This window comes from Macrosteles quadrilineatus, unplaced genomic scaffold, assembly GCF_028750875.1.
Source record: "Macrosteles quadrilineatus isolate MER2022 unplaced genomic scaffold, UCM_ALF_1.0 Scaffold_5__1_contigs__length_97177068, whole genome shotgun sequence".
NCBI classification, from domain to species: Eukaryota; Metazoa; Arthropoda; class Insecta; order Hemiptera; family Cicadellidae; genus Macrosteles; species Macrosteles quadrilineatus.
The window spans coordinates 82640404-82784582 of record NW_026542598.1 but is presented as its reverse complement, the minus strand read 5'-3'; the positions used below and the strand labels follow the sequence as shown (position 1 = coordinate 82784582).

Sequence of the window (144179 nt, the reverse complement as noted above, 5' to 3'; positions counted from 1 at the left end):
AACTTTTTAAATGTAGTTTTAAGCCATGTTATTTTTAGCTCATTCTTAAAGTATTTATAAACATGTTACAAAATATTTTTTTTTTAATTATGTTCCCAGTGTAGCTGTAGTACATATTGTAAATAAATATTCTTAACTTTGTACAAGTCTTCTTATTCACTGTAATAGTAAAAATGGTCACGTTAAGTACCTTAAGGTAGAAGATAAAAAAGTGTAAAATCTTAAGATTGAATGGTAAATGAGAACAGCTGAGACAAGAGCATTTGAGTTTCCCATTCTGAAATACAATTGACTATTTCTGAAATACATTTGATTATTTCTGAAATTCAATTGACATTTTCTGAAATACAATTTATATATTCTGAAATACAAATGACCACTTCTGAACTACAAATGACTATTCTGAAATACAAGTGACACTTTCTGAAATACAATTGACAATTCTGAAATACAATTGACGATTTATGAAATTAACTTGACACTTTCTGAAATACAATTGGAAAAGGTGTAGTTATAGTATCAGCTGATTTTCTGAACTATGTACATGACTTTAAAGTGTTTGAACGCCCTGGTTCAGATCACTTGCCCATAGAGGTCAGTTTTAGTGTTGGCAGTCCTGTGGCGGTGGTTGGTGGTAAAGGGTGTTGGGGAAGAGGTGTGATTCCATTGTTGCCAAAGTTGATTTGGAAGCTACAAGATAATACAGATTACAGGGATAGTACACACTTTGTGTTGAGTGAAGATAATGATTTAAAAGTAGATTTGATAACGAAAGTTATTACAGATGCTGCAAAAGTAAAGACTAGTTTACAGAAAAATGTTTTATGGAACAAGGAACCATGGTTTCATTTTGATTGACTCTTTAAATTTATTTTTGAAAAACCAATTCCAACATTATAATAGCTAGATATTTAGTATGCCAACGACTGTTTGAAAAATTGTGTAGGGATAAGAAAAAACACACTTTGCGCTATTGATTGACAATTTAAAGGATGTAAGAGACGCACACACTTTTTGGAAAGCAATGGGGACTTGAAAAAGAAAGGATAGCGATAGGATTGCAGGAAATAACATGTCACAGGGTCAACAACTTCCAGAACTTACTCGACCAACTGCTGTCGTCTGCTAGCGTCAGCTTTGCTTTTCCCCTGATTGTTGATAACGATCTCGACGCCAGCTTTACACTGCATAAACTTGAAATTGTGCTCTCTAGGGTAAAGTGTAATACCCCCTGCAGCAAACCAGCAGACTAAGCGAATTTCCATTTGCCTGATTGGATTTGCACTAAAATGTCTCCTTAAAAATATCACATTTATTCCATAAATAGCATTTAGTTTAACAAATACTTAGGTTTGCTGCAACAGGGAGGGTAAAAAGGTGATTTTGTTGTAAAATGTTAATAGTTTAGTATGAAATTAACACATTTTCCAAATTTGATCAAAATATGCTCTTAAACAAGCAACAACAGTTTACATCTTTCTCCATAAGAATAACATGAGAATTTCAAATTTACACTTTTTTAGTTTTCTCCGTAACCATTAGGCATACAACAATGCTTCAATATCCTAAATTATTTTTTTTAAGCTCTACAAAATGGTTGGGAAAGAAATTCCAACATGATATGTTAGGGTCAAAAATGAAAACGAAAAACCTATTTTTACCCCATAAACCCCTGTCCCCATAGTCCGATCATGCTGGTTCGCGAACTAGTTAGAATAAATGTAAGTTTACGTTTACACGTTTGTACCAAATTTCATCAAAATCGGATGATTTTTGCTCGAGTTATCACGCTAACGGACACATATATAAATATATATATATATGAATTTGAACGGATGGTGTTTTTGGTCTCTAGGGACCTCAAAACAAAAAGTAAATCGGTCCTGGGTCCAGTAAATTTAAAAAATAATGAGCCCAAACACGATGTGGATACTTAATATCTACGATCTGAAAGTAGTACAATTACTCTGTATAGTCACCAGCTTTGTTCGACTTTCAGATCGTAGATATTAAGTATCCACATTGTGTTTGGACTCATTATTTTTGGAATTTCATGTAGAACTTAAATATACAAAGAACAATTTATTTTAACTTAAAATTAAAAAAGTTAAAGATCTGAGGGACTGTTACAGTAGGTAGGTAAACTTTTTATTAACGGCCAGCCTGGCGAGCGGGTCTGAAAGGTGAGTCGAGTTCTGAGAAGGTTCCTAATCCGCTGGGTATCATAGCCAAACGGACGGACTATAATTTACGCGATGATATTGTGTTTTTAGCTTCTACGGCAACCTGTCTTCAACTAATGATTTCGAATTTGCACAAATATTGTGATTGTTGGAACTTAAAAGTTAATTTAACAAAATAAAAAATTATTTGTGTTCAGAAAAGGAGGCAAATTGAGTCAAAATTGCAGATGGAGATGTTTAAGTTAATATGGAGAATAAATAACTTGTTACTTAGTTTGCTTGTTTATGAACATATTTTGATCAAATTTGGAAAATGCAATAATTTCACACTAAACTACATACAGTACTGTATTAACATTTCACAAAAAAAAAAAAACTTGTAAACCTTCCCTGTTGTAGCAAACCTAAGTACTTGTTAAACTAATGTATTTAAATAAAATAGGGAATAATTTTGTGATATTTTTAAGGAGATATTTTATTGTAAATATAATCAAGCAAATGGAAACTTGCTTAGTCTGCAGGTTTGCTGCGGCAGGGGAATTTTTTTTTTCACTGCGGCCTTGAATGAGCTATATGATTTTGAATTCTTAATCTCTTGAGGTAGGCCCTTATAGAACCTCAAGCCGAAATTAGAAAAAGTCACCTTCTTCCAACCTCAAGCCTCACTTTTGAAAGTAAGGCTTGTGGTCGGAGGGACTACTACATAGACAGATCTCCTCCGTGTACTTCAGCATCTCGCTGAAGTAATGAGGCTCTTCCAGCTTGAGCACTTTGTGGACCAGGCAGCAGGTCAGCTTTCTCCATATGTCATCCATAGTTGAAGAAACACATTGAAGAATACAAGAGGAAATTACAAAGAGAATATTACGCTCTGAGGATTCAAACAGCACTCGAGCCTATCTGACGGTTATGACAGTTTATAATCCCCACGGCAAAGAATAGAACAGCACTCGTTCTGTTGTCAGCTGTCCACTTTTTCCACCCATATACCTATGTCTATTTTTATTTGTTGAATACACCAAAGTGAAAGATCCCCTCTCACTCTGACAATTAGACCAATTCGTTAATTACAAAACAAAAATGTGGTTTGGATTCCACTATAAACTGTAGGTACCATGGTTGCCATTAGCTGTGTGGGTTATTAAATAACAGTCCTCTCTAAGGAACATGTTGGGCTTAGTCACTGCAAGACTACAAGATCGCGCCACTCTTCCTACACTCATCTGCATTCATACTTGGCTTAAAATGCCTACCTTCGTATGGTCTCCATTTCAGTTAAAAGCATTAAAGTATTTTAAAACAAAATGCAGCGTAAAGTTGCAAATTAATTGTTCAAGCTAAATAAACATAAAAAAATGCCTTAATGATTACAAGAAATGCGTATCTATATAAATAAAATTAGAGTTTTGTCTGTACTTTACTCAGAATTATATACTTTTAGGTTATTTTTACGTTTTATACATTAAAGAAGCAGAAACGAGTCTTATCTCTATTTCTGTCTGTCTGTCTGTCTGTCCCTTTGTCTGTAACACTCAAGATGGCATTTTACGCAATCTTCTCCGTGAAAACCAGAGTACCTATCAAGATCCAAGTCATTTTAATGTATTCACTGGATTGGCGAGAGTGTCTTTAGTGATTTAAATATAGCCTTACTACTTTGTAAATAAAATTACGGACGTTCAAAAATGCAGTTTTGTGCGATTTTTGTCAAATTTTCGTTCAATTTTTATCACATAATCGCCTATGAAATAACGAACAGCTGTTCGGATCAAGATTATTTTTTCTAGCTGTCAATGATATGTTTACAAATGTTGTTTACAAATACCGCAACCATTTCGAATCACGTTTTGAAAGCAAATCCCAACCAAGTGAGATTAAAAACGTTTTTCTTACATAACGGATTTAATTAATCGCAAGTGCAATAATATAGTCTAATAGTGTAACCGTAAATGAAATTTAATAACTAGACATCGTCCAAATCGGAACCAGAAATTCTTTGAGTATAAAATGTTTCTTGAGTTTAGACAACCAGAAAGAAGACCTTGAATCAGTGTTGTATAGGGCTGGGACACTGAAATGATCGTTGCCAATAGCTTACAAAAAAGGTTTCCACTCATTGACGGCGCTTCAATGGCGGTTGTGTAAAGTAAAAAATCACAACTGCAGTGGGTGATTATAACAGAGGTTTAACAGAGGAAGTGCTAAACTCGCTTTTCCAATGTGTCACTTTCTGTTTCTACTCACCGTGTGATGCAATCGCTGGACCATACAGCCAATAGGCCCATAACTCATATCTTGGGTACGTAAGCCTACATATTTATTCAAAGCAACCTTTTTGACGACGATCATTGATACCGGTACTTTTCCATAGAATACATGGCCTACCTACTTAAGAAATATAATTACAAATGACCAAAACCCCAACATTGTGTGATTTTCGTCACATTTCCTTCTAATGTTAATAGATATACTAATCATTGTTTAGAGAATGCGTAATCTATTAAATAACAAAAAGTTGTTTGGGTAAGGTTGTTTTTTTTTTCAAACTGACACCGATAAGTTTACGCTATAACTTTTTACGAGAAAATCCAAAAGCAAGAGATCAATAACCTCGGGACTAGATATTAATGTATTTAGTTTGGTCGGATGTACTATAGTTCTTAGGTAGGTTCTTACGTAGGTACTGGTTCTTTTCCTTAGAACCGTTGGTGGCTGCTAGAATCATTTTTACGTAGGTACCAACACATCACTGTAGTTTACAAATTAGTTATCGTTGGTGTTGCACCTTATTTATTAGAGCCGTCCGTATTCAATTTAAGTGATGTCTTAACTCTGTATAAGTTTTGCTTTTTCTGTCTGGATTCCAAATCTTAGCTTACCCGGTATGCTAAGAAAATGATAACCTATTTGAGTAAAACATTTGTTGGGCAAACCATCATGAATTGTTTACGCCTTTATATTGTTTATGTATCAATAGTTCGTGGCCTTTTTTTGATAGTTGTGTGTATGTCTGTTGGTAACGCATTAATGTCCTTATTTCTCAGTGTTTCGCGGAATGGACAAGAGCACCTTTGATACTGAAAATGTCAACCGGAATAAAGTGTTAAATGGTGAGGTTGAGGTAGTACTTTAAATACGTTTAAGTTAACCGATGTGGAAAGTAACTTTCAATTATAGGCCTAAGTTACTTTAGGGCTACGCTTCATGGATCTATAAAACATTTTTTAGTTTAATCATTGGACATATGGACCATAACGATCTGGGTGACATTTAATTGCGAAGCATTTATTTTGGCTTGAACCATCAGATACTGTATTTGCGAAGGTTTATATATAATAGTTTTGCCAGCATATCTACAAATATGCAAACTAACTGCTGTTCTTAATCTTAATATAAGAAGGTTTCAACTGACTACTATAAGATCCCCGTGCGTAGAACGGGCACACAGCTAGTATCTAATAAAATATGGTCTTTTTCAGAAAAGGCAATAGATTTGAAGATGAAAGGAATTATATTAACAAGCTGATGTAATACTTAGAACAGTAGCTAAAAAAGATAAGTTATTTCCACTCTAGAAGTGCTAATTAAAGTAAGTAATTAACTATGTAAAACATAAATTAAAATTAGACACAACTTGAATATGGCTGATGCAATATTATTTGAAAAACAATTAAACCTAGAAGCAACTTTTTTCTTTTAAATGAGAAGACTAATTTGACATGATGGGACATAAAATTCAAGAAAAAAATCAATTTGTTTCAAGTAGGCAATGCTGTATGCAATTTAATACAAAACAATGTTTGAGCAAGAGTTGTTTTAAAGTTGATTGATACACTTACATCAAAAATAAACAACAGAAATATACATACAAAGAGAAACCAACTAATTCTAGTTAGTTTCTAGCAAGTATTTAAAGTAAGAAGTCAGAAATTAAAAACTAAAAGATGTTTAAGAACACTAAAAAACCTTCCCTCGAGTGTCCAATATGTAAAAAAAAGTTTTCTACTCTATTAGGAATGAAGCGTCATATATATTTACACACAGGCGAGTGTCCCTTTAGATGTTTGAAATGTGAGAAAACATTTATTCAAAAACGTAATGTAAAGAATCATTTGTTGACACATTCTGGGAAGTGTCCTTATAAATGCACTAAATGTGGAAAATCCTTCATATCCAGCGGCTATTTGAAGAACCATACATTGATTCACACAGGAGAGCGACCTCATAAGTGCACTACATGTGGAAAATCATTCACATTCAGTAGCAATATGAAAAGACATACATTGGTTCACACCGGAGAGCGACCTCATAAGTGCACCATATGTGGAAAATCCTTCCAAACTATTACTACAATGAAGCAACATACATTGGTTCACACCGGAGAGCGGCCTCATAAGTGTACTACATGTGGAAAATCCTTCAAAACCAAAGACAATATGAAGATTCATAAATTGGTTCACACATTAGAGCGACCATATGAATGTAATGTATGTGGAAACCCCTTTAAAACCATTACTAGAATGAAGCAACATGCATTGCTTCACACCAGAGAGCAACTTTATAAGTGCACTAAATGTGGAAAATCCTTCATATCCAGCGGCTATTTGAAGAACCATACATTGGTTCACACAGTAGAGCAACCTTATAAGTGCACTACATGTGGAAAATACTTCACAAGCAAGAACGGTATGAAGTTTCATACATTGGTTCACACGGGAGAGCGACCTTATAAGTGCACTACATGTGGAAAATCATTCCAAAGCAGTAGCCATGTAAAGAGACACGAGTTAGTACACAACAAAGAGCGACGTCATAAGTGTAACATTTGTGGAAAATCTCTTCAAACCAAGGGGGGTATGAAGATTCACATTAGTTCACACAGTAGAGCGACCTTATAAGTCAAGGACAACATGAAGAGACATACATTAATTAGTACCGGAGAGTGACCTCATATTAAGTGCAGTACATGTAGAAAATCCTTCAAAACCAACAAGCTCTATTTGAAAAATTTTTGGTAAGTATAGTGTAATATACAGGGTGTTCAAAAAAGGTGGGGACATATTTTACCTAGTGCCAAAATAAAGAGAAAATCAAGAATACATGTTTTTCCAAAATCTATTCTTTAACCAGATATCCGCCATTTTGTATTTATTACATAAACATTTTTATCTTTTAGTATTTTCAACCGATCCTTGTGAAACTTGGTATGTATGTTAAGATAAAAGAGACCCGTGTTATAAAAAAGATTCATCTTGATTCAACCAAAATTTTACAATGGCGGCCATTTAAAAATTTAAACTTAAATTAGGTACTCAAAAATGCCTGATTTTATGAAAAAATGTTAAGAACACTTTTATTTAACATGTAGAATTACCTATCAAACAATATCAAGTTCTAAAACCCCCGCCGCAGCAAACCTGCAGACTAATTGAATTTCCATTTGCCTGATTGGATTTACACTAAAATGCCTCCTTAAAAATATCACATTTATTCCCTATTTAAATACAATTAGTTTAACGAGTACTTAGGTTTGCTGCAACAGAGAGGGTAAAAAAGTGTTCTTTGTTGTAAAATGTCAGTAGAATGAAATGAATGTTTGTTTTAAGAAATGAATGTATTTTCCAAATTCGATAAAAAAATGTTCATAAACAAGCAAACTACAACAGTTGACTTATTCTCATATAGCCAAAAGAATAACATGGTAATTTAAAATTTACAATCTTTTGGAATTTTCTCCGTAACCATTAGGCGCACAATAACGCTTCAATATACTAAATTATTTGTTTTTATAATTTTTATAATTATAAACTCTTTTTTAGTACTGTAATTTAGATTTAAAGATTTTAAATGGTCACCATTTTGAAATGTTAGGTTGAATCAAGATGAATATTAACACGGATCTCTTCTACCTTAACACACATACCAAGTTTCATAAAGATCGGTTGAAAATATTAAAAGATAAAAATGTTTATGTGAAACATTCAAAATGGCGGATATCTGGTTAATGAAGTGATTTTGGAAAATTATGTTATTCTTGATTTTCTCTTTACTTTGACCCGAGGGATCACCAGATAAAATATGTCCTCACCTTTTTTTAACACCCTGTATATTAAATGAAACATGAGTCATTACACAGCGTGGGGTTTTCCTTAAAATTTTACAAGGATAATTATAAAGTTTGTCAATTCCGCTGTAGATCCCACTAAGAATATTTTATTTTAATTTGCACAAGACCACAATCTTGATTGTTTTTAAGAGACTTAAAATCCTAATAAAACTTTTATGGATGTATTAAATTTAGTTGATAAAAATTAAGATGGTACAGGAAAAATATAGCATTTGAAAGGTTTAACACTGAATGGAAATAATCATGTAACGTAAAATATTGCCGAGATACTAATCGCCTTTGTTCATTAAACATTTTTATATATAGATAAAAAGGTGACCGAGAATAAACCGGACATTTTTAAAGTAAGAAATTACTGATTTGATTTTGTGACAAATATAAAAAAGTTTTATTTTCATTACAATGTTTCTTAACTCTTGCCAATAAAGAAATAAACTATTTATTAAACATTCGAGGGCGTTTTTTTAATGTTAGGGCTGTTTTTGCGTATAGATCTGTAGTTCGCTGGTAGGCCGCAACGAGCCTTCTCACCACTTGAAAAAGGTCCACAGTATATGAGTATAAAGATTTGTAAAACACTTCCTAATTCAACATTTTAGTAAATCGGAGAGTACATCGAGGAATGTAAAGAAAATTTTAATTAATAGAGTTTACTATTCTATCGATGACTTTTTGATGACAACTGGGAAGACTATTTATAATTTAAATGAAAAATGTAAAATCAATTTGTGTTGTTAGTTTATTTATGTTATATGTTTAGTGTGTATAATTGACAATGTCACATTTTTCATCTAGGGAAAACCAGAAAAATGTAAACGTTTTTGTGGCAATAAACGACTTATGATTTTTACGGCCGAGCAGCTTCTTTTTTTGGATGGATCCTCTTTTCCTCAAATTGTTAACCTACTTGAGAATTGTATTTTGGCTGGAAATTATATCATGGCGTCTTAGATGAAAGGGAACTAAAAAAGAGTTCCAGCTCTGCCGTGATAGGCACAACATTTTGCACATATTCATAATAGTCAAACCAAACGTATAGTGTTTACCATCCAATGCTCCATGGCTAATAAAATGGCATAATACACAACATTGAATGATCAAATAAAAATCGAAAATCACTTTCAGGAAATATGTTTTGGTTATTGTCCATAGGTCAAAAACATATGCACACTGTTTATAAAATAATGTGTACATCTATACTTAAATATGTATCAGGAGCTCTTAAAAATATATGCTATATAAATATATTGTATACTAGAATTATTTAACAATAAACAGCCTTAAGCAACAATAAAAATATTAATCCATGAAGAAAAATGTATTTTGGTAGCTATTATGGGGGTGTTTGATGTCAGAGATGAATTTAAATGTAAGGCGAGCGAATTAAAGCCTCTGCAGCCTCTCGTGCCACAGTCATCAGCCACTCACAGACCTTGCTTTTATAGACAGCGACACTGCCTGATTCAGCATCAGTTATGTTGGGCGGCAAGTTGCAATAAAGGATGTGAGCTATGTAAAACACGTTATTTTTCAATGAACTATAGACTAGTTGTGGAGTGCGGTATCCAAATTCCAAAGCTATGCCTGTGTCTAGTGTGATAAATGTGTGTTGTAAGTTAGAAAAAATAATTTCCTTGTTGTTCTTAATGAAAAGTAATAGTGTTTTGATAAACGATTGTCTAATACTAAAACTGGGAATTCGGAAAAAAGTAAATTAGTTGAATAATGTTTCGGCCTTTTAAGAATAATTTTGATTTAGGTTTTCTGGGTTGTCAGCCTTTGATCAATGATCACCCCAAGGTACTTGTCTTGGTCCACACGATCGACTGTGTCACATCCGCAGGTATTAGACCACAGATCACCACATGAATGAAGATAGAGTTTTCTAGGGCTAGGGTCACGAGTTCGAGATAAGAAAACTGGCATACACTTGCTTTTTGATACATTCAATGCCAATGTATTATGATCCAGCCATTTTTTTATTTTAAGTAAGTCAGATGCAGCTTGATGGTAAACATCGTCCCACGTATTAGCGGAGGGCACTGACCTGTGTTGTCAGCAAAAAGAAACAATTTAACTATCGACTCTTAATTTAGTAATGTTATTGATATATATATTAAAAAGAGAAGAGGGCCTAGGTTACTTCCTTGGACGACACCATAGTCAATGTTAGTGATATACTATTTTTACCATTGATAGTAACGAACTGTGATCGACCAGTCAAATAGCTGCGGAACCAGTCAAGTGATGGGTTGTCAACGCCTACCAACTGCAGTTTTGTGGTTAATTTATGCCTATCAATAGAATCTAATGCTTTGGCCAAGTCTAAAAAGGTTACAAGCACACGTTTTTTATCATCAATTTTTTTCATAAATATGTTTTGAGATATTAAATAAGGCATGGGTAGTGCTTACGTTAGCTCTGAACCCAAACTGTGCGTTGTTAATGATATTATTTTCCTCGAGATATCCATACAACTGTTTCTTGACACATTTTTCAATTATCTTGGATACCGCACTAATTAAAGAAATAGGTCTAAAATTTGCTATCACATTCTTTGGGCCTGATTTATAGATCGGGATTACTTTGGCGATTTTGTAAGGATTTGGAAAAGTATTAGTTGATATACTTAAATTTACAATGTGAAATAAGGGTTGGTGTAAGACGTCTATGCTTTTTCAGTTTAGAGGAAATGCCATCATACCCAGGTGCCGAGTCTCCTCTGATTTTGGTCCACGTCTAGTAAATCTTGGTGGGTAATTGGTTCCAGTGAGAACTGGGAGTTCACAGCAAAATCAGCATCCTCCATTTCGACAGGACCAACAGGCTGCAAAGCCCCGGCTAGCTGGGATCCGACGGAAGCAAAGTATTTGTTAAATTTATCACAGATGGAGGGGACAGTGTCGCTGTGTGCTCCAAATGCGCCGACTGGAAATTTGCAATTGGGATCTGCGCGACCCGCTACTTCGTTCACTATATTCTAAAATTTCTTTGAATCTCCTTGAGCATCATTGATTTTATTTTTGTAAAAACGTATTGATTTTAAGAGACCGTTAGTTATCCACGGTTTTATCTTGAACGTTTTAGCGGTAGTGGTAACGGTAGATGAATTACGTTCAACAAATGATTCAAATGATTTATTAGGCCATTCAGTTCTTACAAGACAATAGGCTACGTCAACAATACAATAAATAATAAATAACATGCCAAAAGCTTCTTCTAGCATTCTTGACTAACAAAATTATTAACAGGCGGTGACTTCTCTGCAATGGACAAAATTATAAAAACTTGCCAAAAAATAGTAATTATTAAAATATATATTCAGCTTATAGAGCGAAGAGCAAACTTTACATAATCTTTATCTCCAAAGCTATATAGCAAAAAGGGTTCTCGTGGTACCTACTTAAGTTATGTGTATACATTATCTCCTATACAAAACAACAACGTCCCTACAGTTATAATGTCTTAATCGAACTCTATTTTTGAAAAGTTACTATGGAGGTAAATAAGTATTTTAAATCAATAACTTATTTTAAACACAACCATTCTTGTATTCCTCATGAACAGTTGCATTTTCTGGTTTGCTCCGCTCTACCTGCACGGCAAGGGCAAAAGCGCGTTACAGTTTAACCATAGATAAAACGGGGATGCGGAATACTATCTCCCGGAAAACTACCCCCTAGGTGAAACGTGACGTCACAAAATCTGCCAACTAACAAATATGGAAGCCGTGTCCGCGACTGGAATACTACCCTTCCCCTAGACAAATCATGCTATGTAATTGTAATTTTAGTTCGAGTCATTTCGTTGGATAATAGAAAATGCATGTGGGGAATATAAAATAGAATTTCGAAATGTTACAGCAAGTTTGGTTGGTTAGGTTAGGTTAGTTTAGAATTGTTTTTGACAACTAAATTTGAGTGTCCGTGACTGGAAAACTGCCCCCCCCGGTCTCTGACGTCAATATGAAGTAGGAACCTGTTTGGGGGGGGGGTAGTTGTCCTGGGGGCAGTCTTCCGGTGACCCCTCCCCTAAGAGACTATGTTTTTTTTATCTATGGTTTAACCACGGCCGCCCTTAACTCCAGGCCGGGGCTTTCGAAGTAGCAACGTCGCAAGTGGTGTTGTAACAGCTGTTTTGTTTGGAAGCAGCTAATGGTATTTGTGTATTTACGAAGGATTGGTTACTGGACTATGACAATATTGACTCCGCTTAAAATGTACAGATATAGATTTGTAATTCATATTGTTTCGGTTTTCAATTCTGTATGTTTTATTTTCAATATTTTAATAAATTTATGTTCATAAATTTAAATTTAAATCAATAAAGTGTGAATTAATGAGCTGATGTCACCTGTCTGCCATGTTATCCTATGGGACGTCTGTTACTATTGTTTATTTCTTATAAATAACACCACTTGTAATGTTGCCAATTCTACCAGGCCCAGGCCGCGGACTAGGCGGCCGTGGTTTAATTAACTGACAACCGCTTGGTGGGGAATGGGACGGGTGACTGGTGTGGGTGAGCGTTTAGACTGAGACTGAGTGAGTGGTGGTTGAGAGCGAGAGGACAGACAGAAAGAAGCACGACAGAAGATAGCGAAGCGAGTAGAAGTAGAAGTAGAAGCGGAGCGGAAGAAGTGTTAGGTGAACGCAACGCATCGCATCGCATTCGTCATTTTATTTCCAAAAGCCGGTCCACATTGTAGAACTTTCAGCTTTGTCATAAATTTCGTCCCCAAACCTATAGTTTAATTTTCATCCGTGCAATTTGCATTATACTTTCTTCTTTTTACTTTTACCTTTGGAAATTACATTTTCGACATGGGTGTTGAGGTCCTGACAATTTCTCCTGGTGACGGTAAGTGTTAAATTGTGTCTTTTATTAGGCCTAGGCTACAATAAAACAAGTTATTAAAACACCCATTTTCATGAGCATGTTATGACGGTTATGAATTTAATAAAAAATTAAAAATAGGCCTAGGCCTAGGTCTAGTTTTGATCAAGGGAACACTGATGTGCAATTTCAAATTTTAAAAGTAGCCTAGCCCTGACGTTGGTGCATGTAGCCTAGGCCTATTCCTAGCCGCTGTTATGATGTGGTTTAGGCCTTTGAACATTGTGTCTGATTTGATTTGCTTTCAGGCCTATATCAAATTATAATCTTGAAATTTTGGTAAGAGCCATTTTTAATAAGGCCTAGGCCTAGGCCTAGTCCTACTATGGGCTTGCCTATCTTCATTATATTAAACCTAGGCTTAGATTGGGCGTGGCTGCACTTTACTTTAGGTCCTACACTCATTCGAATGAAAATATCGATTATTCGATTGTTTCATTCGATATATCGTTTGGTTAGATAGGTTAGGTTAACCTTGCCTAACTAACCAAACGATATATCGAATGAAACAATCGATTAACTTAGTCGATAAGATCGATCGATATTTTCATTCGAATGAGTGTAGGACCTAAAGTAAAGTGCAGCCTTAGGCATGGTTTAATGTAACTTAAATACTAATTTGTGATATCAATCCAGTCCAAATCGGACTGAAATTGACTGAGTTTAAAGACAATATGTGACCGTCTGCACTAACATCGATGCATCGACGCTTGACACCCCAGAGCGTGTCATTACCATCGATGCATCGATATTTAAGTTAACACTGAAAGGGTTAAAGTAGGCTACATTAAGTTACATACTTATTTTGTCCAAAAAGTGCTAGGCTTGCCAAGGGGGCAAAGTCTAAAGCTTAGTGTGCAAGAAAAAAAATCGGTAAAAATAAAATTTTTCATCTCAAAAGTGCTACTTATGGAGCCGATATCTTAAGTTATCGGGCCTCGACTGTATGAGGATTCAAAAGAAACCATTGCTGTCTGAAAACAACAACCGAGTCAACCAATAAGCCTATTTAAACTCAGACAATCGAAAGTCACACTGGAACGATATATCGTCGCTTAACTTAGCTTTATTCGGATGAAACACGAACAGTCGAACAATGATATATCGTTCCATAGCACTTTTCGGGGAAAAGATAAGTTAATAGCTTAGGCTAAGTAAGTTACTTAACAAGCGAATAATGCAAATTAGGCCAGTTTTAAACAGGTGTCAGAGGAAGATAGGTGTTCTTAGCGTAATGGGTCAAATAATGAGAAAATGTTTGTTACATTTTTTTAGAACATAATTTGGGTATAGTTCTGGAGAGTACCTGTCCCTGAGATATAGCCCAAGTGGATAACCAGTTTGGTATCGATATAATAGTGATTATAATTCGGTACGATATTGGCCTATCATTACCTATCACTACTAAATTTAGTTTAGCCTACACCAATGTAGCTTAAGTTAAACACGGAATTGAACTATGATCTGTACGTTTTTATTGATTCAATTTAATTATTTTATTTCCACAGTAACACCATCTTACTAAATGGTAGGCCTATAATTAAAGCTAAGCTTTACCTTTATCAATTTACTTTAAACTTATTTTCGATTTCTCATAAAATATGGTCTACTTAAATTTAATGCCACAATAATATAAACTAAATTATAATAAGCTAATTAACCCTTTGAGCCCCAAGTGCCGATTTATCGGCATGTCAATATTGTGCTGAAAATGACACAGTGCCGATAAATCGGCACCCCAAGGTCATGAGCAGAAAGACAATATGCCGATATATCGGCCATCTACTATTTTATATAGTACAGCGCTATTTTAACGTATTTTGTGTATCAGAAAACGTCATTGCGTAGCCAAAGCATAAATAAAATATATTACAAGTAATATTTTGTCAATTTTTATTTTATATAGTATTTGTTATTGTTTCTAAAACGATATCGGCAGGCTGTGTCGTCTGTATCGCTCAGCTGTCTCACGAGTCAGCAACTCTGTTGTTTGTTGTTGTTTGTTATTTGAGTAACTGCCGGTGTTTGTTATTGTTTTGTTACGTGGATACCGTAATTTTTACTACAGATTGGTGTTGTTTGAAGTTAATTTCAAAAGTTTTATTATTCTTTTAGTGTGTTTATCAAAACATCATAATGGTAATCAACTATGAACTTACGTCTGTAACTGCATAATTATTTGGGTGCATGCTATAGCCCTTGCATGGACATGGAAACCTATTTTCATAACTAACTAACTAACTTAGGCCTAGTTCCTTTCTATAAGTTCTTTATCCTTTATTTCTTGCATGTTGACTGTTTTTATTTGTCTCAAATATGAGTAAAAAAAGAACTAGGGCAGAATCTCCTGTTAGTGAAAACACTCTGTTGTGTAACATTCAAGAAGCAGGTTTGAATGTATATTCTGCCGACAAGAACAGTGATGACTCTGACTTCAGTGACAATATTGCAAGTTCTGATGCTGATTCATCCTCCTCAGAACTAGTTGACTGAAGACCCGACATATAGCCCGGAAAATAGTGGTAGGCCTAGACTAGGTTTTTTGCAAAGACCGATCAGATCACCTCATATGTTTTCCTCTGATGAAGAAGACATTGATGATGTCCTTCCTCTGGCAGATTTGCCTCCAGAAGTAATTGATTTTAATTTAGGCCAACCATCAACTAGCAGTGACAATAGATTTGGCCTAGATATGCCTACAGAAGAAGCTAGACCTACTGATGCTATACCAGATTTGCCAACAGATACCGGTACTCAAACTGCTAGGGATTGTGCTAGGCCTAGAGGCAGGGGTTCACACAGAGGGAGAGGAAGAAGTCAGACTCAAGCAAATCGTAGTAGGCGAAGACCTGTTGAACCTGAGTCCAGTGACTGGGATGAACTCGAGGAGGATAATGATCCGGGTTACCAGCACAACTTCACTTTCAATGAAGTCCCAGGTCCTAAGCATTGCCCACCCAGAAACTCCTCGCCAATTACCTATTTCTCTCTGTTTTTTACTACTGAATTGATAGCAAAATTTGTAGTAGAGACAAACAGATACGCTACAAATTTCTTGCGATCTGCTGAATATGGCTTGTCACCTCAGAGTACATTGAGATCTTGGGTAAATTTAACCTCTGAGGAGTTCAAAGGCTTCCTTGCTGTTATTATAAACATGGGCATAATCCGGAAGCCTTCAATCAGAAGCTATTGGAGCCAGCCATCGTCCCTGTCCACTCCTTGGTTTGCAAAAATGTTTTCTCGAACACGGTTTGAACTTATCTTAAAATTTTTTCATTTGGTTGATGGCAGCAAACTTGTGAAACATGGCGAACCGGGCTATGACCCATGCAGAAGATTTCAACCACTCATCGACCATCTGAACCGGTTAGCCAAGTTTTACTATGTACCCTACCAGAAACTATCTGTCGATGAGTCGTTAGTGGGGACAAAAAAGCGGATTGGCTTGACCCAATACCTCCCAAAAAAAAAACATCACAGGTGGGGAGTGAAGCTGTGGGTACTGTGTGACGCGCTAACCCATTACTGCATGGCACTTTTTTGCTACAAAGGTGCCAAATACAGAGAAAATGATGAAGAAACCACTGAGCATGGCCTGGCATTCTCTGTAGTCAACAAACTAATGAACATCGCCAACTGTTTGAACAAAGGCTTTCATCTATTTTTGGATAATTTTTTCACTACTCTTCGCCTGGCTAGATACTTATATTCTAAATTAACTTGGCTTACAGGAACTGTTAGAGTTGAGAGAGTAGGTGTGCGCACTGTGCTACGGGGGAAATATGCTGTTGGACAAAAAAAAATACATTCGAAAAGGACCCGCCTTGTACATGGCCTACCGCGAGAAACCGACCAACAAATCTCAGTTTATTCTGTTATCAACTGATAGCAAGGCAGAAAATGTAAGATATACAAAAATGAGAAGTAGGAAAGTAATTGTAAAGACTAAGCCTAGAATAGTCCATCAGTACAACAATGGCATGGGGGGCATAGATGGTACTGATCAAATGTTGTACACTTACCTTGATGAGCGACGTTCGATGAAACCTTGGAAGAAAGTGATTTTTAACATATTTGGCCGCATGATGCTAAATGCATATGTTTTGTACAAACTTAACACCGAAAAACCAATGAGCCGTGCCTCTTTTATCACAGCTGTGGTGGATGAACTAGAAAATTCTTGGTTCGAAAAGAAATACGGAGTTGCCGGTAGAGGTGGGGGTGACGCAACAGTTGGAAAAGGGTTTGGGTTGGAAAAAGTTCCTGATAACAAGGAAAAGAACTGTTCTGTATGCAGTGGAAAAAAAAACCCAGATGGAAAAAGGAGAAGAGCGCGCACTATGTGTTGCTTTTGTAAAGCAGGACTGCATGCGGAGTGCTACAATCGCCACAAATGCAACTAAACGTTAACATTTGGATTTGTAAATACTGTAAATAGCCTTTTTTAATAATTTTATAAACTAGTGTTAGTTGAATACTATTTTCTTCTTTTCTGAGGTCTTTCTCTGATACAGCACATAACAATTTTTAAGACATTATGTGAGTTATCGGTGTTATTTCCATTTACAAACTAAAACTTTTGGTGTTACGGAACATGGTGAAAAAAACTTTTTGGTGAGTAAAACAAAATATTTGTATCAGATATATTGTTAAGATTCTTAGTCTTAGGTCTGTTCCATTAGTTTCTTTCAATTTGATATGCATCTCCTACATTGATACTTGTATACTATAATAAAACATGTTTGTTGCGGTAACTAGGCCGATAACGGATATTGAAGTATTTATCATAATATACCATAAGTTGGTCATTTATAAATATTTTTGCACCAAATCTTTAGGTATTATTTAGAAATGTATAGTGACTAATAAAAATGCAATAGGATGTGCCTCCTCACTTATTCACTTATTTTTTATACATCTCAAAATAAAAAATTAAAAAAAGTTTTTATTTTTTTATTTTATTTTTTTATTTTTGTCAACTAAAATTTTTATTTTTTATTTTTATGCCAAATTGTTGCCATAGCAGTAAGCTAAAAAATAATGCCAAAATAATTTTTCTATCTCAATATTAAATAAAGTTATAAACAAATTAATACAATGCTGTAAAAACCGCCTATTTTGGCCTGTCATTCCCAGTACTGAGCATGCAGTATAGGCATGTCACCTCCAAAAAAATCGCAAAAATTTTTTTGGGGCCCAAAGAGTTAATGTAGGTTATAACCCTTAGGAGACCATTTTTTGATTTTTTAAAGTAAGTATATTTTGCTAAAAAGACGAACTTCCGATACATCGGCAGAGTAGCCTACTTTCCTGTAAAAGGGAACATTCATTATTATCGATGTTTTTTTTCTTTTTTTTCGATATAGGTATCGATAGCCTAAGCTATCTTATTTTTCAACCCGATAGGTTGATGTACTGTAATTTGAAACATATCACCTGACAACTAAACTTACGATAAGGATACAGTAAATAAATATTGTTCAGTATCAACTAACAATTTAAAAAAAATTATATTGAAATGAATCTGTTCTAAACTAACCTAAGCAACCAAACTTGCTGTAACATTTCAAAATTCCGTTTGATAGCCTATTCCCCATCTGTTATCAAACAGAATTTTGAAACGGTAGGTAGGCCTAACCACAGACAATAGACCATTATTTCTTTTGTATTTCTTATGGTATTTCTTTTGTCTATGGCCTAACTTAGCCTACAGCCAGTTTGGTTAGTTATGTTAGGTTAGCTTAGAATAGTTTCATTCATAACAGCATGCAAGAAATGTTAATGAGGGCTACTATTCAAAAGTTATAGCATTTTTTTCTGTAACATTGCAGAAATTGTTCAAAGTACCCCAGTCCTACGCAGCCCGTCATATACTATAACAGGGTCGGTCTCTAAAGGGTTAATCTCTGCAGATCTGTACCCCCTAATTTAAATGAATAAGTTACCCAAGTTTGATAATGTAAAGGAATAGCTAAGTAGGTACAAAACTTATAGCTAAGTTACAAATTTGAACAACAGTTTTCTCCTTAGTAAAATGTTTCTAAAAATAAGTGTAACTTAGGACCTATATTAAATCATGTTTTTTTTTTCAGGCCAAACCTTCCCAAAGACTGGCCAGACAGTAGTTGTTCACTATACAGGTAAGTGTACATTTATTTCAATTTATGTGACAGACTATTGTTAAGGAAAAAAGCCTTATTAGGCCTACATTAACTTAAAGGCTATTGATCCAATGGCATGGATGTAAGGTGGGGGCAGGTGCATTCATGAAAAACAACAATAATAAACTGAAATCGTCACCACCTAGTAAAAAAAATTGTTTATGCAAATCAATCACATTTCTGCATATGGAAATAAATTGCACATTTTGTATAAATCTTAGATCGTCTGTAAAAAAATTCTTTGTGAAAATGCTAGGCCTCTACTTTTGAAAATTATTCCAAAAATTTGAATAGAATATTTTTTCCACCTTTTGCAAAAAGACCACTAGCAGGAATTCCTCTAATTGTATGTTACCGTATTATGAATTTCCTTCTTTTTCTGAACAAAACCAGTATAAATATGACTAGGTTATCAACAGTGGTTTAGGCCGTGCGAATTGTCAAAAACAACTTTACAAATGACCAAAATTGCCAGGACACCGAGCAATTTGTGAAAGGTTTTTACAATTCAATGAGCTAATTGTTTTACATTGTTACACGTTTAAAATGTGTTCTTTAAAGTGTTTCAATATAATGTGAATTGAATCAGTACTGTTAATTCCACAGGTACACTTGAAAATGGCGTTAAATTCGATTCCTCCAGGGATCGAGGTTCACCATTCAAGTTCCGCATTGGAAAAGGAGAAGTTATTAAAGGGTGGGACCAAGGCGTCGCTCAGGTTTGTATTTACAATTATTTCTTAAACTGTTTGGCTTACGTGCTAAAATAGGCTACTTATGTGAAATATTCAGGCTTTGTTTTGCCTGTATGAATTTGAAGGTGTTTACTGTCTATTATGAGTGTCATTGCTTAATGATGTAATCTTGAAACTCGTGTTGAAAACCTGTTAAAAAATAAGTAATCTAAAAGGGATATTGACTTCAAGGTGCTTAACCAAACACCTTACACCTTCCCTTCCCCCCCCCTTCCCTTCCCTTACCTTACCTTCGTGTTTGGTTCAAGGTTAACTTTTATAACCTAAAATCTTTTTTTTTTAATTGAGTATTATGATCCGAGTCAACTTTTTTTTCTCAAATACTTGCACTGAGGCAATATTTTGCTGTGTCACTGATACCTTCCCTAATGATAAATTAACCTTTGATTAAGAAAGCTGTATGGTAATTTAAATAGCTATGCAGTAGCGTAGGCTATTTAGTAAAGAGTCATATGTTTACATAAGACTTGTTGTTTTTATTCCTGCATTGCAACCACCAACTTCTAGACTATGTAGAGTTTTAAATTGCAGCCTTCTCTCGCTAATCCGACAATCAAGAGGCTGTAAAAGTGTCGATCAAGATTAATTCTTAGCCAATTTTTAATATCAGGAAATATTGGGCCTAGCTAATTTTCCATAAATAGGAAATAACTTACGCAAGCTATTACCGTAGATCTCATGGTAAGATCTAGCTAAATCCTGGACTGATTTACTTATTGATATTCCTATCTGGGCAAACACACCATCCGTTTACATTCATAGATAGCCTATATGTACAGTGTCTGTTGGCACGATTTTGATTATTTTTCACTAAAAATAAACCGGTTAGTAAACTACCAAGTATCTCGTTTTACAAAGTGTCCGATTATCGAGAGACAACTGTAGTGTTTGTTGCTGCCCTATTCTAACTTAACCTGTCAAAGTTGTAGGCCTATCCAAGATAAATTTCATGTGATTATGTTTAACCATTTTTTAATTTTTTTAAATTTCAGATGAGTGTTGGACAAAGAGCCAAGTTGACCTGTTCCCCAGACTACGCTTACGGATCGTGTGGACATCCTGGAATATATCCTTTTACACTACCTCGCTTTTGAGTTATCTTCTGTAAAATGTTTGGAATGTTTTTACTTTTAACCAGAAGTTATTCAGAAGGTTCAAACATTGGTTAAATAAACATAGGTTTAATATGTGATATTTCATAGAACATAGTTATTGGTAAGTCACTGCTAACATTTTAGAGCTTTACTTTATGTAGGTCTATACCTCAAACGGTGGTATCTTCAGAATAATCATAAATGTGTAAAACTACTGTAGAACTTGACTAAACCTCATCCTCCAATCAAAGACTTAAGAATACTATTTTTTTAGGTCCATTCAATCCAGCAACTGCATACTTAGCCATAGGGGAACTAAAATATTGATCAATTGATTTTGTCGTATGACCAGGGTTGCAATGACTCTTTCTAGTTTTAACTTTTACAATAAAGAAATTGTCAAAAATATATAATTTGTTTTGTAAAATTAAAAATGTCATCACATTAGTCACAGGTACAGACCCTACCATTGTTTGATTTGTGGTGTGTATTCAATATGGATTCAAGTTTTAAACTTCGATAAGAAACAAACTTTGATTGAAATGGATTTTGTTAAATATGAATTCCTACTGAGCTTGCGTTTGCACTTTAAATTGGTCACGATCAAGAGATGAACACATAAATTTAAGATTGAATGGTACTGATTTTAGTTTGAGGGGTTTTTAGGATTTAAATCCTACTTACCTGCATTTTATTTGGTTCAATGTTTTAAACTAAGTTAAATAAAAACAAACAAATAGTAGGAAACAAAACACTTTACGTAAACTGGTAGAATATATGAGAGTTGTCGGTGAAGAATAAATTTTACAGTCCCCACCAAATAAGCATTTACCAGCATTATTTGTTACTTAATGAAAAATCATGAATTTATCATAACCGTATTTGCAATCAGAACACTACCCCTGATTGCGAAGACTAAATAATTTTTTATCCATTTTCACACAATTTGCCACACTCAAGAATCACATTTGTTACTATAAGTGAAGTACACTTAGGGTTGCCATTTCCCCGGATATTACGGGATTTTGATGGTCAAAATTTAGCTCCGGGGGATTTCTGCAAAAAGTGAGAAATCTCCTCTTTTTTACCCTCTATTAAAATACATTATATAACGGCACTTTTAGGACAAAATAAATGTTTGCGTTCGCAAATATCATTATACAATAACTGCGAAATGCAACTCTCAAACTAAAGTTTTTTATTCCTTGGTTTCACTTTGGCCAGCAATGTCCTTAGTTTGTCTTAATCGTTTATCGTCTGTTTCATTGCTCCCAGTCCTTCAATTGGCGTCTGCCGGCCAGTCCAAAGGTATCCGTGTTCAGTAGCAGTAGCAGACAGAAAGAACTTATTGACTTTATTTGGTTATTTGTGATTTTTAATGAGATGTGACAAGCGATGCAACATTTTATGTTTTCACGTACCATTTGAATACTGATAATGTAGCACGAATATTGAACAGAAACGGTATGGACTTAATAAATATAAACCAATTACGACGTCACTGGCCCGAATGTTTACAAGCTAATAGCGGTAACAACTTGTTTGAATGTTTTTTTGACAGTTCCATTTAAATAATAGGTAATAAAAACATGTTTATTATCGGGCCTGTGACGTCTTTTTTTATGTTTAAGTTTATGACCCATACAGTTTCTGTTATCCTATCTATGTTTGCATATGTAGGCGTACTAGGTATGCAATTTCATCGCTTTAATTTTTATCCACTATTATAGTGGGAGCCGCCAGCTAAAATCTCCTCTTTTTTACACATTACCTTATGGCAACCCTAAGTACACAGTCAAAACAAAACAGCATTACAAATGCACTAAATTTATTGGCTTGTAAAATTGCTAAAACCAGGACCGTCTGTAGCATAGTCCTTCTTGTACTGAAGTTTTTAAAGGTAGATGACACACTGATTTCTAGGTTTGAAACATGCTTTTCACATAGTTTTCCTTGACAGCTGCTTACTATCCCTCCAAATGCTACGCTGATATTCGATGTCGAACTACTGAAGGTGGAGCCATAAGTTGTTTCGCTTCAAGAACTGAAAAACCTTTTTAGGAATGTAACATCAAAACTAACACTATACCATATGTTACTGTTCTTCAACATAGTTTTTGGTTTGTATTAAGCAGTTTAAATTTAAATCCTTCATAAATTTAAATGTAAATAATATATGTTTTAAATGTTTCTAATTGGACAATTCTGCTGGTTGCATTCCTAATTGCTCTATTAAATCAATTATAAGAAATCGGAGTTTACTGGTATCTGCCATATTAGTTTATCTTTGAATTATTTAGTCATATTTTGCAATTTGTTCGGAATTTGAAGTTATTAAGCTTTTAATATACTCAGGGAATTCGGGCCCCTTATGCATTGTGATGTAGGTAATTACGTAGTTTTGGGTAACCAGATCTTCCACTAATCTGAAATTTTAAAATTTTGTTATTGTGAATCATTAACTAAGTGTTGCATTAGATCTGTCGTTGTGGATGTAGTTATTTGTGGGGTTAACTTTTAAAAGGTATCAAACTTCTGTTTCAGTTTTATAACATATGCAATAGCAAATATTACTTAGCGATCTTTTATCTCAAATGGAAGTTGAATGTTTTGGTATAATATTTTGATTCTATATGTAGCATTATAAATAATTATTTAACTCTTGAAGTGGCAATGTAACTCTTAAATGTATCTGAATAAACATTTTCATTTGAAATGATTTTTCTAACTAATTATATTTCCTTGTATTCCATTTAAATTTGTATTTCAAGACATATACAGCAGTAAAAGTTTGACATTACAGTATGTTTGAGTGTAACTTTGAATTTCTATATTTAAATTTTGTCCAAAAATTTCTAAAATGCTTTTTTCCTAGACGCAACCTAAATAAATGTAAATATTGTATTTTACTGTCGGTTATTCTTTCAAACACTTTTTGTGATTTGTTATTGTCTTTAATGTATATGTGGTACCTTCGACTAAGGAGAGTAGTATCAAAAAGCTGTATATATATATATATATTATGCTTGTTTGTAATTACTAATTCATTGCTCTCATAGGAAGATAAAATAAATTCTAATAATCCGATCTGAAACACGGTGAACAAATCAGTGATGAGGCTGTCTGTATGACTGACTGTGAAAGCCAATTTTTAAATAGTGAGTTAAATTCAAATTAACCCAGCTCTAACTGAAACTTTAAGTTACATTGTGTATTAGACAATTATTGGACAAGATGATTTTTGTTGGTACACCTTTAAAACTAATAAGCCTTTTAACGATATAATAAATTTGAAATTTCTCTTTGTATGACAATGACAAAATGTTGTGTAGATTTAGGATGGTATGAAGTAACAATCGGTAAAAAAAAAATGTTTTATTTACAAGCTAATATTAGCAAACATTCAAATCAATAGACACACACAATAATAAAAAATAAAATAGAAAATATTACATTCAATTAAATATATACATTCAAGAAAAATATTTATGTTTTTGACATTTAATTGTGAAAACATGATAGTTTGGTACTTTTCACTCATCAGTCCGAAGATTATTCCTAGTTTCATTCACCACAGAATTCCTGGAAGTAGATGGATAGTGTTGATGATCTAACTGTTCATTAATTCCGGAACCTCTTTCTTGAGCATCGTTCAATGTAGATTCTTCAAATCTATCTCTCTCTTCATAGTTTCGTATTATATCCTTTAGATCGTCTTGGCTTAGGAGTTTCGGCATCAGTAAAGCCTCTTCATAGCTAGGAAGCTTTGACAAGTCATGAATGGGTGATCTTTGAGTCGATTCATTCACCGACATTTGAATCCCTCTCTCTAAATCGTCATCGAAGAAATGTGGCCCAACCCGAGTTGCTCTGGTCTCAGATCTGCGGCTTGTTCTTTGACTAGACTCTCTTTGCTCCACCTCCAATCCATGTGAGACATAGGCCTGGCGAACTACCATGAAAATAGCTATCATGCAGCAAACTGTGAGAAAAGGAACAAGAAAAGAATACCAAGCTGCAGTCTTGTACTTTTTACCTTCTCCTAAAACTCGAAAGCAACTGTTCTCCCATGACATCCCTGAGTGTTCCTTTGGTGAATGGCATTTCAAATTTCTCAATGTGCTACCTTTATTTGGGTACAAGTAGAGATGATGCCACGCCTTGCCGAAGTCTGGATCGGTACAATCGCAGTGCCACGGATTATCTTGTAAATTTAATTCACGAACTTCCTGTAGTAAACTATGATTTAATGGATTGGTCAGTCTGTTCCCCATCAAGTTCAGTCTCCGAAGCGATGGTAGTTCTTGAAAAGATTCGTGTTTGACTTCAGTCAGTCGACAATAACTCAAATCTATACTTAGCAACTTTGACGACGATAGTTTCGGAGGTATACTTTCAACAAAGTTGTTTGACAAGTTTAAATATCTTAAATTCTTTGTTCTACGAAGTATGTTTGAGTTTAATCCGACGATTTCACATCTACTGGCATCTAAAAGTAGTAATGACGGGATAGGAATGTCATCCAGAGATTTGAGTAAATTTCTTGAGATATTGAGTACCTCTAGTTTGGGAGTTTCAAAGAAAACATTCCAGTTCAAACCTCTTATAAAGTTTTGAGAAATATCCAGCTTTCTCAGTGATTTAGCTCCTATGAAAGCTCTCTCCTCAATATGGCTTATTAAATTTTCTGATACGTCAAGGGTCTCGAGAATACTGTTTTGTGACAAAATTTCATTGTGTAATGTTTTTATGACATTCCTCCTCATCTCAACCCATTGTAAGTTCGGAAACATTTTTACATCGGGACTTTCAAAAGCACAATTAGATGCCTCGAGGTACTTGATAGATATAGACAGCGGTTCAAACGACGACAACTTTGTCAGATGGCCATTCAGGGAAATATTGAGGTAGTTCAGCTTCGGCAAATTTGTGAAAGCGTCCTCTCTAAAGCTTTTGCCACTGATGCCCAAAAGACAGTTTGACAAATCCAAATAAGCCAGCGTGTTTGAATGAAGATTGTCGATTACAAAAATTGGATTACCTGCTAAGCTCAAATGTGTCAAGTTGGTCATAAACATTATCGACTCGTAATTCGTGACTGATTTTATGTTACAGGAAGAAACATCAAGATGAGAGATAGATTGGCTGTATAGAACAGTGTCAATGTCAGATCCCAAATTTTGAATTGGGTTGTTGGATAGTTTCAGATTAAGAAGCTTGATGTTTAGAAGAATACTTTGTGCACTCGCGACTTGTGCTATTTTGTTGTTGGATAGATCCAAACTGACCAAGTTGGGGAGAATGTCAGCCAAAATCTTTCCTTGCCATCCGGATATTTGGTTGTTTGCCAAGTTCAGACTAGTTATGTATTTTCTATTCAATCCGTTCAGGGTGTCAGTCGTATCTTGAAATATCTGCAAAAAAAATTATCTTGATAACGATTAATGTAATTAACAGATTAATGTAATTTTTATATTTTTCCAATCGTTTGGATACAAAACTAAAATAAAACCTAGACCCAGACTATTTGTCATTAGATACAGTGTCTAGACCAGGGTAATTAAGGGACAATTAAAAAAGGTGGATAGCACTAAAGTATGTCAATTGTGTCGATTGACACAAAATAAAGGAAACAATATATATTTATTTTATTTTACTAAACATTAAATTATTTATAAATCTCCCTCATTTAGAGAATCAGTTTGTTCTTTCCATATTTATAATGTAACATCTTTTATCACACTTCAAAAAGTTATCTAAACTATTCTTTATCAGTTCATAAAACTGATTCATTGACCATGACTTATCTAATAAGTTAACACCTCTTACATCTCAAAAAAAGCTCTATTTCATGAGTATAAATACAGGGTTTTTATAAAAGAATGCCACGATTTTAAATGGTAATGGCTTGATTAATATTCAAGGTACGTTTTATACGTCAAATTGAAGCTAAAATAACTAAGTTTTGTTTCTCTTGTAGCAAGGGAGGAACCTTTGACCTTGGCATGCGCAAAACAGGTGTGTGGTGGTAGGTCGCTATTGTGACTCACACGCCTGACGCCAGTCACCAGTACAATGTTTACAGCGCAACAGAAGGCACAGAATTTAATCTGTGGTTTGCAGAGTTTATATCAATTGCTAAATTACAATAAATTAAAATCTACTTGATGATAAAGAAATTTGACGTTGGATTAAAAAGTTTTGTGGCTCCATGGGGTTTTGAAAAGACATTCACCGGCCGGCTAAAACAAGCGATGACACAGTCAAAGAAATCCGACAATTATTCTGCTTCAGAAGCTTGAAAGAATCGATTGCCCGATGAAGCCTTCAGTCGAACATTCCTAAACCGACACTTATGACGTTATCTGTAAATGATAGAATCTTTGTTCTCAAAAAGATTCAGTTATGGAATCAGATAAAAGTACCGATCGCCCTAAGTGTACAGACTTTGCTCGTAATAAGCCCATATAACATTGATGAAAATCAAAATTTTATTAAATTAAGTTGTTCCAAATTGTATCAAAGTATGAAGAAAAAAACTTTGTTCTTTTCCATTCAATTTGACGCTTAAATCGTTTAATTATCTTGAATAGTCCCCGAGCAACGACCGTTTAAAATGCCGGTATTCTTTTATAAACACTGTATAATTCTAGGGAAACACCTCTTTTCATTTTATTTTAATCAAGAGTTGAAGAAACATCTCAAATTTGGTTTAAACACAATTTTCTAACCAAACCTAGAGGTCTATTGTTGATACCCTTGGACACTTTAAAATGTGTCTAAGCTGCCATAGAACTGACTAAGAACCATAATTATGGTATGTTAGTTTTTGTAGTCAATGCTGCTTTTGATTTAAGTTCAACTCTAGATCAACATAGGTTTACAAAAACTTAGTGTGGTTTTGGATAATGCTTTTTATTGCTTGAAGGGCTTTTAGAAAAGTAATTTATTTACATTTTTATTTTTTTAATAAGAAAACTTAGAATTTTTATTAACCCAATGAGTCCCATGGATATTTAATTTATTTATGCCTTTTACGAGGTAAGTTCCGTTTTGAAATAAAAGAATAACGAGTACAGATACAGGAATGAAATTCATTTAAAAAAAATTCTTATACTATTTTTTAACATAGTTCCCGCAATTTTCAAGGCATTTGTCATAGCGTGGTACAAGTTTGAGTTTACTCTCCTCGTGGAATGTTGCCTACTGTGTATTTAACCATGAGGTAACACGTTCTTTCAGCTCTTCATCACAGATTAAACGCTGACCGCCTAGAAAAGACTTAATATTGCAAAACAAATGAAAATTGCTTGGAGCGAGGTCAGGGCTATACGGAGTATGGTCAAAAACGTCCCAGCCAAAGTCTTGAAGAAGTGTGTTTGTCACATTTGCGGTGTGTGGTCAATGAAAATCACTCCTTTAGTGAGCATTCCTCGGCACGTTTGTAGTTTGAGAATTAACCACATTTGATGAAAGTTACATTAATTTTAAAGAGCATGCGCAGTTTCCTGATTGTCTCGAATAATCATTATTGATTGTTTGGCCTCGCAACAAAAGATTCTGTCCCAGAAAACTATGCACATGACCTTTTGAGGTGTCAAGATTGGCTTTTGTTTGATTTTTGCTGGGGACGTAGTGTGCCTCCATTCCATTGATTGACGCTTGGTTTCAGGGGTATCATAAGCAAGTTTTGTCTCCCGTGACTATCTGCGATAAACAAGTATCGCCATTCTCGTCATAACGAGTGAAGAAGTCAAGTACACTGCCCATTAGGCGGTTTTTGTCCCGTTCAGAAAGGGTTTTACAAGGGCATTGTACCTGTTATTAAATTTACAGAAAGTAAATAAAAGAAACGTCTTGTAACACTTAAAACATATATTTACGCTTATACTGTTACTCACAAGACGGTAAATATTCATAAAAGATGGTGGACATCTTAACCATGAGCAGGAATGTATTCATTGGGTCTGATGATTGGAGTGTCCAATCTAAATCGATCACCACTTACCATCTTTTATGTATATTTACCGTCTTGTGAGTAACAGTATAAGCGTAAATATATGTTTTAATTGTTGTAAGACGTTTCTTTTATTTACTCTCCGAAAACGTGATTCTTACTTAGCAGGAGGAACAAGTTTTCCTTACAGTTTAAGAATACTATGACATGACTAATTGTCACATTAGGGGTAGTGTGAAAAGAAAAGCGTTGTTTTTAGATTTAGACTAGCTCGCTTAATGCCAGGAGCTCAAAGGAGACAGTAATATACAGAGAGTTCTCTAAACTCTCCCCGTTGAGTAAAAAACTGTTTTGAGTCAATACATTTAGATTGGATGTCTACCATTGGATCCAAATTCAATGATTTAAGACACATAGAAGGTTTAAATGTTTCTTGACTATTAAACTTTCAATGATTGTTTACATGTCTTATAATTTTTGTAAATAAATAAAATGAAACTGATCAAAACACCTACCTGGAAAGAGAGGTCATGAGGAAAATATGTCAACTTTCTAGAAGAACAATCAATAGTTTGTTCCATGCAATAACAGCCTGAAGGACAGTCGCTTCTTGCTATGTGTAAAATACCAAGAATCACTGCCGTCTCCCATAACATTCTAAAACTGTTTTCTTCCTTTTCAGCATTACCCTACAAAGATAATCGTATAGATACTACTGTACGGTACTCAAAAAGTGAGGAATATACAGGGTGAGGCAATGAAAGCACCCCTATTTATAAATAGTACAAATCCAATACTATTTACCCTATAAATATTAATAGTACCCCTACATCAAAACACAGCTTATCTTTTGCCATTTTAACTTTTAATAGTATATTACGTTACTAGTCCTGAAAATAAGTGTTTGCTGGACGAGTGTGGTTGTTCCCGTGCGAGACGAAGTCGAGTACAGGATTACCAAACGAGTCCGGTAAACACATTTTGGACGAGTGACGTACGATAGTTAACGCCATACTACTAAATCTGTACAAATCGTTATATATTACCACAAACTAAAGGACTAAAAATCACTTGTCATAACCTCTTTTTTGTTTATAACTACTCATTGCCTATTGTCACCCAAATACAGTATAATCAGCTGATTGTTGTCCAGTAAAACTCATTACAGTACAGTAGTACGCAATGAAACCCCATTTGATTAAGCTGGTGGCAAACAGCTGTTTTCTGGACTAAATCCTTGTGTGGGAAGTTTGTTAAAATAGTGTAGTGTTGCGTAAAAGTAATTGTTCCATTTCTTGAAAACAAAATAATTTTTTGTGATGTCCTTGTCCTACTTGATACTCCTTTTCAGTCACTTAAAAATGCCATTGAATACTCCTTCTAACATTTCTTCAGGAATCACTTTAGTTTCTTGGAAATTCAAGAAAATCTTTAGGGCAACTTTGAAAAACCTTAAATTTTAAGTAGCTTATAAGGGGAACCCCCCCCCCCCCAAAAAAAAAAAAAGAAAACAAAGAATCCAACGTAAAGCTTCAAACAACAAAAGCATTCTGGCCAACCTCCTTGGAATTTGAGTTACTGGACTCACACTCTTTCAACATTTGCTGGTTTACAAAGAGTTTAGCGGCACCCACAGATTATTTTAATGGTTTAATCTGTTATCCTTAATAATGTTACCCAGTTCCCTATAGTTTTCCAACCTGGAACAGCGCCATATTGACCAACTACAGAATGTGTTTGCACAAGAATCAATATTTTAAAAATAGGTTCCTACAGCAAAATCTCAGTGTTACAAGCCTCAGGCACAATTATTACTAAAATGGCATAGTTTGATTGATGTTATAAGCACAAATGTTCATTCATTGTTGCTTTACTTATAATGTGACAACGAAAGAAAATAGGGGTGCTCTTACTGCCTCACCATGTAATACATGCTGCATGGGCTTAAGCCAAACTGTCAACAATCTATGCTTTAATTTGTTCCTGTATGGTTTTTGTTTTTAAATAGAATAGTAACGTACATTGCAAGGGCTGTCTGTAAATTAAGGTATCCATCACGGTCATGCAAACTGTTTAAATAAGAGACCAAAGTCGTGCTATTTACTTCATCCATTGCTATTCTAACCATCTTGTTCAAATCGCTGTATAGCTGGTAACTTGTGTTGGAAGTAATTTTTGTTTTTTGTTAAATGTGGTTTGTGTAATGTGTTTTGACTTTGATGGCACTGCTTCAGCTGAGTCTTTAAAGTGTCTAAAGATGGCATTGTGATGCCGACACGACTGTTAAACATATTACAACTAATTGAGCTGTTGTGTAAGGTAAAAAGTTGACAAGTAAGAACATGAAATCAGCTACCGTATTTCCCCCCCTTGATGTCACGCTCGGCACCAAGCATGTCAACAGCTGACTGGCGGAAAAAGAGGATGATGCATACTGATTTGCACATCGTAATACGTTTTATTCGTTGTTCTATTATTTACTTCATAAGGTTTATCAATCTGGATATGGCTATCCTGACATTGTTAATTTAGTTTGGTAAAAAAACTATATAACCGTCTGTTTTAAGGGTTACGTTTTTAGGACAAAATGTATGTTAGTATTATTTATCAGGATACAATGGGGGGGGGGAGCTTTAGCCCTTGTGACCCCCCCCCCCCCTTCTTGGACCGTCTGTCACTGGTGGATGAAGTAAAGAACATAAAAGTTACTATCTCAGATTTAAGCTTGCTCGCCACAGGAGCTTGATAAAGACCTTAAGTTATGGACTTATGTAGCTCAGGGTAACTTATTTTTTAAATAAATTTAATACAATAGGATGGATTTTGCTTCAACAGTACGACACTATGGACAGATCTAGCATTAATGCAAGGCTGTTAGACTTATTTAAACAATAAATATATATTTTTTCAGATATAAGGAAAACTTTGATTCATTGGATTCTATTCAATTTTTATTGCCTCTAAAACTACAGTAGAACTCCAATTATCCAGATTGCTAATTATTCAGATTACCCCAAAAAGAAGAAAATCAATTGATTTTACCAAATAAATAGTTTTTTTGCTGTTTGTGGTAATCCGATAAACACTGACGTGGGCCAAATATGTCCTTCGTGCCTTGAGTCTATTAAATTGTCGTATGAATCGACGGGCAATGAATAATCTGCCTTATAATTTTTCTTGAAAATTCCAATTATCTGTAGTTTTGATTATCTGGATATATTTCGTTCCCAATTGATCATGTCTCTTGATGTTTGGAGTTCCACTGTATTAAAATATGCTCGGGCATCTTGCGTCTCCATTCTCTATAGTCTATAAAAAGGCTCAAGAAAGTCTGAAAGTCAATGTATGTTTTGTGGATGTGTTTTATGTATGCAATAACAAAATAAATTACATAATCAGATTCCGAAGCTGTTCAAACATTTAAAAACGGTCACAAACTTGAAACTACAGTTTTTTACATATATTCCATGTCTACCAGACCTATTGTCATAGGTTTCTACCATCATAAACGTAAATAATCTCAGAATCGTATTTCTGTTTTTGATTTCTTTGGAGAAATAAATAAATATCCGTTACGCAACATTTTCACATTTATTGCATGAATTATCAATCATTTAAAATACAGCACTAACCCATATTGGCTATTACAAAATTACTAATTGTGTATTTCAAACAGCTCAATACCAATTTCTACCCTCACTATCAATTATTAGAAGTATCTAGTTATAACTGAACACATAACAACTACAATACGTTATAAGTAGATAAAGTAATAAATACTCACACAAAAGAAATCCACATTAGGTTTTACAACCTAAGACAATGCAGTAATAAACTCGCTCAGATCCACATCTGCATTCAATTTGATACCAACATTGCAAAAATCATATTTTACAGCATCGTCAAAACAGTTGCAAACAGTGTGGCAGCAGATTTCACTCTTTATCATAAAGGTGAGAATCAGGACTGTGATAAGAGTTGATAAGGACCCAACCCATCTTGGATAACTGTTATCTATCCACAGATAATCCATAGCACAGGTACAGTGCATAGATGCTAGATTGTCAAATTGTTCAGCTATTGTACGAATAATAACAATATTTTTATGCAACTATACTTTTTTACTTTGTAACAGATACGTTTTTATTGTTTTCTTAGAATAATTTGTATGGAATAGTTTTTACAGCAATTGTGTTATTGTGTTTCCTGAAGAGCTATAGCTATGTGAATTTAAATTAGTTGAATTTAGTACAAAAAATTGTATTTACAAATTTGCCTTATTTGAGCATGAAAATTAGTCATGTTAGAATTTTAATTTTTTTTTCTTGTTCAATATTTGTATCTAGTACCTACTTGTTGGAATTTCAACTCATATAAAATTTTAAGCTTAAAAATCTACTTCTTGAACTAATCTATTTTCCACTTTCACAAAAAAGACATCTTTGTGTTGGTGAATTAATCTTCGAAACTCTATAATTAAATTTTGTTTTGAGTTTAAATCCTGCATTAAAATTTAGCTCAATTACCCATTTGCTTATGTACTGAAAACAGAGTCCTATTAAATCAGAAAATATAACTTAAATAGAGTTATCTAATATTTAACATAAATAATTTAAATTGTTCAAATTTACATAATATGTAGCCATGATTAAAATTTTCTCTGTTTTCAAGAAACGGTCAAATAAATAAAAGGTTGGGGTTAAAAACAAGACCATTGTTTGGTGTACTTCCTTACAAGAAGCTAAATTTCATTTGACTTTAAAAATATAATTAAATTAAATCCTGAAAACCCTAATTTAAAATTTGACATGTGTGGCTTGATTTCTTTCAACAGTACGAAGTACATTTTATGAAACCTGATAGCTAATAGAATAGTTCGGTTTTAGAGAAGGGTAAATAATGACTCATATTTAAAAATCTCAATGTCAAAAATGTATTTTGTATAAATTAAAATTGTAAAGCTCATAAATTACTAATTCAACTAGGTTATAACTTTCTCTACGTTGACGGAGTTTGTAAGGCAATTACATCACCTTCGCACGAGTTTACTTCCTTCCCGTCTATATTTGCTGTACTGTTGTTGTTAGCAGCCTTCCCTTCATCTTCTTCGTACAGGGCCAGATTTTTCGAGTAATACCAAATTCCACAGTCGAATAAAACCGCCAGGGAGAGGAATCCTGGAATTGAGTCAAGGATTTGAACAGTTTTATCAAAACAAACAGTTATTTATTTTGATTACCCATAAAACAATTTTGCTACACTAACAATTTATGAACAAAAGCATTCTTCTCATTGATAATAAACTATTGAGAAGAGTTTAATTTGGAACTAGTGTACATGTTGCTCGAATTCGAGCAATTCTAAAGCATTACAGGAGTTATTTCAAAAAGAATAACAGTCATATTTACAATGAGTTTAAAAGAGTCAACTCAAAGATCACCGGTGTGTAACTCAAACTATGTTTATCTTCGTTATTGATAAACCTAAAGCATTCCGGCCGGTTTTCTCCTTCTCAAAATGCCTCGCTGTAGAGGCAACACAGGTCATTGACAGAGGGCCAATTGAGAACGAAAAGTCGTTTTAGGGTAGTATTAGGGCCGGCGCATTTTTAACCTAATAGTTGAGATTGTCCAGGGTCAGGTGCTGACTTTAAGCCTATTACGCGCCACCGTTCTGTAGCTGCGGTCGTTATCACGATTGCGCCTCCTGTCTATGTTTCGTTGTCGTCGCGTCGAAGGCATTAAAAAAAAAAAAAAACAGCAAATAAACAAATTATAGCTACACAAAACAACGATAAATGCACACATTTAAGTAACAATCATGCTAACACGATCAGTCATAGCGACACAAAACAACGATAAATACTCAAGTTTAAGATACAACCATACTAACACGATCCGTCTTGGGGGTTATGTTTACACAAACTCAAATAGTAAATAAATGTGCTCAATGCGTTTCATAGGATTGAAAAATAAATAATAGCAATTAAATTATACAGCTGATCAAAATGTAAACAATTATGTTCTTCATAAGGATAACATGGGAACTTTAACAGCCACTGGGGCAAAGCCCAAGGGACTTTTTCAAAAAAGTAAGACCAGTTTGCAAATCTACGCGACACGCTCTTTCCAATGAGACATCAACGGATAAAATCGGTTAAGAAATGGCGGAGGAGTTCGACCGACAAAGTTTCATGTAGCGTATTAATTATATAGATAAATAAAGGGGGGAAAAAATTTTCTGAAGAGTAAGGTACGGTAGCCTACCGTCACTCCTAACACACCCTTAAGTGGTCATTGTTCTGATGTAGAATTTGTACTTTTATAACAAACTAGCTCAAATAAAATGGGATTTTAATATAATTTCACTAGACTTATCCTATTGCAAAATCTATAGCCTGTAGGTGTGTTCTCACATAACTGTTCCTTAAAAATGGCAACAGCTGGTCCGGGAGATATATATGGGATGTCTACTTCAGTATCCAATATAGCCAATGATATTGTCTTTAGCTGATAGTGCAACCTTTATATAGGACGCTAAGTTCTAGCCCAGGACCGTTTTACTTAGTGCTTCAGGCTAGTCCTAGGGAGTCGCAGCGTTATCACATAACTTAAAACCATTGGTGATTGATGGGATTTGAACTCAGAACCGTGGGTTCAAAAGTTCTACAGTTACCCACTAGACCACAGGGGCCATGTAGAAGAAAGTTTTATGATTTTGATAAGGCCTCTTATTACAAATGTATGGCGCAAAGATTAAAGTTAATTTACTATTGACTTTATATTACAATTAAAAACTCGAAGCCTGAAATGTAAACCTTCAATCAATATTAAATGTTACTAAACTTAAACTATAAATGGTAGTAGACAGTGTTGGATTTACGACTATGCTGTGGATTAGGACCGGATACTGTACAATAAACGCCACGATCGCTCCTGGCGATGGTGATGTTCCCTTGATTGCGGGAGATGTTTAGGATTTGTCTTCAATCGCGGGGAAAGATGATTATATCTTCTCGACAGCTGGAGATTTTTTATGATTGAAAATTTGTTTCTACAATTAAACATTTTTGTTATGCCTCTATAAATAGCCTAAAAACACGATTTTGTAGGTCTAATTTTCAAAAGTTCCACGGGGAGGGCCCCCGGACCCCCCTTTTACCCGGGGGGTATTGCATACCCCCCCCAACCTCCCGGTGTTTAGGAGGTAAACAGCCTATAACCAGCTACAACCCAAGTTTCCAAGCAATGGCCCCCTGCGAGAATCCATGCTGGAGCCGCCCCTGCCAGACCAGCATGATTATCAAAGCTGATACATAAAAATAATAAATCAATAGTATGTTTAATCTAGAGCAATACGATAGGCCCTTACCTGCTGCTGTGTAGTTAAGGTAATAGCGTAGAGTCTGGCCAAAGTACAACCAACAATTGCCTTGTTCACCACAAGAGTCTCCCCACACCAAGCAGGCTTTGTCTGTAAAGTAAAAAAAAAAAAAAAATTGAAGAAGATGATTTCACTAAAACACACATTTTGTACTTGCACTGTGTGATAATGCAATCACTCAAAAATATGATAAACTGTAGCGGCTATTCAAAATTTTAAAACTAAAAAAAGTTAGGTAGTTGTAAACTTACAACAAATTTAAGGGATGTTGAGTTTTTTCCATTTCACAACGAAATTGACAAATTATAATTTTATCAAAATCTCACTACTGTAAAAGTAAGAATATAGAAGTAAGTATTGTAAAAAATTTGTATACATTTTTTTTCTTGTGTGGTGCACCAGCATTATTTGTGGTTTTTGTTTTTAGGAAAAAGCATTTAGCTTGGATTAAATAAATATATAGGATGGAGAGGACACAGCTAACTCACCTGATGAAAGGTTGCAGATGAGTCAAAGAACACATAAAACACACACATAATAATACTTGATATTTTGCCTCTTTCAGAGGCTTCTTCAGAAGTAGGGTACTTCTGAAAGAGGCGAAATATCAAGTATTATTATGTGTGTGTTTTATGTGTTCTTTGACTCGTCTGCAACCTTTCATCAGGTGAGTTAGCTGTGTCCTCTCCATCCTATATAAACGTAGTCTTATTACCAATGTCAACTTTTTGACAGATAGCATTATTCTAAAGCCCAATGAGTCTAGAATTGACATGGCTTAAGTTTGAACCAGCTACAGATTTGATGGTGTGTTCTATATACATTTGACTTGCATATCAAGATCAAAAATTGTAATGTAAATTGTAAATGAACCCATATTTAGGTATTAAGAGTATTTACCGAGAAGGTTTCCGTAGACGATGGGACCTGGGATGTAGGCCAAGGCGCTACAAAGCATCTCAGACAATGCGATGGACACTGATTTGTCTTCAGGGTCAACTGCTCTGGAATAATTACGGGTGCTCAATTTTTCCCAAGATAAAACCTTCGATACAGGTAAAACTAAACATTCTATTCCCATGTTAAATTTGTCAACAGTTTTATTAAAAATAAACATTGAAGTGAGCTACTGACAGATTGTGCTGTACTAATTTATGGTAAATCATTTTTACCCAGTCAAACCGTTGAGCTACAGCAATTGTATGGACCATCAACAATGTTAGCAACAAAAAATAAGGTAGATAATAGAATTTTAGGCACTAGCACATTCTGTGACTGGCTCACACAATTATGTTCTTATTTAATATAAAAATTGATGGCCCATATAGATGGGATATCTACTTCAGTATTCAATAGTCAATGGTTGTAGCAATACCATTGTATCTTAAAAAAAATACAAGAACCAAGAGCCTAGACTATTTTAACAAAACAAGGAAAATCTTGTATAGTTGACATCAACAAATGACAATAATCATAGGTCCAAATATTAATTACAAAATGATTAAATACAACAAGTTTTAGATATGTAAGTGAGTCAGTCAATAACAATTTTTAAACTACAGTTAAAAAAGAAGGCATAGGCAGGAGCCAAATATTAACAGTATAACACCGCAGGTGTACTAGCTATTTACATTACAAGTGTAGTAAGAGCGTTTTTACATCACGCAGGTGAATGTTGTGCAAAGAGCGGAAGCAAGTTGCATAATTCTCCTAAGTGATGTAAACAAGCTCTTGTGTAACGTGTAGCGTACAAGATTTTACCTGATCCGACAATATACAGGAGGTTACAAACAATATTTTTCATTATCCATTTCACTCATCTTCTAGCAGTAACGTTCATTTACAAACAAAAGCTAGGATAGGAAAATTCTTCAAAGCATAACAATAAGATTCAAGCACACAGCTGATTTCTAGCGTTGAACGTCGTTGGCTCCATAGAGGTATCATTTTTAAGTTAACCACTCAATGTTATCTAAATGGGTTTCATTACCTCACCGAGTGAGTTTTGTTCAACTTTAAATCACTCGTGAAGAAAGAAGTTGTATACCGGTACATCACACTTGGGATAGGGAAGTTTGACATGGCGGTTAGGTAAAATTATATATAACATCTGACAGTAAAGTAAAATATTACCAGTATAACAAAAAGGTCAAGGAACAAAAAAGCACATCACAAAAAGGAAATACCACAGCAATAACATTTAAACTTGGGTCTATACTCTAAAACATGATACTGTATCAATACTTTTATGGTTTAAAAAGTACTAAGAAATCCTCCCTAACTAAATTAAAAGTTTCTTTAAATCAAAGATATTACTAGTATATAGACAAAAATTAACGTTTGTGAAAGACAATTGTTTAGTTATTAATAATTTTGTAATTTTCTAGGGTATACTGACCTGAACTGAATGATGACGAGCCCAGAGTGCGCTGTGGAAGATAAGAAACTCATGACTGAGTAAAGTACGAGGAACAGAGTGAGGTTAGTTCTGCAGTCGACAGGGCAGAATGAGTCCAAGGCAACGAGTGTGTCTGGGATACAACTACAGTTTGTGAATATCTGGACACAAGAAAAATATTAGACACAACAGTCAGACAATCCAGACAGTGTTGTATTGATTCACATGATAGCATCGTAGACAGCTTTATTGAATGGCTTTTAGAAAAGTTCCACGATACAGAAAAAGTTCTCTTCCTCAGATACAACTGCAATTTGTGAGTAAGCACAAGATAACTCTAGTAATAACTATCTGATATTGATTAAAATTTGGTTTAAATGTGTAAATCTACGTAATTGAACCAGTTCGCAAACCAACATGAAAAGAATATAAGAACGGTATTATATGGAGCAAAAATTGTTTTTTTAGTATATTTTTTACCCTAAAAGATTAAATTTTAGACAATAGTAAACCGTTTTGTAGAGCAACAATTTTTTTAAAGAAATCACTTAAATTACGCTGAAAAGCATAGTTGTGTGCACTTAATGGTTGCTGAGAAATTAAAAAAAAAAACTGCAAATATAAAATTCTTATGTTAGGTCAACTGTTTTTCAAATTAAAAGATTCTATTTTGTACTAAACTATAAAAATTTCACTAAAATCACACTTAACTTCCTTTCCTATAGCAGCAAACCATGGTACTTGTTAAAACTAATTTAGTTTAATAGGAAATAAATCTGACATGTTTCAATGTTTGAGGATATATTTTAGTGAAAAACGATTTTGGCAAATAGAAATTCGCTTAGTCTGCAGGTTTGCTGGAGCAGGGGTATGAATAGTTACGATAGTTGTTTTTCAGTCCTACCTTGTTGCCTAGGTCATTGTAAGTGACGTCCGTACACCCAGCATGGCATGGCGAGTAGAAGGTGAGAGATCTCGTCGGGTCACAAACCGGCTCGTAAGGCACAGTAGGACCACAGTTGCACTGACTGTTGCATTCTGCTATCAGGTTCCAACTGAAAAGTATCAGTTGTTGAAGCAAATCAAATATATCCTTAGAAAAGAACTTTGTGAGAGTTTAGGAACACTGTCAGCGGGATTCTTTTAAAATAATGTTGATGATTTGTCAACATAATTTTGATGTTTGGTACAGTACAACCTCGGAGATACCAACTCCTCCTCCGACTACAGGGTTGAATTTTGTTTACAATAAGTAGAGGTTGTGGCACCTTTTTATGTCTGTACTGGCGGATAGCTTGTTAACACTTATACTGAAACCCCGGTCTGACAGATCCAGGGGAATTTTCACAAACGCATGTTGGTACAACACTGTTTACTTGGGGATTCCATTCCCCCAATACCTTTCCCCCTTTTCCTCCCCTACCTGTTGATATATTGTTTGTTCATTTTGCGTGGGTGCCGTGACCTTGACAGCTTGTCTGTTCATAACATGCCCGTCTCAGAAGCCCAGCGTTAGTGTATTTTAAAGCGGGGTCTCACAGGCCCAGGGGTTCGGTTTGTGTGTTTCTAAGCAGGGTCCATTATTTTCAAATGGGGTCTCAAAGACCGGGGTTTCGGGTAGCGTCAGCCTGGGTAGGGTTTCGATATTAGTGTTAATGTATTTTTGGCGATAGTAAACTTTGGACTCGTGACTTGTGAGTCGGTATCAAGGGCTACCAATGTATGGAAAAAATCATTAGATATAGTGCACAGCTCAACGTCCACACCAATGGACATTTTGTGAGTGGCGGTTGTTGCCTACTAAGCAAAAGATCGTTACCTAATAAACATAATATCAAATAATGTGTTGTGTAATGTTATGTTTTTTTCTATCTAATGTTTAACGATTTACCAAAAAGTGTAATTTTTTTATGTAAATTTGTATTTATAAAAATTTTAGTATTTAAGTTTTGTTATATTTGCAGTAGCCTTTTCTATATTGAAAATGTTTTTGTGTCATTAATTTTAGCTTGCTCTGTGATGTGTTATGTGCCAAAACATATTGATGGATAAGGTTAAGTTGTGCCATTGTTGTGCTTAACTTAAAGCATTTCTGAAGTGTTATATGAAGGTTATTTAATAGGCATAATCTTTTTTCTTCCGATTATGCTCCTGGTCTCATTGTTGATAGATTAGCCAAATTGTACTGTACCTTTAGTTTTCATTCATAATATGATCATGATTCACAGTATGGTCCCACAAAGCTCAATAACTAACCTGCCATCAGGATTCCTGTTCCCGTGTATCTCACTGTTGGAACACCCCAGATGAGTGTAAGTGAGAACACACAACACTCCGAGAGCTTCCACTAAGAAGTTCCATCCCGCTATCTTCCTGGCTGAAGGTTTGATTTTGGAAAGGACAAATCCCGACAGAATGACTCCACACGCTGAGCTTATAAGTCCCATTGTTCCTGAAAGATGGAAACTTGGATTAGGATTATATTCCGTTCAAAGAAGAGTTAGGCTCCATCCCCTCCACCTTACTCTGACTTTGAGACGACAGGCGACAGCTGATCGGCTGATTAATACATTAAGCTTAAAAAAGTGGTTGGAGAATCCAGGAATCCTTTCACCTTCATTTTGTGAAAGGACTATAATTGAGGTTATTAAATTTATGATTAATTTTTAGAATATTTTGCTGGCCGTTCCTTAAGCAAGGACTACATTTAAAGAGCCCAATGAATCGTCAAAAAAAGACACTCTATTGGAATTAAAATATTTGGAGGTTACCTGTAATTAGGTTAGCATCGGAAGCCGTCAGGTGAAACTGTGTTTCCATATACTTTGGCATGAAGATCCAATAGCCGATGACACCAAACATGTAAAATACATAGCTGAATGTGTTGCAAAGAAGCAAACGATTGTTGAAAAGCCGTTGCAGCATCTCTAGGAATCCTGAAATGTAATTTAATATGACAATCTGTCATTTTGTGTCATACTATTGGATTTGGTATTAGAATTACCTAATGGCCGAGTTTTGTTCAGCAAAAATATTATTCATTGAAAAAATATTTTAATTTTCAACACGAAGGGAGTAATATTTATATTTTAGCACAATCGGCGCTTGATCTCTGGTTCTTGATATATTTAGGCAGTAGGCTAGGAACTATTTGTTAATGTAAGCATAAACATTGAATTATAATACTGCGAGTAAACTAGTCATCCTATTGTACAACCTGCATCCTTTCTGGATGTGTGGTCCATCTCCAGTTACATTTGAATGCCCTGATGTTACCCAAATGTTATTCTCCACTGCTATGGTAAAATGTACAAGGTAGATACAAGAACCAGACCAGTGATTTATATTTGGTACTAGTTTTAAAAGCTAGTTTTAAATACTGGTAATGACAAGAAATAAATTGAAGGAATCAATGCACACCAGTGCATTCATAAAATTATCTTCAGCTGACCCAAAAGGTTGATAAAACCATACAAAAGTGTAGCAATAAATCTATGGTAAAACAATCTTTGCTTATCAGATAAAGTCTAAATACTTAACTCTGGCTGTTTTCTGTCCTGTTTCTTGTAGAACTTCTTTGGTTTTAACTTTCATGCGGTGGAACGCCCTTGGTAATACCCGAGGAAAGAGTGTGAGGAAAAATGAGTAGAAAGTTGCAATCACCCCGAAAGGAATCCAACCTGAAATAAATCCAGACACTGCAATTTCCTATGTACAATTTCACTGTAGTTTCTTAACCAAACTGTCTAGTCCCAAATAGTATGGAACAATAAGATTTTACTGTATGGTAATTTAATTTCTTCTTGAATCATTGTTAGACTTTCTGCCTTCTAGTACTATAACGTAGAACTATAAGCACTTGTTCTCTTCAGTATTTGATTTTTGTTATATTTATTTTTGTGTTTTTATCACAATTATTATATTCTTGGGCCCCAAAAATTTTTCATTGATTTAATTATATTACTGATTATAAGAAAATGTCCTCTATAGGGAAGAATCTATTACTATGATCGCATGACAAGGTCTATGGACCCAGGACCATTTTACTTTTTTGTTTTAAGGCTTCAGTGTACAAAAACTGTATCAATTTTAATTTTTATGTCTAAATTAGACTACTTGTTTTTCTGTGATCAAGCACTAACTTAATTTTGGACTTATTTTTTATAACATTCAATATAACGTGGAGGGCTGGATTAATTTATCCGAGAAGGTAGTCAGTCTCAGTCCCAACAACCTCAGTTTATCGGGAGTGTACTGTACATATTTAACAGTTCCCAAAACATATGCTAAAAGTGATCACATCCATGCTATTTAAAAAAAAAACTCTGAAAGTAGAAGAGAAGAGACATACCGATCCACCATGCGCCAATCCATCGAGCGTCTTTGTTGGTTATCGAAGGTGACAGAGATGGGTTGACGTAGAGTTCAAGAGATCTTGCGGCCACCCAGAAACCAAGAGGTGAGCCGAGCAAGCGTATCGTTGAGGAAATGGCTGTAAAAAATAGGAGCTTACAAAGATTGAAGTAAACAGTAATTAATGTACAGCTGGAACAAACAGTCTAAACGTATGGATGGGTTAGGACTCCAGATTTATGGAGAAGTTTTTTTTTTAATTCTACACTCTAATCATCCAATTATCACTTTTTCTGTAGACAATTTTACTGTGAACAAAATGGCGAAAGAATTATTAATTTATTACCTAAGGTTTTCTTTTTATAACAATTAGAGTAAAAGTCTACAAATTTGGTAGAATTAATTGCCAACAGAGGGTGCTGCAGGCAGCACATTAATTCCTTCCCCAATGGGTTAATTTTACTAGATATTCATTTGTCAAAAAGTGATAAAAATAAAGTTTATTTAAATCATTTAAATGACACAATGACCCAGCTATGAACAAAATTTCATATTTCAACAGAGCGAATTTCATTGGTTGATCTTTTAAATCTATGTTTATAACACACCATTTTAGCTTTATAGATTGCCCCTTACAGACACAAGAGTTGTAAATAAATATGAAAGGTTAACCAACCTAGAAGAAGAGGTGCTTGATCTTTCCTAACGTTGTCGTCTAGGTAAGCGATCCCTAGTGTCCAGTACATGGAAGTTCCTACGCCCAGGAAGAACTGCGACATGAAGAGTAAAACAGGCGGAGTGTCGGAGACATCTCCATCATCACAGTCCTGGGCGAGCAATGCTCCCGGCCCACACCACGAAGACGCTCCACCTGCAATGAGCAATCAATATAGAACGAGTGAGCAAAGCTGCCGGATCAGACCACGCCGACGCTCCACCTACAATAATTAAAGAACCAACTAGAAATTTAATATTTGCTATTAACGTAGGATTTGAATTATCAGAATTATTTTATCAGTAAAATGGGTGGAGTGTTGAAGACATTTTCGTTCTCTAAGTCTTGAGCGAGCAAAACTGGCGGCTCACACCACTACGAGGACCCAAATCTAAAATATTCAAAGGGCAAAGGTATCATTACAGAACAGATTAGTAGTTAATGTAGGTCATCAAAGTCAAAGTTTGGCTAAAAAAACTATTTTATCAGCAAGATGGATGGAGCATTTAACATATCTCTGTTGTTAAAGCCCTGATCGAACAACTACCTGGGCCGCACAACTATGATGCCTCACCTATATATAATATACCAAGGATGAAGTTAAATTATAGAACGGACTGGGAATCGAACATGAATCATCAAAGTAAAAGTTTGGGTGAAAGAATTTAATTTATCACAAATATGGATGAAATTTATAAATTTTTGGATTTTCTCCACTGCCACAATTCCACAATCGTATGTGATAAAAAGAACGATAGGATTTCTGTTGGAGGAAGAATTTGCTATGAAAGCAATTGTTCAGTTTCAAAAGTAAAACCATTACTCAAGATAAAAAATAATTATATGTAAACATTACTTTAAGTTTTAACATTTTTTAACGGACCAAAAGTTTTACTCACTCGAATATTGCGTTGTGTTGGGTGTGTTGGCCAAAGCTATCGCATCATGTCCCGGTCCGTATAAAATATAAGGGAGTAGTTGAGAGTAGCAGGCTAAACTCGTCAGGAGGGTTCCAAATGCGACCCATCTCGTCTTGTGTCCCTTGCTGCCGATGTACGCCATTGTGATTGAGGAGAAAATAGTTCCAATGTCCCATCCTCCTGCTATTATTCCTGGAATGTAATGTAAAATAGTTATGCGAGGGTTATCCATGGAGTAAGGTCTTCATTGAGCTCACACAACAATGGAGAAAGCATGTTCAGATCTACACTAGTACTTTGGGGACCGAAGTCCTGCACCCTACCACTAGACCAGCTCGCTTCTACTTTTTACCACCAAACCACTATTTTAGTTCTAGCTGATCTTCGCCTCCTCGTCAAGCTCAGTTTTGTTGTAGTAACCATTGATGATGGCATAGAAAATTGACTGTCAGGGCATCCATCAGTGTCCTTCGGGACAGTGACATGAATTGAAGAAATTTTGGTTTGCAAAATGTTCTTAAACTACCCGTACCAGTAACCCTTGGGTGATGATAAACTAATCATTGTTTTTGGAGTTTGAACTGCCACATTTGTGACCTAGCTGCCACACAGGTAAAAAGTAAAAAAGTATGATTTTAAACACCCTCTCAATCCATGCATGTAACGAAGTTGTTCTTGTCACAACGCATGTTGAATTATTGTTAGACAGCATGATTAATATTAGCTTGGTGTAATACAGCAAGTAGTTCCAAAATTATTCTCTAAGATTTTTTAGACTAGCAACTTCACGGTTTTGGGAATGAACTTGACCTACTTAGATTAGATAAATAAATAGTCAATACAACAAAACCAAACAAGAAAGAAACAATAACCTTGCTAGATGCTAGTTTTAAAATTGTAAAATACTTTACTTCACAACTGAATTCATTATCAATCTTAGTCCAAGATTGTAGTCTGACTTGGTTAAATTGTGCTTCTGAGTAAGAAGTTGATATTAGAAAGTAAAAACTAGCAAACTGTTCTACCTTAAACATAAAAATATTACATTTACAAAAAGTAAACAACATCACAGAGAAGTAAGGTACAGAAGAAACACTCAATGTTACACCTGAGTGGTGTCTAACACTTGTCGCTGGTGTCTACGGAAAAATACAAAACTATGCCCTAATTTACCACAATGCTCACAGTGGAGGAAGACCTGTGCTCTGTGCGATAGCAATTTCCGCACAGTGCTCACCGCTCGGGCTCTTCCTTGTTCGTCACAACAAGTATATTTCTGGCCCAATATACCAGCTCACGGTCGTCCCATAAGTAAGCTAAGTTAAGTTTCTTCTGGAACTTACTTCTCTGTAGTAATACTTAGATCAGCTCAATTAAATGATTTTGTGTCAGGTTCACTATGTTCTATCATTGATTATTGGATACAGAAGGTTCTATAAAGTCAATGGTTCTATCTAAAATTAAGTTGTTAAAATAAATACTGTAGTATCTATCTATATTATTAATATGCTACATGAAACTTTGTAAACAATAAGGCTTTTTGTTTCAAGATTTAACCCCACATATTGTATACCAAAATGTTCGTCTAGGTGTGTAGATTAGCAAACTGACCTCACATTTTTGAAAAAGTCCCTTGGGCTCTGCCCTCAGTGGCTTTGAAAAATCCTGTGTTATCCTTATAAAGAACAATTGTTTATGTTGTGATCAGATGGATAGTTTAATTGCTGAGGCCTAATATTTTAGTTTCAATTGAAAGAAACATGTGCTACAAACATTTACTGAATTGGTTGAAATGAAATATTTACTATTTGAATTTGGGTTGGCGTAACCATAGACTAACCAACACAAGTAGACTTCTCATCCCATTGTAAATTTTGAAGCACGTTTTTCGTGTCTAGTTCATGTACGTGACACATGGGCGCTAGTGTCGACGAAACTTTAATTCTATTATTTTAGGGTTAATTTCTTGATTTGTGCTTTACTGTTTGGTTATATAACTAGGGGACAGGTTCTTGTTTATGATTAGATCGTACTATTTGGTTAAACGAGGTTTTAAATGGCTGTAATAACGGGAAACAAATTGTAAACAAAACACGACCTCTACAGAAAACCGTACAGAACTAACAATAAAATTGTCTTCAGCTGTTCCATTAGGATGAGAAATCTACTAAGGGAGTATGTTTTATCTATGGCGTAACTATTAAAATGGAAAAAAGCGAGAAAGCCTGGACAATTTGATATACTAAAAAGAAAACTGAATTAACACTGTGCAGAATTTCATAAACAATCATTGAAAGAGCTGATTTGCAAACTATGGAAACATTATAAATAATGTTATTTTTTAAATTTATAATTGTTATTTGGACAACCTAATGAGCGGCTATGAGTGGGAAACATTTATAGAAAACGCTAAAAAACAAGATCAGCTTTTGAAAAATGATAAGATATTTACAAGAAATGTAAATTATATCAAACTGTTAAGTACATCGTGAGTATTTCCATAATCTTTGAGTCGACTCTTTTAAAGTAATCGGAAATAATGACTGTCATTCATATTAAAATAACGCCTATGATACTTCACAATTGCACGAATTCGAGCAACAGGTACACTGCTTAAATATTAAAGCAAAACGAAGTTAGTTCCTTACTAAGAGAAAATACATACCGGATGTGAGGCTCTGGATTTTAAACCTCTTCTCCAAAGTTGTTATTGTGGCGACAGCGTATGAGCCGATGGCTAGTTGGTTTAGACCCACCAATCCAAATAGAATCACGTACGTTTTTTTGCTGGCGAAAAACTGAAGCCATTGAGGGTAGAATCCTAATATGCCACAGCTGATTTGTTTTTCACAATCCCTTTCCTCTGGACCTGGTAAAGAATTTGTGATGTGTACAAAATTTAAGAAAAATATTTAATCTCTAAAAGGTATTGTACATGTTTCTACAGAGTAAATTGTAAGATTACTAGAGTAGACTGAACGACTGAACAACAATTGACTGATAGAAAATGTAACGTATATAGCAGCTGTTGTATTCAATATATATTTTTTTACTATAAATCATTATCACTTTTGCGCTATTTGATTAATTCTGTGTAATATCATTGATAAATTATTAAATTGATTTCAACAATCTTTGTCTGCTGGTATACGGATGTCCTATGTCTAGTTGCAAGTGGATACATCCTGTATTTGACATGATAATTATCAAAGTTTCTTTTACAGAACTGTTTAAGGCCTGATGTGAAATTAAATAAAGACTCGCACATTTGGGTAGCCATGCCCTAAAATTATATCAGAAAATTCAAAAGTGAACTCTTTGCTCTGCACAAATTAATTGTAAATAAGGTTGTTGTGCTGTTTAATTTTCTGACAAGAACTTGATAGTTAAAAGAAAACATATTTTTAAGAGGTTTAAATTTCTTTAATTTGTAAACAGGGAAAACATGTTGAAAGAGTATATTTGTAAAGTTTAGTTGGAGACTGAGTAATCATAATACTTTGAAAGATAAAGTTTGTCAAAGTCAAAACTTGAAACTTCAACTGATGGTAACTAAAATATTTATTAACGAATTGGTACAACCCAGAGGCCGTCCATCTCAAGGATTGACTCTTAATAAGGATTCTGCAGAAAAATTAATAAGATCCCAACTTTTTATATCCTATATGTTAAATCATTTATTTACAGACTTTTTTCCCTCCCTGCAAACTCTTATTACAGTAATACCAACTTAAATTTTAGTCATTATAAATTCTTTGCCAACGAAACACAATAATTGACGTTTCTAAGGTCAAGTCGTACATAATTGTTGCAGAAATTAATTCGTAGCTTAATTAGTTCAGTAAGCATCAAGGTGAATTTTTAATCTAAAAATGTATTTTGTAGAGGCCTATTTGTAAAAAAGAACAATTGAGGGGGGGGGGGGTAAAATAAAAGATGAAAAATATTTTGAAAAAGAAATTTCTACACAGAAACAAAATCCAAAAAGTTTAGCAATAAAACAGTCTTTGAAACATGATATTTAATTTCTTTCTTGTATAACGAATAGTAACATGGTAACTTTATTGGAATAGTTAAGCATAATTTGAAGGTACTTAAAATTTAAAGAAAATAAGCACAAAAAAGTTGATAAATTAAAAGAACATTCTTAAAACCTACAGAATATACTATAACTAGTTTGACTTGGCATATGGAATGGTTAGAAGTCACATTGGCACTATGACTTTCACCCACAAGAACTGCAACAAAACTAGTAATGATAAAACCTTTATAAATTTGTCAAAATTAAAAACATCATTACTGAAATTCACTTACTTGTCCGTTCCATTTTATTAATGAAAACTATCTATAAAACCATTTGTCACTGTCCACTTCACCACTTTGCACCCAAAAGGGAGAAAAAGACTGAAATATAGGCTTTGAGGTCAGAGGACTATCTTATCTTCAGAAAAAAAACAGTGACCAAAGCATGTTATACAACTTAATTAATTTCAACTAAGAAACTTCTTGTAATGAAGTCCGTTGTCTAGGCTCACAGTTCAGTTGGTAAATAGTTGGTTGGAAGTCAAAAAGCATTTCGTTTAGTTCAAAAAGAGGGTAAAGATAAGAATTGTTGACCACTTTATCACTGATTTGTTCTATCAAGACCTTGAGTCATTAATGAAGCATTTGTATGAAAATATTAATATTTTTAATTAAACATGGCCAGAAACCCTCTTAGCTGTAAATGTGGATGGATTACATTAAAATATATAGCAAACAGATCAAAACTTGTAGGAATCACATGGTGAATGAAGAAACACAAACAACAAAGTACGTTCACACCACTGGACACAGAGGAAATTAAATGACTGTGAATGGCCATTATGCAATCTGTTTCTCAACAGAGAAGGTTTAAATATAGCAATAAAATACGAGATAATTGTTTAAACTCATTCATTGTTTCTGTAAATATAGAACTATCACAAATATGAAATCAAACTATTTCCGCGTTGTCAAATAATATCTGAATGTTGTCTAAATTTTTTTCATAGATATTTCAAGAATTAGTTTTCTATATTGGGTAGTTTCTGTTAATCAGTTTCTATAAATCATAAAAATATATAAATTTGAAGAGATCCTGTGTTATCAAATACAATACTGAAAATATAATCAGAAATGGGAGATTTTTGTTAGCACAAGCCTATAAACATGATTTTAAATTTGTGTTAACCTTTTAATAATACGTAAAAGTAATAGTTTTTAAACAATGTAGAAATATTAAATGGAGTTAATTTAGAGATTTTTTGTTGTTGTTAAATAAAATCTGAACTAAGTCACAGTTAAGGAAAGCTTTTTGTATAAGTAGATTTGTAGTTAATTAAGATTTGTATAAGTATTGTCTAGTTTTTATTAAATTCTCACAGATTTTGTAAACACAAAAATATCATAAATTAAACAAAATCAGGCTATCAAATAACTGAATACAAGTACAATATTGAAATATTAAATTAAAATGTTAAGGATATTTGTTAGCGTAGCAGGCTTACCTGGATAAGAAAGTGTCTACTCCGGCACAGAAAGACAGCATTTTACACTATACATACACAAACACCTGTGTAATACAAAATAGACACAGGAGATACAAGTTTTCGTTACATGCTCTTTTAGGGGGTTTTAAACTTAGGTGACGCAAGAAGTATTCACAGTTCGTATTTCAGTAAATATTATCATCGGAAAAATATGAGTTTTAAGTTAGCAAATTTAATAACATCTGAATATGGTCACAAAAAATAAAATGTTTTTGTTGATAACTATTTTAACATTTTTTTCTACTGTTGTGTAGTATATAGTAGTTTCTACAAACAATGAACTGCTCAAGTTTTATCAAATAGTGTCTGGATTAAATCAAAGAATAATACATTTTTGTTGCAACCTCTTTCATGTTTTTTTATTGAACTAATGAGACGCTTTAATTTCTTTATGGTAAAAAAGAACCTAAAAATATGTATGGTAGTACTTTCTACAATTAAATAGTTATTTGTGTAACTTAACTAGTGGGCGAAGTGGCACTTTGCTTCACACGAGGAATGTTTACACACAACACGTAGGCGAGTGTGGAAAGTTACTCGATTGCAGCAAAGGCAATTTGCACTCGTGTAAAATATTATATTTTTTCTACAGTTATTAAAAAGCATAGAAATAATTAGTCTTTCAAATACCAATTAACATGTTTTAAGCTTTAGGTTAAATCCAAATGTTGAACAAAATCGGAAACACTGCAACAGCTGATTGTAGTCGTAGTATCTTTATAGGCGGTGACACACTATCGATCTTTTCCCCGATCAAGACCCCGAACCGAGCAGGGAGAAGGGAGAAGGGAGATAAATATCAGCAAAATTTTACTCCGAACATTTCCCCGAACATGACCAAGACCAGACGAATTCTACCGAGCGCGGCAAAAGGAAGTTTGGAGAGAGATAAGAGAGTGTGTGCGAGTGAGAGCGCGGAGGCAGTGCCGTGGAAGAGGTTATATCTATTGATTTCTATTGGTTTTATTCATTGAAATAACGTTACAGAATTATCATTTTAATTGCCTTTAATAATATTAATGTTTATATTATTTTTGAAAGAATTTAAGTCAACATCAATTACTTAATTCAACCTTAATATTATTGATATAATTGATTTAACGGTTTCTACACTTTCAACCTTGACCAAACAAACCACAAACATTACATCTTAAATGATTATAATATATAACGGCTACATATTACCCAACATTTATTTATTTTACCAATTAAAGAGTTTAATTGCCATATTAAATCAGAACTATCAATGCTAGCGCAGGCGGCCGCTCGGTGCGGCGCTCGCGACGATGTACGGGGCAAAAATGTACCGTGACACACTATCGTACATCGGACCGATCTTTTCTTTGATCTTTCGCCAAAAAACCGCCTCCAGAGCGCTCGTCTCCCTGCTCGGCCTGATGTCTTGTTTGGCGTCTTGATCGGTGTACGGACCCGTGACACACTATCGAACATCCTCCCTTCGACCTCCCTTCTCCCTTCTCCCTACTCGGTTCGGGGTCTTGTTCGGGGAAAAGATCGATAGTGTGTCACCGTCTTAAGTGTAACCAACCTATTTCCAAGTATACACGGATTATTGCATAATAAAAGCACACTGTTAAGTGTTCTTTGTTTGGAAAACTGGTGTGTGACAAAGTAAAAACTGTGCGACAAAGTAAGTAAATGCAGCAATTAGCAGCTTTCTGTACTATAATCAGTGCAAGGAAGCCCACTTTGTCGGGTGACTGTAGGAAGACTAGTTTTCTTCAAGAACATTAATTTATTAGGTCACCTTGCCTGTCGTTTTTTAACACTCCAGTGATCACGTAGGGGATTACTGTCTCCCATCCCTTATGTTTTAAATGCCAGTGGTGGGTGGCGGCTTTGGCGACCTTGAGGTGTCATCTACCTTCCCCTCATCTCCTCTACACCAGTCCCGCCTCAACCCTTGCACTATTGCATTCACAAAGTGCATATTCTTTGAGTGTGGCGCAGCCTGGGTCACTATTGATTGGCCCCTGTGCGACTACTTACGGACTACGGACAATTTTGAACTATTGATTCTAGTGCGACACTTTTTCAATAAATTGTTTTCTTTTTAGTAAAGAAATTGTTATCTATGTTTTAAGTTAAAGTTGATTAGTTACCATGTCTTTACAGAGAACAGGTACGCAGCTGGTTACAAGAAACCGAAAGTGATAACAGAATTGTGTTAGGAATCGAGGACCAAGACCAAGTTGAAGTTGATCATGTGGAAGTTTTATCAGTTGTTAGTAATGATGGTGTAGAGGATCAATCAAATCAAATCCATCTGGACCAGGCTATCTGCCCAAGATTGAGTTACAGAACCACAAGGAAGAACTGGAACTGTGACAAGTGTGATCTCTGGGTGTGTCCTGACCACCAGAAAATTGTTTGAGAACAATGTTTAAACTAGCTAAGAAATAAGTACCAGAGGTTTCTACAATGGTGATAACTTGATTAATTTATGAACATTATTTATTGTGTACATAATAAAACATTTTTTGTTCAAAAACTTAGTTTGAGCATTACTTTAAGTCCTCTCTTGTAGTTTTTTTTTTTTTTTTTCCTAGGACGCTAGGCACGAGCCTGGGATTGTTTTCCACATTACTTCAGGCTAGACCTGGGGGTTGCGGCATTATCACGTGGATAAAATCCATTGGTGACTTGGCGGGGATCAAACCCGGGACCTCAGGGACTGAAGTCCCGTGCTCTAACCACTACGCCAGCTCGCTCCCATCTCTTGTAGCAGTAATAAATACTTTAATAAATAATAATATATAACGCCATTGACTATTAACGCCAAATAAGAATAGGGGACCCCATGCGACTACTTACGTTACATAAATAGGCGCCACCACTGGAATGTTAAATTATAATCATGCAATTTTGAATTAGTTGTGTGAATATCTAGTTGTTTTATTCCCAAAAAAGGGTATAAATAAATCGTCAACCTCCTAAAATCATCATTAAGTTTTTGAACCCTAAAGTTTTCTAAATAAGTTGCACTGTTAAGCTATAGGCCCTACCTGTTTAGGATAGAACTACAAAAGTTGGTGTGGTCAAGTGTGTTGCGAAGTATAAGAAATGACATAGTTTCCTTTAACACAAGGCCGCACACTAGCCAGCCTATTATAGTCCTTGCCACCCTAAGTTGAGGCAGCCCAAGGCCGTACGGCGCATATCTAGTGCGGCCTTTGGCTGCCTCAACTTAGGGTGGCGAGGACTATAGTATTAACTTGGTAATAATCAAACATGCAAACATAAACATTGCACACTCCATTATGAATTGTACAACAGCGGTTTATGGGTCATAACAGTTGCTATAGCTCACAATAAGTTGCTTGCTCAGTTTGACTTGCTAAAATCAATCATATATTTGACAGAAATTGGTAATTCAGATCAGCACAATCTCTCAGTGGCTGACATCAACTAAGACTATTTTGATTAAGACTGAAGACAACTTTAAAATGGGGATGGAATGTCTGGTTGTATCAATAGTCAATGGTAATATTGAAAGAAAACATGTTAAAAACAACTGTTTTATCTATATCCAAGCCTTAGGTTTAATTTGGTACTAAACCGCTTTTTACAGTTGAGAAATGGTATTGGCATGTAACACACAACTCTCTGAACAGTTGAGGTCTTGAAACAGTTCCAAGTGCAATAACCATTAATTCTAAGCAGCTCTTGCTGTTTTGTCGTGCTGTTACCATCTTAACTAGTTTGAACATCTAATATGGCAAAAGTATTGGTTCTGTAAAAAATTTTGAGTTTGAGTTTTGGGTGGAAAAATATTTAATGTCTATCTTTGCCATAAACGTGGCCAGAGGTACGGAACGAAACCCTGTAAACAGGGTGTTCAGAAAAGTCCTCCCTTGGGAAATGTTTAAAATGTAGGTACAAAATGATGATTTTGTCCATTTGATAGACGCCCATGAAATGTACGTTTTGAAAAATTGTTTTGAGAGTGTGGATGTGTAAAGAGCCACAAAATAAGGTGGCAATCCACATAATTTTATTGTGGTCTGATTTTGATGGAATTTGATATTCAGGTACTAAATCCGTGGTATCTCATTTTTTATTAGTTTTTTTTAAATTTTATTCTCAATTATTAATTAATGGAAATATCCAATATTTGTGTGATTACATGTTTATTTAGAGCAGTTATAAATTTATAAAAATCGTAATTCACCTTCACCAGTTCACTTTAAGTACACAATTCTTTTGCATTTAAGAAAAAATTTCAGAATTTTACAACTTTAAATATATATTTTTGGTGGGTTTTATTGAAACGCGGTGAATTAAAAAAATTATTCACCAGAGGCAGGTGAAGAAGCATGAAAATGACTTATATGGAAACAAAAATCGTCTTCAGGAAGTATGTCGTGTGTACTGGGATAGAAATTGCCAGTCTATGTTATTATTACCTTGATAGAACATAGACCGTTCCTACGTTACAATTGTTGCCAGATATAGTCAGGACCATTACAATTTGTCCATTCTAACTAAATATTGCAGTTTTATTATAGGAACCGAGTGACTGAGTCTAGAATATGGAGTGATATGCTTTGTGTAGGTAGCTTTTTTACGAAGAGTGCTTTTTACAGACAAATACCAATTTATTTAGACATTACTATTTACTATTTACTATTTCACTATTTACCAAGAACAGCTGATGGGCTATTTCAACATCTCTGGAGCGTAGGTTTGACACAATTGATATCCACAGTAAACTTCTATCTTTTCTTTATTTTCAAACGGTTAAGCGTATATTACATTACTATTACATAACGGTCTAAATATTTTACAAAAAATGTTATCGCCGATCCATCAACTTTCTGCTCCCATTACGTCTGAAACAAAAAGATCAGAGCATTAAAAAATATTGTATTTGAGTTTACTAAGTGATTTTCCTTCCAGTGCTAAGTTGAATAGTATGGGAGATATGCCATCTCCTTGTCTTACAACATTTTCCGATTGTCACGTTCCAAGACGCTGACATTTCCAAACGATCTTTGGTACATTTCTTAATGAGACACTCGGCACTCAAAGTACGACAATGGTGGGCCCTGAGCAAAGGGTTGGGGAGCGAGCTGGCGTAGTGGTTAGAGCACCCTTGGGACGTCAGTCCCTGAGGTCCCGGGTTCAATTCCCGCCAAGTCAACAATGGATTTTATCTAAGTGATAATGCCGCAACCCCTAGCCTGAAGTAATGGGAAAACAATCCCAGGCTCGTGCCTAGCGTCCTAGGACAAAAAAAAGAGTAAAGGGTTGACAACATTTCATACCAGGAGTGTATTATAAGCTGAATGTGGGTGCAAGATGAGTGAAACATTGCGTAAGATGACCATTGACCAATGGTGATTTTGTACTAAGATTATCAATTTCTTCAGCCAGGACCATTTATTAATTAACAATTATTGTACGGAAGTTTTCAACTAACCTTATTTTTTTTTTTTTTTTATTTTATTTCCAAAAAATAAAAATTTACAAAACACATACAATTCTAAGCCACAAAAGCCAATAGGCCTATATGGCTTGTCTGCAGCAAAAAAAATATATATACCTATTTTAAAATGCTTACCTTTCTTAACGTTTCATTGATTTCTTGTTCACAATTTCTGTAAGCCAATCCTAGTCCAACGCCTCCCCCAAAGATAATAGGCCAACGTTTAACTAGAAATCAACAATATTTTTTAATTATATGTTGTATTTGGAATATTATAATTAAGGATCTAGCCATATTTAATTCTTTAGGCTACCATAAAAAATGTTTTTTTAGTAAATTTCCTCAATATGGTTATGGCACTGTATCATTTTCATACACAAATAACAAAATTGTTAGCTATAGGTTAAATCATAAGGTTAAATAAATAGGTACTCTCAGTAATAATGGCAGACTATTTGTTTATAATTTGCTCAATCACTATCTTTTTTGCTGCTAATATTTTCTTTATTTAGACTTGTTTAAAACATAACATCCATGGTCGTATTGAATCAAAATGATAAAAACTAACAATTCGATATAAGTTAGGCTAACTTGATACAACTCAAAAAAGGTGCACTGGACAAGTAGGTAAGTTCAGAACTTTGGCTGGTTTGGGCTATAAAAAGGGGTTGCCCATTAATGAGGTGGTAGTGATCTGTGGGGAAACAAATAAATGGCGGACGAAAAGGTTGTTGCTTGAATAATACAGTGTGACCAACAGAGGGTTGAATGATACAGTGTGACTAGCAGAGGGTTGAATGATACAGTGTGACCAGCAGAGGGTTGAATGATACAGTGTGACTAGCAGAGGGTTGAATGATACAGCGTGACCAGCAGAGGGTTGAATGATACAGTGTGACCAACAGAGGGTTGAATGATACAGTGTGACCAACAGAGGGTTGAATGATACAGTGTGACCAACAGAGGGTTGAATGATACAGTGTGACCAAAAGAGGGTTGAATGATACAGTGTGACCAACAGAGGGTTGAATGATACAGTGTGACCAACAGAGGGTTGAATGATACAGTGTGACCAACAGAGGGTTGAATGATACAGTGTGACCAGCAGAGGGTTGAATGATACAGTGTGACCAACAGAGGGTTGAATGATACAGTGTGACCAGCAGAGGGTTGAATGATACAGTGTGACCAACAGAGGGTTGAATGATACAGTGTGACCAACAGAGGGTTGAATGATACAGTGTGACCAACAGAGGGTTGAATGATACAGTGTGACCAACAGAGGGTTGAATGATACAGTGTGACCAGCAGAGGGTTGAATGATACAGTGTGACCAACAGAGGGTTGAATGATACAGTGTGACCAGCAGAGGGTTGAATGATACAGTGTGACCAGCAGAGGGTTGAATGATACAGTGTGACCAGCAGAGGGTTGAATGATACAGTGTGACCAGCAGAGGGTTGAATGATACAGTGTGACCAACAGAGGGTTGAATGATACAGTGTGACCAACAGAGGGTTGAATGATACAGTGTGACCAGCAGAGGGTTGAATGATACAGTGTGACCAGTAGAGGGTTGAATGATACAGTGTGACCAACAGAGGGTTGAATGATACAGTGTGACCAACAGAGGGTTGAATGATACAGTATGACCAGCAGAGGGTTGAATGATACAGAGTGACCAACAGAGGGTTGAATGATACAGTGTGACCAACAGAGGGTTGAATGATACAGTGTGACCAGCAGAGGGTTGAATGATACAGTGTGACCAGCAGAGGGTTGAATGATACAGTGTGACCAACAGAGGGTTGAATATTGAGAGACCTAGTTTAATTTTATTAACCATCAATAAAACTGCTAACAGGCCATTATGTACTCAATTTGATGTTTAATTAGCCTATGAAATACCAATACAAATATAACAAGATTATAGCTCAATTCTATGTTAACATTGGAAATATAAATATTTTGGATACGATAACTTGTAAGTTACCGGTACCGTATCGAACCAAATAAAAACCAATATAATTGATATTTAATCTGATAATATAATACCAGGTTCTCTGCGGAACTGTACCCAAGGCAAAAAACAAATGTTACAAAATACCCAACAGTTATTTAACACCTAGATTGAACACTGATCTTATTAAAGCATGTGGGGAACGCAGGTGAGGGTTTATGCGGATTCGTGCTGCATTAAGGGTTTTGAAGTTAGGTTGGATAAGGAATATAAAGTGTAGGTTATAGTTTATAAGGTTGTTTGTTTATGTTACAACCGTAGACCTAAGTGTTTTTTTCATGTCTATTGGAATTGTTGGTTAAAATTTTTAATTAGGCTATTTCTGAATTACCTTTGAATAGGAGAACTGAAGCCAAAAGTCCTAGTCCGATACCACCAGCTGTAACATAATCAAAATTAAATTAAACTTAACTTAGGCTACTTCATAATAACTTATATTAAATAGGCCTAGGCCTACGGTACTTAAACTACCCCTTTGTAAGAAACACAATCTTCTCTTCTTAAAACCTACTAGGCCTGAATTAATCAGATCCAGATGATAGTTGCAAACAGTTGGAGCAACTCACTGTATTACATATATTTCCCATTTTGCTTTAATGTTATTTTATGAAATAATAATTAACACATTCGCTGCTACGGACGTTCTGGAACGTCAGCCGGGCCACGGCACCAGGAGATAGGAACGTTCCAAAATCACTGTTCATTGTTGTTTAACATTTCCATGGATCAGCCAGCTCGTCACGAGCGTCCTATGCATTTCTTTGCAGCTTGTGGGGATATACTTTTCTGACAATGAAAAATATGGTTTCCCAAAATCACTTCCAGGATCGTTTTGAACAGGGCTTTGTCCCACCTCTATCCTACTAGATAGCGACACTACATTACCTTTCAACTGCAACCTGGGTACTTAGTGCTGCTATCTACCAGAATAACTTAGTACTATGTCCAAAACCAGTTTTGTTGCAGAACATTGCCATCCAGTAAAGCTACTGTTGTTTTTACTGTAATTCAGTGTAGCCTAAAAGCGGTACGCAGCGGCGAGCGCTAGTTTAGCTCCTGGCGCCACCCCGGCATCTAACGCTCAGCAGCGAACGTGTTAATTGTATGTTGGGTTGTAAAAAGTTTTGGGAGGCTTAACTTAGGTGAAATTTATGTTAGGCTAGGGTACTAGCCTGTAAATAGGCCTCATTATCAACACAACCAAAATAGGCTAGGCTAGGTAGGCCTACATGAAAGCACTTTTGAAATCGTTATTTTTGTTGTTTTTTTTAAACCTACTAATTCAATTGTACAGAATTGTAACAATTTCAGTAGTCCAAAAAATTAACATAGGTAAATATAGACCTAACTTAAACTTACTAGTCTTGAGAATTCCATCAGTAACACATCTATCCCACTTCTTGCCAAGTTCATCTTCAGAATGAATACGTCCAGACATTTTGACCGGTTTTCAAAGGTTTTTTAGTTTTAATAAATGCAATTTTACACGAATAATTGAAACTCTCTAGGTAAGATGTGTGGGTAAGAACTAAAAATCTAAATCGGAATTTTCAATAATTTCATCAAGGCAAAAGGAAAGAGAAGGTTCCTAAAACATCGTCTGTCAACTTTTTTCTATACATCTTCAGTAACCGTTAGTAGACATGATTTAATGCTATGGAGCTTAAATGTTCACTTCTAAATTAACAATTAATTATTTTGGAATTAATTAATGCGTTATATTATTATATTATTAACCACATATAACGCTATGTAAAAAGCTAAATTCATAGACTAACTAACATAAACAGGATGTCTGACACCAAACAACCCTACTTGCGACGAATTCTACCAGGCTGCGGGCTGCGGCCTGTAGTTAAAGGTGGCCGTGCTAGTACTTCAGTATCCCAGGTCTCAGATTTTAATCTATGGTCGGTCAACCTTGCTTCTTCTTCTATGGTTTGATGTTAGACTCAGACAGAGCTTACAGAAAAATACATAAAAAAAAACAAAAAAGACAAACAACTGAACTTGAACTGACAACTAACTACTGGAGTGGAGGTTGAGGTTAGGTTATGTTAGGATTTCAGAGCTGAGCTGATGTATTAACACAATTTAGAGTGTTTCCTCCCCATTTTAACTTTTTTGTATTGGTAATTTAATTTAATGACCACTGTTTGGTTCACATTTTTATACCATCAACTTCTGTTGCTAACACAAAGTCTATAGTGGTTATATAGGTAGGTTGAAGCTAAGTCAGAGATAGGCTAGGCCTAGTCCAAGATATACTAAAAGAATAAGATAATAAGAATATTTAAGTTATTGCCATTGTAATTACAGATTAAGTTTGTAAGTACGCAGAGGATACGCGTCCGGTAACCGGACGTGGATTAGGCGTCCGGCAGTTACTGTCATAACCTAACCTAACCAACCAAACTTGCTGATAGTGAAAAAAATCAAATGAAGGTTCAATTCTCTTCATAACATAAAGTTATAAATGCCAAAAATTCTAACAAAAGATGTACAGTTCAGAAGAAATTACATTCAAAGCAAAATCTGTGACAAAAAGTTAAAGTTACCGATGGGTTTCGAACCGGGGACCTCTCGCATATCAGTCGAGCACTCTATCCACTACACCACGAACACTGATGGCTGATCATCGTATCATTGTGGTAATGGCGTTCCGGGACCCCCTACCGGACGCCTAATCCTCGTCTGGTTACCGGACGCCTAATCCACGTCTGGTTACCGGACGCGTATCCTCTGTGTTGTAAGTAATTACAAAAGAATAGGCATTGTCATGTCACATTAAAATAAATCTAATAATTATCACATTAAAACACTGCTAATAGGAGATCATAATGTTAATTAATAGGCCTAGGCTAAGTAATCGAGAAAGTATTGTTTTTGTCAAAACTTTAGAGTTTGAGTTTTTCATGCATATAGGCCTATCCGTTTTGATTCCCTCTGAATCCAAAAAATTGTTTTTCAAAGTGATGTAGGCCTAGGCTATGTGTGAGTGGATGTGTACAGAGCAAAAGGCTAATTAGGGTAGGAAATCACACCTGTGGTTCGATTTTGATGAAATTTATCTTAGTATGCAGGTTTATGGCATCCATGGTATCTCTAGGATGCTTTGTTCATTGAGGTTTTGATTTTGAATGATTTTTCGGGTTTAGTTCCACGGAGAACCTGCAATATATTATCAATTATATATATATATATTATATAGCAATTATAGCTTAGGCCTAGTTTGATATATTGCTTCTAAAAATTTTTCCAATGTAAACATCGAATCGAATTGTGACCTGTTAAGTTTTTATTGATATTTAATAAATTTAATCCTTGATTTGAGTACAGTAAGTTCATGGTCTGTTTGTTTTTATATACGTTTAAGTAATAAGTGAAACCATGAAACTAACTTATCAATAACTTACCGGTATTCAATCAAAAACAAAATATATTTTATTAACGTTTAACAAAACAATCAATTACAAAATTTTTGTAATATGGTTACAAACTATACTAGATTACTAGATAAATTTTTGAACGCTATGCACGTTCAAAAATTTATCTAGTTTTTTCCACTTTTTGTCATAAAAATGTAAAATAAAGGGTACACTTCCGTATCTGTTGTCAAAAACAACCGAATTAATTGTGTTTGACAACAGATGCGGAACTACCCAGGATAAAACCAAGCATAAACATATTTAAATATTAGTATTTTTGTTATTGTTTTTATTTATATCATACAGCAAAATTAAATTTGATGTTTATTAATATTGAACACAAATATAATCGATATAGGTATATTGAAATATAATCTGATAATATATAGCAGATTTTCTCAGAAAACCCCATTAAGTATCAGAAAATTGGATTTTCTAAGAACAAGTTTTAATGATTTAAATTAAAATCGTAGTAAGTAATTTCAACTTTTGTGGTTTCCACCATACAAAATCATAGTAAGCCCTAATCCCACCTTTTACCCTTGATTAGGGTTGTTGACAAGCTAATGGAGAAAGTATAAGTTGTCATATTGCTGATACCATTCATTGTAAATTATGAAATGTGTCTGTTTTTGTATTTTTTAAACTCAACTGCTACAGTTGTTGGTACTGGTTAATTAATAGACCAATAACAAATTTCTGGTACTGGATCTAAGTTAACACGTTGACTGCGCGCGCCGACTTTACAGGCGCTCCCCAGTGGCGGGCGAAGCCCCGGCGCGCAACCGAATCAGCAAACGCAATTGGCATTCAAATATTTCAGTCTGACGAATCACAAAAGAGCAGTGGTGACTGTGCTGCGTTACCCCGAGAGTGGATGTAGTTCACTGAAACACCCAAAGGTAGCAGCACTGCACGGATCCGTATCCAGTGTCTTTGTAATGTGGGTTGAAGAGAAAAAATCCCCGAAACCGGGACAAAAGCATTGCCAGACAGGATTTTACGGGAAATTTTAGTACCAACCTACACCAAAGTAAAGCTCGCATTCTTAGCTGGCAGGCTGGCAACGATTATAACGTCTCCGTCTGAGGCTAAGCTCACACTGACTCAATATATTTTTGTTGGACTAAAGTCGGCGCGCGCAGTCAACGTGTTAATTCCTTTCCAGGCTTATATCACACTATATCACTTATAGGCCATATCACTTGTCAGTACTTATATCCTAATTGTTCTTCTCGATTCAGCTTAACTTGAGGTATCTTGTATATCTCTTCCTGTATTTGCTACATTTCATCTAATAACAATTGAATGTTATATCCTACAGGTGTAAAATGGCGGATGTAAAAGAAAAAGTAAAAGACACAACATCTGCACAGATCACATTGAGAAGACTAGCTGAAGAAGAACGACTTGTTCATAAAGCGTTGCAAGAGGTGAGACTAGCGATTGAAAAAAACAATATCGAGCTCATGGAAGTGCATAGTAAAGTCAGCGAAATAAAACGTGTTTGTTCACAAGAAGTATCAAGAGATGAAGATGATAAAAGTCTTATAGCTAACCTTCCTTCGTGTAGTAATATGGACATTGATAACCCAAATGTTGTTAATCAAACAAAGATTGACCTTTCAATTTTTCCTAAAATTGCAAATGGGTCTGAAGAAGAAGAAAGTGATGACTCTGACTGAATTGTTTCCAAATTTAGATTTTGTTACCTAGCTATAAAACATAGCCCTAGTTTGTTATAACATAATATATTTTTCAAAATAAAATAACTGCAACAAAATATTTTATCCTTACAAGCCCAAGGGTTTTCAGTAAGAACATACTGAATATAGCAATGGATTTTATATTAACTTAGTTGTTTGTCAGATTAGATTTTGAGGTAGCGACTGGTGTTCATAGGTGGTGGGATGGATCTGCATATTTTTATATACAAACAAAAGCCTAACATCATTCATGTTTGTCAAAGAATTAAAAACAAATTAAGGGTTAAATCTTTAATACAAACACACATGAGCCTAGCCTACGATATATATATTTATTTAAACTTGTTTCCAAGGCTCCTATTGTATAATAGTGTCTGCAAATGGGCCTGTCCTGAAAATAACATTAACAAAATAATGATAATATTGCATTGAATAACTAAAGTAATAAGGAATAGAAAGCCAAATAAGTAAAACAGCTTATAAAAAAATGCATTCCAACACTTAAAAACCTAAAAACCTATTGTACTTCTCTAATAATAATTAACCAGAAATGCCTACCTTTAACTAAACTGGATGTGAAATCAATTTAATAAAGTATACAGTTAGTATTTTACTTAAATACACGCAAGAACAGTACTCCCACTCATCACTATTCATTAATCACTAAACAACAACACCAAGCCAAACCCAAATTAACAGTTTGAGTTGTTTTCTAGTTTTAGGAATTAGATGGTTTGAGTTATGACAAACATGTGCGCCAACATCAGTTCTACCCATCATGACGGTAGCTTGCCATACAGACAGAATATCCAGATTGTGGTGGCTGCCCTGATTCAAGAGTGCACGCGCAAGTTTGGACTCTGCCCCAAAGCGGCCATACTAAAGCATTGGAATGACGTCACGGCACCATCAGCCCTGTTCGGTTGTTCTGCCATAAGGCTACATGTATTGGGATTGGGACGGTCTGGCTGCCGTCCTTATAAGCAAGTGACAATCAAAAATAAGTCTTTACTGAATTGAATTATCCAATTATTTGATACATTTATGCTGTAGGCCTATATTATTTAAAATACTTGTTTAAGTAATTTTATTTAATTTAACTGAAGAATTTTAAAATATAATTTATTTATGTATTGTTGGGAGGGCGGCGTCCAAGAGTCCGTATGGGCTAGCCGCCACTGAGATTTTGATCTTGTATGCCACAGGACTTTTTTCCTCTTATGTAGGAGATTATGTCATAATAGTAAGAGGTAACATTTTCATTACGTAGAGAATGTTTACCTGAATTGCGAGATCACAAAAAAACTATACATTGGATGAAGCTAGTTTATCGTCAAAAAGTTACAAATTGTAAATGGAAATACTCCTCGAGTCAGTGTAATGCCCCCAGAATAAATAGTTACAATTCACAGCCCTAGGATTGTAATTAATGACAAATATGTTGCGTCTACTCTGCCATTACTTAAGTTCTGATTATTTTAACAGAAGATAGAGTCTATGGAAGATTTTGAGATCTAAGAAGGCTTTCATTCTAGCTAGCCTGACTCTAGGTAGTCCTGAAAGTGCCCTTTTAACGTAAAAAGGTCTGCATAAATTGCTACTAGGTTTTTATACCATTTATTAAAAATGTAACAAATGTGAAAACAATACAATACTGTTTATCTCACTATTAAACAAGGATACGACAAATGAAAAATGGATCCAATATTATTTACTAAAGAAATACATCTTGGAATCACATACTACTGTTTTAATTTCCCTCTACTGATAAAAAACCTTACAGCTTGGAATTTACACTTTGCTCTTTAGAGATCTATATAAGTCTAATACTAATCAAGAGGGCAACAGTAAAAGGAAAATTGACACTGCATAGAATAATGTGAAATTTGTATAAATATTAACAACTACAGATTAGATGCTAACCTTTTGATTGAAACAAATATCAACTGTAATTTTGAAATTATACGACCACAGGCATAGACATTTCATTACCGGTACTTCTTTGAAAACACTACAAAGCTGATTGTAAAATTAGCACGACCATTGGCCAAATTAGATTTTAAATAAACTTTTCTCAAGTGCAAATCAATTTGATGATTTGGAATCGCAAGACCACAACATGTGTTTCACTATTAAGTCTTTGATTCTTCTCACACTATCTATGGACCATCTCCAAGAACTGACGAGCCAAGTTCTGTCTCACCACGGATGACTGGATGGAGCCGATAGAGGTTGTCACAGTGTTCATCTCGTGAGCCGTGAGAGGCTTGCGTCGACTACCTTCTGGCAACAACTGCTGTAGCACCTGCAAACATATGTCGCTCTTAGTGGCGTTGTCGTAAATTTTCCTGTATGGAAACACTCATCATTGCCCCGGGAAAACCAAGGGTCACCTACTAATAGCATTTTGTAAAAGGCTATACCAGTGCTAACTATTGTTATTTACCAACTTTATGATTTTGATTAGTTTATATGTAGTGAAATACAATTTTTTTGTGCTTCATATCAGTAATTACATTATGAGTGTGAATCCTAATCATCCGATCTATGGTTATACACCCTCCCTGAGAACAATTGAGTTCTCTGAAATTGCAAGCTATTACATATACTGTAGAAACCTCTTAGTCTCTCTGTCTGTATTCAGAAAATGCATGTTATTGTTCAAATATCACTTCAAATTGATTGTACTTGTTACCTTTTTTTAGGGTTAACTAGTTTAATTTTTATGTTAAAATTACTCTTTATTCGTCAAATATTTTAGTTTTGTTTTTACAGTTCCACATATCTGGATACTTTACTTAAAACTTTTCTGTCACAGAAATACCGTACAGGTTTGCCATACTACCTAACCTACTGGTGTTTTCAGTACTAAATCCATGTGTTGAAAATTAATGAAAACAGGGAAGCGTGGCAATTCTTTATTATAGCAGGTAAAAGTTAAGGCCACATGGCTTTTAGCGAATTTCCCTATAGGCAATTAGCTATTACCGTATGTGGCACGGTACGACCTGGAGCCGGGACCGATAAACTTTTTCATTTTTAAGAGGAGAAAACCATTAATCGTTCAAATTTTTATATATACACACATGTCCGTGAACGCGATAACTTGAGTAATTTTTGTCCGATTTGATGAAATTTGGTTTGAAGATGTAAAGCGGGATAAACTTGAATGAGTTTGCGAACCAGTATGATCGAACCATGGGAACAGGGTTTTACGACATTTTATTGGGGTAAAAATTGGTTTTTCTAATTTCTGAGCTTAAAAAACTGTTGGAATTTCTGTTTGTTACCTTATAATGATTACCTTATTACCTTGTTACCTTATTGTTAAGTCAGCCGATGCAAAAGTTATAAAATGGTCGGTTATTGAAGTGTGTATTATTGCTGACTTAACTGTATTTACATGTTTTACGTTGGTAAAAATGTGGTCAATGCAGGTCTTGGTATCAACTGAAACTCGAGTTGGGCTATTAATGCATGGTGTAAAGCCTGCCGTATAAAGAACGTCAAGATATCTCTGGGGCAAAATATGTGTGTAGTTGCTGTTGGTGGTGTATCAGTGTGGTTGGTGGGGTTAGCGTTGGAGGGATAATAAAATTGAGTATACAGGGTGTCCCGTAATTAAGTGCAAAAAATATGTTATTCTTGATTACTATACGGTGACCCATTAAACCTGTCCCCGAATTTTTTTACAGCTCTCACCGTTCTTAAAACATACCTTGACCAATGAGAGACCTGACGACTCTTGACGATCCAACGGAAGGCTGGACATCAACAGACACATTTTGCTCAGAACGCTGATGCGATATTCATTGTCATCTTTTGTCCAGCGGGTCAGTTCATCCTGGAAACAATGGAACATTTTAGTAGAAAAATGGTTAGAGCACGAGGTTAGAAATACTGTATTGATATTGGAAAAACGTAGGGATGGGACGATTTTGATTCTCAATACCTTCAATACCAGCGGTATCGAAGAATCGCTGATACTCGAACCGCTGTAGTCGATACCGATTCTGAAAAAGGGGGTTAATTATGATGGTGTAGTTGCACTATAGGTTTACACATGTTTACAGAATTTGACCAAAATGAATTATTTTTACTTGAGTTACTGTGCTAACCGATAATTATCTATGAACTTTTGACTGGGTTTTTGGCCTCTAGTGACATCTAAACAAAAAAGTAAATCGATTCTGAGCCCAGGTCTTACCATGAGCTTATATGGGAAATTTGCAAAAAAAATAACTTGTGACTAACAGGGGATCTCACCTTGATAACATGTGCAATGTTGAGGATCGTAGCGCTGAGGCAGGTGACGACTGTTTGATTATCTGGCTTCATCTTGGCGGAGTCCAGACACAACAGTAGAGTGTCGGTGACGATGTTAAAGAGAATGAGGAACTCTGAACACTTGGGGGCAACCACACAAAACATCTCTCGCCACTCGCCAACAGTCAGCGTAGGTAGTACCTGCCAAACATAGACTATGACATCGGTGTATAGGTTCTGTGACAATGTTGAAGAGAATTAGGAACTCTGAACACTTGGGGGTGACCACACAAAACATCTCTCGCCACTCATCAACAGTCAATGTAGGTAGTACCTGCCAAACATAGATTATGACATCAGTGTATAGGTTCGGTGACGATGTTGAAGAGAATTAGGAACTCTGAACACTTGGGGGCAACCACACAAAACATCTCTCGCCACTCACCAACAGTCAACCTAGGTAGTACCTGCCAAGCATAGATTATGACATCGGTTTGTATTATTATTTATTCAATTTACGGATATATCCAAGATTTAAATTTTTGACTTGAAACTAGGGATGTGTCGATTCTTGATGAACATAGTTATCAGTATCAAGGTCTATGCCCATATTATTTACCTAGTCTACAAAGAGTACATGTTTGAATCCACCCTTTTCTGCGATAGGGGAGAACAACAAACAGTGACCACGGGAGACAATGATGTCCATAAGACTAAGGAAGGTGATCAGAAGTTTGATAATTGTGCGAAAGTTGTTGTGATAATTGAAAATATTTAAAAAGTTACCCTGATACCTAATAATAGTTATCATCTGTCAAGCCTTATTATGCACTTTAAATTATCGTTCAAATAAACCAGTTGAAGGCCTTATTTTACAATAAAAACCTGTTGCTAATCACGGATTAAGCTTTAATATACAAACTTCCATCTTGTTTTCAGTAGTGAAATCTAGGAAATCTAGTGTACATACTGAGAAGTCTTAGTACTGATAAATTATTCAGATAACTAGACATATACAAAAACTAGATACTCACAAAGCATAGAGCGTAGACGAGCATGAGTCTTTCATCGGGAGTGATCTGTGACACGCTCCATTCTCCGATGCCGTAATGTGTGTAATACAAGAGTCGCAGAGCAGAGTCCGATGGTACGGGTTCGTCCATCAGACGGTAGAGGTGGAAGCGGTTAAGTGGACTTATGTGTTGGCGGACCATGAGTTTCAGGTTACTTAACTGTTTCTCTGTAGACAAAAAATTACTGCAAGGCTGGTAAAAAGTGTTGTCTGTAATAATATATTAGATTTTTAAGATATAGACCCACCAGAGTGTGTATTTTAGGTGAATATGAATAAGAGAAGTTGAACGAATGAGATAACAGCTTGTTCTTTAGCTAGGAACGTTTTTAGCCTAATAATAATAATCAAGGACTGAGAACCATCAGAAAGCTTCTCTTTTTTCTCAGTGTTGAAACAGTGACTTTCTGGTTACTAGCTGAGCATCATTACATATTTGTATGTACAGTATAGGTGGTGTATAGTGTTACAGAGCTCACCTTAAAGTCTGAAGGTTGCTGGTTCAATTCCAAGCAAGACCATTGCTGGACTCAGATGCCCACAACACATCAAAATGTGTGTGATGTGTTTGTTGTCATTGGCCCATCAATTAAAAATACAATCCAACAGAAGGTCGACGTTACACAGTAACAAAACCAGGGTTTTGACTGTTCCCCAAGAAAAATGAAAAATGCCAATTGCATTGAAATACAAATAGGAAAAATTAGCTACGGAAAAGTTTATGTATTACTAGTAGTTTTCTATTGAAAAACAATTGATTTATAGACGCGAAAAATAGGTTTTGCCTTGGTCAACAGCTCAACCAGTTATAACTTGTATTAAGGCCGTTTTGATATTACAATGCCATCATCAGACACTTCAAGATTCATTCAGCTAAAGCAGCATCATCAAAACACATAATACAAAGATTTAAAAATTATCCGAAAATTAGAAAAACCAACAGGCCTGTCACACACACAGTACCAGTTGATTTAAGGTACTGGCAACAGGCCTCCATTAACAACAATAGGGATTGATGGTTTAAGATTAGATTAGTTTAAGTAAGTTGTATCATCCTGTGTATGGCATCTTCATCCTTCCCCAAAAAACAATTTTTTTATGCCTGACCAATCTTTTTTAAAGTGTAAATGTTGTTTTTACGTAGCCTGCTTTGGTTTGAGGTCATTTCATTTAAATATTCAACCGAGAAATATTTGAAAATTTTGCATCCTAAACCGTAAAACTATAAGTGACGGTAAACGGTAACTTAATACACAAATAATACACACAAAAACACCGATCAGAGTTGAGTATTGAATCTAAACATCAGTGCTTACGTACCATCAAGTCCCTGGTCGTGCCATTTGGAGACGTACATTGAGACTAAATGTAGGGCTTGTTGACACACTTGCGTTGCTGCGACAGTGTAATTGTTGGGCTGACAACGACTAGCCTCGACAACTTGCATCAACATCATTATGGTGGCAGGACAGTTGTGTACGCAGCCTATGTCTAGCAGTTCCTGTAATTGAGATATCGTAATATTGATATACAGGGTGATTTGTACTCAGTGTGACAAAATTTTTTTGATGTAAGTACAAAGTAAATGAAGTGTGATGATGCATATCAAATGTTCCAAGTCTCAAAATTAGCGTCCCAAAAAGTTATTTTATGTTTTTCAAAAATAACCATGCTTTTAAACTTAATACAGCGATTTCTCAATTACCTGTATATGGATTTGAGTAGATAATGTAATTTTTGTGTTCTACATTAAATTTTGAACAAGAATAATGGAAAATGACGGAGGATCAGTTGTAAAAACTCCATTGTAAATAGATTCAAAGATAAAAATTAAGATGTTTGATAAAAGTTTTTTTTTTAAATGTCTATTACATTTTTCACACCCTGTATACAAGAAAGTGTCGGAATATGTTAAAAACTGTGCCATTTTATAAGCTTTCCAACCATATGCTACACTATTGAGGTTTATGTCTGCTTATGTACGCTTTAATGGTTTGAAGACTACAAAGCATGGCGTCTTTAACATTTAAAACATAGAAAGTCGGCAGGTATTAAGCAAAAGTTGTATTTTTGTTTCAGCTTGAACAGTAAAAACAGTAAACAAGTTCCCTGTTTTCTGGTATTCAAACCACTAAAACAAACAAAAAAATATCTAAACCTCAATAGTGTAGCATATGGTTGGAAAGCTTATAAAATGGCGCAGTTTTTAACATATTCCGACACTTTCTTGTATACTGGGTGCGAAAAATGTAATAGACAATTGTTTTTAAAATTGTTATCAAACATCTTAATTTTTATCTTTGAATCTATTTACAATGGAGTTTTTACAACTGATCCTCCGTCATTTTATATTATTCTTGTTCAAAATTTAATATAGAACACGAAAATGACATTATCTACTCAAATCCATATACAGGTAATTGAGAAATCGCTGTATTAAGTTTAAAAACATGGTTATTTTTTAAAAACATAAAATAATTTTTTGGGAAGCTAATTTTTAGACTTGGAACATTGCATCATCACACTTCATTTACTTTGTACTTACACCAAAAAAATTTTGTCACACTGAGTACTAATCACCCTGTATTATGTACAAACCTATTCTTGCTTGCTTGTCTTTATAGTTTAAAGAATGTTTTGATAAATTGTTTCACCCAGGTAGTTGAATAAAGTTGTGGTACTGTTTTAAGAGTACAGTCGTAGTACTTGCTCAATTCATTTGCAGCAGGTGTCTTCTAATTGCCTAGAATACAAATCTGTGACCTTTCAATAATGTTGGGCTACACAAATTCTCTGTTATGCGCATAGTTTAATCTGTTGTAAAATTATGAGTTGATCACTATAGAAATTATGAGTGTACACATGCACAGAACAATTTGCATTAGTTTTGACTAAGTATATAATTAGGCTTGGTAAAAATACTATCACATTTCCATTGTTGCTTGTAACATTGCAGCACGAAAGACCAAAATGAACTGTTTACATCATAACTCCTAAAGCATAAATTCTTTTGATAACCTAGATTCAATATTTAAAAAAAAATTCCACTTTTTTAACAACTTTAAATGCGTAGTAAATGCGTTCTTGTAGCTGAAGAAAGTGTAAGGAATTAAATACTTACCGTAAGAGTTTCAAGACAAACAGACATCACAACCCAGTTTTCTGTTTTCATATGCGTGAACAGCTTTCCCATGAGGCAATGTTGGATAAACTGTTCCCCGGGCAGAATCGTTCTCATCACCAACTCCCGAACCTGAAATTCATTGTTCTACATTACACATGGTCATATTGACAGCTTTTAATCAGTTCCTTAGGGGTAGTAGCATAGCCAGGTATATGAACTAGGGGTCGCTGGGGTATGGAATACCGGTGGTTCACTCCCATGAAGATGTAAAAACAATATGCTGAAATTGGTGTTTTTTACTCTATTTTGAGACATTAAAAATATATAACAACCTAGCTTGATGACCTAGCTTTTCAGCTTGGTTTTATAAAGTGGTTTTATGTCTGTCAATGAGGTCAGGTGCTTAGTACAATACATATTTTACTTTATTTTTTTATGTCCATGCCAACTTTTCACATTCATTTATATCACCTGAAATATATAGTAGGCCTATCTAGTATCATAATAAATATCATAATAAATAAATAGTAAACAAAGGTGTAAAACATAGCCTATGTAATAAAAATAAAATTAATAGCTTGAAATTTAACTTACAAAAAACGGATAGTTTATCCGCTGGCTCTCTGGTAGGTCAGGGAGAGCAACAAGAAGCTCATCCAGGGCTTCAATCAGAAGTGTGCGGGGTGTGGACCGAATTGTGTGACAAAACGGGTGCAGTTGGCCGAGTATGCCAGCCATAAGGTGGCCTCGGACTTCGCTGGTGATACCCTCTGACACGGCTCGCTTCAACAGAGTCGCAGCGTCCTGGAGTGCCAGACTCACAAACATCGGCATCAGCTGTAAAACGGTGAAATTAGTAACAGACCAAACCGTCAGGATTCCTGAAAAGGGATAGGGTTTTTGTAATAAAATCTACAATATTTCTACTAGAGCTGTTTCTAAAACAAAACATTAATGATCATAGATGTGGTAAATTTGTTGCTAGCCTAGTGGTTAATGTATTAGATTTCAGCGTGAGAGGGACGGAATCAAAAAATTACTGCTTTCCCTAGCGTTTGTGACACTTCCAGTCAAAATGCCACAGGCATACACTAACATACATAAACGTTATCAGTAAAATGGCATATACTTTCTCCTATAACTTGTAAACATCTCTTATAGTGGGTAAGTGGTGGAAGTAAAAGATACTGTCTACCTACCTTAGCAAAAAAAGCTATTGAATTGTTAGCAGCATGCCCAAACACCATAATATCTTAAATGTAATAGGTCGGTCTAGGCCTTCACAATCACCATTTTACTACTGTACTGAACAATTAAAAAATGATTGAGATAAACTACAATTTACAAGGAAGTAAGTTAATTTTGGGCATAATGAACAAGTACAGAGGCCATTTATTTGCTTTTGACTATAAATATCATGATAGAATGGTCTCAGGATCTCAATGAACTAATACAGATTTAGGCCCCTATTAGACGAGGTAGCCTGGCGACGTCGCCAGCGACCAAACTGGCTACTCAGCTTGTCAATGGTCATTGATTCTTATGGATGTTATTACACGAGGGTAGCCAGCAACGCAGCCACACTTTGGCGACCAACTGGCTACCGAGCCCCGTCGCCACTGCGGTAGCCACTGGCTACCCATATTGGCGACGCTGCATTGTAGCATATGGAGCTTATTACACTAGGTCGCCAGTATCACGTCGCCACTCGGTCAGTTCATATCACGGGGGTACTTGCACACTGTTGTGTTGCGTTCTGTTGTGTTGTGAGTGGGTGAATTGTTCACTTCAGTTGATAAAATGTCTACATCTGATTCAGTCGAAGGGATACGCGAAGATATGAAGAAAATATCCCCGCCGCAGCAAACCTGCCGTCTTAGCGAATTTCCATTTGGCCGAATTGATTTTCAATTGATCTATTTAAATAACATTAGGTTTAACGAGTACCTAGGATTGCTGCTACAAGGAAACTAATAAAGTAGTGTGTTTTTAGTAAAATATTGATAGCTTACTATAAAATAAATAAATTTGCCAAGTTTGATCAAAATATATCCATAAACAAGCAAACTACAACATTTTACAATATTCTCCATAAGAATAACATGGGAATTTTAAATTTACCATTTTTTTAGTTTTCTCCGTAACCAATAACCATACAAAAACACTTTGATATACTGAATTGTTTGTTTTTTTAAGCTCTTTAAGAAGGTTTAGAGAAAAATTGGGAAATTTTGTGTTTTGAGGGTAAGAAGTGAGAAAAACCAATTTTTACCCCATAAAACCCCCCATAAAACCCTGTTCCCATGGTCCGATCATGCTGGATCGCGAACTCATTCAAGTTTATCCCGACTTACACCTTCAAACCAAATTTCATCAAAATCGGATAAAAATTACTCAAGTTATCGTGTTCACGGACACATATATATACAGGGTGAGTTTCTACTGACCGTGTTAACTTCGCCAGTGGGTTCTACTCACTAAAAGGAACAAAAAAGTTCCTGTAAACCCATGTCCGATTTTCGACCGTTTGGCTGTTTTGGGGGATTTTGTGTTTTTCTTATTTTATTAGACTTTGCTCCACAATTTATGTAATAAAAACTTAACCAATTACTTTAGAGAGTTATAGTTAAAATCATTGGAAAGAACATTAAATTTGCTATAAATCAAAGGTTTCATTCAACAATTATACCATTACATAGTCCACGTTATAACCAAAATAAAGTAAAAATGTCATTAAATTAATTAATTACGATAATTTTCATGGGCCTCCTTTGATACATAAACCTGCATTTATGCAATGTTGAAATGCATAAAAAACTTGGAATTTTAATAATCTTTCAAATAATATGCTATTCAATACTATTATTGATATAAACCAGTGAGAAATTACTAATAAACTACAATAAAACACGGTTTACAGATTATGTTTTTGCACAGTTTTACTGTTAATAATAATTACTGTATTCATCATGTTGGCATAATCTAGATTGGTAAAAGGCTCCATATTTTAATAAATGTTGAAAAACTCTTAATTGACTTGGAAAGTTAAAACAGCAAATTACTCAACAAGGTATGTTCAAGCAGCTGAGTTATCTAGCTATAGATGACAAATCAATAAAAGCTGACTTAATCAAGCACAAGGTAAAACTAATTACACAGCATTTAAGAATCAAACACACTATCTTTGAAAATGTGAAAAACCTTGAGTTTATACATTTTATTAATTCAGATAATTTTAATAAATATTTAAAAGTCAAAATAATGTACAAATTTTATCAGATAGTTCAATAAAATACATCATGGAGTATACAGTAATTATTATTAAAAGTAAAACTGTGCAAAAACAAAATCTGTAAACCGTGTTTTATTGTAGTTTATTAGTAATTTCTCACTGGTTTATATCAATAATAGTATTGAATAGCATATCATTTGAAAGATTATTAAAATGCAAAGTTTTTTATGCATTTCAACATTGCATAAATGCAGGTTTATGTATCAAAGGAGGCCCATGAAAATTATCGTAATTAATTAATTTAATGACATTTTTACTTTATTTTGGTTATAACGTGGACTATGTAATGGTATAATTGTTGAATGAAACCTTTGATTTATAGAAAATTTAATGTTCTTTCCAATGATTTTAACTATAACTCTCTAAAGTAATTGGTTAAGTTTTTATTACATAAATTGTGGAGCAAAGTCTAATAAAATAAGAAAAACACAAAATCCCCTAAAACAGCCAAACGGTCGAAAATCGGACATGGGTTTATAGGAACTTTTTTGTTCCTTTTAGTGAGTAGAACCCACTGGCGAAGTTAACACGGTCAGTAGAAACTCACCCTGTATATATATATAAATCTATATATATATATATCTATATATATATATATATATACATATATAAAAATTTGAACCAATGGTGTTTTTGGCCTCTGGGGACATTAAAATGAAAAAGTAAATTGGTCCCGGGCCTAAGTCTTACCATGAGACCTACGGTAATAGCTACTTCCTACTATAGGGAAATTCGCTAAAAAGAAGAACCTCTGAAAGGTGAACAAAGGAATATTTTTCTCTTCCTTTGCCTCCATTTCTTCAGAAGTAACAGAAGGAGAAGATACTTATAATCACTCATTATTCACTGTAAACATACCGCTCATAACAAGTACAAGTACAAGACAAGCACTCACAACAAAATGAGTAACGGCGGTAAAATTCTAGCTACTCACCTGGCTACTATAATAGGTTATAGGTTTGGTGGCCAGTGCGTCGCCAGCTACTGTCGCTGGCACGTCGCCAGGCTACCTCGTCTAATAGGGGCCTTAGATTAGGCTACCTGTCTGCTGTCAAAAAAATGCTTTGTCAAAAGGATCGTTTTGACAGCAACCAGGTAGGCCTAATCTAAACCTAATATAAGGCCTAGACTAAAATAATAATCCAGTGTTGGCAGTTCTGGTCTTCCAATTCAGGGATGGTTGAAATATTCCCTTATTCACGTAGGCTATAATTAAACAGTTTGTACCACTCATCTATTGTGTATATTTATTTAGAAACCAAAATAATTCCTTACCTCCTTTTCCTTATCTTCTTCATTAATGACCATATTAAAAGTCTCTACCATAGTCGATTGAAAATCTTCCTGTTTTAAAAAATCAGAGGTTCCGCAGACTTCAACAAAAACATTTGAAACTTCCAGTAGAACATGAACACTACACTGTTTTATTGTTTCAAAAATAAAAGTTTTATGATGTAGTGAGTCAGGAGTGTGTATTAAATGCTCAAAAATTGTCTTATAGAGTTTTAGAACATCATTGGATTCCAAGTTATTGACTCTGCTAGCTAAAACATCAAGAGCAGATGGATCGACAACAATGTCCGGATTGCTTATTAAATATTTCAACCATTTTGCAGAGTCCTTTTCTGGATCATTGATATTGTTCAGTACTTTTTCTAAATCAAGAGAAGCTGCTAAGTCCTCCTCTGTGCTTGGTTTGATTGCAATGTTTGTCAATCTGTTTAACAACTCAGAAGACTCTTTCGATGACATTCCCGAACATTCGGCTTCTTTCAGAGCTTCTTGACATTTGAACGCTTTTTCACCCACAAGCTTTTGCAGCGTGTTCTCAGTATCAGGTATTTCATCCAAATCAATCTCCAGCCAAAACAGCCAAATATCCAGCGTGATGTCGCTGACATTCTGCAGACATCTTGCCACTATATGTTCATAGCACTGCTGTAGAGTAATGGAGCCACTGGTGGAAACATCTGGTAGATGCTTTAGATCAATGGAATCATTGTCAATCTGTATACTGAACAAAGAGTAGTCAATGGTATCATCATTATCATTCTTCTTCAAATATATTTTAGAACATTGATGTACTAGTTCTAATAAGCTTGCCATAACTAATCCAGCATAATGTTTCAGTTTAGATTTTTTCCAAGAGCCCATTCTTTTCACACTTCCGCCTTTTTCTGCATCGTAGTGCAGGAGAAGCCTTTGAAACACATCTTTTAAGTGCGAGTAGTACTTATCCGTTTCATCTGTTTCAACGATCTTGCTGAACAGCGATATGATCAAGTTTTCTGTCAGATTCACAGCCTCAAAGAGATCAATCCACTTGAGAGATTTCAAGCATATGTCAGCTACTTGAACGGAGAGGGAAGAATTGAAGTGTTTCACTGATTCGTACAAATATCTATTTAACTTTAGACCGAGGGTTAATTTTATAAACAAATCCTGACTAATTTTTGGAAAGAAACCAACTAGATGGGCACATTTTCGATTTTTCTTCAAATCATTGTACAGACTGATGTCAGTGTTCAAGAAAAGAAGAATATAAAGCTGAACTTCCACTCTGTAGTTTGTATCTTGAGGCCTGTCAGTGATAGCCTTCTTTAAAGAAGCTTCCAATTTTGAATACTCCTCTTCATTTTCTGAAAAAGGTGGTCAAGAAAGTTAACTTACATTTGAGTTAATTCATTAATTAAAGTAGGAAAGGAAAGGTCTTTAGCCTAATTCCACTCTTGAGTTGGTCACTACTGCTTGCAAGGACAAGCAATCAAGGAGAAGCAACATACAGTATAAAGAAAACAAGGTGACTTTTAAAGTAGTTTATAAGTTAAGTTGATACAAAATTCAATGTTTAATATTCCTAGTAAGCTTACTGCTTAAGACAAACTATTTTAGAAGTGGCAATGTATATTTGGGCAACACTTTGATTTCCGACTTCAATTGGTAACCAAACTATCGGTATAATCAGTAATGTATCAAATCAATGTAGGTGCATTTAATTATAAGAGAAGGCCTAGGTATAAATAAAGGCCTTGTTTATATTAGATTTTATTGTGTCTTTATGGTGGCACATCAAATTTTAACCTAAACAGCATTCTGGAACTTCAGAAAAAAGCAATTCGCATCATGCTAAAACTAAAATCAAAAGAATCCGCAAAAGAGCACTTTAAAGAAATAGGAATTATGACTGATTTTAGCTTATACATTTATCAAATAGCCCTTTATATTAAATCAAACCATGAAAGATTGCCAAAATTGAACTCTTTTCACATGTATTCAACCAGAAAAGGTAATGAATTGGCATTCAACAGACACAGTTTATCAGTTTACGAAAAAATCCCATCTTATAGTGGTGTTAAATATTTCAATAGCTTGCCTGACAATTTAAAAAATATAACTAATTTTAATTCATGTCAAAAATGTTTTAAATTATTTCTCACCAACAGACCCTTGTATAAAAGATTTTTTCCAACTTCCTGAAATTTGATTTTGTTATAGTAGGTAACAATATTCTCTGTAAGTAGTCCAAGTTTAATATTGTGTTTTTATAACTGACTCCATTCTGTACAAAATGTGCAATATGAATAAAGTTATTTTGATTGATTGATTGATTGAGGTCTAGGGATGTGACAGGTCAAGTTGCCGAGTCAATCTATTTTAAAGTTTTTTTTAGTCGTTGACTATTTTTATTATTTATTTTATTATGTATTTATTTATTTATATATACCTAATATATATTTTACCTACATATGCCTTGCCTATGTAAAAGAAGAGTTTATATTGACTTCATGTACAATGTTATTGGTAATATACACACTGGCTGCACTTTACTTGACGTCCTACACTCATTCGAATGAAAATATCGATCGATATATCGATAAATTGATTGCTTCATTCGATATATCGTTTGGTTAGTTAGGTAAGGTTAACCTAACCTAACTAACCAAACGATATATCGAATGAAACAATCGAATGAAAATATCGAATCGAAAAACAATCGAATGAGTGTAGGACGTCAAGTAAAGTGCAGCCAACACACTTTTTGGCTGTGTGTATACACCGGTCTCGAGTTCAAGGTTCAAGTCAAGCAACTACTCGAGTCGTCACATCACTACCTAGGTCCAACAATTAGCCTATTAATAATTCTTCATTAGCCTATTAAGAACTTAAAACCTTTTAACAGATTATTAAGATACGGTACCATAGGCCTACATTAACTTTATTATGGGTATTCTCACTCCATCTTGTTCTTAAATGGAATAGTCTACAGTACTGACAATAATTATTATAAACAGTTGTAGCGTTGTAGCTATATTATAATAACCAAGACCAACCTTTCTTGATGTTGTAAAGAGGACCTATTAACTTTTCTTCAGTTTTTAAAACACCTTGAATTTTGTACAGGAAATTATCTAGCTCCATGATACGATATTATTTTGTTATTAAAAATGGTATAAAACCTTAAGTGACTGATTTTAAACAAGTAACAAGCCGCACGTGAAAGGTAGATTAAAATTTACAATTTAAAGCAATTAATTGGAACAGTTTTAAATGTTTTAATATTTGAGTTTCCAAACTAAACTTCTTGGATGCACATTGAGCACTTGAGCAGACAGCTTTGTTTTACTCACTCACTCAGTCCAGTCAGGTGTTTTTTTTTTTTCAGAATTTGGTTTATATCTTTTTGCATTAGGCAGGTTGCAACAATATACTTTGCAGCTTTAAAACATAAGATAAGTATAAATTTAAAATAAAAACTTCACCAATATTTTCAGAATTTTTAATTTCATGAGGCTTTTCGCCAGCTATGCTGGCATCATCAGACACAGCACAAAACTGAAGGTCATGTTTATGTTTAAAAATACAATGCTGTCGGAGACTTAGTACACTGTGAGACTTAATACACTTAAAAACCTTGATATCATCGGCAAACAGCAAGCATTGAGAGCGAGAGTCGATACAATCCACAACATCGTTAACAAATAATAATATTGAAAATAAATTGACCCATGAGAACTCTGGGGACTTCTGAAACCGTAGAGAAAGGGATTGACTTGGCTCCAGCAAACTTGACAGCTGAAATGCGGTCTTTAACATGGTCTTTAAGATGATTTAAACCATCTCAACAGGCTTCCGACAATGTCATACCATACCTCTTTAATTTTACCAAAAGATGGTCGTGGCTGATGCAGTCGAATGCTTTACTAAAGTCAATATAGATACAATTATAACCAACTAATGTATTGTAACCAATGTTATTTCCTCATAAAACTCCATAAAATAACGAAAAATCGTGTTTTTGAAAAAAACCTTTTCATTTTATTTCATTTCATTAGTATGTTCATTTCATTTCGATTAGTATGTTTTGGCCCTTATAACGCCGAATAAAACAGTGCAACCCCCCTATTGCTGTACAAACGTGGAAAAGGCCACAGTCTATTTTTCAAAAAGTAACATGGGTGTAAGTTTAAGTTATGATAATCTATGACTAACGTTGGTTTCGTGTGGCTTATCGCGATCGCTCAAGCTCAAGTCAAGTGCAAGTGCTGCTGCGTCCCTGTCCCCTGTCTCACCCAACCCACTCCACTCTCATCTCAGCTCAGCAGACTCACCTCCCTTCATCTGTTTTTCGGTATGACGTTTGACGTTTACTATTTTATCAAATAATCATAAAGTTGAGACGAAACGGAATCATAATTTTATTCACTTCTACTGTTCTGCAGACTGCAGTTCCCTTCAAAATTCTGTTGTGTAGTGTGAGGCATGAAGTAGACTACGAAATATTTGCAGATATCAAAGTCAGTGAACACTAGGAGGTAAAACATTTTCTAATTAACCTTATCATTTAATTACATTTATTTTAATCGGGGCCTATTTTGGTTTAATGTAACTTATTTTATTTTATCCCTATGTCCCACACGTTTTCGTTCCATAAAAATTGTTTTTCCTTAGTGACATTGATGTGGGTTGAAAATGTTTGTTTTCTAGGCTTATTTTTCACTTGGGAGTAGGCCTAGGCATACCTACTTATTTTTAACTCTAATAAGTTAAAATGTCTCGAGCTAAGGTACAATACTAACTTAAGCCTCTAAGCTAAATTAAACTAGTTTTTATGTCTGAGATTTAATAGCCAGGGATGAATGGAACCAACTTAACAATGATTACCAACAAAATAGGTGGGTACAGTTTCTTAACTGGGCTATGCTAATATTGATTGAAACTATCGAATTGAAAATATTGATTATTAATCGATATTGGTAATTATTTGGTATGTCTACAACGCGATATTATGTACTTTTTTGATGTCTACTTACAGTTTCACGCTGAATCCAAAAATGCAATCAGTTTTTGTCGGAGAGATTCCTAAATGACCGTACAGTTAAATAATTAATATTAAGCTTCAGTTTTGTTGTAATATTCACATATTTGTGGTATGGACGAGTCCAAGTTATAGTGGCGACTAACACTTAAAGGGGAGGAAGGATTGTGGAGTGGAAACAGCTGTCAGTTGTTTACATTCGATAATAACAAACAAAACCACACACGACGCCATGAGAGCAAAATCAGAGTTACAATATGCAATAACTAGATTTTTAAAAGAGAATGGACTTTGGTGCTGTTTAGAAAATACAATAAATCAACCACGATAGGCTACATAAACTATTAATCACATCAACATAAATTATAGAACAAAATAGAATCTGCCGACATGATCATCGTCCTCATTCCAATCCTGAACCATTGTCTAATGCCTCAACGTCTGTTAATGAACGTGCCATAGTGCATAATCCCATAGTACATAATCCCATTGTGTCTAAAAGCGAAAACGTGCCACAGTGCATAATTTAATGTATCAGCAACTAATAAATGATGTTACATAATCTAATCTAATCTAGCCTAACCTAACCCAACCCAACCTTAAAAGTAATGTTTAAATCGCATTTTATGTCAGAAAAGGCATGTGAGGAAGATAGGTCGGACTTTATGCGGATTCGTGACTGTATTAAGTCCTTTGAAGTGAGGTTAGATTAGGTAAGTTAAAGGTTAGGTTTAGGTTATAATGAACCGACTCATTAATTTATGCAACTTCCAGACTGTTTTTGCACAATTGAAATAGTGGGTGAAACACAATGAAATAAAAATATAAAAAATGCTTACGCATTTTTGATATCGTTATTTCATTGTGTTTCACCCACTATTAAATTGTGCAAAAACAGTCTGGAAGTAGCATAAATTAATGAGTCGGTTCATAATAACCTAACCTTTACCTTCCTAATCTAACCTCACTTCAAAACACTTAATACAGTCACGAATCCGCATAAAACCCGACCTACCTTCCTCACATGCCTAAATAAGAACTGATTCTGATTATCTCTGGTTTCAAAACGAATTGATTTCATTCCGCATTAAGTATCAAGTACAAACAGCTGTTTGCTCTCCACCTCACTCAGTCCTCAGTCCACATACGGACCCGTCCAGACCACGCCATATTGCCATCAGTATAGCTCAATGAACCTTAGATTCGTAATGTTGACCCTCGTTTTACGATCATTTAGGAATCTCTCCGACAAAAACTGATTGCATTTTTGGATTCAGCGTGAAAAATACTGTAAGTATACATAAAAAAAGTACATAATATCGCGTTGTAGACATACCAAATAATTGCCTCGATATTTTTAAATATATCTATTATAAGATAAAACTATCATAATCTAACCTAACCAACCAAACTTGCTGATGGTGAAAAAATCGCATGGAGGTTTACTGATCGAATCGATAGTTTCCATCAATATTAGCATAGCCCAGTTAAGAAACTGTACCCAGATGGGACCTTATTTAATCGAGATAACAATTTAAAAAAATGCTTATAAAGCATTCTTTAAGTTGCACCGTTGCTTAAAGCCAAAAACTGGTTTCTGGTGATATAACTTAACTTATTTAAATTAATAGGCCTATAGATTCTCATGGTCACAACACAATTTTGCCACCATTGCAGGGCCACTTGGGTTGATTTCAATTTAGCTTAGGGCAGCAAGTACCTTAAATATGACACTGATGCTCGTAAGTACTGGTAAGGAATAAGGATTATCTCTAGACAAAATAATGAATAAGTAAAAAAAATGCATAAGATTGTGCGAACATCTTCCGCACAAGTTCAAGTAGATGACAGAGGGTTGCCGATAGACGAGTCCATTTGTTATTATTTGTGGATACTGTTATTGAGGAAAAATAAGAAATAGAGTAGTGAGAGTAGCCTATATTATATATAAGGGTCTCCCACGTAATGGTTTATGATTTAAACTTACCCTATCTCCTTACTCCTACAGTCCTATTTCACGTTGCAAATAAACCTTTAACCTCTAGAATTTAATGTAGCTATATCTATGCCTCTAGTCTCCTTCCTTAATTCTGAACATTGGGGATAGGTGCCCCTTTTCGCTTGGTGCCCTACGCGACATCGTACTTAAACCGGCTCACCCCTTAAACCGACCCTGGATGAGACAGTTCTTCTTAACCCATTTTGTCAATGGTTTCCCGGATTTTTAAACTGTGTGAAAATGCTTTGTTTTTTGGGAAGCAACTCTTTTTTATACAGAGAAATAGGACGTTGAACGTTACTGAGCTGTGTTGAAAGTTAATTATACCTTTGCTGCTTTTCAAGACAAAAACTTGTAGTATGTACCTTCAACGTCCCATTGTCAATATGTCTTTAATAACATGGTTTCTGACAGGGCCTTATTTACAATCTATGAGGCCCCTGGTGGCTCTCACCAGAGAGGACCCTCTATATTCTGATTCTTCGAAAGTTGAAGCCTAAGGCCTCAACAGAGTATCATCACATGCTGGGTAATTGAATCCCTTGTTGAGGATTTGGTCACTAGTAATGAGCTAAATATTAAGTTTATTCAAGAAGCTAGTTTAAGCGATATAGAACTAATTGAGAGACGGTCACTGATGGCATATTTCCTGTTACCTTCACAGTTCAGCGACGCTATTTTGTATTCTACAATGATTAAGAAGAGGGATAAAGAATACACATCCTCAGTCACTAGGGCTGAAAATAGGAAGTCCATCATTCAGCCCACGGTAATCCCTAAAGAGAAGAGCAGCACAGCTGAATCACACCACTGGGTTAAAATTAAACAAAAAAGTAATTCTTACAAGGGTCCTAACCAACACATTACAGAGCCTACAACTGCAGTGGAAAATAGGTTTAACATTCTTGATGAATTAGATGACAGTTGTGAAGTTCCTGATAACATTCAAGAAAAAAACCAGACCAATACCAGTAAAATAAATCAAAAACAAAACAAACAACGCAGAAATCCACACTATAAAAAAACAATCACAAGAAAGTCCAAACAGCTATACCCAAACTTAAAGCTAACCCTCTGCTCGGATAGCCAGGGCAGAGGAGTAGCTAATAAAATTGAAGATCTAAGCCATGGGAGAATCAAGGCTTTTGGTTACGTAAGAGCCAACACCACGTTAGCCCAAGTCATTGACTCTACAGCCATTGAAGCCTCCACCCCTGCGGTTATCATTGGTGGAACAAATGACAGCCTAAATTGCGAGTTTGGCGATATCTATAAAGACCTAGAACATAAACTTAAACTCAAAAGTGAAGAAAGAACCATCTTCATCACAACCATACCTATTAGATATGACAAGCCCCTAATGCATCCTATAAATGTTGATCTATACACTGTGAATCATTACATCGAGGAACTAACACGGAGGATGGATAATGTTTATTTGATTAATCTAACCCAGCTTGAGCGTTGCGACTTTACAAGACATGGTCTTCACTTTAGCAGTCGAGGAAAGGAAAAATTGGCTGGAATCATCATTGATGAAGTAACAACCTGGGCCCGAAACAAACTAATTACTACTAAAAAGGATATTCAACTAACCGATGCACATATGAGCGATGTAATTAATAAATTTTGTCATGACCCACAGGTGGCCTTTGCACACTGCATATCTGCTGATTTCAGTGATGGAAAGCAAATGAGTCAAGGAGTAGCCAAAGTCTTCAAAGCTAAATTTGGAAAACCATGTGAAAAAGATTTCTGTGCTAAAGATCTAACATTTCAGAAAACTAAAAATGGAGCAGCAATTTATGGATTGGTAACGAAACCTAAATATTTTCTTAACTCAGGGAACTACAGCAACTATCTTAATAACTACAACCAAGCCTTCAAACAGTTAGAACAAGATTTCAAAAACAAAAACTTCAAGAAATTAATTTGTTCTCCTATGGGATGTGTGCGGGATCGCATACCTCCTCATCACTTTATTGCTAATCTTAAAAAATTCTGCAGCAGAACTGGTGCATCCATCTTAATTGTCACATTTGATGAAACCTCAACAGGAAATTTACGTAATGGACTGACACACCCAGTTTTTGTACAGTGTCTCCGAGACCTAATAATGTCATCTTCACACTTGCCCCTGACTTCAGCTGCTGAGGAGTCTCCTACAACACCTAATGCTCAACCAGGACCTGCTCCAACCAACCCACAACCTGCACCTGGCACTACCCACCACCAGCCAACTGTAACAGTTGTAGTTGACCTCACATCTGATGACCAATCATGTTTGCAGTCCACTGTAGTTCCTGGTCATCTTGCCTATAGTGAAATAGTGAAAGTGTGTGAAAAAAAGCAGAGCAATAGTGAGAGTGTAGTCCAGATCATTGGTAACACAGAGTCTAGTGATAGTAGTATTGATTTAGATGTAAGCCTTGTAAATACTAATGTTGAAATCCCACAGCTTGTAAATAGTAATGTTTTTTTAGACCATTAGATAACTACAATAACAGACCTACTAGAAAAATCCCTTTTAAACTCTCAAGTAAGTCATCAGACAGACCCAAAATAGCTAAAAGTTTTTCAAATCTACTGTTATTTCATCAAAATGTACAGCACCTATCATCCAGATTAGACATCTTAAAAATTAATCTCACAGAAATCCAACCTACTGTTTTGGCAATATCTGAACACAAAATGACAGAACCAGAAATATCAGTTTTTAGTATTCCAGATTACAAAGTTTGTTCATATTTTGCTAGATCTATAAAAGTGGGAGGTGGAGTAATGATCATGATAAAAGATAACATTAAAAGTAAAAAAATCCTAATACCTGCTGTTGAATCTCTATTAGAAGAGAAAGAATTTGAGTGTTGTCTTGCTGAGGTCTCTTTCGCTGATTTAAATTGTGTAATAGCTTGTATATATAGGTCTCCCAAAAAATGTTTGATTAAAAATTTTCTGAATAAATTTGAAAGTTTGTGTAGTATTTTAAGTAAACGTTTTTCAAATATAATTTTAGCAGGGGATTTTAACATAAATGTGTTAAATAAAGATAGAACATACAAAGATTTTGTTAATATCTTAAAGATATATAATTTGTCATACTGGGTAAATTTTCCAACAAGGATAGATGTAAATTTAAATTCACAGAGTGCTATTGATAACATTATAAGTAATATAGAGAATAGAGATTGTAAAATTACAGGTATTGTAACTTGTATTTCGGACCATGATGCTCAACTCTTTGAAGTTTCATGCTCAAACAAAAACAGTAAAAAAATAACAAAAAAACTAATAAGGAAATTTTCAACAAATAATTATGATTTTTTTGAGAAAGAGTTATTGACAGAAACTTGGTTAGAAGTCTATCAGGCGCCTATAGATAAGAAATATGATGTTTTTTATAGTATATTTAATCATTATTTTAATGTATTTTTCCCTAAAACTTTAACAGCGATAAATTGTTTCAAAAAAAGTAATTGGATTACTGAAGAAATAATATGCAAAAAAAGACAGATTAAAGAATTAGAAATTTTATTTAGATTAAGTAAGAATGAAAGTCTTAAAATAACCATTATAAAGTTGAAAGCTGAACTAAAGCAATGCATTGACAAGGAAAAAAAATGTTTTTTGATAGAAAAGTAAATAATGCAAAGAATAAAGCAAAACAAACTTGGAAATTAATTAACTCAGAGGTAAACAACAAAAAGATTTCAAAATGTAACATTGATATTTTGAGAGATGGTATATTTATTACTGATCCTCTCCAGGTCAGTAATAGTTTCAATGATTTCTTTGTGTCTGTGGTTGATAATTCTGTTCTTCCTAAAATTCTTCAAGGAAAAGGTAGTGTGGTGCATTCTCAGCATTTAATTTCCATTAATAAATTCAAATTCAAGCAAATTGATGAGAAAGATCTTGAAAAATTAATATTATCTTTTGAAAACAAATATTCTACTGGCTATGATGATGTTTCAATTATTACTGTTAAAAAAGTTCTTCCTGCTATTTTAAAACCTCTTTTACATATAGTAAATTCTTCTCTCATTTCAGGCATTTTTCCTAATAAACTCAAAATAGCAAAAATTATTCCAGTTTTCAAAAAAGGGGAACCAAACGATGTTTCCTGTTACCGACCAATTTCACTTCTTCCAGTTTTTTCAAAAATCTTAGAAAAAGTTGTTTTTATACAATTGATGGATTTTTTAAATGAACATAACTTAATGGATTCAGAACAACATGGATTTCAAGCAGGCAAATCGACAGTCACTGCAGTTATTGAATTTATTGAAAGTATAATAAATGCAGTGGATAAGAGAGAAAAAGTAATTGGCATTTTTCTTGATTTAACAAGGGCATTTGATAGTGTATCGCATGAAAATCTTATCGACACTTTATCAAAATTAGGTATTCATGACAAAGAATTAAATTGGTTTAAATCCTACCTATTTCTTAGGCAACAATATGTTGAGATAGAACATTATAAATCAGATTTCTCAAGTAAATATAATTACATCCAAAAGTTTAATTCACAGATGCAGATGGTCCGCCATGGAGTTCCGCAGGGGTCGGTGTTGGGGCCCCTCTTGTTCCTAATATACTTGAGGGGTCTGCCGGACTTGATGCCTGTGGGCGGGGCGGCCTGTTTGTATGCTGATGATACTAATATTACCATTTGTGGAAATTCAGAAGAAAGTATTGAGGCATCATCATTGGCCAGTCTCTCCATCATAAAAAAATTCTTAGATAGCAAAAACCTTCTTTTAAACCCTGAAAAATCTAATTTTGTATCATTTTCTACAAAACAAAACAAAAACAAATTAAATCCAGACATAATCTTAGAAGATTATAAATTACAACAGGTAGAACATACAAAATTTCTTGGTTTAATAATTGATAAAAATCTTGCCTGGGACAAACATGTTGATCATGTTATCAAAAAAATGTCTTCAGGAGTATCTGCTTTAAGACAAATGTATAAAGTTTGCAGCTTAAAAACATTAATATCAATATATTATGCCTTAGTTCATTCTAATTTAGCTTATGGAATCAGTATATATGGAGCAACTACATCAAAAAACTTAAAACGGATTTTATCGTACCAGAAAAGGGCAATTAGGGCAATGTTTAATTTGAAAAGGAAAGATTCGGTAAAACATATTTTTACCGATCTTGGAATACTAACTGTTCATGGACTATATATCTTGGAAACTATTATTTATGCAAAAAATATTACAAAAACTCAGGTATCAAACAAAATTAGTCATAATTATAACACTCGTTCTCAATCTCACATTGATAGACACAATCTAGAATTTTATAAAAAGAAAACAAAATTCGCAGGAAATAAATTTATGTCCCATCTTCCAAAAATACTTCTAAATGAAAATGATACAAAAAAGTTTAAAAATTGTCTGAAACAGTATTTGATTAAAATTTCCCCTTATTCTCTTGAAGAGTTTTGGGAGAACAAATAAAATAAATATTCTGTCTTATTTTTAGTTCTTAAATGTAAAACATTTTATTTTGTAATATCTGACTCTATTCCTGTACAATTGTACTTACATGAATAAAGGATATTTTGATTTGATTTGATTTGATTTGAAGGCTGTAGAAATACATGTGTTATTGCTTCAACTCGATGAATTGACCTTTTTTCAACAATCCGATTCAAAAAGACCCAGAAGTCTAAATAAAGCTAATAAATAAGTCTATTATGTTTTTAAATAGTAGCCTAATATCTCAGCATCCAGACATTTTTCTTTTCTTTCGGGTTGAATAAAAAATGTTGGCCTTCATTGAATCTAAATCAGTTAGTTTTGGAAATAATGCATTTCAAATGTAGGCCTATTAATTGATATACTATTTAACTGGTTTGTACAAAATCTGTAATCTCGGCCAAATTGTAGGCGTCTTCTGTGGTCACAGTAAAATCGTGGACATCTGCCGCGGTCCCGGAGTGATCAAGAACATCTTCTACGTTCAAGGCAAAATAGTGAACATCATGCGCTATTACGGAGATCATCTTTGTCTCCTTCGATCATGACAAAATTGTGAAGATCTTCCAAGTTTGCAGGTACATGATCTTCTACTCTCGTGGTAGCGATAAAATCCTGGACATCTTCCGCGATCCCGTGTGATTAGTGAAAACTCTTACATTAATGGCGAAATAGTAAAGATCTTTTTCGGTCGCGGAGATTTTATCAACATCTCCATTGATCGCGGAAAAAAAGAGAAATAAATTTATCAAGACAACAAATTTGAGACCTCTCCTAGGCCGAGGCCCCCGGCAACCGCCGTGTCCACCGTTAAGGAAGTACGGCTCCACTCTCTTTGAATTGTTCAATTTTTTGGCTCATATTAGCTGTGGATTCTATCAAGTAATACTTCATGCAAAACAAAATTTGTGACTACCAGCAACAAAAAAAGTTTTAGGGAATAAACCTTTATTGATTAATTCCATGGACATTAAAAATTTGGTGTTTTGTTTCTAGTTTGCTGCCCCCTAAAAGAATAAGTTACAGTACCTTTTTATGTCAATTAATTTATACATTGTTTTTAACAAATTTATTGTTATACTTCATTGTTGTTGACAGTTTTATTATGAACAATGTAGTTGTAAAAAGTTATATCAATAGTTGTATCAATAGTCAAAGATTAAGCAATGGCACCAACCAATCATGTGTAATCTAAAACAACGGTGGCCAAGTAGTGTAAAATTGTTATTTAAATGCAATAAAACAACATGCTGCAACTTCAGTCTGATTTTTACAAAACCAAATACCTTTGAAGCCCCCAAAACAATATTTTAGGAGAACCTTTCATTCACCTCCAAAAATATTTTGAAAATATTTGTGTTTCTTGTTTCCAATCATTCTGGTGTCTGGGGTTCCCACAGTAAAAAGGTGTTTTAAAGCCACAGTTAGCTATTAGTAAAATAAAATTTTTAAATAAACTGACAAACACATACCCACTACCTTGTCAGTAATCTATTTTTTCTAATCTTTAATTAATTTCCAAATGATTTCAGATTCTAAATTCTAAAAAGACCTTGAACTTATTAATTTTCTATGGTTTTAAGATGCATAGGGCATACTTTATCATTATTAAATGTGAAGATGACCACAATCAAGGCAAAACTACTAGAGCATGATTAATAAGTTATATTTAAAATTGGTTTTGTATGCAAATTAGCAATCAGGACACCACAAACTATGGCCTCGTTTGGAGGTTACAAACGCAGAGTTAGTTTTTATGAGTTGGCTCTAGTTATTATTGAACTAGGCTTGTTATTGGCCTAATATAATTGTATTGTACTTTGTGACAGTATTTCAGTATATCATAGTTTTTATGATGTACCAAATGTTTCATAGTTCTTAATAATGCAGAAAATAATGGCCAGTTTATTTTTATTTTGATCTTAATCAAATGCATTGAGATAAACCCAATATTGATAATCTGACGTTGTCAGTAATACAACACCCTTCGGGTTAAATTCTTACATGATTTGAGTTCAGACCGGGGCCCTTCATTTGTCGAATAAGTGAGAAACAACGAAATTGTGTAGTAAACATTTTTGTTAGAGAATTCAGGCTTTTAGAAAACTGAAAAATTAGTTTTAGTGTTTTATTTTAATTGTCGACTGTAGAGGGTCTTTTCCCTAACCAACATAAGCCATTAAATGTCCGGCGTTACAATAAATCAATCAGTTACCCTGCATTTCATGTGCAAGGATAAGTTAGTCAATATTTGCTCTACATTTTAAGAGTCCTTGGAGGCTAGCCATCATCTTGGATAATTTTAAACAGCTGCTGAAGAGTTAATTATCATCCAACAATATTTTTCAAACACTAAAGTGATTATAATTTAAATATCTAATATACTGTGGGATTAGAAATTGTCTTTGTAGTTTTAAATTGTTTTTCAAGGGAGTCCATATGGAAGCCAACGGCCATCTTGGATTCCCCCGCCATAAGAGCAATGTTAAATTTGTTATGAGTATGAATATAATTTCAAACAGCCGCTAAAGAGTTATTTACCATCTCAAATTATTTTTTCAAATAGGTACCAAAGTGATTAAATTTAAATATCTAGTATACTATGAGATTAGAAATGTTCATTGTAGGTTTTTAATTGTTTTATGAGTTAAAATGTCTAGGCTCCAAGGACTCTTAAGTTAGTATACTCTTAGGACTCTTAGGACTCTTAAAGTCAGTATAAGTTATTCAATATTTACTCAGTATTCCAGAAGCCAGGAGTACCAATCTAAATGTTCTATGCATTTCAAGGTTAGGACATATAAATAAATTTTTTCTCTGCATTTTGTGGGGGAAATTAGTTAGGATTTACCTATCAAATAGTTCTATGCATTTGAAGGGCTAGAACATTAAAAATTGTTATTTGCTCTGCATTTCATGGGAAAGTTAATCAGTCAATATTTACTTTGCCATCCAGGGGTGAATATAAATTAATCACTATTTACTCATCATTTCAGTAGTCATGATATACCAATCCATAGTCTTCAGGGACCACAATAAATGAGTCAAAATTTACTCTGCATTCTAGCGGCCAGGTATATAGGTAATGTATAGGCCTACCAATCAATATTTTCTGCATTTCAGGGGCCAGGATGAGGTACAACAAGCAAGAACTGTTGACCCTGGCTACTCAACCTTCGCAGAAGTTTGACAAGGAAGGTGTTCTACTGCTGAGGGAACGCCAGGAAGGCTTCTTTCGTAGGACAGAGAGTGAGTAGCGTCAAATAACATTGGTGCATCCGTTTTGAAAGCCCCTTTTTGTGACGTTTACCGAGCATTTGGCATTACGCATTCCTTGTTGGAGGTATACATTTGTTTAGGCTACCTTACTTTATTAACCTTGAACGTTGTGCATTTTTGTACTCTTTTTTACAAGTCAGTGCTGTTTTATTTTGAACCTTGAACTACAGATACTTGAATATTTTTCCATATTCTAAACTTAATTTTATTTTATAAATGGAAAAACTATTAAACAACTATTATTTAACATTTAAAAATAAAGTTAATCAGTTGAGTAAACTGAATTAGGCCTATACACAGATTATTTACAAATCTCAAGTGCCATTGATTCCACAGTACCTATCTCCACATGTAGGTTTAATGGTATGCGGAGAAAGAATGTATCGTCTCATAGGTTGCAAGGGCACACACAGGTGGGATGTATCATTGTTTAAACTGCATTGTTTAGAGCTTTATGTAAATCAAGTCTATTATATTAACTGTTTGCTGGCAACTCTGAAGGCCGATCATTCTGGTTTTGACAGAAACTTTTCTGTGCTAGAAAATATTTTTCTAATTTTTTTTGTTATTCCAATTACTAAATGATTGGGCTTCTTTAGGCCACATATGTTTCTTTTAAACTGACTTCAGAAACATATTTTCTGTTTTTTTAACATTCTTAAAACTTAAAAGTTTTATTTGTTTTGGCCTAATTTTGCATAGGCTCTAGGGGCCTATATTTTCTGTTTTGTGTTTGTTGGTGAGTTATTATATATTTAATACCTACTCTGCTTAAAGATGTTATTTCAAGTAAACTTAACTAAAATAGTTGTTATAAAAAAACACAAAAGGAGTTTGAATCATGGGAGAAAGTTTAATACCTACAAAATTTTATTATAAAATTAGTTATTTATTATAGGTATAGGTACTTAATTTATGTTTGCTTTGAAATATGAATTTTAATCTTTTCTCTATGTTATTTTTCTTGTTTAATAACACTAATATTTAACTTAATCATCCATCAAACATTGGGAGGGGTAGCACTACTTATCTTAAATGTTTCCGTTTTTAACAAATTAGTATTAATTATGTACAGTTGTTTTTTTTTCAATGTGTGTTCCCCCTCCAGCATGTTCTAGTGTTGTAAGTTCATTATGTTTCTATAAAATGTTTATTTAAGAGTTTACCAGTAATGAAGAATTTTGGAAAACTTACATTTACTTTGATTGTTTTAATTTCCAAGTTACAACAACATTATGCCAAGTTTGTGGTACTTTACTGTATAGCACACATCTTGTTAGTGTATCAATATATTTTAAATAATCGAATTTTTCACTCCATTAACTCAATACTGGTAATCTCAGCCTGCTCTGGCATGTTCGGTTGTGTGTTTTCTATGTGAGAGCATGGCATTGTTAATCTGCGGTGACGGCAGGTAGGGTCGTGACTTATCTTGTAAACGTTCCAGGGAAAGACTCGAAAAGAGGGAAACGGGGAAAACTACGTGAACTGAGCTGCTATAGTGGAACCAGCAAAGGTACTTTACACTTTTAACTGCGCATGGATAACACTAACCAACAGTGTCGTGGCTTAACACCTTCACGCTAACACTATTGTAGCGACTAACACGTTGGGCGCTCTTCTTTTCCTGTCGTCTGTGTTATTGTGATTGTTTGCAGGTCGAGGGGTCGTAAAGCTGATTGTCGCTGCTGGAGAATTATGTTTAACCCCCAGTGTTTCATTGTATTTGGCACATAAGTCTGTTCACAAAATTTAGGCGGTTTAAGAGGGAGGTTTCCTTTGTGCCCTCGCTACTTTTTAAGCTTAATCTGCATATCAGCTGTCGGCTGTTGTTTCAAAGTTTAGGGTGAGTTGAGGATGGAATCACTTCCCCTCAAACTGCCTAAAATTTTTAAACAGACCATTGACTTTTGAAGAGGGTAGACATCCTATCAATGTGAATAGATGTAGCTAATTTCCATTCATAAATAATTGAGCTGAATAACCCGATAACAGAGTAGGCTACAGTTGTAATCCATTTTATCTCTTAGTTTTTGACACTTTCATGACCCAAAGGTGCCATAGTTTACGGTAAATTGATCTTTCAGTTTGGCTTAGTTAAATAGTTGTTGTGTACAACAAAAATCAAAAGTTGTCGTCAAACACACGCTGTTAGACGCAAATCTAGTTTGACTCTTCTTTTTAAACCGGCTACAACTTAAAATATGGTAATGGGATGTCTACTTTTAACAGTAAAAAATACTATAGTTCGGCCGCTTAGAAAGCGATCTCCTCTAGCATTGGTTTAGCATTAGCGCGCAGGTCGCTATCTAAGCGGCCGAACTATAGTTGTAAGGTGTTGTGTACAATGTGTCTTGTTTCAGCTTAAAAACAACATTAAGTATTTATATTCATTATTACTTGTTTAACAACTGTTACTAATTGTTCACACCAGTTTATCTCCGTGTTAAGTTTTATCTTATCAGTTGTCAAGTTCTGATCTTTCTAATCTGTTTTTGCTATTCTGGCAGCATCAACATGTTAAATAGTAACAATAGTAATCATTAAACTGAAATAATAAAGATAAATTTGACTTATATAGGTTGTGTTTTAAAATTATATGGACAAAGAAGTATACCTTACCTTTAGACTTCTAACTAAAAAATATCTAGCTAAGAAAGAGGTTTGTAACTTATAACAAGATTGAATATACTACATTTTGGTTTTATTTTTTTATCTTTAAAAATCTAATGAAAAAAGTTTAAGCTATATTTCTGTCATACATAGGAGTTTAATTTTTTTTTATTTCACCAACTTTGAGAAGCTGAATCCTTGATTAAGAGTTTTTGGTCAAGCCTGGCTTAGTCTCCGATAGTTTATAATATTCCCTTTAAATCTTTAGATATCAGTGATATAAATAAAATTTTATACATAGTAAATGCTCTTTTTAATACATGTTTGTTTAAATCAGTCTATCCCTGAGTCAATACTTTATTCTAAAATAAATAACAATAATTTTGGCCAGTTAATTGTTTTTACTATTTTTTTTTTTATTCTTGCTTGTTGATACAATATAACTGAAATAATTGTTATCGATAAGTATCACATATATCACATTTTGTAAAAGTAAGGATTGATTAAAAATTTAATCTATATTTGTTCTTCCCTTTTCCTTGATCAGATTAAGCTGTTACACAAATACAACACAATGTCGTGGATAAAATGGTTTATATTTCTGTCTTACCCATAAGTTGCAGTTTTGAGTCGTTCAGTGTCAACCGAGGGGTGAGTTACTCGTGCCAGTGCCTCTTGCATCATCGTTTATTGCCTTTCTACATGCAATTCTGTCATGTTTGCATCCTTCGCTGCATAGTTTGTGCTGTAATGTGTGTTGCTTTTGCCAAAAATAGTGTGTTTTGCATAAGTATTGTTAGTGGAGTAGATTTTTGCACTTAGTAGAGGAACGGGTAAGTACTTAGAAGGGTTTTCAATTTATACAAGTATTTATTAGCGTAGGTATAATATTATTTGTATTGCTTATAGATAGTAGAAACGGTTTTGTGAAACATGATCATGTGTCAAATTTCATTTAGTAAAAAGATGTTAAAATGAAAAAATTTAAATCTACAGTGTATTGATTTACTGTTTCATTTTGGATGACAATGTGATGAGAAATAGACCAGAGAATAGATAAAAAATGTTTTCTTAGTTTTAACACCCAGACAACTTGGAAAAAATATCCTACATTTTATGTTTTTTAAGCACCTTGTCTTAAGGACTGTATGTAGGATGGATAAAGATTTTTAAAATAAAACTTTAGTATAGATGAATAACTTCTTACACCGAAGAATTTGAGTTTAGTCGATAGTTTAAAGAACTTGAAATGAAAATACTTATTTATTAAGGCCGGCCTCAAGACCTCATTGTCCTTTTTTACAGCTAACCTTTTAAACTGCTTTTTGTTTTAATTAAGTATATCAGTTCAATAGTAAAATATAATTTATCGTAAATACTTATGTTACGATAGCAGGCTTATCTGAATGGAAACAGTCCATTCCGGCACAAAAACACTGTCCACAAAAATTATCACCATTCACTATTACTGACAGAATTTCAACCGAGGAAGGTTTGAGTCGGAAGGAGAGAATCTTCAGGTCCAACTGTTTCCAATCTAATATCAGCTGTGTAGTGCTCACAGCAATCCCACTCAGCTTTTTTCAAAGATCCTATATATTGGTAAGCGACTCATATTTTTCCGCGACAGTGGTGAGAGCGTTCTTCCACTGGAAGATTTGTGATACCACCACTGTCAAGGATAACGTCTTCCTGGCTACTTTTGTGTATAGTGTGAAGCATCATGTGTTTTCTGTGCCAAAGTGGGCTATTCCCATTCATGTAAGCCTACTACCTCTCAAAAATCTTTTAAACTTAGGCTCCGATGTACTCTATGTTACATCCATGTAATTTTAAATTGTTGGCTTGTTACACATATTTGTTTGGTTAGTTGGTCTCACAGTTTTCCTTAACTTACAGTTAGCCTAGAGCGGTGGTGCAGACTGCGAGGTAACCTGCTGTTTTACTTCAAGACCCGAGACCAGTGGTCGGAGCCGCTGGGTGTAGTCGTGTTGGAACAGTGCTCCGTCAAGCTGGATCCCCCCGCCACCTCCAACACCACTGATGGCCCGTTTGGGTTCAGTCTAGGTATGCACAGTTACACACAGGGTGTCACAAAAATGCGTAACGAGTTCTTCAGGACAAAACTTTACATACAAATATAAGTCAAAAATGTCATGTAAAATCTTTTATTTGGGCTTTGTCCAAGCCTTAAGCTGCCGTTTTTCTTGATTAAAAAATATATAACTAAAAACCATTTGGAGATATTTTTATGAATCTTGGTAGGGACTTTAATGTGTTTGTTTGTTCAAAATCTCCCATAATATTATTGTTTAAGCTTTATAAATTTTAAAAATGCAGTCTTTTTAAAATGTTATATTCAAATTCCATAAAAACAATAAATTCAATAAAAATTTTAATGATATTAATAAATTAGTTGTGATTTTCTTATGTTTAAATCCTAAAGACACTGTAAACAACCAAAAAAGTTGGCATATTTTTTCAACGAATGTGTGTTCAACTTTTTGTGAGCGGAACCTGTCCCTCTTTTATGCCAAAGTCTGAGACACCAAGGTTTTAAAAACACCCAAATATTGTGTTGCGATTTTAAAGATTGTTTGCATTCATTTGCTTACAGTTACATTCCTACATCGTAAGACTCATTTTTTCAATTTTAGTATTGTTAATTAGAGAAAATCAATATTATCAATGTAGCAGAATTGATTATCCAGTCATAGGTAATCTGACTCATCTTGCAAAAGATTGAGTGCCAAGAAATGGCATGGCAGCTCTGTTGACCTTCGAAGTGAGTTGTTGGTTACGGAGCAAATTCTTCAAAAAACTGTAAATTTAAATTTTATGGAGGGTAGGTCTTAGTAAACTTTTGTAGTTTGCTTGTTTATGGGTATGATTTTGATAAAACTGGCACTTAATAATTTAATACTTGATTTTTTATCAGTTATTTTTCATGCCATTTGTGTCAATGGATTAAAAATTAAAGACAGAACAAATCTAGGGATTTTATGGAAAACAAAAACCTTTCATAGGTTTGCAAATGGAGAATCTTTATCGACGTGGTTTTTTAACATTTTCACAATTGTTTGATAATTATTTTTCTCGTTGCTATCATTTTAGAATACCTATTCAATCTCTAACCCCCTGTATGTTGTGGCAGTGTTTGAAGGAGGCCTGTCACAACACGTGGCTGCTCTGAGTCTGCAGGAGAGGGATCAGTGGTTGCAGGCCATCCAGCTGTCCAGCCACGAGTGTATGAGGACTCAGCTGCTAGCTCTACAGCAGAGGTAACTATTACTGTACTGGACGTACAGCTCTTGACATCTAAGCTGGCACTTGGCCTAGTGTGGGCAGTGGGGTGGAGGTAGGGAAAAGACTGGAAACATTTCAGCTGCCTCTCGGGGTTGACTCCCCTTGTATTATGTACTTGAGCGCCTTCATAGGGTTGCGAGGACAGTTGATGCAACCCGCAAGATGGGACATCGTTTTTGAGCTAAACACTAGTAGCGGATCAGCCAAATGCCAGATTGTCACGAGCTGTAGGTAACATTGTAGATGTGAAGCTATGTAGTTATGGAGCTGTTTGTCAATTCAATTCAACTACGACCGTTCTTTTGCTGCAGTCAAAAACAGTACGTGTTAAGTTTTCTGTGTAGGTATAATATATTTTCAAGCTATTATAATTGTTGTTTCCGAATTAAGCTTTAAAGAACCGTAATACTACAATCTGCGCTCTCATCCCATTGTGAAGCACAAATAAAGGAACACTAGGTGCCTACTCTATGGCAAATGATGAGTCTGTGGCTCAATCGGTAGCGCCACAGACTTGGGGTCCAAGGCGGCAATGTCGTAGGTTCGTCTCCTGGTTCATGCCACTACTTTTTATCAGTTCACTTCACCCTTGTACCAGCTCACCCATTGTTTTGCTATATGTTCTACGCACAGGTGGAACGTGCGTCTATACCTTATGTGGACAGGCATATGCAAGATTTGTAAAACATTGTTAACACTAGTTTTAATTCATAACATTGCAGGTTGGAAACTCGTAGAGGTCAAGACCCGGATCTGGATATCCAGATGTGGCGGTTACGTCGGAACCAGACTCTAGGTAAATAGTGTTCAGTTGTATTCTAAATAAAACCGCAAAACTACCAAAAATTGTTAACAATTGTTCTATAAACAATATTTACTACTCCAGTTTTTGTTTTGCCTGTATTGCAAAAACTCTTCACTGACCCAACCGTAGTATTTCCACTGAAGTATGACATTAAAAATTGATTGTTGTTAATCAGTACTATTTTCCAAAAGCATTCAATATCATTAATATTTACAAAATGAATTTGTCTCAGTCGGCTAAAATGTTACATCCTGAAAGTTTTTGAATTGTAAATACAGAATGTGACTATACTTTTTCTTCATCTTGCCCACAGACGAGAACACTGAAGTTTATTCAGTTATAACTTAAACTGACATTTCTCTGTAATGTCAGATGTGTGTTATTTCTGTTGAAGTCCTATATGAGGACAAATTATCAGTCTTATCAAATGTGACCTTCTACTGTGTACCTATAAGTTTCTGGGCTTAGGTAAGCTAGCTAAACTAGCTTATGGCTAAGTAAAGCTCTTCAGGAGAAATCCTTAGCCACTTGACTTTCCCCTCAAAATATTCTATAATTTTTTTAAAATACTGGGCATGTAGTCATAGTTTTAAACTTGTGTGGCAATTTATTCTGATCAAAGATATAGCCTATTTATTTTGAAAAAAAGCCTTTTTTAAGTTATGATTGCCCTGATACCTCATGATATTTTTATGCATGTTGGCTCACAGATGATATACCGTGTGTTGTAGACCCGTGTGAGTTGCCGCTGTGTGAGGTATCTCTCTCGTGTGACAACCTACTGTGTGACGGCCATGGCCGTCCTCCCAACCCTGTACTGCTGGTGCATGTGTACATTCCTGAGGAAAGGGTACTACTCAAGTACGCCAAGACCGAGGTCATAGAGGTAACGTCTCATTGCTTATTGCTCTTATTGCTTTAAATCTCCTCGACAATTGTTATTTAACTTGCTTAACCATTGTTGATTTGTCTCTACAGAAAAGCAGCAATCCCAGTTTCCTGAACACCGTAAGTTTCCGCTCCAGTGATGGCCTCAACGCCAGCTCCAAGGTGAGACTGACTGTGTATGACGTGAGAGAGCCTGTGTCTCAGACAGCCACTCCCCTGGGCAGTGCCTGTATCACACTAGGCACACTACAGGACTGCGAGAGACTCAGGTACATAGACTACATTGTACAGAGTAGCCATAGGCTGGGGAATCCTGGAGTTATGCATACATTGTGAAATATCACCAAGAAAATCTTGACTTATTTTAGTGCGATTTTGTTGTGATGGATTTAAGACCGTTTTTTAGTGTTTAACAGCCAGCGACCTACCGTATTTAGTTGTGTAAACGAAACGCTCATGAAACTCCGTTAGTGAATGAAAACCTCGACTGTTTAATCATTGTGAACATCACCTGCCTTCACTGCAAAATCATATTCTGTGGTCATAGTACAATAAAAAACAACTCCTGTTGTCATGGCAAGATTGAGAACATCTTCAGCTATAACAGCAAAATGTGAACATTATCTGCGGTCATAGTATAATCGAGGACATCTTCTGGTGAACATTTCCCGCAGTCCCGGTCATGACTGAGAATGTCTTCCGTGATCATGGTTAAATGCCTTCATACAATAATGACCTAACTGAAGGTAGGCCATAGAACAGATAGAAGACACACAAAAATACCCAATATTTCCCTAGAGGACATATCGGTGGCCATGGGGAAATCGAGAACAGCTTTTGCGGTCATGGCGTAGTCCTGACCATCTTCAGCGTCATCATTGTCTCCCATAATTGTGGCAAAATCGTGAACACCAACTGCAATCATGAAGAAAATTAGTAATTTTAGCGAATTTCCCATATAGGGAATAAGCTATTACCGTAGTACTCATGGTAAGACCTGGACGCGGGACCGATTTTTTTTTTTCGTTTTGAGGTCCCTAGAGGCCAAAAACACCATCCGTTCAAATTCATATACCGGTATATATATATATATTTATATATATATTTATATACATATGTGTCCGTTAGCACGATAACTCGAGCAAAAATGATCCGATTTTGATGAAATTTGGTACAAACGTGTAGACCTACGTTTATTTAAACGAGTTCGCGATCCAGCATGATCGGACCATGGTAACGGGGGTTTACGGGGGGGTTTTATGGGGTAAAAATAGGTTTTTCCCATTTTTGACCTAAAAAAATAAAATTTAGCAATTTCTTTCCAAACCATTTTGTAGAGCTTAAAAAAACAAATAATTTAGTATATTGAAGCGTTATTATGCGCCTAATGGTTACGGAGAAAATTCCAAAAAATTTGAAATTGAAAATTCCCATGTTATTCTTATGGAGAATAAGTAAAGTGTTGTAGTTTGCTTGTTTATGAACATATTTTGATCAAATTTAGAAAATGTTTTTATTTCTTACTAACTATTAACATTTTACAAAAAAAAACAGTTTTACCCTCCCTGATGCAGCAAACCTAAGTACTTGTTAAACTAATTCTATTTAAATCGGGAATAAATGTTATATTTTTAAGTAGACATTTCAGTGTAAATCAAATCAGTCAAATGGAAATTCGCTTAGTCTGCAGGTTTGCTGTGGCGGGGGTATTTTAATGTTTCTACATTTCCCTTTCTTTTGTTAGCGGGAGGATTATATCATCAGTTGTATCTCTAAGATTAAGATAGGATGATTTTTAGGTACATTTATAGTGTATACTATGTTCATTATGTGTGCAGGATACCTCTCAAGTCCTGTGCTGGGACAACTGTGGGATTCCTGAGTCTTCTGGTCTGGGCGCTGGAGAGAGAAGACCAGGGAACTCCTAGCACTGAGTCTACACCTTGTAGGACAGCCAGCATAGATACTGCAGCGGTGAGTCAGTGTCTTCATGCAAAAATTACCTTACTGAAGGATAACAGCTGGCTTATGTTGGAAAAAGTATAGGTAGGCCATTCATTATCAGGTAGAAGACACAGAGAATACCCAATATTTCCGTAAGGTACATATTATTATGGATTTTCTTCTTTTTTCTTTTTGTTCCTTGGCCTACCTATTTTTCTCTAAAGCGACTAATAGAAGGAGGAAGTAAAAACGGCAAGTTTTTGGATATAATTACTTGCCAGACTCAATGCATACTTACCTTGTCTATAGAGTTACTTTCTGTAGTGAGTATTCAGTAATTACTTGTTAGTATTCAGTAATTTCAGATAACAAGTACTTGCAATCAGCAACTTGCTGTCTACTTCCCCCATGTATAAGCCACTTAAGTTGAGCTAGCTACTATCTCTTTATTCTACTAATAAAAATCCTGACCTAGAGCCTTCCTTGAACAAAAAATTGGCTAAGTGGTTGGTAAAAGTGAAAGTTGAATGAAAACCCCTGAAACACAGTCGAGTAAGTGTACTGAAAAACAACAGTATATCGCAGGAAAAAATTGTGATACCTACCACTGAAACACTTTGAATCACTATTTATTAAGCAGGATTTCCAAACCTACTGGATTAACAAGTGTCCATTGTATACTTATTTCCCAAATAAAAAAAAGTTGGTGACTTCCTACATAAACCAATTCCACCTCGGAATAGAGTTGGATTTAGTGCAGGATTCAACTTATCAACACACGTTTCTGTGTTTTTCCAGATCCACTGTCACCGCAGGTCGCAGTCGCTGCCACCCAGGCTGGGCTCCAAGCTAAAGTTACCTCACCAGGGACAGCTGCGGCTGTTGTTTGCCAACCCCACAGTCCAGACGTACAGGTTCCACTCTGGGCTGGGAGGTGACATCAGTGTACATGAGGTCATGGCAGAGAGTCGGCTGTGCTTCACCTTCCCTCAGCAACTGTTGTAAGTATTTGTAGTTGAAGTTACCTCACCAGGGACAGCTGCGGCTGTTGTTTGCCAACCCCACAGTCCAGACGTACAGGTTCCACTCTGGGCTGGGAGGTGACATCAGTGTACATGAGGTCATGGCAGAGAGTCGGCTGTGCTTCACCTTCCCTCAACAACTGTTGTAAGTATTTGTATTAGAAGCTACCTCACCAGGGACAGCTGCGGCTGTTCTTTGCCAACCCCACAGTCCAGACATACAGGTTCCACTTTGGGCTGGGAGGTGACATCAGTGTACATGAGGTCATGGCAGAGAGTCGGCTGTGCTTCACCTTCCCTCAGCAACTGTTGTAAGTATTTGTAGTTGAAGTTACCTCACCAGGGACAGCTGCGGCTGTTGTTTGCCAACCCCACAGTCCAGACGTACAGGTTCCACTCTGGGCTGGGAGGTGACATCAGTGTACATGAGGTCATGGCAGAGAGTCGGCTGTGCTTCACCTTCCCTCAGCAACTGTTGTAAGTATTTGTATTAGAAGCTACCTCACCAGGGACAGCTGCGGCTGTTGTTTGCCAACCCCACAGTCCAGACATACAGGTTCCACTCTGGGCTGGGAGGTGACATCAGTGTACATGAGGTCATGGCAGAGAGTCGGCTGTGCTTCACCTTCCCTCAGCAACTGTTGTAAGTATTTGATCAGGAATTCCCATATTGTTTTTGTAAGCATCACAGAGCACCGCCAGCCTAAAGCTAGGCTTTAGGTGTTCAGTAAACTTTAACCATTCATATTATTTAACACTCTATGTTTTATTTAATGTACATCTCTTTTCCTTGCAACTAACATGTGTTCTTAATCAAATTAAATTATTCTCTATTGCTAACACATGTTGTGTATAAAAAAGTAAATAAAACAGTGCTTGTTCTCCTATCCCAAAAGTGTGTTCATTTTTTTCTCCTCTTATAATCTCCATTTAATTTCATTCTCTACAAAACATTCATTGGTCCTAATCGAGCCTGGATTTTGAATTTCAGTCTTTGGATTCAATTTTCAGAACACTTTCAAGCTATCGAAATATCTTTATTTTATCATTCAATCTCTTTATGTTTCTCCCCACTCTCATAGTGTCACAAACTCTATCTAATTCTTAGTAAAGTTTCACTCCATCTGTTTTGTCCAATATGGCTACCAGATCAATTTCACTCTCAAACTTCAACAAATCAACCCTTCTCATACAAAATTCTTTTGAAAAGATTCTCAAATCTGTACAAGAGCTTGAAACACTTTCCCCCTCAATCTTGTCAGTGATACAAATCAGAACTTTAAACAACTTCTCGAACCAGTTAGAAAAGAAACATGAAGCCTATGAAAATTACCTGGAAAGAGCCTTGGAACATATATCAGAAGAATTAGATTTGGATGCAGTATGTGACACTGAAGACAAACTGCGACTGCTATTCGTCGAAGCCAAGTCTCGGATTGAAGCCCTTCTCCAACAGCAGCCGCAAGATGTTCCAGAAGAAAGTAAAGATTCAACAAGAATTAGTGACATCTCAGCTTCATCATCTGCTCACGTAAGACTCCCAAAACTAGACCTCATCACGTTTGATGGTTCTCCTCTACAGTGGGTAAGTTTCATCAACTTATTTGACACTAGCATCCATCTGAATGAAAGCATTTCAAACGTCACTAAATTTCAATATCTTCTCAGCGTGCTCAAAAATGAACAACTAAATCTCGTAAAAGCTTTCAGTCCAGTGGAAGCTTCAGCCAATTACTCAATTGCCTATCAGCTCCTCAGAGACAGATACCACAACACCCGAAGGTTAACTACACTTCACCTAAACAAACTGATCGACCTACCGGACATTTCCTCTACCTCAAACAAATGTCTCAGAACGTTCCTCAACTTGTTTTATGAACACACAGAAGCACTTAAAGCTCTTGACTGTGACATTACTTCTAACTCTAACCCTCTGTTGTCCACCATACTCTTACGAAAACTAGACAATGACCTTCTAAAACAACTAGAGGCTTTTAGAATTAATATAAAATGCGAAACACATTTTCTACCAGAAGTAGTCGAAATAGTCAAATTTCTTAATCAAGAGTGTAACCAAATGGAAGACGCTCTGTTACATACCAAGTTTGCTCAAAGTACGAACAACCACAATTCAAATTTTAAACCCAAATCTTTCACATCCTCCAAGCCCTCTTTCATTCAAGCTCAGAAAGTTACAATGGTCTCTACTCCAACTCCATCAAATCAAGACAACTCAAAAAATCCTTTCTCATTTCCCTGCTTTGTCTGCTCATCAACTGGCCACAAGGTTTATGCTTGTCCTAGCTTTCTCTCTCTTTCTTCAAATGAACGTTTTAAAACCGTAAAGGACAACAACAGATGTGTCTCTTGCCTCGGAAAACATGATGTTAAAACATGTAAGTCTAAAGCATCTTGCTTCAAATGCCACAAACGTCATCACACCTTACTTCATTTTGAACATGACAAGACATCTCAAGGTTCTACATCATCACAACCATCAACCACTCATGTTTCGAATGAAAAACCTACCGTATCTTGACACACTCCACGGCTAGGTCTCAATCAGTGACGGGTCGTGGGCGGAACTGTGTATAGGTAGCCTATGAACCAGGGTAATAACCAAGTACTTCAGTGATGCTGCAGGGCGCCACCCAGTTTCGGGGTATGATGCTGGTCGATAAACTGGGAACGTTCCAGCCCCAGGATGGTAACAGATTTTGCAGATCTCTGTAGTATTGAGTGTCTTAACCTATGCTCCTATATACCATGAGGTTCGACAGGTCCCTAAAATCTATGTTGACTTAGCGTTGGGGTGAGTTTCAATTTTGAGAAAATTGTGAATAAAACTGGATAATTCAGAGGTTGACCCACCTACGCCCACTATAATACACTATGACAAATACACTGGTTTTCAAAATGACACAAGATATGACAAAATAAGCGAAGGTTTATTACAAGTAAATATTTTGCACAGACAAGCCTGACTCAAATGTCCGGTACGAAATAATAATCAATCAAAATGCTACATACAACGTTCTTCGTTCAGTATTCGTTACTACCAAGACACTTGAACCTAAAATATAACTCAAATAGGCTATTTATTTATTTACATTATTTTTTTTTTTGTGACCAAAAGCTTTTGGAATTTCCGACTGCGCAGACGGTAGCAAAGTATATTTACAGAAAAGCAACAATTAATTTTTACTCAAAAGACAACATTAGACAAAATATATGTTCGACCGTAGTCAATAATCAATCCGACAAAGCAATAATATGACACAAAATACACAATAATAATAGACAATCTTACAATTAAACAGGGGACAACAGAGACAAAATATATCAGGTCTCTAATCAATCCGGCAGAGCATAATGTGACACAATACTAGATACACAAAAATAATAAAATAGACAATCTTAAAACTAGGCAACACCAGCGACAAATATCAAAGACACTATTACCCTTTCGGCTACAATCCGAACGATTACCGTAATCTATATATCTCTAAAAGTTAGGCCTAGCCTACAGAATATGTTGAGACGATGGTTTAGTTGCGTCTAGTTCCCTCGGCACTTGGAGTTGCACAAAATACAGTCTGAAGATAACTGGATTGAAATTTGAATGAAATTTGAATCTTGATGCACCAGAAGTTGAGTAAGTTAAGTTAAATGTCCAGAGAAATTGACTTAGTCTTTGTATTTGGCCAAATTAAAATGATTTAGTAGGCTGATAGTTGAACTGTAGTCAGATGAAAGTTACGGTAAAGGCTAGCCTAGGACTTATCAGACAGTGGAGGTCCGCTGCGATGACAGGTGGTAGGGGTGGACGTGGTCCAGGTCCACAGCCCCGTACGATGTTGGATAGGCCAAGGTTGTAAGTGGGCCAATTCTGGTAACGTCTCTCCAGCAGTAGGTCGGATCTCTCACAAGCCGTAGGTAGGATCTCTCATAAGACGTAGGTCTGAACTCTTGCAGGCCGGAACGTACACCCTGTAATTCCTCGTGAATAATTTCTGTTCTGGTTAAATATTAACAGTAGTCCTATAACTTAAGTCATGTGTTCCATGAAGGCTAGGCCTTGATTAGCTGTAATTTTAATCCATTTTGTAGTTGTTATGACAAAAGGTCATTAACGGTAAGTGAAACTAGGTCTTAAACTGTTCTTGCCTCAAGTTAGGCCTATCTTAGAACAACTGAGCAACAATTTGGTTTCTGACATTTACAAAATAAATAATTTACAAAATACATTCTTTATATTTAATTTAGTGAGCGTAGGTTGATTACATTTTCTAAGCTAAACAAGAAATATTTAAAACACTGAACTACATTTGAACAAAAGCATGGTGAACAAGTACAAGGTAGGCCTAGGCCAAGAATGACAAAAATTTCTAAAAACTACTAAATATATCATTTCTTCCTTTTGGACAACCTAACCTAACTTTGAGAAATCAAAACTGATTGTAAACAAATGGTTTAAACGATTTTGCAAAATTTGAGACCATGTGACTGACTCCTGTTGCAAACTTATTGCTTTGCACCAACATGAAAATTACAAGACAATTTCTATCATAAAACAGGGAAAATGTACTTAAAACTATAAAATTATCAACATTGTTTGTGTCTTACCCACAGTTGTCTAAATTACCTACATAAGGTCAACCCTGGAATTATAATTTCGTGTTAATTTGGCTTGAGAAAAACCAAGTTCATGATGACTACGGCAATCTGTAACTTGTTTGAACAACTGGAAATGATTTTAATTACAAACAAATTAATAGAATTTGGAACCCTGAAGCAATTTAAGACTTTTTCTGGAATCCCGACTGTCTTACCTCAGTATATAAATCCTTAAGAATCTGAGGGCAAAATTGTAGACCGGCGTCCAGAAGTTGCAGAGATTTCTTGTCTCAACGATAAGTCTGATGGCGGCCAAATGAGGATGATTCAGCGTCTTCACTTTCAATCTCCACTCCAAGGTTCCGAGTCAGCTGACAGTTGTCTCGAACCACCGCTCTGATTGGTTGTCCTGACTTGTTCGAAAGCTCGCTCCGTTTCAGTACCGTACTAGCGTTGATTATGGTTTTAGGGTGTCCAACACAATTAAACTCCGCTGGATACTATATTCGGTCCACTGTGACGCGTCAAACAGTGTAGATATTTAACATGGAGTGATCAGTTCCATGACGAATAATTGGGGCGGCCTTTTAACCGTGACAAACACCCCTCTACCCACCAGAAAATTTCCCAAATTTTCTATATACATGGTTTTAGGTCTCCTATATGCCAGTTGCCGATGGTTTTGCCTCTCTGGTCCTTAAGTGTGTATACTAACTTAGATAATTTCTTTGCTATCCAGTACGGTCCGGTATAGATAGGTGCTAGTTTAGCCGAGTAAAACTTTTGGGCGTCTGATTGTTGATAGTTTTTCTTCCACACCTTATCTCCCACATGGAACTCTGCTTCCCGTCTCCTCAAATCATATCTGTGAGCGGTCTTCTCGTGGGCCTTCTTCAAACGACTCTCTACATATCGATAAATTTTCTTCAAGTTGGACAATTTGGCTCCATAACTATCCACATTTTCTGCTTCCACATCCGGTACTTCGTTCGGGGTTGGGTCCAAGTTTTTCTCTAGTCCTGGAGTGTACAATTCTCTTCCATAATTTAAGTAGGCCGGGGAGTAGTCGGTGACCTCATGTCGTGCAGATCGCAGGGCAAATCCTAACTTAGGCAGTTCTCGATCCCACAACCTGTGGTTTTCACCTACAAAGGCCCGTAACATAGTTCCAATCGTTCTGTTCACTCGTTCGGTTGGATTACTCTGAGGGTGTCGGCTAGGATTGTAAAGTATTTGAATTTTATATGATTCCATCATTTGCTTAAATTCTTTTCCAACAAATTCTGCCCCGTTGTCACAGAGACAGTAATCTGGAATGCCAAACATTAAAAATACATCTTCCTCCAAATGTTTTGCAACTAACTTTGCTGAAGCAGCACGAAGAGGCACAAGAATCGGAAATTTTGTGAACGTATCTATTACAACTAATATATATTTAAATCCTGAGGTAGAGCGAGGTAATGGTCCAATCAAATCGGCAGAAATCATGCTCCAGGGTTTGTCTACTCCACGACGGAAGCCGCAAAACCCTTTAGGCCTATTTTGATCAAATTTTACTTGTTGACAAGTGGTACATCTACCCACATATCTCCCTACGTCTTGTCGCATTTTAGGCCAGTAATACTGATTTTGGAGTCGGTGGAAAGTTTTATTACATCCCAGATGTCCAGCGGTCGGGGCGTCATGCATTTGGGCCAATAGCGCTTCTCTCTTATCTTTTGGAACCACTATCTTCCATTCTTCTTCGTCTTCAGGTAGGCGTAGTCGGTCTCGAGTCATCTTCCATAGCTGTCCATCTTCTACTTTCCACAATGGATACAAATTCTTGGTCTGTTGAACATTTTTCTTCATTCTCTCATACCACTGGTCAGTCGTATTGGCTACTTCCGTTAGCACTCCAATTTTCACCCGCTCCTTTTCCTTCGTACTAGGTGGAATGGTTTCTTCTGCTGTCGTTCGAGATAACAAATCAGGCACAACATGGTCCTTGCCTTTTCGGTGAACTAGAGTGAAATCATATGGTTGTAGACGTAAAGCCCACCTCGCAAGACGGCCTTGGGGATCTTTAAGGTTATATAACCAGAGCAAACTGTAGTGATCGGTAATTACTTGAAATTTAGTCCCTTCCACATATGGTCGGAAGCGTTCAATTGACCAGACCACGGCCAAACATTCCCTTTCCGTGGCAGAGTATTTCTGCTCCGCTTTTGTTAGAGTGCGACTTGCATAAGCAACCACTGTCTCGCCACCCTCACCCTCTTGACTCAAGACTGCACCGAGGCCGTTAGCCGAAGCATCACAGGAGACAGTGAATGGTCGGCCGAAATCTGGGCAAGTAAGAATTGGTGCAGACACCAGACAAGTTTTAATGTCTTCGAAAGCCTGTTGGGATTCACCTGTCCATCTAAAACGCTGATCTCGTTTTAGCAATTGGGTTAGCGGATATATACGGGAGGCAAAATTGGGGATAAAGCGCCGATACCAGCTGGCGGTGCCACAAAATTGTCGGACTTCTTTCTGTGATGTTGGATACGGAATTTGTAGAATGGCTTCGACCTTCTCTGCATCTACCCTAAGCCCTCGGTAATCGACAACATGGCCTAAATATCTGAGTTCAGGACGACAAATTTTGCATTTCTCGGTGTTCAAGGTCAGTTTTGCTCCACGTAATCGGGTGATTACTTCCTTCAGCACCTCCAGGTGTTTCTCAAAAGTGGGAGTTACAATTACTACATCATCCAAGTATACAAATACCGATGGTTCCAAATCAGCACCAAGCACATTGTCAATAAATCTTTGCCAGGTGGCCGGGGCATTATGGAGTCCGAAGGGCATGGTTATAAATTGATATAATCCTCTACCAGGCACTGTAAACGCAGTCTTCTCTCTACTCTCTGCACTAAGCGGTATTTGCCAGTATGCTGACTTAATATCTAATGAGGAAAGAAATTTTGCATCACGAAGGCGGTCCAGAATAGTGGTAACATACGGGAGGGGATAAGCGTCCCGTTTGGTAACTGAATTAAGAGCTTTAAAATTAACACAAAACCTTTTTGACCCATCAGGTTTGTCCACTAAAACAATAGGAGATGACCATGGACTCTTACTCTTCTCTACCACTCCCAGTTCTAACATCCTATCTAGTTCTTCGTTGACTTCCCGTAACTTTGCCGGTGACATCGGATAGTAACGTTGCTTAACCGGGGTTGCGTCCGCAGTATCAATAACATGCTCAACACAGTTGGTCCTCCCTAGGATAGGCTGATCGGTCCCTTTAAGAAATTCATTCATGAATCTATTTAATTCTAAGCGTTGCGGTGTAGTGAGATGTTCTTCGGTCTGCAGTCCATGGGGTGGAACGTTCATAGAAGATAGCTTAAGGGTGGCAGGTGAAAAGTCCCAGGTTCTCTGGTGAAAATCTGTAATAATTTGCATTTCGGACCAAAAATTTATCCCTAGAATCAAAGAATGCTTTAATGAAGGAACTACCAAAACACTGGTTTCTCTGGATCGTCCTGCTAGAGTAATCTGCACCTTCATTGTACCTCTAATTTCATGTTTTTGTGAATCAGCTGTTTCAATCCACTTATCAGGGATCGGGTTCAATAAATTTGGAAATTTCTGAACTACCCACAATCCTTCCTGGCCCAATACAGATTGAGAGGCTCCGGAGTCTAACAAGGCTCGCATTGGTTTTCCAAAAAGTTTGATTTTTAGATAAGGTCTCGGATCATTTTCTACTGGTTCAAATAAATAATTTATTTTATCTAGGCCTAATTCAGTACTGGTTTTATCTCTCTGGGAGTTAACGATAAGGTTGTTGTCAACTCCCAACCTTACAAGTTTTTTGGAGTGCATTTTTGACATTCAGCTCGCTTTACATTAGGTGCGCCACACCCATAACAAAATGTTTTCCTCGGTTTCTGGCAATATCTCGACATATGGCCTCCTTCCCCACAGTTCCAACAGGTTAGGTTCGGTAATCTGGGAGTTGATTGAATCGCTGAGACATACTGTGACCCGTGTTGTCGTCTGGGTCCACAATAGGCTAGGTCAGGTTCCATAACGATGTTAGGTTTTGGTGGCGGGTGTTGAGTAGTCGAGCGGATCCTTCCAAGTTCAGCACGGCGAGCTAAGTTCCGTAATTCCTCCAAACTGGTGATATTCAACATACATAACTTATCTTGCAGGTAGTTGTTAAGATTTTTTAATATTTGTGTCAGTTGTTTTTCTTCTGGTACCTTCTCAGTGAGGCGACTATACAGTACATTCATCGTGGCTAGGTACAAATCAATGTTTTCATGTTCTCCTTGCGTTCGGTTCAAAATTTCTTTCAACAGCAGATGATCATAATCTGGGTTTTGGAATACGGCCTTAAGTTCTGTCTTCAGTTGCTCCCATGATCCTATGCGTTGTCTATTTGAACGATGCCATATCAGCGCTGATCCAGCAAAAAGGTCCACTGCAGAGTCCAGCAATTCTTTTTCCGATATTCCTCGGGCTATTCTTAATTCCTCAATACGCTCCAGAAAAGAACCTACACTAACTTTAGGCCCACCATCAAATGTGATATTCCACTTGTAGACGGGAACGCTCCTACGTTGTGACTCTGTAGGCTTAGGGGAAAATTCTAATCTATTTTGACTTTGACTTTGTGATTCAGAATCAGTGGCTTTACTGTGGGATATTTCCTTCGGGGTTGGTACCTGTAGAGTAATTTTATTTTCACTTCCTGTTGCTAATGGAAAGACTGGTGGTTCGGTTTTATTGACCTCAGGTGTGCGGGTTAGTTTTTGTTCCAATTGCTCCATAGCCGTTTTAATTTTTCCCTCTAAATTACTCAGTCGCTCTGCAATAGTCTCCTCTTTGCCTTCTCTATCCCTGACCAGTTGAAGTCTGCCCAACAAGTGCTGAAGTCTAGCCTCTATCCGCCAGTATTCATTATTCTTCACGCCCGCGTCAAAGGCATCCACCAATTCACTTAAATCCGAAAATTTCTCCTCACAAATTTCCAACTCAGAATTAATATTAAGTTTGCCTACCGCCTCAGTGTCAACAGCGGTTTTATTCGTAAGTGCTGTTTGCAATCGCTTGCGCAATTCATAAACATCACCCTCAACAGGGAGTCCACGGACTCGGAGTTCATGCTGCACCTCATCTTTGCGCAATCGGTAACTCATTTTTTTTTTTTTTTTTTTATTAGGCCTCTATATATATTTATAGAATAGTATGAATTAAACAATGCCCCACGTTGTTGGGCGCCAAATGACACACTCCACGGCTAGGTCTCAATCAGTGACGGGTCGTGGGCGGAACTGTGTATAGGTAGCCTATGAACCAGGGTAATAACCAAGTACTTCAGTGATGCTGCAGGGCGCCACCCAGTTTCGGGGTATGATGCTGGTCGATAAACTGGGAACGTTCCAGCCCCAGGATGGTAACAGATTTTGCAGATCTCTGTAGTATTGAGTGTCTTAACCTATGCTCCTATATACCATGAGGTTCGACAGGTCCCTAAAATCTATGTTGACTTAGCGTTGGGGTGAGTTTCAATTTTGAGAAAATTGTGAATAAAACTGGATAATTCAGAGGTTGACCCACCTACGCCCACTATAATACACTATGACAAATACACTGGTTTTCAAAATGACACAAGATATGACAAAATAAGCGAAGGTTTATTACAAGTAAATATTTTGCACAGACAAGCCTGACTCAAATGTCCGGTACGAAATAATAATCAATCAAAATGCTACATACAACGTTCTTCGTTCAGTATTCGTTACTACCAAGACACTTGAACCTAAAATATAACTCAAATAGGCTATTTATTTATTTACATTATTTTTTTTTTTGTGACCAAAAGCTTTTGGAATTTCCGACTGCGCAGACGGTAGCAAAGTATATTTACAGAAAAGCAACAATTAATTTTTACTCAAAAGACAACATTAGACAAAATATATGTTCGACCGTAGTCAATAATCAATCCGACAAAGCAATAATATGACACAAAATACACAATAATAATAGACAATCTTACAATTAAACAGGGGACAACAGAGACAAAATATATCAGGTCTCTAATCAATCCGGCAGAGCATAATGTGACACAATACTAGATACACAAAAATAATAAAATAGACAATCTTAAAACTAGGCAACACCAGCGACAAATATCAAAGACACTATTACCCTTTCGGCTACAATCCGAACGATTACCGTAATCTATATATCTCTAAAAGTTAGGCCTAGCCTACAGAATATGTTGAGACGATGGTTTAGTTGCGTCTAGTTCCCTCGGCACTTGGAGTTGCACAAAATACAGTCTGAAGATAACTGGATTGAAATTTGAATGAAATTTGAATCTTGATGCACCAGAAGTTGAGTAAGTTAAGTTAAATGTCCAGAGAAATTGACTTAGTCTTTGTATTTGGCCAAATTAAAATGATTTAGTAGGCTGATAGTTGAACTGTAGTCAGATGAAAGTTACGGTAAAGGCTAGCCTAGGACTTATCAGACAGTGGAGGTCCGCTGCGATGACAGGTGGTAGGGGTGGACGTGGTCCAGGTCCACAGCCCCGTACGATGTTGGATAGGCCAAGGTTGTAAGTGGGCCAATTCTGGTAACGTCTCTCCAGCAGTAGGTCGGATCTCTCACAAGCCGTAGGTAGGATCTCTCATAAGACGTAGGTCTGAACTCTTGCAGGCCGGAACGTACACCCTGTAATTCCTCGTGAATAATTTCTGTTCTGGTTAAATATTAACAGTAGTCCTATAACTTAAGTCATGTGTTCCATGAAGGCTAGGCCTTGATTAGCTGTAATTTTAATCCATTTTGTAGTTGTTATGACAAAAGGTCATTAACGGTAAGTGAAACTAGGTCTTAAACTGTTCTTGCCTCAAGTTAGGCCTATCTTAGAACAACTGAGCAACAATTTGGTTTCTGACATTTACAAAATAAATAATTTACAAAATACATTCTTTATATTTAATTTAGTGAGCGTAGGTTGATTACATTTTCTAAGCTAAACAAGAAATATTTAAAACACTGAACTACATATGAACAAAAGCATGGTGAACAAGTACAAGGTAGGCCTAGGCCAAGAATGACAAAAATTTCTAAAAACTACTAAATATATCATTTCTTCCTTTTGGACAACCTAACCTAACTTTGAGAAATCAAAACTGATTGTAAACAAATGGTTTAAACGATTTTGCAAAATTTGAGACCATGTGACTGACTCCTGTTGCAAACTTATTGCTTTGCACCAACATGAAAATTACAAGACAATTTCTATCATAAAACAGGGAAAATGTACTTAAAACTATAAAATTATCAACATTGTTTGTGTCTTACCCACAGTTGTCTAAATTACCTACATAAGGTCAACCCTGGAATTATAATTTCGTGTTAATTTGGCTTGAGAAAAACCAAGTTCATGATGACTACGGCAATCTGTAACTTGTTTGAACAACTGGAAATGATTTTAATTACAAACAAATTAATAGAATTTGGAACCCTGAAGCAATTTAAGACTTTTTCTGGAATCCCGACTGTCTTACCTCAGTATATAAATCCTTAAGAATCTGAGGGCAAAATTGTAGACCGGCGTCCAGAAGTTGCAGAGATTTCTTGTCTCAACGATAAGTCTGATGGCGGCCAAATGAGGATGATTCAGCGTCTTCACTTTCAATCTCCACTCCAAGGTTCCGAGTCAGCTGACAGTTGTCTCGAACCACCGCTCTGATTGGTTGTCCTGACTTGTTCGAAAGCTCGCTCCGTTTCAGTACCGTACTAGCGTTGATTATGGTTTTAGGGTGTCCAACACAATTAAACTCCGCTGGATACTATATTCGGTCCACTGTGACGCGTCAAACAGTGTAGATATTTAACATGGAGTGATCAGTTCCATGACGAATAATTGGGGCGGCCTTTTAACCGTGACAATCTCTTTGCTCACAGGAAGCCAGTCCTGCTAATCAAATCCCTAAAACTGTAATTTTAGGCACAACACTGGTTAAAGTTACTGCTCAAAATAACGTTTCTCATGTGTTCAGAGCATTGATTGATAGTGGCAGCATGTGTGATTTTATTAGTGAAAAAGCTGCTCAACTACTGAATGCACCTCGTTTCAAATCCAACTTACAAGTAGTTGGTCTTTCTCAATCTCCAACTCTCACAAAGGGTATTGTGAACCTCACTGTTAACACACTGGCAGGAAAATTAGTTGCATCCAACCATGAAGTGCACATACTTGATAAAATATCTGTCAATCTCCCTAGATCTCAAATATCACAAAGAGTTCTATTGAAAGTAAAACCTTACCCCCTTGCTGATCCCAGCTTCCACTTATCAGGGCCCATTGACATGCTGATCGGAGCTTCTCTCTTCCCTCTTCTTTTAACGAATGAAAACTATTCTCTCGGCCCTAACATGCCTAACATGATGGGAACTCACTTTGGCTTTGTTGTTATGGGGAATGCACCTTGTTCAACCGATTCCCAGCCTGCCAACACTCCATCCATCTCTCTGCTCTCAACGGTTGACAACGAATTGCATAACTCTCTACAGAAATTTTGGAAATTAGAGGAATTATCTGTACCCTCAAAGATATCGGTTGAAGAGCAACAGTGTGAAGATCTGTTTAAAGCTACCCACTCTAGGGACGAAAATGGCCGTTACTTAGTTCAGCTACCATTTAAAGAAAATCATCCACCTTTAGGATCTTCCAAACTCATCGCAGAACGACGTTTTCACTCACTTGAACGACGTTTTGCACTCTCTCCTGATTTGTATAAAGCTTACTCTGACAATATAAATGAACACATCTCTCAAGGTCATATGGTAAAACTACCTCATCTAGATATCAACTCTCCTCACTATTTCTTGCCACACCATGCAGTTGTGAAACCATCCAGTACCTCAACTAAACTCCGAATCGTTTATGATGCAAGCTGCAAAACCAGCTCTGGAATTTCCCTCAATGATTCTCTCATGACCGGCCCTAAATTACAGACCAACATTTGTGATATATTGCTACATTTCAGAATACACAATATCGTTTTCACTTGCGATATTCGCCAAATGTATCTTCAAATCTTAATCAAACCTTCCGATCAACTGTTCCAACTCGTCTTGTGGCGTGACAATCCCTCTGAAGATATATCCACATACAAACTCACTCGAGTGACTTTTGGAGTAAATAGCTCACCCTACTTAGCGATTCGTACCCTCCACCAGTTAGCTGAAGACGAAGGTAAAGACTTCCTTGAAGCAGCAAATGTCTTGCGCACTCAGACTTACGTAGACGACATTGTAACTGGAGCAGACACGGTAGATGAAGCAAAGAACCTTCAAAATCAACTCATTCAACTACTCAACCGTGGACACTTTGAACTTCGAAAATGGACTTCAAATTCTCCCGAGCTTCTTCAGTCTCTTCCAGACACTCATAAAGACTCTCCAGTCTTTCTTGAAATTACACCTGATCCCCATTTCTCAATTCTTGGCCTACACTGGTCTCCAGACTCGGACAATTTTTCATTTCATCTCAACCTACCGCCAAAAACACTAACTAAACGTCACGTTCTCAGTCTAGTCGCTAAAATATACGATCCTTGTGGATTTCTTAGCCCATGTACTATGACAGCGAAATGTTTTATTCAACTTCTCTGGACGACCGGTCTACAATGGGATGAACCTCTCACTCCAGAACTTAGTGCAATTTGGAGTAACTTTATCTCAGCGATACCAGCACTTGCAGACATTCAGATCCCTAGAGCATTGAAAATCTCTCCAAATTCTAGTGTTGAACTTCACGGCTTCTCAGACGCCTCTGAACGTGGGTTTTCAGCTGTTGTCTATGTACGATGTTCCCAACCCAACGGAGAAGTGACTACACGTATGGTTTTATCCAAAACTAGAGTCGCCCCACTCAAGAAGGTGACTCTTCCACGATTAGAACTCTGCGCTGCCCACTTATTAGCTCAACTCGTAAACTTCTGTTGTTCTTCATTCAAACCCTTAATTTCACTCAACCAATGTTATTTGTGGTGTGATTCTTCAGTAACCTTGACATGGCTTCAAACTCCATCTTACAGGCTGAAAACATTCGTGGCTAACAGAGTCGCCCAAACACAAGAACTTGTCCCCTATCACTGTTGGCGTTACATCCCTAGCAAGGAAAACCCTGCTGATTGTGCTTCAAGAGGTATTCTAGCCACTGAGCTTGTGTCTCACCCCCTTTGGTGGTCAGGGCCTTCTTGGCTTTCTCTTCCCCCTTCAAACTGGCCTGATGTAACTTTTTCACCTACAGATATCTCAACATTAGATGAAGTAAAACACACTCCTCTAACTGTACTTGTGTCAACTACCACTGAATCTACGCTGACCAATCTTCTCATTAAATATTCTTCATGGGAACGACTTCTTTGGATTTTTGCTTACGTCCTTCGTTTCATACACAACTGTAAAGGTTCTGAAAAACGCCAAGGTTTCATCTCAACACAGGAACTGAAAGACACAAAATATCACATTTTTAAACTTGTACAAAAAGAAGTATTCACAGAAGAAATCAACTGCCTCAAACGGAAATCATTTTGCTCCACTCGTTTACAACGTCTTTCACCTTTCATTGACTCATTTGGATTATTGCGTGTTGGAGGACGTCTTTCTCAGACATCACTTCCTGAAGATGCTCGACATCCCATTATTCTGCCAAAAAAGCATCATGTGGTAAATCTCCTCATTGACCACTACCATATCTACAATCTTCATTCAGGCCCTCAGCTTACTCAAGCATTACTTTACAAACATGTTTGGATACTGTCTGCCCGTTGTGCCATACGCTCTCGTATCCATAAATGTGTCAGATGTTTCAAAGTCAAACCTAGAAATGTGTGTCCTCTCATGGCTGATCTCCCTCAGTCTCGTGTAACTCCTGCTCGACCTTTCCTCCACACCGGCATAGATTATGCAGGACCTTTTACTGTAAAAATCTTCAACCTCAAGGCAGTGAGACACATAAAGTCATACTTTTGTACTTTCATCTGCCTCGTCACGAAAGCTGTACATTTGGAAGTAGTAACAGACCTAACGACTGAATCTTTCATTGCTGCAATGACTCGATTTGTATCTCGCAGAGGACATTCTTCCGACATTTACTCGGATTGTGGGTCCAACTTCATTGGTGCTGACTCTACCCTACGCAAGATTGTTGAAAAATCTCTTTATTGTCAAGACTCCAAACGGAAGATTCAACGATTCTCTTCACTTAAAGGCATCAATTTTCATTTTAATCCACCAGCCGCTCCGCATCAAGGAGGATTGTGGGAATCGTCTGTAAAGAATGTGAAACATCATCTCCGTCGAGTAATGGGAAACTCAGTCTTAACACTCATTGAATTCATCACATTGTTGACCCAAATCGAAGCAATGCTCAATTCCCGACCACTGACACCTCTTTCAAATGATCCTTCGGATCTCGCAGCACTGACTCCCGGACACTTCCTGATTGGTGCACCCCTCACAGCAGTACCTGAACCTAATCTCCTGACAGTTCCTGAAAACCGTCTCAAGCAATGGCAGCTAGTTCAAGCATTTCATCAACGCATATGGCATAGATGGCACCTAGAATACTTAAACAACTTGCAACAACGTACCAAGTGGACTCGGAAATCAAAAAATCTTGAAGTGGGTGACCTTGTTTTGGTACATATGGACTCACCACCTCTCTCGTGGCCTCTCGCTCGAATTACAGCAGTTCATCCAGGGGCTGATGGGGTTGTGCGAGTGATAGACTTAAAAACATCAAGTGGCAACCTCAGAAGATCTGCCCACAAAGTGTTTCCCCTGCCAACTGTGGATTCGTGAACTGTTTTTGTTGAATCCACTGGGGATTCAAGGCCCCCGGTATGTTCAGTAAACTTTAACCATTCATATTATTTAACACTCTATGTTTTATTTAATGTACATCTCTTTTCCTTGCAACTAACATGTGTTCTTAATCAAATTAAATTATTCTCTATTGCTAACACATGTTGTGTATAAAAAAGTAAATAAAACAGTGCTTGTTCTCCTATCCCAAAAGTGTGTTCATTTTTTTCTCCTCTTATAATCTCCATTTAATTTCATTCTCTACAAATCATTCATTAGGTGAACTGGAAATAATTGTGGTGGTGAATCAGACTGTGGTTTTTGACTGCATCCGCTCATGGGCTTATTAGGTTTTTGACTATATGACTACTGCCACTAACTTGTGTGTACCTTTTAATCTTAAATCCACTACTATGGCCTGCAATATCCAATATTGCTGCCGATTATAGTGACAGTATGTAGATGTGGCTATAAAAATCTCTGAATATCAATATCTAGTGGAAATGCTGTTTTATCTTATTGACAGATACTGTGTTTGTTTGTCAGAGCTGTGTGGATCCAAGAGGAGAAGGAGTTGCTACAAGAGGTGGCTGGTATGGGAGAGTTGGTAGAGCCTTGGCACTCCAAGCAGGTTCAACTGCTAGACAGACATCTCCATCTGCTACACCTTTACTCCCAGGCTAGTGAAAACCTCGCTGCGCACAAAGGTAATGCCATGTTATTTTTTTGTAGCTCTAAGTACATAAACACTCAATTTTCGTTATAGACTGGGTAGCTGTGTGGTTATGTAGATATAGTGCTTGCCTAAAAATCATAAGGTCGCAGGTTCGATCCTGAGAAAAATCATAAAATTTTTCATTGTTTGAAAGTGAGAAGACAAGAGTCGAGTTCTATTAACTGCTGTAATTGTGCTCGCTCGGCCTGAAGATGTCCAACTCTAATGTCGAAACGTTGGTAGTTTCTGTATATAGCCCAGTTACGTGGTCGAAGACCAAGATTGTGTAAACATGAGGGACAACCATGGAAGCCTATCCATGAAGTGAACAAAGGCATTTCATTGACCTTTTTGTAACGTAACCATGATAATCTTAGTTAAACCTTAAACCCTACCAACCATTGCTGTCCTTAAAATTTACCTTTGTTACTTTTGTTCTCTATCTTTTCATTGTCTGAAAAACTGTTTGAAAGATTTTACAAGAACAGCACAATTGATGAAAATGTTATCTGATTTGCGCAGGAGGCTTCTTCAAGCCAAGCTCTCGCAAGAACGATCGTTCTCTAGAGTTTGCGCCGGTGAACCTCCACCTGCAGAGAATGTGGGTGCAGAACGATACGCTGAAGAAGTGCGACTTCTACGATGTTGTTACTGTCGGTGCTTTCACTGCTCACTCGCACAAGAATAAGAATGGAGGACTTATCAAGTCAGTATAACGTTTGGAATGGTTGTTTATGAGTATGCAGTATGCAAACTAACTGTATCTTACTTCTTATAATTTTTATGAGGTTGAAATGAAAACAAAATTGTAAATACTTGAGGATGAGAAAGGTTTTTGACCACTATTTTATTTTATTACATAAAAGTTGTTTGTTATAAGCTATTTTTCAGATTTTAATTTTAGATTTGAGTTCAAACACCATCAAAACTTTGATCTACCTTGATTAACCTCAATAATTGCTGTTAAAGATCTTGGTAGCAGTTGCAGTAATAGTCAAAGGTAGTAAACCATATAGTGTGTTTTATTGAAGCTGATTTGTCAGAAGTTAAATACTTGGGATTTTTTCTATGTAAGGTTCAATATATTTTTAAAATTAAGGAAGAAGGTATAGAAACACATTCAACTCACACTCTGAAAAACGAACCTTAAATTAAGTTCTGCTAATAATTAGAATTGTTTACAGGTTACTACAGCAGATAAAAGAATCACCAATGAGAAGCCACAACTCTTCCCCGGGTATTGACAAAATCACTGTTGCGTCCGATGCAATCCAGGTTTGTCCTAGATGCTTTACACTTCATTTAACTTCATACAATAAGTAGCCTACCCAATACCATAGCATATACTTTTAATGTGTTCAACGTGTGCTTTCCTGTGAATTTTTATATCAAAATACTACACATGACTGATATCTGGCCTTAGTGCGATCCCGCATATAACAGAAATGATGGACCCACATTAAATGCATATTTTACAGACAAACCTCCAATTTACCTACGGTGCCAAATCAAATACCTAATATAAAGCTAAACCTGCAACTTTTAAAATAGTTTATTTTGGCATTCTGATTAAAAATACAATAAAACTAGACGTTCTATCCCCATGTTAAAGTTGTCGCTAGTTTTTAAATCAAAATCGAAGTTGATGTTAGCCACCGACAGCTTGTGCTGATTTAAATTACTTCTGTTGAATCCACAATAGTTTTTTTTACCAATTCAAACTGTTGGAACGACTTATTATGAGCTAGGCCTATAGCAACTGTTGTGACACACCAACTATGTCACCAACAAAAAAATTAGATAGAAAATTGAATTTAAGACACTAGCACATTCTGTGACTGGCTTAAACAACTATGTTCTTTTTTAATACAAAATTGGTGACAGCTGGTCCATATGGATGGGTTGTCTAAATTACACTTACCAACAGGTGTAACTGTTGTCAGTTTACAAGTGAAGGTTTTTTTCTTACAGGCCATCAAGCAGCTTCGCAGGGAGGTCGTGGAGGCCATGCGTTCTCTGATGAGGCTTGCTAAAGACAAACAAACACTTGGTATGCTGCCCATCTGCGAGGACATGATCTCTAAGGTACGACAATCTTTCTTTTTATGACTGATAAGTACTATTATAAAAAAGAGGTGGTTGCTGTATGTATGGGAAAAGTAAACGCGAAAAATACTGGTCGGATTGGGCTGAAATTTGGCATGATGATAGCTCACATTCCCGATTAACATATAGGCATATTCTTATTTCAAAAATCCTTTCGGGCTCCGCCCCAGTGGCTCTGGAGTTTCCCATCCCATGTTAACCTTATGAGAAATGAAATTATTGAATCTTAACAGCTGTTTCAATTAAACAAGTTGGTTCTGTTCTGTGATGTTCAATAGCATTAAAGTTACAAGGATTACCAACAGGGTGCAGCACTAGCACTATTATTTCTTTTACATTTATGACAACAGCTAATTTGCAACCAAAAGGTGAGTGAGCGTAGCGAACGAACTTCAAGCTGGAGGCGAGTGAGCGTAGCGAACGAGCTAACCTGAATGCAAGTGAGCGTAGCGAACGAGCTAACCTGAAGGAAAGTGAGCGCAGCGAACGAGCTCCAACCTAAAGGTGAGTGAGCGTAGCGAACAAACTTCAACCAGGACGTGATTGAGCCATGCAAACGAGATCATCTTGAAAATTAAGAAGTTAAACGGGGCAAAGCCCGCGGGTTACAGCTAGTATTATATAAAACTAAAATGTTCATTATGTAAGCTGAAAATTTGGTTGAACCATGGTCATTTCATTCATGACGAGAACTCGTCGCTATCAACATTTCTTCCACCACATGCAATAGCTCTGTGACTAAACCAAACGACAAAACCAATTGCCACTTGACTATTGTGTATATTTAAAAAATATATTTATCAGCAACTTGTATGCAGCAGATAAGTATATTGATAATCATGTCTTTCATAAAATCCTATATTAAATATCAATAGGAATACTTGAACCTGGTAAACCCCCACAAAAATATTTTTACATATTTCAACCAACATTATATTTATATTTTATATTTTACATTATATTTATATTTGTTGGTGAGGCCAAGTACCACTTGAGGTACAAATGGCCATGGGAGTAATTAAGTAAGTATTTCAACCAACGTGGGTACATGTTAGTTACAAAAGGGGCTCTATGGTATACAACAGCCTCTGAATACCCCACTAAGCATTCCTCAGATTTTTACATGTTACTAACTAGATTTTTCACATCTGTAGACTCGCACCCTGTTAACCCTGTGGGACCCAGGGCTGGTAGAAGAAGCTCTATCCTTTGTAGAGAAGAACAAGATGGGAGTGGTGTCTCTGGATGTGGTAGGAGGCAACAATGGGATAGAAGAGAGTCTTACTCTCTCCCCCTTCCGTCGCATCACACAGCAGCTGAGTTTCAACGAGCTCAAGTCGCCCGATTATGACGAACTCATCACACCCGACAGCCCGAGGTGTCTCAAGGTTAGTGGAAGATTTATGATGGTTGTTGAATGTTAAGTGTTAAATTATCACGGTTCACACTAAAACGGGGTAAACACTAAAATTAGAATTTTTCACAGTCACTTACAGAATTTTTTACAAAAGAAGGTTTGAGTTGTAGATGGATATGACTTCAGGTTTACTGGTTGACAGTTTTTTTACAATTGCAGAGTAAAATAGCGCTTTAGACAGTGCAAATGTTTGGTTGTTTTCTCTGTTTTGTCAAGAAAGTATATCAACTGTTTGGCTTTCGGCTTCTTCAGTTTTGTGCTAGCCAAGTCTTTCATCGAAAAGCCAAATTCCAAAAACTATAGTTGACTGCTTGTGTCTGATTTGTCGACGTTTTCAATTTTTTATTGTCTTCTGTATTTATACAGATTTTTTTGTTTATTCAGGGTTTTTGGGGAGACTTGCATCCAAAGACATCAACACATAGAGAGCCGAGTGAGAATCAGTTTGTGATTTTCCCTGATGCTGAAGAGGATGTGGAAAAAGATGATAAGTCCATCGACGAAAACTCTAACGTAGCGAATCTGGAGATGAAACCTCTGGAGACTGAAGAAGAAGAAGAAGACGAGGAAGAAGATGATGGTAGTCTCCCATCAATGTCAAGTGGAAATGACTGTGATGTGGGAAAAAGGTTAGTAGATAAAGTGCTACATTCCTTATCAAAACTTCTTGTAGACACATCTTACAAAAAATCTATGGGGAAGTGATGTACTCCCAGCTATGCATTGTCACACTTTGATTTGTGTGAAATGACTGTTAGATGTTCTAGTTGAAGTATGGGTTTCCTTACTCTCCCTATCAACCATAGCCCAAGGGAATTATATTACTTTATTTCCTTGTAGAAACCAGTGTTATGTATGTTATAGACACCCATGTTGCAGGTTCCTAGACACCCATGTGATGAGTAGATCTCCATCTGCCAACTACTACAAGCCTACAGATGAGCCTGAACCTTGGGATCTGACACAGCTCAACATAGAAGCCAGTGTTATGTATGTTATAGACACCCATGTTGCAGGTTCCTAGACACCCATGTGATGAGTAGTTCTCCATCTGCCAACTACTACAAGCCTACAGATGAGCCTGAACCTTGGGATCTGACACAGCTCAACATAGAAACCAGTGTTATGTATGCTATAGACACCCATGTTGCAGGTTCCTAGACACCCATGTGATGAGTAGTTCTCCATCTGCCAACTACTACAAGCCTACAGATGAGCCTGAACCTTGGGATCTGACACAGCTCAACATAGAAACCAGTGTTATGTATGCTATAGACACCCATGTTGCAGGTTCCTAGACACCCATGTGATGAGTAGTTCTCCATCTGCCAACTACTACAAGCCTACAGATGAGCCTGAACCTTGGGATCTGACACAGCTCAACATAGAAGCCAGTGTTATGTATGTTATAGACACCCATGTTGCAGGTTCCTAGACACCCATGTGATGAGTAGTTCTCCATCTGCCAACTACTACAAGCCTACAGATGAGCCTGAACCTTGGGATCTGACACAGCTCAACATAGAAGCCAGTGTTATGTATGTTATAGACACACATGTTGCAGGTTCCTAGACACCCATGTGATGAGTAGTTCTCCATCTGCCAACTACTACAAGCCTACAGATGAGCCTGAACCTTGGGATCTGACACAGCTCAACATAGAAGCCAGTGTTATGTATGTTATAGACACCCATGTTGCAGGTTCCTAGACACCCATGTGATGAGTAGTTCTCCATCTGCCAACTACTACAAGCCTACAGATGAGCCTGAACCTTGGGATCTGACACAGCTCAACATAGAAGCCAGTGTTATGTATGTTATAGACACACATGTTGCAGGTTCCTAGACACCCATGTGATGAGTAGTTCTCCATCTGCCAACTACTACAAGCCTACAGATGAGCCTGAACCTTGGGATCTGACACAGCTCAACATAGAAGCCAGTGTTATGTATGTTATAGACACCCATGTTGCAGGTTCCTAGACACCCATGTGATGAGTAGTTCTCCATCTGCCAACTACTACAAGCCTACAGATGAGCCTGAACCTTGGGATCTGACACAGCTCAACATAGAAGCCAGTGTTATGTATGTTATAGACACCCATGTTGCAGGTTCCTAGACACCCATGTGATGAGTAGTTCTCCATCTGCCAACTACTACAAGCCTACAGATGAGCCTGAACCTTGGGATCTGACACAGCTCAACATAGAAGCCAGTGTTATGTATGTTATAGACACCCATGTTGCAGGTTCCTAGACACCCATGTGATGAGTAGCTCTCCATCTGCCAACTACTACAAGCCTACAGATGAGCCTGAACCTTGGGATCTGACACAGCTCAACATAGAAGCCAGTGTTATGTATGTTATAGACACCCATGTTGCAGGTTCCTAGACACCCATGTGATGAGTAGCTCTCCATCTGCCAACTACTACAAGCCTACAGATGAGCCTGAACCTTGGGATCTGACACAGCTCAACATAGAAGCCAGTGTTATGTATGTTATAGACACCCATGTTGCAGGTTCCTAGACACCCATGTGATGAGTAGTTCTCCATCTGCCAACTACTACAAGCCTACAGATGAGCCTGAACCTTGGGATCTGACACAGCTCAACATAGAAGCCAGTGTTATGTATGTTATAGACACCCATGTTGCAGGTTCCTAGACACCCATGTGATGAGTAGTTCTCCATCAGCCAACTACTACAAGCCTACAGATGAGCCTGAACCTTGGGATCTGACACAGCTCAACATAGAAGCCAGTGTTATGTATGTTATAGACACCCATGTTGCAGGTTCCTAGACACCCATGTGATGAGTAGTTCTCCATCTGCCAACTACTACAAGCCTACAGATGAGCCTGAACCTTGGGATCTGACACAGCTCAACATAGAAGCCAGTGTTATGTGCCTTGTCAGCAAAGTCAAGTTTCTATGTGGAAGGTGTGGATCACCAGCCGTTAGGCTCAGGTGAGAAATTGTAGTGATCTCACAAAAACTAAAATTCAACAGTCAATTCAGTTGTTCAAATTTTAATGATGGCTTGAACTTTGTTGCATATGCAGCAATTTTCATCTAGGTTATTGCTTGCAGGAATCAGAGGGGGATGGGCCGCTCCAAGAGTTTCCGCAGCGAACTCTCAGCACAACAAGAAGTGGTTACATCTCAGCCGACTAGTGTAGGAGTGAACGGTAACGGTGCGATTGTGAACCAACCGAGGACTAATGGTCCGAAACGGACTAACAGTGACGATGCGCTCAACAAAGCCGTGGACTGTGCAAACATTGTGCGCAACAAGTTTACCGAAGGACTGGACTTTGCGACTATCACGGACTGGACAACAGAACTGCGACCAAGCATGAGGAAGCTGCGGCAAGCCATGGACGGTCTGCTGAAGACCGCGCGGCTAACACACAGTGTGTTCCGCGTACAGGAGGACCGAAGGACTGCACAGAAGGCTTGTAACGTTCGGTACAGGCGGCATGTCTGCTTCTCTCAGGCAGTAAGTAGAATATGTATTTTTTGAAATTAATAAGCTTAAAAAAATACCTGGAATAATTAGTAGGGCTGTTATTCAATGTTTTACAGCTCAATGTAAATTATATTCAATCGTTCCTATTTGGGTCCAAGACATATTAAATTTTGTATTGCATAGTCAATACACTTTGGACAGATCTGTAAGAAACTTAGCTTTTCATGTGTACTTTCAAATATTATCAGTCTTGTTAGAGGGACTCCTCAGCTACTACGGTGATGATACTGACAGTGAGATGTTTGTTACAGTAGACTGCACTGATGGCCAAGCTGTGGTGTCAGAAGCCTGACCCAGTGTTTTTGCTGATCCTGAGCACTGTAGGGCCACTGGTGTCGTTTGAGGGACTCCTCAGCTACTACGGTGATGATACTGACTGTGAAATGTTTGTTACAGTTGACTGCCTTGGTGACTGCACTGATGGCCATGCTGTGGTGTCAGAAGCCTGACCCAGTGTTTTTGCTGATCCTGAGCACTGTAGGACCACTGGTGTCGTTTGAGGGACTCCTCAGCTACTACGGTGATGATACTGACAGTGAGATGTTTGTTACAGTAGACTGCACTGATGGCCAAGCTGTGGTGTCAGAAGCCTGACCCAGTGTTTTTGCTGATCCTGAGCACTGTAGGGCCACTGGTGTCGTTTGAGGGACTCCTCAGCTACTACGGTGATGATACTGACTGTGAAATGTTTGTTACAGTTGACTGCCTTGGTGACTGCACTGATGGCCATGCTGTGGTGTCAGAAGCCTGACCCAGTGTTTTTGCTGATCCTGAGCACTGTAGGACCACTGGTGTAGTTTGAGGGACTCCTCAGCTACTACGGTGATGATACTGACTGTGAAATGTTTGTTACAGTTGACTGCCTTGGTGACTGCACTGATGGCCATGCTGTGGTGTCAGAAGCCTGACCCAGTGTTTTTGCTGATCCTGAGCACTGTAGGACCACTGGTGTCGTTTGAGGGACTCCTCAGCTACTACGGTGATGATACTGACTGTGAAATGTTTGTTACAGTTGACTGCCTTGGTGACTGCACTGATGGCCATGCTGTGGTGTCAGAAGCCTGACCCAGTGTTTTTGCTGATCCTGAGCACTGTAGGACCACTGGTGTCGTTTGAGGGACTCCTCAGCTACTACGGTGATGATACTGACTGTGAGATGTTTGTTACAGTTGACTGCCCTGGTGACTGCACTGATGGCCAAGCTGTGGTGTCAGAAGCCTGACCCAGTGTTTTTGCTGATCCTGAGCACTGTAGGGCAACTGGTGTAGTTTGAGGGACTCCTCAGCTACTACGGTGATGATACTGACAGTGAGATGTTTGTTACAGTTGACTGCCCTGGTGACTGCACTGATGGCCAAGCTGTAGTATCAGAAGCCTGACCCAGTGTTTTTGCTGATCCTGAGCACTGTAGGGCCACTGGTGTAGTTTGAGGGACTCCTCAGCTACTATGGTGATGATACTGACAGTGAGATGTTTGTTACAGTTGACTGCCCTGGTGACTGCACTGATGGCCAAGCTGTGGTGTCAGAAGCCTGACCCAGTGTTTTTGCTGATCCTGAGCACTGTAGGACCACTGGTGTCGTTTGAGGGACTCCTCAGCTACTACGGTGATGATACTGACAGTGAGATGTTTGTTACAGTTGACTGCCCTGGTGACTGCACTGATGGCCAAGCTGTAGTATCAGAAGCCTGACCCAGTGTTTTTGCTGATCCTGAGCACTGTGGGGCCACTGGTGTAGTTTGAGGGACTCCTCAGCTACTACGGTGATGATACTGACAGTGAGATGTTTGTTACAGTTGACTGCCCTGGTGACTGCACTGATGGCCAAGCTGTGGTGTCAGAAGCCTGACCCAGTGTTTTTGCTGATCCTGAGCACTGTAGGACCACTGGTGTCGTTTGAGGGACTCCTCAGCTACTATGGTGATGATACTGACAGTGAGATGTTTGTTACAGTAGACTGCCCTGGTGACTGCACTGATGGCCAAGCTGTGGTGTCAGAAGCCTGACCCAGTGTTTTTGCTGATCCTGAGCACTGTAGGACCACTGGTGTCGTTTGAGGGACTCCTCAGCTACTACGGTGATGATACTGACAGTGAGATGTTTGTTACAGTTGACTGCCTTGGTGACTGCACTGATGGCCAAGATGTGGTGTCAGAAGCCTGACCCAGTGTTTTTGCTGATCCTGAGCACTGTAGGACCACTGGTGTCGTTTGAGGGACTCCTCAGCTACTACGGTGATGATACTGACAGTGAGATGTTTGTTACAGTTGACTGCCTTGGTGACTGCACTGATGGCCAAGCTGTGGTGTCAGAAGCCTGACCCAGTGTTTTTGCTGATCCTGAGCACTGTAGGACCACTGGTGTCGTTTGAGGGACTCCTCAGCTACTACGGTGATGATACTGACAGTGAGATGTTTGTTACAGTTGACTGCCTTGGTGACTGCACTGATGGCCAAGCTGTGGTGTCAGAAGCCTGACCCAGTGTTTTTGCTGATCCTGAGCACTGTAGGACCACTGGTGTCGTTTGAGGGACTCCTCAGCTACTACGGTGATGAGATCGATATGTGGGGGGACATGGTTGTGGCTGTGGAGGATCTACAGACTGTCTCCTTCACCATCACACGCTGTCCGCCCAACACTAGGTAATTTAATTTCATTTCATTTCATTTCATATAACTTTATTCATTAAAGTACAATATATAGATACAGGAATGGCGTCAAGAGTAATTTAATAAAACTAACTAACTAACTAAAATACTCATCATTATCATGCATGGCATAACAACATACCATCAATATTAATAGCTTTTCAGATCAAATAAATTAAAACAAGCAGTGCAATATGAAAGTTTATACATGAAAATATCAAAATTAAAAATATAGATAAAATTATTTTAAAACCAAAAGTTTCAATTGATATGAAACAGAGCAATTATCTAATAACTTATAGAACTAAAACTCTTTAAAGGAGTACATAGCCTTGTTGATAAGAAACTTTTTCAATTTTGATTTAAATTTATTTTTGGAAGTTTCTAATTTGATTTCTTTAGGAAGTTTATTATAAAATTTGGAACCGGCATATTTAGGTGTCTTCGTAAAAAGTTGCAGAGTATGTGAGCTTGTGGCCAGGTTTTTTTGATTTCTAGTGAAGTAATTGTGATAGTCTCCAATAAGTTGTAATTCATTAAATCTGTCTTTTACTGATAATACTGTTTCATAGACATACATTCCATAAACAGTCATAATATTCTCAGTTTTAAAATATTCTTTGACTGAAGTTCTGCGTTTTAATGTAATGTAATGTAATGGTTACAGTGAAACGTCAATCATCAGGGCTGTAATCAATTCCTAGTTAAAAGTAGAAAGGGTCCTAAAGCCATGTGTTTTAAAGGCCAAGAACATTACTAGCCGCTATAAGTATCAATTGCCATATATTAATTAAAAGTATAGAAGTACATAAATAAGAATATTTATTTTTATATTTTAATGGAAAGTCAATTGGCGTGTTAGGTATTTTTTGTAAAGAAACAGAGTTTAACTAGCTTACCTGAAAAAAATTAGTGTTCAGGGTGTAATAGTCGCAAAGATCACAAATTACAACGCTGAGGAGTAGTTTGAAGAGCGTCTTGACTCTAATTTTCTCAGGTTAGCTAAACTATTCATTTAAAAAAAAAAAAAAAAAAAACACTAACATTTACTTTAGTGTCCCACTAGGGTCAGGAGGAACAGTTGATGCAACCTGCATGACAATAAACAGGTTTCCACTGTTTTAAGTAATGCTATTAACTTATAACCTATCTCCCATAAGAACTTTACTTTATGTCAGGAATTGGAGCATAATTGGGGTTTAGATAATGAGATTTTTGGTGAATCAAACAAAAAAACTCATTGATTTGTTACCTCAGAAATATGTCTAGGTATAAAAAGTAGACAAATGTATGAGAATTGCAACTTTATTTTCCTGTAAATTGTAATGTAAGCAAAAAAGATCCCTTGAACAGTGAGAGTTGGTGTTGCTCAGTGAGGAGTTTTAGATTGAAACAATTACAAATCAGTTGGTTCGATAACAGTTTCTTAAATTCAAGAAAGTAAAATAAGTGTTAAATACTAGAAAATATTTCCTTTAAAAATACTAACCTCAAAAAGATTTTCCTCTTTAACATTTACTACTAAGAACAGTTTGGTATTAGCATTACAACCGTATTGTTCCACCCAGACAAGAACAGGTGGTGCCCAAGGTAGCCAAGTCTGGATCGTCGCTGAGTGTGATGCTTCCGGTACCGGACTCTGTACATTCTCTCCTTCCCCTCTCCTCTCCCCCCACCACTTCTGTTACTTTCCACGTCACCCCCGTGTTCTTCAACATTGGCATCAACGAGATGGCCACCCTCGCCGAGAGTCTAGGGGCGACCAAGCCGCAAGAGAGAAGCAACGTGGACAACTTCGACAGACTCAATCAGTACTACCATCGGTTTAGGAAGCTCAACGTGCCTAGTGACAAGAGAGGTTTGTTACATTTGTGTTGCTAGTTTGTTTTACCATAGTTAATGGTTAGGTTAAATTTGGTAAGAAGTTAAGGTATACGTTTGGACGACTCAATAAAAGCTTTACTTACTATGAGTGGACTGACTGTTTCAGTGACCTGAAACTGGTATTTACTTATGTAAATGGACAAAATTTACTTTCTGTAAAAAAATAACTTTCTTTATTTTATAACTGGCTATATTAGTATTTTTTTAGCTTTTATTTAATGAAATTACAGTAGAACGTCGATTATCCGAATTAATTGGGGATTGGGGTTGTTCGGATAACTGATTTTTCAGATAATCGGTCATTGACGGGAAAAATACGGGGAACGAGAAATGACGGGAAGGGATAGCGGCCGGTGGCGATTTGCCGATTTCGCGTCTGTGGATACTGTACAATAATATAAATTTGATTAATTATAGAGATGTGCGAGTGCTTGAGATTTCAAATTTGAGTCGAGTACGGCCTTGAAACTCGAGATTATTTTTTAACTCGGCAGTTTCGAGTCGAGTTTGGTTTAAATTGGTAAAAAAATCAATATTTGTTCAAATGTAACTTGTGTATACTTGAAATACTGGATAATATTTACTACTGTAGATTCTACAGTACCTACAAATATTTTTACATTGTAGAAATAAGCAAGAGGTAGTTGTCCTAACCTATTTTTTTAGCTGTTACAACAGAATAGGTCAACTCAAAGCAGTCGCCGGCGACTGACTAGTGACTGGCAATGAAAAACAATAGAAGGGAGGGAGGGGGGGTCCGCGGAATTGGCTAACTCTGGAACTCGCTAACCCCATGTTAAACGCCCTATCTTCAAATTTGGTCGATGAGAGGAACTCACTAACTTGTTCGGTTTCGGAATTGGCTAACTCCGGAACCCGCTAACCCGCTCTAGAGCCGGGTTAGCGAGTTCCGTCCTCGTACGGAAGTCGCTAACTCGGTCCCTCGGCGGAACTCGCTAACTCCCAATCAGAAGCCTCGCGGGCCGTCCAATGGGAGCCAAGCACGAAGATTTTTAGCCAGTGTTGCCGAAAGTGTAGTACCTATATCGTATAGGTACCATAATGTCGTATCCTACGAATAACTATAGGATTAAGAGCAACGTAGTTGATAAAATCGACAAAAATATACCTTACATTATAGTTGATAGTCGATAAACTATATTTAGAAGTATGTTTAATATTATTCTTATGATTATTAGGGTGGAAAATTTATTATAGTCTTAACATAGCCTAACCAACACAAGTAAACTTTGAAGCTCGTTTTTCGTGTCTAGTTCATGTCCGGTGACACTGATCGCTAGTGTCAACGAAATTGTGTTTCTATTATTTTATAGTTAACTGTATGATTAGTTCTTTAATGTTTGGTTATATAACTAGGGGACGTGTTATTAGTTGTGATTAGAACGATTTATTTGGTTAAACGAGGTTTTAAATGAATGAAAACAAGAAACAATTAATTGTAAACAAAACGCGACCTCTAAAGGCAGTGCACCGGACAGATCTAACAATAAAACTGTCTTCAGCTGATCCATAAGGATGAGAATTGTACTAATATAAGGGGGTATGTTTTATATGTGGTTTTCTCACTTAAATAGTAGCTTATTGGGATGCAAAAAGATAATACACTGTACATTTAATTTGGATCTTTTACATGTTATGAAATATCTATTTTCATAGTCCGCCATTTGTTTCTTTAATTAAAATAAACTAGTTGCTCTGCCCGTGCTTCGCTACGGGGTGAGAATGCATAAAAGAATAATTTTGTTTTACTTTAAAATACTATAATAATATACTTTAAGGAACAGTTGCAACACACTTACCAGGAAACATATAGGCAAAGGCTAAATCGTACTTATTGATTGTTTAAATGAATATCTCTTAATGTATTACATTACCACCATTTTATATAGTGTGTATCCTTTAAAATATATGCAAAAGTATAACTTATTGACCACATGGCACCAAGAAACAATAATTCTCTTTGTAAACAAATTAAATTAAATAGCAGAACAGCATTTCTGACAACAGCTGGAGTTTCATAACAATGTTTGTTTCCCATGTTAATCTTATGGAGAAATACGAAACTTTAAAGGGCCCCAGGGCCTCACTCTCTAATTATTTCCCTATAAAAAAAGTTTCCTGCACAACTTCACGTTACGCTCTTTCCAATGACACCAAAAACATGTCAATCGGTTCAGTAGTTTCAGAGGGAGAGGAGTAATTGTCACAAAAAATCTGCTTGCGTATTAAATAAGTATAGATACCATTTTGTTAACTCCTGCAAATATAATTATTAAGTTCGTATTTTATATACTGGGCTTGTAACCTTGAATCATAAATCATGATAAAATGTACACGTTAAACTTCATTACAGAAATACATTGTATTTGTAATGTTTTTTTTTATATAGCTATTGAATTTAAATAAATATTGATCAATACATTATAAAGTGGTAGGCCTAATGTATTCATGGATTGCATAACAAATTTGTATATGCATAAATACAACTTGTAAATTTCTGTTATCGTAGGCTATTAGTTAGAAGTCGGGTTATCCTCTTAATTTTGTTTAATTAATATTAATTTTACGTCTTTCAGTAGGCCTACTTTTCAAAAGTGTGGATTTTTTTATGGTTCTAAATGGACCCAGTCATTCTGGTTTGTTATCATTTTTATGAATGGTGGCCATAGCTAAAATTACCTGATCTTATCCAAAAACAAAGCTATAGTCTATTGAGTAGCTCAGTACCGGGGAACAGGGAACCGAGCAATGGCTTGGTATAGTTTATTTCGATTGTGAAAGCAATATAAAGGAAACCCAACACTCAAATAAGGAAAATCCGTCAAGTCGTTGATTAAAATCGTGAATTAAAATAAACCTGTCACGTTTTATTATATGAATATTTTATTATATATATTATATTTTATTATATCTTCTCCTATTATTTACTAGTGATGCTTAGGTGTACAATCTAAAAACTGTTTTAAAACATGTAACATTATTACTAAAAAATTCAACACATTTTAGAATCAGGCAACTATTTACTAGTAGGCCTAAAATGCTTTGGTTTAAACCATTAGGCCTACAGCTATTCTATAAGTTGATATGAAACTTGGTCTATGTCATATTTGTACACGTTGGACGATTCAACGACGAACATTTAATTTTAAGTCTATGAATTAGTTATGAAATTTACGATGGCTGATGATTGTATTAATTAATAGTTTTGGTTTATTACGACATTACGATTAAATTTGTTTTCCATGTTTGAGAACTTGCGTGTATTTTAGCTTAATTTCGTAGAGGTTTAATTATTTAGTACCTATTAAACTGAATTTTAAATATTTTTCATATTATGTCATTTTCTTTTAGACTGATGGCATTTATATTTAAGATCGAAATCATAAACATTTAATTGGCCATTGTACAGTTAAATAAAAATAAACACTTTTTCATGGTTTTTTATTGTCTTTGAATTACTTTGGGCTAGTTATCTGTTAAAAGTGGAATTGATAACAAAAAACAATAACATTTACTGTATCTTCATTGACACTGACATTTTGAACTGGCAGTGTACGAGTATTTCGTCGAACAAGGTTGGCAACGCTCCGTGCAGTGGGCGCGGCCGGGTTAGCGACTTCCAGAGTTAGCGAATTCCGCCGCGAGACAAAATCGAGTTAGCGGGTTCCGGAGTTAGCCAATTCCTGACTGAGACGGTTAGCCAGTTCCTGAGTTAGCCAGTTCCGACACACGACCGAGTTAGTGAGTTCCTGAGTTAGCCAATTCCTACGTCTCGGGAGGGGTTGTGCAATGACCTCGAAGTGAGCGGGCGTAACAACACTGAATGAAGTAGGGGGAAGGGGGAGGGTCAGACCTTTGAGCTATATTTAGACTTTTACCACTTAGCAGCCGTGCGGTGGCGTAGCGCTACGGCAGTCGTGATTGGCGCGCGATTTTATTGATTTTTGCTTCTTTCTTCCTTTTGGTTAACCGACGTTTCGGATGACCGGGCTTCGGATAATCGACGTTCTACTGTAGTGCCACGCTTGCAGGTGACCATGATGATTTTCCCATAATCGCGAGAGATGTTCGTGATTTTGCCACAGTGGGTGATGTTAAAAATGTCCCGTGATAGTACGAGATGCGATTGCGAGGAAGTGAATTAATGGGCAGGTGCTGTTCGGGTTATTTTGGCCTAAGGCTGTAAGTATCCGAAAAAATCCCCCACTTCATTGCAGCACTAATCAGAACACTGATTACAACACAAATAGTTCAAATTTTCCACTTGTGTTCAGGAAGGATACATGTAAGAAATGAGTTTTATAACAAGGTTAAGAAGTTAAAAAGTAACGATTCAATCTTGAACTTTGCTTCAAAGACAGCTAGTAAATGTGTGTTTGTAGGGATGGTGCTCAGTGGTCCTCGGTACAGCTTGGAACACCTCGTGGAGCAACTCAAGTCCTCCGTGTTGGTCTCCAGAAGCAAGAATGTGGAGATCCTGCATCTCTCCTCCAGGATATGTCGCAGGATGAAAGGTATGTCTGGAGACTTCTGTTGTGTTGTGTCTGTAAGCATTGATAGAAGTATACGTTTTATTTCCATGTATTAGTCCAGGGTTCCTCTGGACCTGGAAAGTCAGGGAAGGCCAGGGAAACAGGTATAGGGTCAGAGAAGGTCAGGGAAAGTTTTTAAATAAGGATGCAAGTCAGAGAAAAACTTTAAAAATAATGTTAGCCTAAGTCAGGGAAATTTACTATAAACTTCTATAGATCGTTTTAAATTTTTGGATGATTAAACTTAGTTATATTGAGGTGAGATAGTAAAGTCGCTGAAAAGATTCCCAAATTCTGAAAAATTTATATGTAATTTTTATTACCATTTTTGTTGTTTTATTTAGAGCTGTAAGTATTTAGAATTTGATTTCTTATTTGGTGTTTTATTAATAAATATCCCCGCCACAGCAACCCTCAGATTAAGAATATTTCCATTTACCTGGCTGGATTTCTAAAATATTCATTTAAAATTATTTCCTATTCAAATAAGATTAATTTTGATTTATCATGCTATCTAAAAAAAAACTCAACGTTAGATCGTAACAAGACCAGGATTTGGACCGTTCCCTTACAAAAATTGTTAAAAAATTATGGCATGGATATACAGAAATAAAATGCAGAATTAGTTGGAGCAAACTTTTTTTTGGGAGAAGGCAACCAATTATAACTGTTAGTTTATGTTGTGAGTTTAAACATAGACTAACCAACACAAGTAGACTTCTCATCCCATTGTAAATTTTGAAGCTCGTTTTTCATGTCTAGTTCAGTGTACGCCACACTGGGCGCTAGTGTCAACGAAATTTTGCTTCTATTATTTTAGGGTTAATTTCTTGATTTGTGCTTTACTGTTTGGTTAAATAACTAGGGGACAATTTATTGTTTATGATTAGATCGTATTATTTGGTTAAACGAGGTTTTAAATGGCTGTAATAACGGGAAACAAATTGTAAACAAAACACGACCTCTGCATAAACCGTACATGAACTAACAATAAAATTGTCTTCAGCTGTTCCATTAGGATGGGAAATCTACTAAGGGAGTATGTTTTATCTATGGTTTAAACATCTTAATCCCCTCCCCCTCAAAGTCTCTAAAAATAAACTGAAATTTATTTTGATCAACTGGTAGAGAATGTAAGTTTGTTGAGTATGGTAAGTTTGTGTGCTCTGCAATGTGTGTCTGTTATCTAGACATATTCAACATCTGTATACTATATGTTGTTGCAGGACTGAGATTCACAAGCTGTAAGAGTGCCAAGGATCGGACTGGTATGTCTGTGACATTGGAGCAATGCAACATTCTACGGTCAGAGTACGATCTAGCAGAGCATGAGTTCTTAAGAGCACTGGACTGCATGAGGAGGTGGGTTAGCTTCTGCATTAATGTCACTAGGAAATGTGTTTCATACTCTTCCTGAACTGACAGTAACACAAAAATTACTCCTACCATAGAACACTTCTTAATCGGCCACGACGAGACCGAGCCCCTAAACAGATGACGATTTGGCCGGATAAACCAACCAATTATAAAAACGATAATTTGTACACTATAGTCCTCACCACCCTAACTTGAGGCAGCCCAAGGCAGCACGCCGTATATCTGGTGCGGGCTATTTCTGCCTCAACATAGGGTGGCGAAGACTATAATTACATTTGGAGTTTTTTTTTTTAGGTAATTTCACATACAGTATCATTAAAATTAGAAAATTTATTTATTTTAAAAATAATAGGTAACTGACATTAAAATCTCTAAAAAATTTCTTAATTGCATCATAGGACCTCTAATTTATTGTATTTTCAAGGGAGAAAACCTTAGAAATATTGATGCAACCACTTCTGGTCCTCCTAATATGAACATAACTTCTTATAAACCCAGACATGATTCGATATTCACTCTAGTGTTTGTGTAATTGTTGCAGCGAGGGTTGTCGTAGGGAGAACACCTACAAGAACGTGGGAGTGCGCAAGTACGCCTTCAACAGTCTGCAGATCCTGACGTTGCCGAGGCTGTATCGTCCACCCGCTGGCACCTTCGGCTCGGCCCAGTCGTAGTCCCTTCCACGTCTGCGTCCTCGACACTGTCTCGTAGCTGGCTAGTCCACCAGGCACAAGTAAGGGAGAGAGAATGTATAAAAAAAAAACATAAAGCTGCTGAAATTCATGAAAAAGGATGGGAAAGGAATGGTGGGCCTACAAAAAAGGAGACATCAGATCTGCAAACTGGTAGAATTTTTGTCTGGTGGTGGACCAATAAAGAAACATCTTAACACTATAGCGACAGATCAATACAGATTTTCTACAATGAAGGTAGAAAGCAACCAACACTTGTGGCTGAGTTATTTAGTCCTATCGTAGAAAAGGTTTAAATTAATTTCAAAAAGCTACTATGAGACCAAATAAAACATAAAAGTTGTGTGTTCAACAGCTGTAAGGATTAGTCATGAGCCTAAGTCTGATGGAATAATATATAAGTCGATGGGTGCTGTAAAAGGTATAAAGGTTGAAGTAGCAAGGAGTAGCTGTATACAATCACCCCACCACAAACGCAGAGGAAACGTAATAATCAGTGAAAAGTTGGGGTAGACATTCTTCATGTGAAAAGTTCACTTTTAAAATACAGTAGACTCACTATTATTTACGATAATGAGTAGTTGTGGATAATAAAAATTATGGATAATGCAAACCTAATCTAAAATGCCTTAAAAATCTTAAAATTTAATGTGGTTAATCCACTTGTGGATTTTAGGAAGTATACTGTAATTTATTTATGCAAGATTGCAAAAGTAGATTAAAACGTAATAATTGTTTTAGGTCTTTGGATGGAAGCACCTCCAAGTTGACACGCACCGACATGTCGGTGCAAGACTGATCCTGTTTTCATCTCAACTTACTTCAGGCATCACACTGAATACTCATGTTCACCATTGAATATTCAATATTCAATATTGGTAAATTTGCTTTGTGTAGTCAATACCAATAAAACTGGGGAATTTAATGTACAAGATGGAATCTTTCACTATGAATTTTATCCGTTGTTTAGTTTCATACTCTTATGATATTTTATTCTCTTACAAGTATTGCTATACTCAATTCCACGTTTAATGTGCAGTACAGAGCGAGAAAGGAGATAGTCATTGGTAACATCATCCTTGTCGTCAAGCAAGCTGTGTCAGCGTCCACACAATCCTCAAAGGCTTAAGGTAGATTTTACCTTTTTCTTCAACTTAATGGTTTTTGATGGATCATATTTTGACTTAATGACTTGGATTTTGACTTAGTTTTTGCCGAAATCAGTTGTGAAAATTTGTAAGTAAAAAGTAAAGCAAAGAAGCGTTTTTAATTCTCGTGGTTTTAGGACAAATAGTATTGTTGAGGCTGCCATTTCGAGTTCATGGCCCTTGGACGCTCTTTATTAGCTGAACATGGAATAAATGCGAGTATTCAACACTCTCTTAAGAAATGCAATCATTAAAATATGTCAGGGGGGGGTCATTTTGTTACTTTAACAAATTATTGTGTTGTTTCAGCATAGTGGGATCACAACATTTACAACTAGAAAAACGTTTCTTTCTATGTATAAAACTGTTGTTTGTTGTTGTATTGCTTGATTTTTTTATTAAGTCACACGGACAACTTTCTTCTCTTTTTCAAATAAGTAACTTTGATTTGAAAGGAATTTGACTGGGTTTTTAGTCAAAAACAGGTAAATAAAATTTGAATTCAAAAAGTTAAGGATGTAGTAAAGAAACACGCTAAAAGCCAAAGGTATTTGTAAACCTAGAACTGAAGGCCCGACACAAAACAATTAATTATTATAAAACCCTGATGTTTATGTACCTGATGCGTTTATAACAATTCTGCTTTATAAAAATTATGAAACATACATAGCCTAGTTATTTATGGTTTTGTAAAAATCAAAGATGGTGTAATATTTATTATTTTAGCTTTGTTTGCCTTTTATTAGAGATCTTCAAGTGATGATTGCTTCATATTTTGCAATTAAGCATGTGCAATCAAGTCTTTGTGTTAATTTATCTTATTTATTATTTCTTTATTTAATTGTTAAATGCCTAAGTCATATAGAATTTGTGTTAATTAATTAAACTGCTCACTTAAAAATAGTTCTTTACTTACTTAAAATACATTTCCTACTTACAGTATAAATAGTTACAAATTATTTTTTATCGAGAGATTTATGAGAGGAAATAGAGATTTAGCCTACCTAGCGCTCAGTATTCTAGCTATAAGCCATGCAAAGTTTGTAAAATTGTAATGTAATGTTGTAAGTTGATAATCATAAACAATTTCCATTCATAATCACGTTAATTAATAATAAGGAAAATATCTTTCCTAGCAATGCACAACCTTAATTTTTAATTTCTATACATGTTGTATGCTAAGATATTTGTAGTTTAAGGTTAGAGGAAGTCAATTTATTTGCAGATTTGCATATTAAACTTATTTCTAAAAATTAGTTGGTTAAACTGGACTTATGAGGGATAATTTATATTTTATTGGTCAATTAAAAAGTATAAAGTTATTTTTTCCAGTATATTTTTATATTGTTTGACTAACGGCAATACCTTGTACACATTATTTTTCACAGCCATTATTATGTTAATTTTAAAAAATTCTCCCTACAGATGAAATAAAAATGTGTCAATATTCAAGACACAACTTCTAAACTTATTAGGCAAAAAGTACCCGAATTATGCTACCTCAAAAGAGGATTTTTCAAATGATATTGTTGGATATGGAACATAATCATGAAATATTTCTGGGGTCGGTAAACTCATTTTTATTGATTTTTCCCTACAATATGCACGTGTGTAAAACAACATAATTAATCTGAAACTCAACTTTCAGTAGAAACTATGACTAAATTTAATCATGCATGTAAATGTAGTTAGTTTGGGCCAAACTACTATACGTTTGACAACTCATAACAAAAAGAAACTGAATCATAATTTTTCTGTTTCCAATTATTGACTGATTATTTACATTTAAGCTTAGATTAAACTATTTATTGATGTATCTAAATATTTCTACAGTGATAATGTTTGAATATATTGTGTAATTATATATTTATTGTGCCAAACTGATGACTACTATAAGAAATGTACTAATACCTGATCATTGTTAATGTATTAGATGTGACAAAATTCTTATACCTTGTCAATTATAGCCAACTATTTCCATTTTGCTGAAGGAAATAACTGAAATTAATTAAACAATATTGGTCAGATAGACAATTTTACCAGTTTTAAATTGAATTTACAAATTATAAGAAGAAATGTGTTGTGAAAAGGTTGTGTTTTATTGAATTAGAATTTTTATTGTTATTCTTTTTTATGTAAATGACATTTTAAGCCATTGAAAGTTTTATTTGGTTGGTTTTCAATACTATCCAGCTATTTTTAATAGTATTTTATTACTTTGCATAATATTATTTATTTTTGTCGTACTGCAGCAAAATCAGCTGTTTTTAATACATGCGTTGCAGGTTTAAAGTAGTTCTTTTTCCTTAGGGAGTAAGTCACCTGTTGTTAATTCAGTTGTAAACTTCGAAGCAATTGCAAAATTTTGTATAAATTGTTTTAATCGGTTGTAGCTTGTTATCGGTACATCAAGGGTTAATACCAATGTACCATCGATGGTTGACCTATCGATGCTCATCCGAAGTAAAAACATAAAGTCAATATAGGTGCACTCAAACTTAACGAAACATGTAACAGACACGTAAACATGCTTCATATTTTATAATAGGAAGAGCAAAATTACTTGTAGTTCTTATCCTAACGTAATGTAAAAATCTGTAGCCTATGTCAAATGGCTGTATTTCTAAAATATTGCATAATATTTCTCTTTATTTGGTTTTAAATGGACAATCATTACATTCAAACTAAACAGACCGTCACATCATTGTTTAAAATTATTTCTCGCATCTCATATTTTGCATTTACCCGTTTTTAACTATTTTAACCACCAATAATTTTAACATGCTCCTGCTGATCCATTGTCATTTTTACACAACCTTAAAATTTCTATTTAACTCTATTGTCCTAATTATAAGTTTGTAATATTATAAGAAATTTATGTGCTTACACAAATTATAGAAGTTGTAGCATTACCACTGGTAGATAACGCACTAGCTTTAAGTTTTTGTTGTAATATTTTGGGAAATTATAACTTATTCATTTTGAATGTAACTCAAATACGCTTATATTCTTACAGTATACTTAGAAATGGTACTTAACGATTGTTTTGCATTTATATTATTTTAATTTAAGTATATTTATTGTTAGTTAGGGGTCTTGTTCACAAACTACAGTGCTGTTTATTTAGTGATTCTTATGTTAGTACGTTACTTTGTATCCGAATTGTAGTTTTGGTTTTTAAAGCAGGTGATGAAAATGGTGATACAATCTCTTAAATGAGTTGAGTTTGTAGGATTGAAATTACTGTAAAATATTGGCACCTATATATATTTGAAAGTATTTACATACTTTGCTATTCTTTTCAAGACTTGTTTTATAAGAGTTTATCTTTGTAAACTACCAATCAAAGAGTTGGTTTGTCATTTTATTTTTATTTTTTACCTGTATTTTGTGAACAAGTTAAAGTCGTGTGTGGTCAAAAACAAGTTTGTGATTTGTACAACATTTGAATGTTTAGAATGTATAATGTATTCCATCTTTGTTATTTCTGTTATTTTGTTGTTTACTGTCTTAATATTTTAGAGCTTTAATTACATAGATATTTCAATATAAATTGTATAATTTGTATAAATGTTATTATTTAAATATTATTGTAGACTGTAGAAGGTTTCATGTTATATGATCATAATGTTTTGTAAATAAACAATGTTTTATCAATAGTACATAGGTGTGTTTTTATTTATAACTGTTCATAGATTTATTATTTATTGACCTGCACATTTTGACTATGACTAAATGTTTGTAGTTTTTTGGTTAGCCTACTTTTTTAGCTGTTCTAAACAAAAATAAGTCAACCGAGTTAAATACTTTCACAGAGTGGTGATTTTTTTCATCAATGCTTTTAGCTGATGGTTTTGAAGCTCATTTTAAGATATTGGTCTGCCTTTCAAGAAAACAAATACAGTGCAGCAAACCTGCAGACTTATAATAACAACATGATAATACACAACATATAATAACAATGTTTTGAAGTCATAGTAAATTACTAAATTTTGATTAAATGGTTAGGTGTATTTTTTTAACATGTGAATGAATGTATAAGGTTCTTCCCTGTTTTGTCTCATTTTTTCATAGATTGGATTTTGTTTTTGCTTTTGCATTACATTGAGAATTTGGTCGCCGTGTTCTTTTGAGTGCAGATAGATTTGCATTTCTTCTTTTATATTCATTTTTTCACCCTCTTTTCATAATTTATAATTTTGACGCATTCTTCTAATTTGCCATAATTATGATTGTTTTCTATTATATGTACTGCATACATTGAACGTTGGGAAGTTTGATTTTATGGCTTGGATATGTTCTTTGAATCTGCATGAAAATGTTCTTCCAGTCCCGGCCAATGTAGAATTTGGGACAATTTGACATTTAGTTTTGTATATTTCCAGATTTGTTATATTTCTCAACTGAATGTGTTGTTTCTAGATCTATAGCTAATTTTGAATTTAGATGCTTGAAATGTTTTTAGATGCAAATCTATCTACACTCAAAAGAACACGGCAACCAAATTCTCAATGTAATGCAAAAGCAAAAACAAAATCCAATTAATAAAAAAAATCAGACAGATCAGGGAAGTATCTTGTACATTCATTCTCATGTTACAAAATACACCTAAATAAAGTGTTGTAGTTTGCTTGTTTATGGATATTTTTTATCATACTTGGCAAATTTATTTATTTTATACTAAGCTATTAATATTTTACTAAAAAACACACTTTATTAGCGAATTTCCCATACAGGGAATAAGTCATTACTGTGTAGGTCTCATGGTAAGACCCGGGACCAATTTAATTTTTCGTTTTGAGGTCCCCAGAGGCCAAAAACATCCATCCGTTCAAATTCATATATATATATATACACGAGGCATGTTTTTTAAGTAAGTACCGTTTTTAAATTTCTCCGTTCCAACACTGCGATTGGGATTTTCGACATTTGCGCTGTGTATGTGCATCTATTGGTAAGACCTAGCCGGAAATTCGAAAACAATCTGCCGTGTTTACATCCGGTTTCTAGCAATCAAAATGGTGCCGCCAATTGACACTGCCGCCGGCTGTGAAGTGCGCGCTGTAATTAGATTG

The 144179-nt window shown here is 35.9% G+C and overlaps 6 protein-coding genes and 2 long non-coding RNA genes across 9 annotated transcripts; 2 read left to right on the top strand and 6 right to left on the bottom strand.

Moving 5' to 3' along the window:
• The first annotated feature begins 12957 nt into the window (after positions 1-12957).
• On the top strand, positions 12958-23935 carry LOC128994023 (peptidyl-prolyl cis-trans isomerase FKBP1A-like). The gene is made up of 5 exons (XM_054418225.1): positions 12958-13170; positions 19302-19349; positions 19977-20089; positions 21118-21191; positions 23188-23935. The coding sequence occupies exons 1-5, from the start codon at positions 13134-13136 to the stop codon at positions 23243-23245; spliced, it is 330 nt and encodes a 109-aa protein (XP_054274200.1). The 5' UTR covers positions 12958-13133; the 3' UTR covers positions 23246-23935.
• Positions 23936-24724: 789 nt separating this feature from the next.
• On the bottom strand, positions 24725-26316 carry LOC128994018 (insulin-like growth factor-binding protein complex acid labile subunit). The gene has a single exon (XM_054418219.1). It carries the CDS (start codon positions 26295-26297, stop codon positions 24753-24755), a length of 1545 nt encoding a protein of 514 aa, XP_054274194.1. The 5' UTR covers positions 26298-26316; the 3' UTR covers positions 24725-24752.
• A 17-nt stretch (positions 26317-26333) lies between these two features.
• LOC128994027 (uncharacterized) lies at positions 26334-33168 on the bottom strand. Its single transcript, XR_008490865.1, has 3 exons — positions 32961-33168; positions 29692-29865; positions 26334-26633 (listed from the first exon to the last, which is right to left on the bottom strand). It is a non-coding gene; the product is annotated as an uncharacterized LOC128994027 (long non-coding RNA).
• Positions 33169-34100: 932 nt separating this feature from the next.
• Positions 34101-49744, bottom strand: LOC128994017 (solute carrier organic anion transporter family member 74D-like). Of its 2 annotated transcripts, XM_054418217.1 has the most exons (13): positions 49260-49744; positions 47611-47814; positions 44925-45137; positions 43987-44181; positions 43309-43449; positions 42499-42637; positions 41729-41895; positions 41214-41409; positions 39862-40012; positions 38958-39118; positions 37460-37563; positions 36548-36649; positions 34101-34353 (listed from the first exon to the last, which is right to left on the bottom strand). In XM_054418217.1, exons 1-13 carry the CDS (start codon positions 49270-49272, stop codon positions 34175-34177), a joined length of 1965 nt encoding a protein of 654 aa, XP_054274192.1. In that variant the 5' UTR covers positions 49273-49744; the 3' UTR covers positions 34101-34174. The 2 variants fall into 2 exon arrangements, with proteins under 2 accessions (XP_054274192.1, XP_054274193.1); XM_054418218.1 differs by lacking the exons at positions 34101-34353; positions 36548-36649 and having other exon boundaries at positions 37473-37558.
• A 5500-nt stretch (positions 49745-55244) lies between these two features.
• LOC128994025 (MICOS complex subunit Mic10-like) lies at positions 55245-59583 on the bottom strand. Its single transcript, XM_054418227.1, has 4 exons — positions 59344-59583; positions 58316-58363; positions 56100-56191; positions 55245-55368 (listed from the first exon to the last, which is right to left on the bottom strand). Exons 1-4 carry the CDS (start codon positions 59420-59422, stop codon positions 55363-55365), a joined length of 225 nt encoding a protein of 74 aa, XP_054274202.1. The 5' UTR covers positions 59423-59583; the 3' UTR covers positions 55245-55362.
• A 5125-nt stretch (positions 59584-64708) lies between these two features.
• LOC128994016 (uncharacterized) lies at positions 64709-79424 on the bottom strand. Its single transcript, XM_054418215.1, has 9 exons — positions 79204-79424; positions 76148-77511; positions 72175-72417; positions 71578-71709; positions 69777-69957; positions 68419-68624; positions 67385-67585; positions 66837-66962; positions 64709-65423 (listed from the first exon to the last, which is right to left on the bottom strand). The coding sequence occupies exons 1-9, from the start codon at positions 79289-79291 to the stop codon at positions 65274-65276; spliced, it is 2691 nt and encodes an 896-aa protein (XP_054274190.1). The 5' UTR covers positions 79292-79424; the 3' UTR covers positions 64709-65273.
• Positions 79425-80595: 1171 nt separating this feature from the next.
• LOC128995730 (inositol polyphosphate-4-phosphatase type I A-like) lies at positions 80596-142717 on the top strand. The gene is made up of 31 exons (XM_054420749.1): positions 80596-80685; positions 91806-91931; positions 93409-93477; positions 96474-96641; positions 97729-97855; positions 98603-98676; positions 99417-99571; positions 99664-99842; positions 101412-101547; positions 102316-102518; positions 119577-119737; positions 120268-120451; positions 120930-121020; positions 121717-121830; positions 123006-123239; positions 123653-123897; positions 124148-124258; positions 124422-124532; positions 124696-124806; positions 124970-125080; positions 125244-125354; positions 125518-125628; positions 125792-125902; positions 126066-126239; positions 126363-126771; positions 129227-129444; positions 131019-131308; positions 135738-135869; positions 137114-137249; positions 137806-137997; positions 138698-142717. The coding sequence occupies exons 2-30, from the start codon at positions 91814-91816 to the stop codon at positions 137936-137938; spliced, it is 4527 nt and encodes a 1508-aa protein (XP_054276724.1). The 5' UTR covers positions 80596-80685; positions 91806-91813; the 3' UTR covers positions 137939-137997; positions 138698-142717.
• Positions 112816-115095, bottom strand: LOC128994026 (uncharacterized). The gene is made up of 2 exons (XR_008490864.1): positions 114719-115095; positions 112816-113876 (listed from the first exon to the last, which is right to left on the bottom strand). It is a non-coding gene; the product is annotated as an uncharacterized LOC128994026 (long non-coding RNA).
• Positions 142718-144179: the final 1462 nt, after the last annotated feature.

Bases quoted from the DNA above. Each gene is read 5' to 3' on its own strand.
- LOC128994018 (XM_054418219.1), bottom strand. From the start codon at position 26,297: ATGTTTATGACCAACTTGACACATTTGAGCTTAGCAGGTAATCCAATT.
- LOC128994016 (XM_054418215.1), bottom strand. From the start codon at position 79,291: ATGGAGCTAGATAATTTCCTGTACAAAATTCAAGGTGTTTTAAAAACT. The intron at 71,710-72,174 runs GTAAGTTAAATT...AATGAATTTCAG, and splicing joins GGATAAACTATCCGTTTTTT to GTTCGGGAGTTGGTGATGAG. The intron at 69,958-71,577 runs GTAAGTATTTAA...TCTCAATTACAG, and splicing joins TTTGTCTTGAAACTCTTACG to GAACTGCTAGACATAGGCTG.
- LOC128994017 (XM_054418217.1), bottom strand. The intron at 44,182-44,924 runs GTGAGTAAAACT...TGCTCATTGCAG, and splicing joins CAACACAACGCAATATTCGA to GTGGAGCGTCTTCGTGGTGT. The intron at 39,119-39,861 runs GTAGGACTGAAA...TCTTGTGTCCAG, and splicing joins ACAATGACCTAGGCAACAAG to ATATTCACAAACTGTAGTTG.
- LOC128995730 (XM_054420749.1), top strand. From the start codon at position 91,814: ATGAGGTACAACAAGCAAGAACTGTTGACCCTGGCTACTCAACCTTCG. The intron at 96,642-97,728 runs GTATGCACAGTT...ATGTTGTGGCAG, and splicing joins CCCGTTTGGGTTCAGTCTAG to TGTTTGAAGGAGGCCTGTCA. The intron at 99,843-101,411 runs GTACATAGACTA...TTATGTGTGCAG, and splicing joins CAGGACTGCGAGAGACTCAG to GATACCTCTCAAGTCCTGTG.
- LOC128994025 (XM_054418227.1), bottom strand. From the start codon at position 59,422: ATGTCTGGACGTATTCATTCTGAAGATGAACTTGGCAAGAAGTGGGAT. The intron at 58,364-59,343 runs GTAAGTTTAAGT...ATTATGTTACAG, and splicing joins TGATGGAATTCTCAAGACTA to CTGGTGGTATCGGACTAGGA. The intron at 56,192-58,315 runs GTAATTCAGAAA...GTTGATTTCTAG, and splicing joins TTCAGTTCTCCTATTCAAAG to TTAAACGTTGGCCTATTATC.
- LOC128994023 (XM_054418225.1), top strand. From the start codon at position 13,134: ATGGGTGTTGAGGTCCTGACAATTTCTCCTGGTGACG. The intron at 13,171-19,301 runs GTAAGTGTTAAA...TTTTTTTTTCAG, and splicing joins GACAATTTCTCCTGGTGACG to GCCAAACCTTCCCAAAGACT. The intron at 19,350-19,976 runs GTAAGTGTACAT...TTAATTCCACAG, and splicing joins AGTAGTTGTTCACTATACAG to GTACACTTGAAAATGGCGTT.